This window comes from Zingiber officinale, chromosome 10B (genome assembly GCF_018446385.1).
Source record: "Zingiber officinale cultivar Zhangliang chromosome 10B, Zo_v1.1, whole genome shotgun sequence".
NCBI lineage: Eukaryota > Viridiplantae > Streptophyta > Magnoliopsida > Zingiberales > Zingiberaceae > Zingiber > Zingiber officinale.
In genome coordinates, this window is record NC_056005.1 from 7,554,823 (window position 1) to 7,695,473 (window position 140,651).

Sequence of the window (140,651 nt, forward strand, 5' to 3'; positions counted from 1 at the left end):
TGCCCAACATGTATGGAGAGATTAAAATCAATCCGATTGAAATATGGAAAAAAGATGAGCTATTTTGATTGTCATAGATAATTTTTACCACCGAACCATATTTTCAGAAGAAATAAAGATGAATTCACTAAGAATACAATTGAAAGAACCTCTCCACCATTGAGATTGATTGGTGAACAGATTTGGTGGTGAGTGGATAACTTTCCATCTGTTATTGAAGAGCCACATGGTACACAACATATGAATATAGAAGTACACATAAATAGACTAAACGAAGTATATTTTGGGATTTACCATATTGGTTTAGTCATTTGATTCATCATAATCTCGATGTAATGCATATTGAGAAGAATGTTTTTTATAATCTCACAAATACAGTGATGGATATTAACAGAAAACCAACTATCTCCAGTCCTATCGTACTTAAGTTAGCCCTTTGTATGACTTGAGATCGGGAAGATATGACCAGTCGAGCATGAATTGCCCGGTCAGGGTAACTTGGTTTAGAACACTTACGAATCTTCTTTAAGACCCGATCAGGCCCCCGTGCTCGAAATAAATAGCTCAGGCTCCACTGAGTTAGGACTGAGAAGAAGACACAAAATCCGAAAAAAAAGTAGCAGTAATAATAGTAAAAATTAATAGAGTGCAATAAGAGAATGTTCATTACAATAAGAAGGGTTATTTGAATTCTGCAAATACATCGTTAGGCATCTCTCTGAGGATCCGACGATGATCCAGGAAGTCATCAGGAGAATTAGGTGACATATACCCTTTCTCCTTAAGTTGTTGAAGTTCCCCTACCGCACCATAAGCCACCGACCTGACGAAGTGATCCCCCACCTGTGAGCCAAACTCCAAAGAGTGTAAATATTCTTTCCAGCTCGCTTGCAGGTGGTCACTCTCCCCAACCTTACAGGTCTCTAAGGCACTAATAGAGCTCGATAAGGCAGACTGAGCCTGAGGTAACTCTGTCTGCAAAGAGCCCAGCTCTATTGCCTGAGACTCCAGATCTCGTCTCTAGTCCATAATAAGCAGGTCCCTAGAATTCATCTCCTGGGTCATACGATCCATCTCTTGCTTATGTATAAACTTGAAGTCCTCCAGAGCTGTAGATCATTGAGTCAACTCTAACTGAGCCTCTTGGCACTTAGCCTCAGATGTTTATAGGAGAACTTCAAGTCTGCTCTTGTCATCGCGGAGACGGCTGATCTCTAGCTAGGCCTCTTCCAAGGTTTGTTCCTGGGAGGCATTCACCTTCTTCAAGGTCTCCACCTCCGCCTTAAGTTGGGAATTACTGAAGTCGGGTCAGAGATTTGAGGCTCCAGGTTCACAACTCGGTCCTTTAAGATCTTATTAAACTGATGTACGTGTAGGAATGTCTGATTTAAGTTGAGCGACTAAGCAAACATCTATTCATAATCACAGAGGAGTGTGAACAGAAAGCCAAAATAGGAGAGGGAGAGCCATAAGAGAAAGCAGAAGCTTACCATAGTAGTAGTTTTAGAGGATAGGTTCACCAGGCCAGGCAGCAAGCTGGTGTTCATCACCTTTATAGTATGCTCTCATTGAGTTGCTAGTCAACCCCGTAATAGGAAAGAGCGAGCAAGGGCGGCAAGATAGTGACGTAATTGCCACTCTGTTAGCAGAGTGGCATAGCAGCGGGAATAGTGGGGCCAGGAAGAGTCGGGAGCAGTCCCACTAGCGCTAGGGCCCGGCTGGGTGGAAGCAGATCCTAGTTAAGTAGAGGGACCAGGTGGGGTAGAAGCAGATCTTGATTGAGTAGAAGGACCAGAGGAAGAAGGGGCAGACCCAAGATGAATGGAAGGGTCGGGTTGAGAGGAAGCGGTCGGTTGAGGGGAAGAAGGTCTAACCGGGACACTAGATCTATATTGCCGCCTTGGGTCAATTTTTTCTTTAATAACAGGAGTCTTCCCTCGCTCAGCTCCAGCCCCGGTTCGGGGCATCCTAACAGGATCGCTCGGGAGTTAGGGATTTGGAACGGAAGTAGAGGCTGGTTAGGATGCTGGAGTAGCAGTCTTGGCCTCGGATTCCAAGTCGGGTCCCATAGGTTGACGTCTGGTCCATCGTGAAAGCGGCTGCTTATTTGAATCTGACTCCTCTAATGGAGTTCGGGTCCGACAAGCAGGAGGCACGGGTGGAGCGTGCCTTGAAGGTTCAGAAGCGAAGCGAACGTGCGGGGTTGCTCGGGCCACCGGACGGGAAGTAGTTGAGGCAGTCGCCCCAATGGGAAGGGGAGCAAAATGCGAGAGACCCCTCCTATCCAGTATTATGCATTCCTGGCGATTTATTTCCAAATCGCTCAGAGGAATAGGTCTGATCGGGGATGCTCGAGCTAAAGTATTTGCTGCAAGAAAACCACCAAAATCAGAGTAGGATAACGAAGGCAAGTCTGGACAGGGTAAGCCTTACCTAACAAATGTGGTAGCTCTGAGGAAATGCGACTCGGCCTGAACAAAAACAGTACGTCCTCTGTCAGCAACCTGAGCAGGTCTAAGCGTTAACATACCAGTTGTGTGGAGGCCACCATAAAGTCAGGGTCTGTCTAAAAATCCCCTAGATGTGGTGTCGGAGGAAGAGTCTGTTGGTCCCTTTGGAGGCCGGCAAGAGGGGAGGGGTGAATTGCTCTACAAATTGAAACAAGAACCTTTCTCGGATTTCAACTATATAATGAACACTTGTAAAAAATAAAAGAGACTAAGTAAAGAAAAACAGACACCAGAGTTTTACTTGGTTTGCAATCAGGGGATTGCTAATCCAAGGAATGTAAGCGCACTATCTGATTCTCCTCTGGGCGGAGTAGCCTCTTACAGCGTTGAACGTACAAGAAGAAAAGTAAAGCACACAGAAGTTGATTACAAGTTCGTTGTTCTTGATTGATTGATTTGCTTCTGGACCAAGGCTATATTTATAGCCTTGGTCGGGGCGCCTGGAAGGGTTCCGGGCGCCCTGGGGGGATAAAACTTTATCCCCCAACGTTCAGATCGAGTTTGACTCGATCTGGTCAAAAATCATATTCCGGGCGCCCCGGATGGTTCCGGGCGCCCCGGACCCCAAAAGTCAACTCTGGTTGACTTTTTCCGTCCGGTCGCTCTGCTTCGGTTCAGCTCGTCTCGGTCCGGGTCTTCTGTTCCGGCTCCACTAGCTTGGGTGATCTTGGCCATCCGGAATAGGGCTCACCCGAACCCATGTTCCCCCCTTCTTCTCGAGCAGCCTTCCTTCCCGGTTTCTCGTCCCTCGAACGTCGCGCACGTTCTTCTCGTCCACCGGTGTACTCTTCTGCGGTCACCTCGTCCCTCGGACGCACCGAGCCCGTCGGCTCTCTCCCGTGCCGTTCTTCTCGCTAGCCGCGTCTTCCGCTCGACTTCCTGTGTTCCTAAGTTCCTGCACACTTAGACACAAGGGTTAAACAACGCAGGACCTAGCTTAACTTGTTTGATCACATCAAAACACCTCGGGGTTCCAACAATCTCCCCCTTTTTGATGTGAGCAACCCAAGCTAAGCTAGGGAAAAACAAATGCAATAAAAATAATTTATTTGCAATTAAGTCCAAAGATATTTCAAAAAAAATTTATATACCTCCCCCTAGACTTAACATTCTTCTCCCCCTTTGATCACATTAAAAATAGGGGTTCTTTAAACAAGGTAAAAAAATTTTTAAGTGAATTTTAAAAATTTCTAGGGCAATTAATTTCTAAGGCAATATTCAGGAAATTTTTATTTTTCATAGAAGATTTCGAAGGCTATTTTCAAAGGAAAATGTCTAAGACAATATTCATAGAAAAATTCCTTTAATTAATAAATATCTAAGTCAATTTTACAAGAAAATTTTAAGTCAATTTCCAAAAAAAAATCTAAATTAATTGTTAGAGAATTTCTAAGTTAATAATTTTCAGAAAAAAAAAATAAATTTTCAAAAATAAATTTTTTTTTTAATCTAAATCAATTTTAAATATTTTCTTACACAAATTGAATAACTCTTTTAAAGCATTAGTTAAATTAAATTAATTCTTTTTCAGTTAGTCAATTAAACTTTTCATTTCGATACTTGGCTTCCAGGTCGTGGCGAGGCACTAGGCCTTCTTGGTTATTGGAACAACAACCACTTCCTTAGACAAAGCCTCATAATGAAATTAGTCGTTTAATTTCTTTGCTGAAAATGCTAAGTCTAATTTTAAATTAAACAGGTTTTTGGAACCCAGTAGAGGTTCCTACCTACAGGGTTAACCAAATATTTCCTAGGTACATAGATTTTTGATATATTTCTAATTTGACTTTGATGAAATCTATAATACCAATTTAAACCTCTATAATTTTTAAAAGTAGAAATATTTGAACTTTTATATTTTTTCAATCTTTCTATTTCTTCTTTTAGTTTTTCATTTTCAATTTTCAATTTATCAAAATCCTCTGTAAGACATGATTTTGCCAAGATTCTCTTTGTTTCTAAAATTTCATTTTCTAATTTGGCATTTTTATTTTCTAATTTATACATTGATTTAGTCATAGCTTTGATACCAAAGTAAAGTTCATCAGGGGGTAAGAGGCATACCTCACTTACCATATCAGACTTGAAGCCTGAATCCCCGCTTCGCTACTTCCATCTGAGGTCGCTCCCCCTTCATCGATGCTGGGTTCTGATGTACTTTGTCCTTCGTGGCTTGCCATCAGTGCAATCCCCGCATATTCTTGAGTTTCTGATTCAGATGAAGAAGTGTCGTCCTAAGTTGCTTTTAGGTTGTGTTTCTTGGGTGTCTTCATTTTGACCTTCTTGAGTTCTGGGCAGTCTTCCCTTAGATGTCCCTCCTTCTGACACTGGTAGCACCGTACCTTTCTTCTACCTTTTTGATTCTTGTTGTTCTGCATTTTAAATTTATTAGATCTAAAAAACTTTTTAAAGTTTCTTACCATGTACGCTTCTTGATCGTCTTCGGAGTCTGACTCGGGTTCATCCTTATTTGTTGCGTTCAGCGCCATAGTCTAGGTTGTGTCCTTTGATATCTCTACACATCTAGTTTCGTGTAATTCAAGGGTAGAAAACAACTCTTCTAAAGTACTTACCTCCAGGTCTTTTGAGATGTAGTAAGCATCGACGATTGATGTCCATTCCGGAGTTCTTGGAAACGCATTGAGCGCGTAGCGTATAATGTCCCGGTTTGTTATCTTTTCACCAAGATTTTCGAGACCAGTAACTAGTTCTTTTACCTTTGCATGTAGACCAGCTACTTTCTCACCTTTCTCCAGACGGATATTCATCAGTTTGTTGCGGAGGATGTCCCTTCTAGCGAGCTTTGCTTCGGACGTGCCTTCGTGGAGTTCCAGGAACTTCTCCCAAAGTTCTTTAGCAGATAAATAGTTTCCGATGCGGTTGACCTCTTGAGGCGGTAATACGCTCAGCAGGTGATGTTTCGCACGGCTGTTTGCTACCGACTCATTCTGCTCTTTCTTTGTCCAATCGCTCTCTTCTTTTTCTTTTCCATCTTTATCTATTGGAGCTACAAAATCATATTTCATAATAAATCGAATTTCAAAATCTGTTTTTAGAAATACCTCCATACGACGCTTCCAGTCTGCGAAGTTCCCCTCGAATTTTGGTGGGACGATGCTTGGTCCGGCCATCTTGTTGCTTCGATCGGCGGTTAGTCCTCCTGAAGCACGCCTTGCTCTGATACCACTTGTTGGTCCCTTTGGAGGCCGGCAAGAGGGGAGGAGTGAATTGCCCTACAAATTGAAACAAGAACCTTTCTCGAATTTCAACTATATAATGAACACTTGTAAAAAATAAAAGAGACTAAGTAAAGAAAAACAGACACCAGAGTTTTACTTGGTTTGCAATCAGGGGATTGCTAATCCAAGGAATGTAAGCGCACTATCTGATTCTCCTCTGGGCGGAGTAGCCTCTTACAGCGTTGAACGTACAAGAAGAAAAGTAAAGCACACAGAAGTTGATTACAAGTTCGTTGTTCTTGATTGATTGCTTTGCTTCTGGACCAAGGCTATATTTATAGCCTTGGTCGGGGCGCCTGGAAGGGTTCCGGGCGCCCTGGGGGGATAAAACTTTATCCCCCAATGTTCAGATCGAGTTTGACTCGATCTGGTAAAAAATCATATTCCGGGCGCCCCGGATGGTTCCGGGCGCCCCGGAGGGGTTCGGGCGCCCCGGATGGTTCCGGGCGCCCCGGACCCCAAAAGTCAACTCTGGTTGACTTTTTTCGTCCGGTCGCTCTGCTTCGGTTCAGCTCGTCTTGGTTCGGGTCTTCTGTTCCGGCTCCACTAGCTTGGGTGATCTTGGCCATTCGGAATAGGGCTCACCCGAACCCATGTTCCGGCCTTCTCCTCGAGCAGCCTTCCTTCCCGGTTTCTCGTCCCTCGAACGCCGCGCACGTTCTTCTCGTCCACCGGTGTACTCTTCCGCGGTCACCTCGTCCCTCGGACGCACCGAGCCCGTCGGCTCTCTCCCGTGCCGTCCTTCTCGCTAGCCGCGTCTTCCGCTCGACTTCCTGTGTTCCTAAGTTCCTGCACACTTAGACACAATGGTTAAACAACGCAGGACCTAGCTTAACTTGTTTGATCACATCAAAACACCTCGGGGTTCCAACAGAGTCGATCGCCATTGGGTAAGCCACTCCATGGCCAGGGGGAAACATAGGAAAAAATATTTCTCTTTCCATTCCAAGTCTGAGAATTGGAGGGGAACAAAGAAGGTAGTTCAAGTGTGGGCCTGGAGACGTCAAAGGCCCTTACTGTGACGGTGAGGGGTAAAGAAACAGTGGAATAAGTGGGGAGTCCATAATATGTCACATACTTCACATAGTAGGATGAGCCCACACAAGATCCTCATGACATTGGGAGTGAGTTGACAAAAAGGAATTCGGAAGTACCGACTCACTTCAGAGAAGAAAGGGTGGATGGAAAGATGGAGGTCAGCAACAAACTTCTCTTTGAAAAAAGTCGCATACCCTACCGGAGGGGAAGAGGCCCGGTGAACCTCAAAAGGTATGATGATATGCATGGCCATGAGGATTTCATATGAGAATCGAAGGTCGTCCAGATCCATGACGGTGAAGATTGAAACTCCAGGAGCATAGGTAGGCACAGGGGAATCCATGAGAGGGTTCAAATACGAAGCACAAGGGGCAAAGCATAGCAGGTACCAAAAACAAGAGGAAGACTTTCTTTGGAGACGAAAAGTTCAATGAAGCGGAAGGGGAAGGATATTTATAGCTACCAAGGGAGGCCCAGAGGGCCTTGTCATCAGTGCCCATCAAGTGGTTTGTGCTTAAGGTAGCTAGCATCAGCCATAAACTAAGCAACGATGGTCGTAGGATCATCCTAAAAAATCATGCCAAAGGGGCATGTCAGAAAAAGCTAAGGCGAGAGACGTGAGAGGGATAAAGGTTTGCTGTAGCTTCGGAAATAGTTGTTGCTACAGTGGCTCCCTCTCGGTCCTATAAGAAGACTCTTGATTATCATGGATCGTGAAGAGGCGAGTAGCCAGATCACACAAAACTCGGTCGGGATCCCTGGAGTAGACTGGTCAGGTAAAATGACTGATTGGGTAGCTCAATCACTAAACCCGATTGAGACATTAAACGGGATGGTCAGGATAGACGCCTGGTTAGGTAAAAGGACCTGACCAGTCACATGCCTTAATGCCTACATAGATGTTAAGTACTAAGCACCTGCAAGAAGGGTGAACACTTAAAAAATTACTTGAACACATCAGGTGGGAAGTAGCGTGAACTATAAGTAAGTGTACTAAATGAACAATACGTTGCACAAGGATAGTTTGCTCAGACGCATGCCTTTCATAATTTCCAAACCAAAGTTTACATCCTTAGGAGGGAAGAGTACAAGATAAGTACAGTCTAGTCATCAAAAGAAGGAAAAGCGTCATCAGGAAGCTCTCGGAGAAGGAGACCCTTGTAAAAGAAGTCGTCAGGAAGGGATGATTGGAGGTAACCTTTCTCACAGAGCTGCAGCAAGGCCCCCACACCATCATAGTAGACCATCCAGTCGATGAGACTGCCTATCTTAGCTCTAAATTCTTTGGAAGCAAGGAAGGTGGCCTTGTAAGTTTTCAGATGAGCAGTCTCGCCAGCTTGATAATCTTTCAGCTCATCCTTGGCCTTGTCTGCATCAGCTCAGACCATGGCCAGCTCTTGATGGGTAGTGGTGACCTCATCCTTGGCCTTAGAGAGGTATGTCTGGAGAGACTTAAGGGTAGTCATGCCTACCTCCCATTGCTTTTGAAGGATGGCTTCCCAATTGACGCTAGCAGACAGATCTGCCTTCTTGGTCGCCAAATCCTTTTCCAGAACAACGTGGGCCTCTTACAGCTCTTGCAGTCGCAGAGAGAGGGTAGTCACCTCAAATTCCTTCTCTTCCAGATCAGTAAAAATCTGAGCACGCCTCAGTCCCTTAGACTTGAGTTTGAACTCGCTCGTTTTTAGGGTGGTCTGCAAGGTCTGTACCCTCTCTGACTCCACCTGAGCCATGCCCCTGGCGACTTGGGCCTTCTCATCGGCAGTCTGAAGATAGGACTACATTGGATTGTCGAGGACAATTAGATCAAAAACGTGGCTAGTGGTCGTGGGAGATTCCAGCTCCCGAAGGCAAGCCCTCAGAGATTCATTCTCTCTCTGTAAACCAGCCACGTATTATGATATGCTAAGTCCCAGGGTGCATGTCTATCAAGAGTAGATAAGGATTAGCAATAACATTATCTCAAGGGTATGAAAAAGAAAGAAAAAACTCATCGATACTAGTAGTTGCGAGAACAGGTCGGCTAACTCCAGTTGCGGGCCTTCTAAAATTTGGTCGGTAACAATTTTCCATAAGTCAGCCAGAGCCCCATGGAATTGTACCTGCCCACAGAGGGGAGAGGCGCTGGCAGAAGGAATGGGGCCCAGCACTTATAGAGACGGCAGCTAGAAGGAGGAGGTGAAGGCATACTTGCTCTTGAGGCACTCCTTGGGGCAGGAAGAAGAAGCAGGTGTCGAAGTTGGAGCAGGAGGTGGAAGAAAGGGGGTCACGGAGTCCCTGGGTTGGTCTCCCGCTCGAGGGCTGGTCTGCTCCGGGACGAAGACAAGAACGAAAGAAGAAGTCAAAGCCTCTATGGCCGAAGAAGGGGTCGCTCGGGCAGGGGGTTTTTCCTTGGAGGAGGCTTGCAAGAGGGGAGGCCTCAACGGTAAAGCTTGGACTGACAAGATAACTTGCTTCCTCTTGCGCTGGAGGCGCAAATGCTTTTCGGGGGCTGGAGAGGAAGCCCTCTCATCGGCGGTCACCTCAATAGGGAGGGATTCCGTTCTTTGGGCCTCAAGGTCCCCAGATTGTTGTGAGGTAGCTTCCACTGAGGCGCTGACCTGAGGGGCTTGAGGAACCTCCTGGCTCGCCAAAATCTCTTGGTCCTGCTTCTTCAGAATATCGCTTGGCAACTTAGAAGAGTTGAGGGCATAAGCACGAAACATGACGGCTTCTACAAAACAAAAAAGAGATACCTCAATTAGCAAAGACTGTGAAGGGGACATTGGATCTTACCAAAAGGAGTGCCTATAGGCGTCCAGATAGGGCTAAGCCTGAAAGTATATAGCACACTCTCTAACAATATCAAGGAAAGTCAAAGTTGCACTCCCTCCATTTTCTCCGAAGCTGTGAGGTAGTCTAGCTGATGCTGGTGGTCACACAGTTCAGAGGGAGTTGGAAGGGTGTAACGCCACTTAGCGGGCCAAGACAAGGACTCGGGTAACTGGACATAAAAGAATCAAGACTTCCAGCACTTGTTGGAAGAAGGCATTCTCTCGAAAAACTTGTACCCAACCCGAGATTGCACCATAAAAACACCTAGCTCCGAGTGTTTAAAGGCATAAAAATGACGAAAAAGCTGCGGAGTCAAGAGGATTTGATATAGGCGGCAAAGGATTATCATTCCACACATAGCGCAGAAGGCATTGGGGGCAAATTGCGATGGTGGAATGCCGAAGTACCAGCTCACAGAAGAGAAGAAAGGATGGACGAGAAAGCGAAGACCGTCAAGAAGTTGATCCTTAAAAAAGGTCACAAAATCGGTAAGAGGAGAAGAAGGATGATCATCGGGCCCCAGAAGGGGGAGCTTGTAGGCTTCAGAAAGTTGCAAACTATAATGAATTGACCTAAGATCACTCCTGTCCAAGTCGGAACGAAAGTACGAGCACCATGGTACTTCCATCTCGCCGGCCATTATAGGATTGAAAGAAGGAGTAGAAGATAAAGAAGGAAGAGTACTTACAGAGGAGAGGCACGAAGAAGAAGGCGAGCAAGCAAAAGCAAGAAGAAAAAGGAAGGTCGAAGGAAGACGAAGAAGTAAGGAACAACGACGGACAACCTTTAGGGTTTTTAAATCAAAACCCTTAGGAAACATTGAGAAGCGAGCCGGACAACTGAAACAGCATAGCACACATCAGTCGTCAAATTGAGAAGCGGAAGCAATTTGAGGCCGCGTGCAAAAAGCGTGTGTTATACATTACGACAAGTAAAGTTCATGGGGCACGTGTCATCTCCCTATGAAAGAGCATTTATGATGGAAGTGACAAAAAAAAAATCATGGAGGGGGATATGTGAACAGGAACACCCTACCTTGTGAAGACCATGCCTCGAGGATTAAAAATTCCATGTGGCGACCTCGGGAAACCAAGAAGAAGACGACGAGAAGTGTTGATCAAAATTCAGCGCCTTTACTCCTCCTTGAAATCAGAGTAAGGTTTAAATTTGACTAAAGCCTTATGTATTTCACTTTGTGGTCGTAGGAGCATTAGGCTAAGTCCCCGAACACAATTCCTTCAAGCCACAAATACTGCTAGTCCAAACCAGTTCCTGGTCAGACCTCCAGATCACTTCCTGGTCAGACCTCCAGATTGCTTCTTGGTCAGACCTCCAGATCACTTCCTGGGCAGGCCTCCAAATTGCTTCCTACTCAGGTCTCCAGATCAAGTCCTGGTCAGGCCTCCAGATTGCTTCCTAGTCAGGCCTCCAGATTGCTTCTCGGTCAGGCCTCTAGATTTCTTCCTGGTCAGGCCTTCAGGTCACTTCTCTGTCACACTTCCAAACTCTAGCCTCAGCGCGAGTTATAAGTGAGCATGCTCTTACGCCTAACGACCTCTCGGTCAGGATTCTAGACTCTCGCCCTAGCGTGAGTTATAAGTGAGCTTGCTCTCACGACCAACGACCTCTCGGTCGGGATTCTAGACTCTCGCCCCAGCGTGAGTTATAAGTGAGCATGCTCTCACGCCTCCAGACTATCGCCGAGCGCGAGTTATAAGTGAGCATGCTCTCACACCCAATGACTTCTCGGTCGAGATTTCAGACTCTCGCCTCAGCGCGAGTTATAAGTGAGCTTGCTCTCACGACCAACAACCTCTCGGTTGGGATTCTAGACTCTCACCTCAGCCGAGTTATAAGTGAGCATGCTCTCACGCCTCCAGACTCTCGACCCAGCTCAAGTTATAAGTGAGCATGCTCTCACGCCTCCAAACTCTCGCCCCAGCGTGAGTTATAGTGAGCATGCTCTCACACCCAACGACCTCTCGTTCGAGATTCCAAACTCTCTCCCTAGCACAAGTTATAAGTGAGCTTGCTCTCACGACCAATGACATCTCGATCGGGATTCCAGACTCTCGCCCTAGCGCGAGTTATAAGTGAGCATGCTCTCACGCCTCCAGACTTTCACCCCAGCGTGAGTAATAAGTGAGCATGCTCTTACGCCTCCAGACTCTCGCCATGGCGCGAGTTATAAGTGAGCTTGCTCTTACGACCAATGATCTCTCACCTTAGCGCGAGTTATAAGTGAGCATGCTCTCATGCCTCCAGACTCTCGCCCTAGTGCAAGTTATAAGTGATCTTGCTCTCACGACCAACGACCTCTAGGTCAGGATTTCAAACTCTTGCCTCAACGTGAGTTTTAAGTAAGTATGCTCTCACGCTTCCAGACTCTCGCCCAGCGTAAGTTATAAGTGAGCTTGCTCTCATGACCAATGACCTCTCAGACATGATTTCAGACTCTTGCTCTCGTGTCTTAACACGAGCTATAAACAAGTACACTCCCTCACTTAGTAACTCATGGGTCAGCTTTCTACACCCTTATTCCCAGGCAGGTTATCAGCAAGCAAAGCCTTCACTAACCTCCCTCGGGGTCTGCATAAAGTAAAGAAGTGTCAGGGAAGAAAGGAAAAAAGAAACAAAGACTGAAGCCCAACCAGATTTTCATTTATTTGATAAAATCAAGGGGGCATCCCTCGAAATCTCATTTCCACATTAAGGACCTTTTAGAGTTCCTTTCCAGTATCAGTAGCCGTCGACATCTTGAGCAAAGGTGTTCCACTTAACCTTCCTGCTCCAGGTAAGATCGCGCCTGAATCAGCTCCACCTTGGTAGATTGAATAATGTGACATTGTTGAGCAATGATTTCGTCTTTGAGCCAGTTTTCTTTTTGAAGAAGGGTTATGGAAGAGGCGTGTTTCTCTTTCAAATAGATCAGGAATTGGGCTTGGCTTTCCAGGTCTGTATAAACTTTTTGTTTCAACGCTACTTCAGCCCAGACCCGAGATTTAGCGGCTAACCAAAGTTCCTCAATATATCGACGGAGAGAAGATTGGAGATCTCTATCCTGCATCATCTCGACTAAGGTCGTACCCCTTTGGGTAAGCAGTTGAGTCGTCTATTCCAATTGTTGACAGAGATGTTGTAGTTCATCCGACTTAGAATTCACATCTATAGGTAAGGGGTGTTAGTAGAAAGAAAGTACGATTCTATGGAGGGTGATAGACCGACCTCCTTTTAAATAGGAGGGGAAGGGAAAGCAACTTATGAAGTTAAAATAGCCCTTCTCCCTAGGTTGATTGAGTAATTAAACAGGTTACGCGATCGAGGATTTGGGAAAGGGAGCAACATTTAGAAGACTTAATGGCGAAATAAATGAAAGTGGGGTCTGAGTCTAGTCAGTCGGACCTGAGCCTCCTTTGACTAGACTTGGGGGAGGCTTGTGATACGGTGTATAATGGTGGGGTCCGATAAAGTTGGGCAGTCAGAAGTCAAGGGGGCGTAGCAATCAGAAGTCAAGGGAACGTGACAGTCAAAGGTCAAGGCGACGTGATAGCCAGTAGTTAGGGAAAGAAGAAGTAGGACCATCTGGCGACATCAGCGGCATGATTCCCGGTCAGGTTCTCACAGACCAAGACTCCAGATCTGAGACACCCAGGTCTGAGACAGGGTGGGCAGTCAGGGTGATGCCTGACCTGCTCCAACTGGTCGGGTTTCCACAACTCGACTATATCCAGGCCTGGTCCTCCCAGTATGTCAACTATCTGTTGGGACCTTGACGTTGGCTAGAGATGATGAATAGCGTCTCATCCAAATCGTCATTTCCTATACTTGTTAGTACGCAGCGGAAAATAAAATACAAACTAACAAGAAGAAAACTAAACGCTATAAGCAATAAGGAAAGACAATAAATCAAAACAAACTGTAAGACAAGGCATTTACGTGGTTCAGAGATTAGGGCTCCTACTCCACGACTGTCCGTAAGGTGGACGATCCCGATCCATCGGTGGATGACTCCCCGAAAACCTCCGGCTAGCTCAAACCTCCTTCTCGGTGGAGAAACCTCACCACAACCTTGATCCAAACACTCTTAGATCACAAGAAGAGCTTGGAGGCTTTTGGAAGACTACTAATAGGAGTTAACCACCTCTATTTCGTCAACTATACCCAAGCACCCCGAGTTTTATTAAATAGAGCTCGAGAGGAAAACACTAAACTGTTTTCCCGCTACCAGTCGACTGGTGTATGCACCAGTCGACTGGTATATTCACCAGTCTACTGGGCTTTTAAGTGAAGTCGACCGTTACCCAACGGTCGACTACCAATCGACTGCTACATTTCTGCTATAGTGTCACAACAGTATTGTTGTAGTGTTGCTACAGTACTGCTATAGTAAATCCTAAACACATAGAATTTTACCCTGAGTGCAATCACTCAACACTCGTCCTCGCCTGATCAACCTAGACCTAGCCTTCTAGCCTCCTCCATCAGTCTCACGTCCCTCGGATGTCTCCCCATCCTTCACATCTTACCTTCTGGAGCTTCTTTCGGCCTTGTTCATATTGTCGAGTCTTCCTTTGCCAAAATGCTCCTCACTTCCGGGACTTCATCCATTGCCAAGTCACACTTGGACTTACGTTGCCAAGACTACATGCTTGGACTTACACCGCCAAGACTCATCCTTGGACTTTCCTCTTTTGTCAAGATCACACTTAGACTTTCCTTGTTATACCTGTATCCTGCACACTCATAATGCATATCAAATACAACAATAAACCTAACTTAAACCTTTGCCTAAACATCAAAACATAGGGCACCTAGATTGCTCCAACACTACGACCATCTTGAGCTTCTCCTATTTGTTGGGACCAAATATGTGGCTAGAGAGGGGGGTGAATAGCTCGGCGCGTGCTCGGTGCTTGACGTTGCTTGTTTCTTCGAAGATGTGCAGCGAAAATACAAGAAAAAAAAACATACAACGCTAACACTTGGGATTTTACTTGGTATCCACCTCACAAGAGGTGACTAGTCCAAGGATCCACACACACACACACCTCCACTAATAAACACTCCTTTTCGGTAACTACCGAAGGCGGAGAAGCCCTACAAGTTCACACTACAAGAAGAAAGGGAAAGGATACACAAATACAAGCACAAGCTTACAATGAGTATAGAAACTCTAACCCTAGATTTCTTCTTCAGCTGTAGATCCGCCTCTTGACTTGGAAAAACCTCCAAGAACCTTCAAGAACTGGCGATCTGAACTTTGTGGAGAAGCTGTGGAGTCGCTGAGATGAATCGTATCAAGTCTCAGAAAAACTGTCGAAGGAATCGAGCGCATGTAGCTAAAAACGACGCCAACGGTCGGATCTCGATCGATTAGATTGCTCCCAATCGATCGGGGAGGCTTTGGATCGATCGATCCAGAGCGCCTCTGTGCTCTCAGGAATTGCTTGGATCGATCGGCTGATCGATCCAAGGCTTATCGTGCAAAGATCGCACTCCACTGATCGATTGAGGACTCTGGATCGATCCAGGGCTATCCTGTGCGATCGTGCACTCGTCCCAATCGATCCACTGATCGATTGGGAGGAGACTTGTTGCGAAGACTCCCCAATCGATCGGCCGATCGATTGAGCATGATCCAATCGATCGGCTGATCGATCCAGATCTTGGTTTTTGCCTAAAACCAAGTCCAAAGTCTCCTTAACCAACCTCCAGTCAACCATGACTTGTTGGTACATAAAACCTAGCATCCGGTCACCCTTGACCAGCTAGGACTCTCTCACCAAGTGTCTGGTCAATCTCTTTGACCCACTTGGACTTTTCTCTTCTTGCCAAGTATCCGGTCAATCTCTTTGACCCACTTGGACTTTTCTCTTCTTGCCAAGTATCCGGTCAATCTCTTTGACCCACTTGGACTTTTCTCTTTTTGCCAAGTATCCGGTCAATCCCTTTGACCTACTTGGACTTTTCTCTTCTTGCCAAGTATCCGGTCAATCCCTTTGACCTACTTGGACTTTTCTTCTCTTGCCAAGTATCCGGTCAATCCCTTTGACCTACTTGGACTTTCACCAGATGTCTGGTCACCCTTAACCCATCTGGATTTCCCCCGTGCCTGGCTTCACTCACCAGGACTTCCATTCTACCTAGCTTCACTCACTAGGACTTCTCTTCTGCCTGGCTTCACTCACCAGGACTTTCACCTAGCTTCACTCACTAGGATTTTCACCTGGCTTCACTCACCAGGATTTTCACCTGGCTTCACTCACCAGGATTTTCTTCTGCCTAGCTTCACTCACCAGGACTTTCCTTCTGCCTAACATCCTAGTTAGGACTTCCTAGTCAAGTATCTGGTCAACCTTGACCTACTTGACTCTTCTTCAACCAACCTGATCAGACCTTGATCAGAGGGGAATTACACCAAACAATCTCCCCAAATGAACAACTGCATTGTCAAACATCGAAACCCAAACCTAGACTCAAGCTTGGTCAACCAGGTCAACCTTGACCTGAGAGATATTGCACCAACAATCTCCCCCTTTTTGATGTTTGACAATACCTCATTTAAGTTAGGCTAATCTCATAGCCTAAACCTCCTTCATGCCACTAGGTAATGAAAACATAAGTTAAACCCTACATTCTCCCCCTAAGAGGGCAAACTCCCTCTTAGATAATGAAGGCTTAACTTAAACCCTTTCATTCTCCCCCTATTGGCACACATCAAATACACACATGCCTCATCTTTGGGCACACATCAACAAATTCACTTGTTGAAAAACTCTCCCCTTTGAGAGTTGCTCATCGTTGTTCACAACTTCACTCATTGTGATTAACACGATAATGAAAGTCTCATACCCTTCATTATCCTTAACCCTACATTCTCCTATTAATGTAGTCAAATGCCCATCCTCGAGCATTTTTTACCTTAAACCAATTGAACCATGACGATATCCACTCCCCATTCAAGTTCAAACGCTCAACCTTGAGCATGTTCTGAAAAGAAGGTTAACCACCTCCCAAGGTTCATGAAAAATAGTTTTCATGTCTTTAAAGAGTCACTCCCCCTAAAGACACGGTGGTAACTTCTGTCATTGCACCAACAATGACTTAGAATCCCTAAACCTTTAGGAAACCCAAATTTAGAAGTTTTGAGGTTCAAATATTCAATATTTGAAGCAAACCTTAACCTAAACATCTACTTAGTCTCCCTTAACCAATTCATCCTTGTTTTCAACATGAAAACACCCTTTTTATGTATACAAATATACTTTTAAGGGTTTGGAATGGTTACCTAGACTAACCATGGTTCAAAAATGCTGAAATCAGGCTTTACCAGCCAAAATCAGCAACTTTGATCGATTGGAGTTGGGTCCCAATCGATAGGACCATGCTGAATCGATCCACTGATCGATCCAGACGGCTTCTGTTCGCGAGAAGCCTGTTCTCAATCGATCGTCCGATCGATTGAGACCCTTCAATCGATCGGGTGATCGATTGAGGTCTGATAATTGCTGAAAAGTTCATTTCAGTCAACTTCAGAACCCCTAGAAAATTATACAAAATTTCAAAAATCATAAAAATTTGTGTAGACATTATTTAGGGTATATATTTTCAAGGAAAAATAGTTTTCTAAGAAAATACATCATATTTTCAAAGATTGACACCAACTAGAGAACTTGCTAAAATTTTAGTGTTTTCTTCTAATTTGTACTCAACTATTCAATGATGACTACTATCAAAAGATAGTCTTCATCAAGGTTTTCCAAAAGCATTTTAAAATGATTTTCAAAACCAATATCCCACCATGTTCCTTGGGCTTAATGCACATGACTTGTACATTAGTTTTCCCAATGATGGGAAAACACATAACTATGTGTTTTGATGAACTTAAAAACTCAAAAGAATGCACTAAATCAACATCTTGAGTTTTGTTCATCATCCTAACATCTTACTTGTATCTACCGTACACAAAACACGTACAAGTCATCTTATAGGTCTTTGTGAGATGTAAAATTTGGTTTTGCCCTAATCTAAGGATCATGCATATCTATCTAGGCATTTTGTGGATATTGAACATCCACCTAGGATGTCACTTGTTGAAATCACTTATTGATAAATGTCATTTGTCCTTAATTTCAAAGAATTGAAGTTAGTCCATGATAATGTTATGGCATACATCAAAAAGAAATAATTTTCAAAAGAAAATTTCCTATAACTACATGATGTATGTGTGTCATGACATGGTATTTTTGTGTTTTTCATAATAAGACATGAGTGCAAACACAAATAGATAAATATGAGGTCATGGCATTTGATGGAAAGCAAAGCATGGCAAGTTAGCATAGATAAAATACCTAGATTACCTATCTAAGTAACCTTAACCCTTAGCTCACTTTAAATCTAACCTAGATTGCCCAAAGTGCTTCCAGACAATGCCAAAGTCTAAATTGGCATTTCTAATCCTCTTGATTAATTTATGCCAATTGAAACTAATCATATTCCTCAAGTGTTGGCATATTTCATTTTTCCACGGGAGTAGCACTTTAAACTAAGGCCCGGATTGCCTTTAATCTCTTACGAACGTACCGCACTCCCAACTTGGTAGTTCTTATGATTTTCCTAAATTGTGCCAATTAAGATTAAAATCACTATTTCCAAAATTAGGCACATTTTACTCTTCTAAGGAGTAAATGATATATCTATATCATTTTCAAAAGTTAATAATACCCTTGAAAATGCTCCTTGATTGTCAACTTCTTCATGAGTAGGTTAGCTACCCTTTCACTTAGAGTTGACACTCTCTAACCCATTTATGGGGTAGAGAAGATGCTCCTAGGAACCCAAAACCTATTGGTGCTCCTTGGATGCTCTAGGTACTCACTAGGGATAACTTCCCTAGATACCTTCCTAGTGACCTTGTTTGACTTCTTAGAAGCCTTGGTCACATTTTCTAGGTCAACCCTAGGAATTGCTTCCGTTGTAACCTTTTTTGTGACTTTCTTGGACTTCTTAGAAGTCTTAGTCACATTTGTTGCAAAAATACTCTTAGGGATGATCTTCCTAGTATTCTTGACTTGACCACTAGACCTAGGGTTTGTTCCATAACTATATGGAACTCTATGATAAGTAGGTACATCCTTTTTGGTTTTAGGTTTGTATCCCAAACCTTTATGACCATTTGATGACTTTGATACTTCTAGACCTAGGTTTTGACTCTTTGACCCTTGTGTCATATTTGTGATTTTTCTAAGAGTCCTCTCTAATTTGTCAAGTCTTGATCTCAAGACTTGATTTTCCTTCCATAATTCTTCAACCTTAGGTTTTTCACTAAAACCTTGATTTTTCTTCTTCTCAGGCAAATACCTAGAATCCTTAAGGTTCTTGCCTAAATTCGTATCTACCTTTCTAAACCTAGGTTGAGAGGTTTTAGCATGATAAGCTACATGATTTTCCTTAACTTTATCATGCCCCCTATTTTCATGGTAAATAGCATTAAAATGATATAAATTTGAACTAGCATGCTTTTTACCATTATTTAAAGGGGTAGGCTCAATAAATATTACCTTCCTTTTTACCTTAGAAGCTCCCCCTTGAGTTGAGCTTCCTCCTTGAGCCTTGACTGCCTTCTTCCCGTTAGGACATTGACTCCGATAGTGTCCCTTTTGATTGCAAGAGAAACACACAATTTGCTCCTTGCTCTTCTTGGTTCCGGGAGCGGTCTCCTTGGGCTTCTCCTTGCCCTTTTGTGTCACTTGACCCTTCTTCTTGGATAATTTAGGGCATTTACTTTTGTAATGCCCTTTTTCCCTACACTCAAAACAAATGATATGACTTTTATTATTAATTGAACTATTTATACCTTCTTGTGTAGGGGTGGCACTTGGTCCTCCATGTGATGTGAATGTAGAGGCTTCCTCTTGATCCGATAGTGATGCTCCTCCATTAGATTTGACTTGACTTGTGGAGGTGGAAGCTACTTCATCCTCTTCTCCTCTTGACCCGGATATGGAGGCTTTTTCTTGCTCTGGTGTCAATGATCTACATTCCCCCTCAATCCTAGAGGTGGAGGCTTCTTCTTCATCATCCTCTTATACATGAAACAAGGAATATGCTCCTTCCTTGCTCTTTTGGTTGCATTCCTTTGAGGATGAAGCTTCTTGGACTTCTTCTTCGGAAGTTGAGCATCTCTCAACTTCGGAATTCTCCTCCTCTTGGTCTTCTTCCAATGAGTCGCCCTCTTTGGATTTTTCTTGGGTTGGTACAGTGGAGAGGATCTCATGAATTGATGTCAACTTGCTCCAAAGCTCCTTAGCATCCTTGAATTCTCCAATTTGAGCCAAAATGTAGCTAGGCAATAAGTTGACCAAAAGCTTGGTCACTTTATCATTTGCCTCGCTCCTTTGAATCTGCTCTTTGCTCCATTTGCTTTTCTTGAGGACTTTTCCCTTGGAGTTTGTTGGAGCTTCGAAGCCTTCCATAAGAGTAAACCATTGCTCTATCTCTACCATCAAGAAACTCTCGATCCTTGATTTCCAAAGATCGAAGCTTGTAGATGTGTATGGTGGAGCCACCCTTGTGTCAAATCCAAGTCCATCTTGGAATTGCATCTTGAAGTTGAGCTTCTTGAATTCTTTGACTTTAATGAATTTGTTCCAACTTCTTCACCCTCTAGCTTTGCTTGTTTTGTTTGCCCCTTCCGGCGATGATTCCGGTGAAGAGCGACCTCGCTCTGATACCACTTGTTGGGACCAAATATGTAGCTAGAGGGGGGGTGAATAGCTCGGCGCGTGCTCGGTGCTTGACGTTGCTTGTTTCTTCGAAGATGTGCAGCAGAAATACAAGAAACAAAAACATACAACGCTAACACTTGGGATTTTACTTGGTATCCACCTCACAAGAGGTGACTAGTCCAAGGATCAACACACACACACACCTCCACTAATAAACACTCCTTTTTGGTAACTACCGAAGGCGGAGAAGCCCTACAAGTTCACACTACAAGAAGAAAGGGAAAGGATATACAAATACAAGCACAAGCTTACAATGAGTATAGAAACCCTAACCCTAGCTTTCTTCTTTAGCTGTAGATCCGCCTCTTGACTTGGAAAAACCTCCAAGAACCTTCAAGAACTGGCGATCTGAACTTTGTGGAGAAGCTGTGGAGTCGCTGAGATGAATTGTATCAAGTCTCGGAAAAACTGCCGAAGGAATCGAGCGCCTGCAGCTAAAAACGACGCCATCGGTCGGATCCCGATCGATTGGATTGCTCCCAATCGATCGGGGAGGCTTTGGATCGATCGACTGATCGATCCAGAGTGCCTCTGTGCTCTCAGGAATTGCTTGGATCGATCGGCTGATCGATCCAAGGCTTATCGTGCGAAGATCGCACTCCCCAATCGATCCACTGATCGATTGAGGACTCTGGATTGATCCACTGATCAATCCAGGGCTGTTCTGTGCGATCGTGCACTCGTCCCAATCGATCCACTGATCGATTGGGAGGAGACTTGTCGCGAAGACTCCCCAATCGATCGGTCGATCGATTGAGCATGATCCAATCGATCGGTTGATCAATCCAGATCTTGGTTTTTGCCTAAAACCAAGTCCAAAGCCCCCTTAACCAACCTTCAGTCAACCATGACTTGTTGGTACATAAAACCTAGCATCCGGTCACCCTTGACCAGCTAGGACTCTCTCACCAAGTGTCTGGTCAATCCCTTTGACTCACTTGGACTTTTCTCTTCTTGCCAAGTATCTGGTCAATCCCTTTGACCTACTTGGACTTTTCTCTTCTTGCTAAGTATCCGGTCAATCCCTTTGACCTACTTGGACTTTTCTTCTCTTGCTAAGTATCCGGTCAATCCCTTTGACCTACTTGGACTTTCACCAGATGTCTGGTCACCCTTGACTCATCTGGATTTCCCCCGTGCCTGACTTCACTCACCAGGACTTCCATTCTGTCTAGCTCCACTCACTAGGACTTCTCTTCTGCCTGGCTTCACTCACCAGGACTTTCATCTAGCTTCACTCACTAGGATTTTCACCTGGCTTCACTCACCAGGATTTTCTTCTGTCTGGCTTCACTCACCAGGACTTTCTTTCTGCCTAACATCCCAGTTAGGACTTCCCAGTCAAGTATCTGGTCAACCTTGACCTACTTGACTCTTCTTCAACCAACCTGATCAGACCCTGATCAGAGGGGAATTGCACCAAACAATCTCCCCAAATGAACAACTGCATTGTCAAACATCGAAACTCAAACCTAGACTCAAGCTTGGTCAACCAGGTCAACCTTGACCTGAGAGATATTGCACCAACACTATTCATACCCGATCGGGACAGAGGGTGCTACACGACAACAAGGTCAGGGAATTGTAACCGTCTGTCAGAGAATAACTACTGTATGTCAGGAAATATTCTAACGGTATGCGATCATCTGCGAATAGAACCTTCTTGTAGCCTACAAAAGGGTGTCACGCGTCCTCCATCATCGGACAGGTTCTAACACCTGGCATTCCCTGACATCAATCAGACTCCAGGACACGCACTGTTATATAAAAAGGGAGGTCCTCTCTCTTACACAGGTATGCTCTCTAGCACATTCGCACTTGTCTTGTACTTTTCTTTCTCATTCCTACACTGTTCTTCTGGAAAAAAAAGTACCTGACTTGAGCGTTGGAGGGTCTGCTCCGGGAATTTTTTCCCTGATTTCTATCTTCTAACGTTCCGTGTACTTATCTGAGTGTGCGCAGAACTCAAGTACCGCCAGCTCAATCATCGTCGTTCGTCAGCACCACGTGAGGGTCCATTCTTATAGGCGCATACGATAAGGATGTCCTAGTCGCCTCTCTGTCAACGCCAATAATAACTCATTCGATTTTCATCTTACTCATATTACAAACAGGATCAAGCATACTTAAGAGCAAGGATAGCAAGCCGTCCACGTCCTCCAGCAAAAGCAGCAAAAGAAGGCGCGTAATAGATCAATCAATGGATATTTTTGTATCAATTGGATTGATTGAATGACAAATGAGCCAAGCTGATTGAATGGCACTTTAGTGAATTTAATCGAAAGATTATACTAGAGATTCTTTGGTAGATTTTGAAAGAAAGAATTCCAGTATTTTTATGTAATCTAAAGTAAAACATTTTGATAAATAAATCAAGCACTTATTATTGTTCACATGAGCTCTTAGTTGGTCGTGTTCTCGGAAAGCTCAAAGGCCAAAGCCGGAGGGACAGGAGAAGCATCCCGCCATTATTAAGCGCCCCGTCAGTTCCCAAAACTTAGGATTCCAAATCTCTGTGTTCCCTCATTTGTCTGCACTCGATGGTCACGGGGTGAGCAAATAAAGTGGAACCGTGAACTTGACTCCCCCAGAGCTTTCCTAGGAACAGATGAAAGAAGAGCAATCCGCAAAGCAAGTCTTGTGAGACTTCGCAGGTTGTTTGTTCTCAGAACTCAGCTAAAGTACCCACGCCGTTTCTTGAATCATTGCCGCCAATGCAGATTCCTTCAATTTTCTACTCGAGCTGTTCTTTGTTTCTGCTCAATGCTCATCATCGTACTCGATCATTATCGTTGGTCACAGATTGTAATGGCCCACTAGAACAGTGGATCAGATTCCACATTCTGCCAAATAAAATTAACAAACCCTTAAACTACAAGCCATACGTAACTTTGGAACTTTTGTGGGAGAAGAAGAAAACTAAAAATAAGGTTGGCAAATGGCAATGGCATGATGAGCTGCAGCAGTTTTGTCTGTAGTAATGTGTACACTAAGGCAAGGTAATTAAGGTGATGCCGGGCACCTGTTTGTTCTTTTCCCTCGAGTATAATAATGGCGGTCTACTATGCTATCACTCTGGGCTGTGTATGTGACAGACGGATTATTTGGCAGATTTCGGACGACCAGCCCACAAAAATTCAACACCTCCTTTTTCTTCTGAGGGTCTTGCTGTCTTGTGACTCATTCCCTATCCTCCTTCCCCGTTCAGTGGTTCTCGCAACTTTCCCTCCACTGGTAGCATCTCCCTCCCCTTGAAGGGGCAAAGAGAGGGAATAGGAGGGGGGAGGGTAGGAGTGAGATCTGAGACAAGGGGGGAAGGTTACCACTAAGCATGGTAGTCCAGAACTCACCGCATTCCATAGGAGTCTTTTTGCTGCTGGCTTTTCTCCTTCGAGTGGCACAATGTGGTGTAACCTATGACAGGAAGGCCATCATCATCAATGGGCAGAGGAGGATCCTCATCTCTGGTTCCATTCACTACCCTAGGAGTACGCCTGAGGCAAGTTCTCCTCTCGGCCTCTACCTATCTTTAGCTTTTGTTTTATGACTAAAAGGAGAAATTTTGGGGTGAATTTGGGATGGACATTGTTGTTTTGGTGGCTCAGATGTGGGAAGAACTCGTTCAGAAAGCGAAGGATGGAGGCTTGGATGTTATACAGACCTATGTCTTCTGGAATGGACACGAGCCTTCACCGGGCGCTGTAATCCATGACCTTTCTTTTCCAGTTCTATGGTTTTCGTTTTGTTTTTCTGCTATTAGCGTTTGCTGATGTCTCCTGGACTGATTGGTTTGTATTCTTTCGCAGTACAATTTTGAGGGCAGGTATGATTTGCTGAGGTTTGTCAAGACAGTCCAGAGAGCGGGGCTGTATGTGCACCTTCGAATCGGGCCTTATGTCTGTGCAGAGTGGAACTTTGGGTATCCACTACGACTCTGGAAGAGTTGTTTCTTTGATTTCGCCTGTAACCTATTCATGATATGTTCACTTCTTCCTTATTGTTGTTTCTCCATTTGTTTAGTGGATTTCCAGTCTGGTTAAAGTATGTTCCAGGAATCAGCTTCAGAACAGATAATGAGCCCTTCAAGGTCCTTTCTTCACTATAACCTCCAGTGAATTTTGAATGTCTTTCTATGGTGACTCTGAATGCTTCCACAATTCAAAATAAAGGGTTGCTATTTTATTTGCTTTTGAAGTATGACAATATTTGCAGATGGCTATGCAAGGTTTTACACAAAAAATTGTTGAGATGATGAAGAGTGAATCACTTTTTGCCTCCCAGGGTGGTCCAATCATACTTTCACAGGCATGTACCTTGCAGTTAACGAAAGGCTGCTAGATTTTCTCTAGTGCCTTGCATGTTCTGTTTGCTTAATGTCAAATTTCTGCTCCTATCCCTTTCTTTCACGAGGAGATTAGAATGATCTTTTTGTTGCCATTTTCTGATCATAAGTTCATTGGGTGCAGATTGAGAATGAGTATGGGCCTGAAAGTAGGGCATTTGGGTCTGCTGGCCAGTCATATGTGAATTGGGCTGCTGAAATGGCTCTTGGGTTAAATACAGGTGTACCATGGGTCATGTGCAAGGAGGATGATGCCCCAGATCCAATGGTGGGTAGTTTTTAATCAAGCAAATATAAATTTGTTTTTTTGCCATGTATTTATTGTGTTTTATTCACTTTCTGAATGTACTGATTTGTTGTCAGCCCGTCTTGTGGATTTATTTCTAGCAAATATACTTCGTCTGTCATCTGTTTTATTTGCCATCTTCTTGATTACATTTCGGGAACAAATTCAGGTTGCTGTTTTGCTTTGTCATAAGGCTCACATGCAGTCAGGATTTGGTTCCCTTAACTTAGACAGAGCTTCATGGACTTCATTATTTTGACTATATTCTTTAAAATAGGAACCAGAAATATGATTCAGTTTTACAAACCAAGTAATCAATTCTAGGAACAATTCTCTGACTTGATACATAAGCTCCTGATTTTATTGGTAAGTTTGAACTTCAGACATGTTTGTAATGTTCTAGATTCAAAATCTTAAGCGAAAAAGTTGCAATGGATAATCAATTTCTTCATAAAATAATTGATGATACATCTCTCAACTACTTCCTGATTGTTTTGTCTTACCTTTTATTTAGAATTTTTAATCACACATTTCTCAAAAACAATGAATGTGGAGCATTGTAGTTGATTTAACTTAGACGATTACCTTTTATTGTTTTGACACTTTCATCCCCATAGACGTGATAGAAATTTCTTCTCCTTTTTCTTGTCCTGATTCTATTATCTATAATCTCTGAATATCTTTTACACATTGCTACAGATAAATACATGTAATGGCTTCTACTGTGATACTTTTACTCCAAATAGGCCTTATAAGCCTCTAATGTGGACTGAAGCTTGGAGTGGATGGTATGTTACTCTAGAAAATTGTAGCTGTCATGTTATCCCAATATTTTGCACAAATCTAATAAAAAGTTCTAATAGTGTTTGGTTTTTGCAGAATATATGTGTTAAGTTTTCGGATTAATATTATCACATATATTGCTGCTAAACCCTATCCACAAAGACACAATTGCAGGAGCTAATTGTAAAAGTTATCTTATCTCCGTATGATCACCACAGGTTTACAGAGTTTGGGGGAGCTATCCATCATCGACCAGTTGAAGATCTGGCATTCTCTGTGGCACGCTTTATACAAAAGGGTGGCTCATTCATCAACTATTACATGGTTAGACTATCGCACATTTAAAATTGCCTTTTTGTTTTGGCATGTCTGGGTATCTTCAAGAATACTTCATTTGACACATTTTTTGCTTCTAAATAAAGTATCATGGAGGAACTAACTTTGGGCGCACAGCTGGAGGGCCCTTTGTCACAACCAGCTATGATTATGATGCTCCAATTGATGAATATGGTATTTCTCATTCTATTTCCAACTTTGGTCTTCCATTTCCAGTCTGCTGCGTCTTCTACATTCCATGAGAGATATACTTGGATAATATTTACATAATGATTTTGGCACACTTCACTTTATTTGCATTATTTAGCTTGAAGATCAAGAAAACAATTCATCATCTCTGATTATGGCCCAGTGGACAAAACAGACTAAAGCTTTTCTTTTTGGGTTTTGATAAGTTATGGTTTTCTGAGGCTATAAAAAATTGAACTAGAACTCCTTATTGGTAAATATCGACTAAGACCTTATCGCTGTTAACTGAAATGGAATATTCTTATTTATCTGATAATTGTACATATTTGATAGATAGCCATTCATGACAAATGAGATCTGACTTTTGAATAATGTCAGTTAATTAAATCTATAAACTGATAACAGAATAAAATTTCAAACTTGGCCAAATGACCTGGTTGTACATGGATCCCAGGTATTAGAATCTTAGTTGAGTTCACTCTCTGATGCATGAACTATCATTTATGATACTGCAAGATGGCATTCAAGAATTTGCTCAATCTTGAAAGCTGCACAGACTAATTTTTATTCCTAAGCAACTAGTTAACATTTTCTTTTTGTTCTATTAGTTCACTTTAAATTCATGGGATGAGACCATGATAAGTTGGCACGTCACAAGGCACAAATGAAAAAAGAACTAAACTTGCATCATTGTGGTTAACCCAAAATATGAATTGTCAGATTTCTTGTTGAAAACCTGAAGTATTTTTGTTTATTTTGCATGACAAATTCTCAGGACTGATCAGAGAACCTAAATATGGACATCTTAAGGAGCTCCACAGAGTCATTAAAATGTGTGAACAAGCTCTTGTTTCAGTTGACCCAGCTGTTACTTTTTTGGGAAGTCTTCAGCAGGTATGTTGAATTTCTCTTTAGCACAAGGCCAACCTCTTATTTATTTGTTGGTGCTACTGAATTTGGATATGTTATTTTCATTGTGCCGCAGGCTCATGTGTTTAGCTCCCAACCCGGAGTTTGTGTAGCTTTCCTTGCAAACTACAATCCAAAGTCTTTTGCCAGGGTAATGTTCAATAACAAGCACTATAACCTACCACCTTGGTCAATCAGCATTTTGCCTGACTGCAGAAATGTGGTGTTCAACACTGCTATGGTAAGTGGATTAGCTATAAGTTCCTAGACTCTTTTACCAGATGATGTTGGAAGGTTTTGGTGAGCTAGGTCTTTATAATTTTACGCATAGAAGTAGACAGTAGTTTTAAGCCAATGACTTTACTCACATTTATGAATCGAAGCCATTATTTCTATTAAACTGTGGTTGTAAATCAGTGAATTTTATGGCACTGTTTCTGCAAATCATTTTTTTCTTTCTTTCCATAGGTTGGTGTTCAAACATCTCAAATGGAAATGTATCCAACTAAGTCTCAATCATTCATGTGGGAGCGGTACAATGAGGAAGTTGCTTCTTTGGAAGAAACTTCATTGATCACCGCAACTGGGTTGTTAGAGCAGATAAATATTACCAGAGATACATCTGATTATTTATGGTACATTACTAGGTATGATCTTTACCAACTGTCATCCCTATCCTAATTACACATTTGGGCATGCATTATGTAATTTTTGAATCTTTTTCAGTGTACAATCACATGTATGGTATATTTCCTATTGATATTAGAATCCATTTCAAGAATAAATTTTACCATGCTAAATAGATGAATCTATATATTATTATTATTATTTTCAGTGTTAATATCAATCCAACTGAAGGATTTTTAAGAAGTGGTGAGCTTCCTGTACTTACCGTCCAATCAGCTGGTCATGCGTTACATATTTTTATTAATGGACAACTCTCAGGTATATTAACATTTTGTGTGGTTTTAGAAGTATTAATCAATTGGTGAAGTTAAGAATTAAATAACATTTTCATGGCAGGTTCTGCTTATGGGGCCAGGGAAGATAGGAGGATCAAATTTTCTGGCAGTGTCAATCTTCGTGGTGGAAATAACAAAGTTGCATTGCTAAGTGTAGCTGTTGGATTACCAGTGAGTTATTTTTTATCATTAGTTTCCTCAACTTCAGAGTTTCACTACCTAAAAATGCACTACCAATGCTGAGCTTTTAGAAATCTTCTGCTGTTGTATTTTGAAGAATTCGGGCATCCATTATGAGTTGTGGAGCACAGGAGTCCTTGGTCCAGTGGTGTTACACGGGCTTAATGAAGGAAGTAGAGATTTGACATGGAATGAATGGTCATACCAGGTTTATTTACTCCACAATTTTCAAATGATTACATTCACATTCTAGTGTCAGGGCAGCAAAAGTAAACTTTTCTTTTCTTGCATTTGTAGGTTGGACTAAAAGGAGAAGCTATGAACCTAAACTCTTTGCAGGGTGATGCGTCGGTTGAATGGATGCCAGGTTCATTAGTAGTTCAAAACCAGCTGCCCTTGTCATGGTATAGGGTATGATCAAAATCTGACTGGCTCACAAGCTTGCAATTGCAATGTTTTTTTTGCATCTGTTTGATCTAGTAACATTTTTTTCAGGCATATTTTGATGCACCTGATGGGAATGAACCATTGGCTTTGGATATGGGTAGTATGGGGAAGGGACAAGCCTGGATAAATGGGCAAAGTATTGGAAGATACTGGACTGCTTTAGCACCAAATGGATATTGCAATTCATGCAGTTATGCAGGTTCATATCGAGCACCAAAATGTCAGAGTGGTTGTGGCCAACCAACTCAACGATGGTAACTTTGGCAAGAGTTGTACTATTTGGTTTCAACAATAAATATATTGAAATTCTTCAAGTAATAATCTAGCTTTAATTCAATATTGAAATTCTTCAAGTGATAATGCAACTGTAGTTCATTATTGTTCGACAGATCAAAATACAAGGAACTCATACTGTTAAACCCTTTCTTTGAGTTTACTTGAGCAATAAAGGCAAAGAGTCAACAAGATTCATAATTCTTTCGTTTGTTTTGATGCGATTGACTTGTGTTTGTGCCTCTGCCAATAAATGATTTTACTCGAAGTCCCTACTTTATTGGCACAGAGCAAAATCTGTCTGGTCTTTTAGTAGAAGTGTCTAATAAATGAAAAACCAATGGTAGGCCTTTGTCAAACAAAGGATACATTCACAATTTCTTTTAGTTTTTATAGAATTATAGAACTAAACTAGGTTTTAGTGATCATTTCAAAAATGGTAGTCAGTATTATTTGTTTCCCAAAAGGATGAGTTATATTGTTGATTTGCAGGTATCATGTGCCACGTTCCTGGTTACAGGCAACAAGAAATCTACTTGTAGTGTTCGAAGAACTTGGAGGCGATACAACAAAGATCTCATTAGTGAAGAGATCTGTTTCTACTGTTTGTGCTGATGTTTCTGAATTGCATCCCACACTGAAGAATTGGAAAATTGAGAGCTATGGTCAACCTGAAGAGCACCATGAACCAAAGGTCCATCTACAATGTGCCCCAGGACAATCTATATCAGAAATCATATTTGCCAGCTTTGGGACACCCCTCGGAACATGTCAAAATTTTCAACAGGGACCATGTCATTCACCAAATTCCTATGCCATCCTTGCAAAGGTTCCTATGCTTCTCATTTATCTCTCTCTTCTTTGGTATGCATGCCTACTCTTCTATACACGTATATTTGAGTTCATACTGCTGCAGCCCCTTATATAATTGACAGTAATAAGCTACATCACAATGTGCATAATGTTGGACATGTCTTTCTTCTTTGACGTGCAACTTCAACTTCAAGAGATCTCTTTGCTTCAACAACGATCTCTGCTTCACACTTTGAGATTTAACTGGATGTGGCTTCGATAGACAAATTTCTATAAACTAACTTATATAGAATATCTTGCGGCCTTAGAGAACACATACTTGAGATGTGTATTGCATCATCTTTTCCTAAAACAACACCACAATCCTTTGTCCAATAACATGTGTACATTGACCTAATAAACTCTAGTATACTACAGAAGAATAGGAAAACTACATCTATCTAGACTTATAGTTATTTACTGATGTATGAGTTGAATTATGTTTGCATCAAGTTTTTTTTAACATTTGCATCTCTTTTGAACAAATTAACTATTGAGCAGAGTTTTCTTTGGTCTCCTTTACTCCTTGCATTACTTGTTATATTTTAAAGTTTAATTCATTCAACTTCTAGTCTATCATATGGTTATTGTTTAGTCCTTCCTGTATATATGTTTCTTGAGAGGATACAACTATCTTCCTTCATATCACCTATTATACCTGACTGATGTTCCATTTGAACAGAGCTGCATTGGACAGGAGAAATGCGTGGTCGACATCTCCATCACCAACTTCGGTGGGGATCCCTGCCCAAATATCACCAAAAGAGTTGCAGTGGAAGCTAGATGCTCTACTGTTGCTCCCTCAATACCTTGAGCATCATAAATTACCAATGCAGGAATTCTTGTTTTGCTTCCCCAGAATTCCAAGAAAAAAAAAATCAACCCAAGTGTAAAGTGTTTGGTTTTATTGTGTGCTAGTTTGATGTAGAAGATTAGGATTGAGCAATTCCTCTAATTCTTCTCCCAGGACTCTTACGGTCACTGGTCCTCCCGCATGCAATCCCAAATTAGAGCATGCCAGAATGGAGAGCGAGAGGAAAGCAAATCTATTAGTTGTTTGCTTTCAATGATCACTTATTCATGTTCTTATTGTATCGAAGTTGCCATTTATACATTTATTTTCTTTTGTGATTGTATTTGTATGATTTCAGTTTTCGTTTCTGATCTATATATTCTTTTCTCTAATTCTATTCCTTTAATAACATATGCGAAAAAAAGTGAGACATAAGTAATTCAAGTACTTCATAATTGAAACTTGAGTAAAAACAAATTTCGAATGATTAGACAAAACTATTATTATTGCATATTGTTTACAAACACTATATTTGTTTTGTGTAGATGTTATTCTCATAAAACTTTAATCTCAAGATAATTATTATTTAATAAACTATTAACAAGATCTATGCATCACATTAAATTTATTGAGTTTCCGAGCAAAAATCATGTTTAAATCTTTTCAATGTGTTAGCGTGTTCCACAAGCGAAATGATGAATCGGAAGAACAATCTCCTTCACGGGATCTTTGCGTCCTTCATCTATCAATCAAAGTTTAATTGTTGACATGTGACATTGATTACTGCCAAATAACCATTTTAAGAAATCCAGCTGTGCTTTGCGCAAACCCGTTTCACTCGTGCTTCCTCTTCTCGTAGTCTTGAATCTAAGCATGCCGGTAGACGTACCGAGTCAAGGTGGCAAAACTAGGAGGCCACGCTTCTACAAAGTTCTGTGCCCTGATTCTTTGCTGAAGCTGGTAAGTGTGTTCTTATCGATTCTCAGTTTGACCTCTTCTACAAAGTTAAAAACACCTAGCAGAAATCTATCTGAGACCAAGTTTTCAATTTTTGCAGGCAATCCCCCGTGATTTCATGAAGTACATTGAAACGAAAATGGAATTTAGAAAGGCCATCTTGATAAGTCCCCTCGTCAAGCTCTGGCACGTCGTCATTGAACGACCTGATAAATCTAACACCATGTTCTTTGGTAATGGCTGGGAAAAATTCGTGCAGGCACACAGTCTGGGAAATGGCAAAATGGTCGGTTTTCGTTACGAAGGCAATATGGTCTTCACAGTCAAGGTATCCCTCTGTGGCAACTGTCGTGCACGGTCCAGTAACACTGCCAGTGTGCCTCAGAGTGCTCTGCCTGAGCAAACTGCGGCACCTTCGTCTGCACGGCACAGTAGCACTGCTCGTGTGCTTAACAGTGCTCGGCATGAGCAAATGGTACCGGCACCTTCATCTTCGCGTGTTCCGAGTGATTCTGAGGAATCAATGACTGGAACAAAGAGGAAGAGAACACTCAATGCAGCAGCACAGGACGAATTGCCAAATACAAGGGGATGCAGCCAGGCGAGCGAGCCAAATCTCAAGTGGGAAGTGGTAGTTACAACTCGTTCGTTAGGAAGCCTTGTGAGTTTCCAACTGGCATTTATCTATCTCGTTGGATTCTTGAATTGATCGATGGTGTTTATATGTTGCAGAATATCCCGAAAAGATTTACGTGCTTGGATCAGTTCTCGAGGGAGAAAGGTGAGGTTAGCGTGACAGATAGTAGGGGAAGAAAATGGCCGATCCGGCTCACCCACAGGACTGAGAGTGCATTAGGGAGAGGATTGCGTTTGATGGCGCAGGAGAACAACGTGGAAGAAGGTGATGTGTGCATCTTTGAGGTCATCTCTGATAAACTAATCCGACTCCAGGTCGATAAAAAACGCCAGCGTAAGAAATTCTGATCCAATGCGTGACGAACTAGCCGATGAACTTTGAACTAATGGATGAATTTTTGTTGTGTATATGCCGCCTTGTTCTTTGCTTGTCCCATAGTCAGTTTTTTGCTTTGAAGCTAAACTGGTTGATGAACTTTTGTTGTATGCAAGTCTTTTTTGAACCCTTTTATACGCTAGTTACCTCGGTAGATGTACAGTTGATCATAAGGAAAATATCACTTTATGCTTTTGTGCCTGTAATTTATCTTGAAAAAAATTGTGAAATTTTGTCCTCTTTTTGTTGCCATCGTGTTGCTCATCTAAAATGGTACGAAAATGTAAATCTTGAAAGATAAAAGCAGTATAATTTATTAAAAGAAAATGGATTTTTATTTCCATTTTTTATTAGAAATGGACAGGACGGTAAATGAGAGTCAAGTTTTACCGTGTTTTGATACGTTAGTTAAATTGAGTCTTAAATTTTAGAGGATCTAAGTTTGTTTGATAAGATAGATAGATTGAGTCTAAAAGTTTAGAGGATCTAACTTTGTTCGATAAGATAATTAAATTGGGTTTAAATGAATTAAATTATTGAAATGAATATTTAAGTTTGATGGATCGGAAGTTAATTAGAGAGCATCATGTGAATAAAGAGGTCCCTAATGCCAATGAGGTGGCAGTCAGGAGGGTTGAGCTGATTCCTGAATCCATATGAACTCGTCTACTAGTAGTTGCCCTGATACAGACACTCTCGAGCCATCCGTCTCCAAGCCTCCTCCTGACTCAATGGCATCTCCGACTCTATGATGCTTGCACCCTTGGGCACTCCTCTAAATCACCTCTCGATTTGATAGCGTCCTTCGACTCCATGGTGCTCCTAACCTTAGACATCTGTCTCCCAGCGGCCTCCTGACTTAGTGGCATCCGTGACTCCATGATGCTCCCGAAGTCGTCAGTCTACAAGCCACCTTTAGATTCAGCAACGTCCCCAACTGCTTGACATTCTCAACCTTGGGTCGTCCTTGACTTTGAATTGTTAGGACACTTGAGAGTTAGAGAGAGGGGTGAGGGTTAATATTTTGTTTCATTTCTTTAAACTTGATTTATAAAGAAAACTAGAAGCGAAAAATTTTCACAATGCTAACGTTTGAATTTTACTTAGTATCCACCTCCTTGAGGTGATTAATCCAAGAGTTCACTTCTCATTTACAACTATACTATGAAAATCTCATTCCTAGAGCTAGAGAAGTCTCGAACAAACTCAAACACGATAATACAACAAGAAATATAATAAGAAACACAAATAAGATTACAGATGAAATCAAAAATGATTTTACAATAATAAATCTTACTTTACTTGCTATTTTCTTGCTTTAGTTAGTCTCTTGATGCTTAGAAAGTGCAGCAGCACTTATCGCCAAAATCTCAAATTGGCATTGAAGAAACTCCATGAAAACTCCCTTTCTAAAGTTTCTTCGACGCCTCCTAATCGATTGACTTACCTCTAATCGATTGTCACATTAGCTCGACCATTCACAATTTACAAAATGACTCTTTTTACCCCGTCTAATTGATTAGTGAGTTACACCAATTGATTCGACAGCTTCTAATTTATTGATTCAATCGATTCATAAACTTTTTGTTCTTGCGAAAACACTCCAATCAATTAGAGCAGTTGAATTGATTAAACCAATTGATTCAGCGACATCTGTTCTCAGGAAAACACTCCAATCGATTGTCTCAATCGATTTGGCTTGACCAATCGATTTCAACTTTCACTGTACTTTAAAAAGCTCTCAATTGATTAGCCTAATTGATTGGCCTAAGGTTAATTGATTGTTAAATCCTAAACTTTGAACCTGAGTTTAAGGTTCCTTTGCCCAATCTTAAATCAATCGTGACTTATTGGCACTTCTGGTTGCCTAGCATTTAGTTAACTTTGATCTGTTAGGGTTTCTTCACCAAGTGTCCGGTCTTCCTTGACCCACTTGGACTTTTCCTTGTCAACTTCCTGTTGGACTTCCAATCATTAAGTGTCTCGTCAACCTTTGATCCACTTGGACTTTCTCACAAAGTATCTGATCATCCTTGATCTACTTGGATTTTCTTCTTGCCAAACTTCTCGTTGAACTTCCCTTGCCTAACCTCCAGTTAGGACTAGTTACTCGGAATACTTCTCACCTTTGGCTAACATCTAGTTAGGATTAGTCACTCGGTATACTTCTCACTCTTGCCTAACCTCATTTAGGATTTTTCGTTACCTAACTTCTAGTTAGGATTTTCTCAATCAAATGTTTGGTCCTCCATTGACTTATTTGACTTCTCTCTCGCATATTGTCAAACATCGAAACTCAAGCTCGGACCACCTGAAGCTTAGTCAAATTAATCTACCTTGACCTAAGGACGATTGCACCAACAATCTCTCTTTTTTTGATGTTTAACACTATGATTAAGTAAAGCTAACCCATATTTGCCCAACTTCCTTCTTTATCTCATGCCAAAGTATAAATGAAGGTTTCCTAACTTAAACTTTATATTCTTCCCCTATGAAACACATCAAAAATCTTCTCTCAAAATTCATCTAACCATGACAATGAAAGTTCCTTACCTTCCATTGTTTTCAAATGCTCAACGTTAAGCATTTCTTAAAATTCCTCTTATCACCATGAAGGTTTGTATACTTTTATGGATGTCTATGCTCAACCTTGCATACATCCATCTATAAATCTATAGATCTATTTTCTTATCCAAATCATGCCTTTAAAACTTATCTCCCTTTAAAACATGTTCTAACTTCTATCATTGATGTAATTTCTATCATTGCACCATCAATGATTTGAAATTTCTAAATCTTTAGAAAATCTCAAAATTTGAGTCAAGATCAGGTTAAGAAATTCAATCTTAAATATAAACCCCCTTCTTAACTCTATAGTCCCTTTAACAATTCCTTTGTCATTTTTATCAAAAAAAAACTTTCAAATATATACGATCAGCGCACGTGTGAGAGAGAGAGAGAGAGGGGGGGGGGGGGGGTTGGAGGAATCACACATTTTTAAAATAAAACAAAAAATCTTTAAAATATGAGTGTGCAGTGGAATAAAAATAATTAAGCAAAATATGAAAAGAAAATAGGACACGGTTGACTTACTTGATTCGGAACCTTCAATGATTTTTATTCTAAAACTTCCGATCCCTTGAACTATATCGATGGATAATCCATTATAAATCTCTTCTGAATCTGCTGATTAGAAAATCTAATGTAAGTATAAAAAAAAAAAAGAAAATATAACATCTACATTTTGCTTTTAGCAGTATCAAAGATGTATAAAAATATTAAATCATTATCAGCACTTTATAAATATAGAATTTGATCAGACTCGTGTCATGGTGTCTGTCTGTCCGCAGGAGTCGGATATCTCGGAACAATAGCCCAGCAAAAAAGCGTAGTCGAAGTAATAAAAGAGTCGTTAAAGATTACTGATTTAAATTTAAATAGCCGAATCAAATATATAGGTTAAAAAGGATATTTTCAAAAACATTATATTTCCTCTTTCTACCCTCCACGTACGCGCAGCAGCCCACCGCCTCGCGTCGGCCGACTTCCACGCGCCAGCAACTCCACCCGACACGTCTCTCTAATTTTTTTTGCCTTCTTATCTTCTTCTACTTGACTGTTTTTTCACCGGCAGAAATGGGTGGCTCCGCCTCTGAGTAAAGTGCAGGACTGAATTCTTAGAATCGACGCATCTACCTTCTCTTGTGTTTCTTCTCTTAGTCCGGAATCTTCTTCTCCGAAATTCAATCATGTCGGTAGAAATGAGCCAAGCTGGCAAAATTACGAGGCCACAGTTCTTCATACTTTTGTGCCCTGTTTCTTTGCAAAAGCTGGTAACTGTCTTAGTTCTTATCGATTCGCAGTTTGAACTCAATTCTTCTACAAAGTTGAAACAAGCTAGCAAGAAATCTATATGATACCAAGTTTTCAATTTGTGCAGACAATTCCTCATGATTTCATGAAGTACATTGAAAAGAATAGGACACTTAGAAAGGCCATCTTGTTAAGTCCCCTCGTCAAGTTTTGGCATGTCGTCGTCGAGCGACACGATAAATCCAGCACCATGTCATTTGGTCGAGGATGGTCCAAGTTCGTTGAGGCACACAATCTGCAAGAGGGTAACATGGTCACATTTAGGTATGAAGGAAATATGTTGTTCGCCGTCAAGATATTCTTCGAAAACGGCTGTCGTCGGTACACTAACACTGCCAGTGTCCCTAAGCGTGCTCTGTACGAGCAAACATCGGCATCTTCGTCTTCGTGTGTTCCGAGTGATGATTCCGCGAGTAATTGAATAATTATATGACGTATCCTTCTTTTCTGCCTTTGTTTCTTTTCTCTTTGAAAGTTCCTAATTTACGTCGTTTAGATTCTGAGGAATCAATGACCGGAACAAATACGAGGAAGAGAACGCTCGAGACAGAAGCACAAGATGAACTGCCAAATACAAGAGAATACAGCCAGGCGAGCGAGTCAATTCTCAAGTGGGAAGTGGTAGTTACATCTCGTCTCCTTTCGTCAGGAAGGATTGTGAGTTTCCAACTAGTATCTATCTATTTATCTACATGTCATTGGATTCAATTGATGGTGTTTATATGTTGCAGAATATCCCGAAAAGATTAATGTGCTTGGATCAGTTCTCGAGGGAGAAAGGTGAGGTTATCGTGACTGACCGTAGAGGAAGAAAATGGCCGATCCGGCTCACCCACAGGACTGAGAGTGGGTTAGGGAGAGGATGGCGTTTGCTGGCTCAGGAGAACAACGTAGAAGAAGGTGATGTCTGCATCTTTGAGTTTGTCTCTGATAAATTAATCCGAGTCCAGGTGGAGAAAAAACGCTAGCATGTGAAATTCTGCTCCGATGCGTGACGAATTAGTTGATGAACTTTTGTTGTGTATATGCCGCCTTGTACTTTGGCTTGTCCCATGCCACACTTTTGCTTTGAAGCTGGTAGATGAACTTTTGTTGTTTGCAAGTCTCCTTGAACCTTTTAAGAGCTAGTTTGGTAGATGTAGAGTACATCCTAAAGAAAATATCATATCATTTGCTTATGTGAGTGGTAATTTATTTGGAGAAAAATTATGAAATTTTGTCCACTAATCATGTAAATCTTAAAAGATAAAAGGAGTATAATTTATTAAAAAATGGATTTCTATTCTTTAATTAGAAATGTTTGGTGGAAATAATCAAACTAATTCAATTAATTAATAATTAATAATATTGTTTGTCTTTAGCTATATAATGTTTACTAGTCCGCAAATTAACAATAATCTAACGGCCTATTTTAACTCAAAAAAAATATTTTTAACTAACAATAACATCAAAGAAATATAAAAAATTATATTATTATATATTTTAGAGCAGGAGCATTAAATATTATCAAAATAGTGAATATTTGATTAACACTTAAATGTCTCTAGTGAATATTAATTGAACTTTTTTTAAATAAATCAGAATCAAATTAATTGAATTGAACTGATTTTTTATTTTTTTTAATAAATCGAATCAAACTGATTTTTAATAAAAATTAAATAAATTGAATTAAATTTTTGATTTTGATAAAAAATAAATAAATTGAATTGAATTTTTGATAAAATCAAATTGAATAAATTGATTTTTTTAAAAAAATTTTATTTGAGTTAATAAAAAATCGGTTCGATCTAATATTTAGATCTAAAAATTTAAGTTAATTTAAAATTTGGATCTATTTGATTTAACTAAATAAAAAATTTTAAAACAGAATCAATTAATCGATTTTTTAAAAAAATAAAATTTTAGATAAATCAAACTGAATTTTTAAATTCGATTGGTTTGATCAATTTGTTCGGTTTAATCAAATTTTTACTCACCCTTAATTTTTATATGTTTATTATCACATTTAAAAAGTAAAGTTACATTCTTAATAATTGGGTCTTTTAGTTAAAATTTGTCAATCAGAATATAATGTTATTACCTTAAATAATTTCTATATGTTATCTTCACAGTCTTTGATATAGGTTATAGTGTTTTGAGTAACATGCAATGAAATTTCAAAATTACATGAATACAAAGATTGAAGTGACAACTAACATTCTCTTTAACTTCAATCAAAAAGTAAATTAATTATTTTGTTTTTCTTGTGACGCACCAAAACATAAATAAAAAATACAATAATTTCATCAACTGATGCATTTTTTATATTTTTTAATCGCCCAATATCTCTTCTCATATCACATAATATCTCAAAGGTTTTCCTATCTATACAATGTTTACTAATACAAAACACACAACTCTCTTTTGTAAGGCTAAATATCCATTCCATTCGCTTAATTTATTTTTCTTTCTTATTTTTTATTTGGTAAATTTTAGTGTGTTAATATATTCGATACAAATGTTCATAGAATATAAGGACCAACCTAATCATAAGCATAACATATGTAACCCAATGTTCACATTAAATTTCGACTTCTGTTATTAAAAGAAGGTTATGCCATAGTTTTCTACAATATACCTAAAAAAAACATCAATGAAACATAAGAGAAACAAACGAAAACATGCATAACTAATGAGGATATCTAACAAGAATACAAAGTTTAATAGAAAAAAACCATGTCATTTGAGTATAGAAATAAACAAAACCACCCCAAGACATTTATAAACTATCAGACAGCTTTTTGATATCTCCAGAAATTGGCGCCCCATGTCTTGATCTTCTTAGTCTCACAGTTGGTGGATGGTAGTTTTGATTGTTTTGGTGTTAATAGTAACCAAATGAAGGTAAAGGATTATAAATACTACGGTTGTTATGTACTTACTGATATACGTTGGCTCTAGACTCTACTTTATTAACAGGTTCAGCAAGTAATATATAAAACATTCAGCTGATTTCAGACTCTCTGGATTGACTTTCATGTTTTGGGTTTTTGTTTCATGCGACTTTCTAAACAATTATAGAAGACATTTGCCTCACGATTATGTTAGTAGATTCTTAGTTAGATAAGCATAATTATCTGATCGAAGGTACTTTTATTTCTTATGCCAATGGTTAATCAATGGGAAATCTCTTGGTACCTGTTACTTATGTTTTCTTTTGCTCCATAAGAGACTTATAACAAGTTGTCCATCAATTATTTATTGTATAGTCAAAGGATTCTTTTAGTAATCTAAGTTCTTTACATGGATATTGATTTATTATCTTAATGATGTACTTTGTTTGTTCCGTGTTTTCTTAGAATTGTTGAGAAACCCGTATTAGTCATTATTAAATTTATCATATTTCTCATGCTATGGTAAGCTTGATAAGATTATTTGTAGATAAGTGATGAAAAGGACACCGATATCAGTAATATCTTCGAGGAAGCTTCGGATTATTAATCGATTGGAAGGAAAAGTTTTACTTGATGCTAAAAAATTGAGAAGGTGGAGGAGGAGTTCAGGTTTGGGCAAGAAGGGATGCTTTGAATCCCGACGAGATGGCGACGCTCAAGAATGATCTTAGGGCGGTCTTCAGTGTCATTCAAAAGCGGGCTGCAAATAGAGGAGAGGAGGGATGTGATGGGAAATATTATATTAAGGGTATTTTTAGTATTAAGAAAAATTTTGGTTACTGAGAATAAAATAATAAATAATTGAAGAGGTAGAGAATGAGTAATTGCACAATTATAAAAATTTATTTCCTCATTTATATTTTGATTCTTATAATTTAAACATTAACAATAATAATTACTTATTTTTATTACCATTCCTCACCCTTAATCCTATGAAATAAACGTCTCTGACCTCTCCTAAGTGGTTAGGATTATCCCAAATATAAAAACTAAAAACTTAAAACCCGTTACCCTACTTCAAGTCCCATCGGCGTCCTTCGTTCACTGTGGGATAATTCTTTACTTCACCTTTTCAATCATTGGTTTTTTTTGGTCTTGGTTCTTCCTTCCTTCGTAATCGAAGCCATGATGTGTAACTTGACAAGTGGTATGATAAAAGTAATACACAAACTATTAAAACATTATATATATATATAGAGGATGATAATAATTAAAATTAATTTAATTAAATTAAATTTATTTAAAATAATAATAATCATATAATTAATAGTTAATAAGAAAAAAATTTATATGGTTATATAGACTTTTTTAGATTTTTTTAAAATTTAAAATGAATTTTTATTATATTTTAATGTGAATTTTTATTATATTTTAGAAAATGAATTTTATTTATCAAAATCTAAGTGCTAAGTTTCTACTAGAATCGTCCGTCTTCTCTCACGCCTAAACCCTAAACCGCCGCCGCTGCCGCCGCCGCCGCCGCCTTTTTCTTCTTCTCCTCGCGCTGTCGTTGTCCGATTCATCCGGAGGTAATCATTTCCGATCCGTTCCGTTCCGTTCCAACTGTTTTTGCCGTTATAACGCCCAAGAATGCCGTCCCACAGCAACCGACGTTATGTACCGGAAAATTGGAACGGCACCGGAACGTCCGTTCCGACAAACCATGGTTGGTTTGGTATTCAAATCTGGAGAAACACTCGTGGAACATTGAATGGTTTCATGGAGTTTAACTGTTGCATCCAAATTTGTTCGAGTTTTAATCGTTCAATCTGGTTTTGTGTCATCCAAAATAAAGCATAATTTTCTCTTTACTTGGAAAAAAAACCTATCAAGTTTCTTTCATTGTAATTGAATTTTAAGAGATAATGATTTCTTTCTTTTGCCAGGTTACAATCTTTTGCTACTGATTTTATTAAGAGATGGAGGTGATGGATGTTGAGAGAGAAGTAAGCAACAATAATAGTGTAATGTGCCTTCTGACTGACCCTGAAGGAGAGCCTCTTGGTGCTCCACTTTATCTTCCTCAAAATGTTGGTCCACCACAACTCCAGGAAATAGTCAACAAACTTCTAAATAATGTATGTTGAAAATGCAGCAACCTTCGATTTAGATGCAACCGTAGTTATTTTCATTTTGGATTTGTTGGTTGATTTTCTCCATTGGTCACATAATCGTGTTTTGAAACCTATTCAACTATTCTCTGACATGGAAACTCACTCACTGTGTTTTTTATTCATTAGGTGGAAAAGATGCCTTACGCATTTTACATATCAGACCAAGAGCTTGTTGTTCAACTCAGTTCTTACCTGCAGAAGAACAAAGGTATCCCAACATCTTCGTCTTTGTAAATATGTTCACCATTCTCTTTTGAACAATTTACAGTCAATATTTCCATTAAAAAATTACTTTCTTGCTAAAATCTAACATGGAATCACTAATCACCATGCAGTTTCTGTGGAGAAGGTACTACGAATAGTTTACCAACCTCAAGCTTTATTTAGAATCCGGCCAGTCAATCGGTGCTCTGCAACTATAGCTGGTTTGTTAGCAATCTTTAACAAATTTCGGAAAGCTGTGGTGCAAATGGGATTAGTGTTCAAGTAATACTAAAAATCATGTTTTTTCTCTCTATCAGATTTCTAATGATTGCTTGCAGATTATGTATAGTTTTCTGGAATTAAGGTTATACTAATATGATCTTTTTGATGAATAAGGTCCATATAACCAATCCCAAATTTTTGTGACTGACTTGTCATTTTATGGTTAAAAATTAAACAACAATCCTTTTTGGATACATTAGATGTCCTCGTTAGAAACACTTTTTTAAGGAGATTCTCATTGGGAACTTGGAGGAGTGATCACTCGGGACTAGTGAAACCTTATTGGTGTCCTGATCTGTTGGTTTAACAACTAAGGGAAGTTATTCTCCTTTTTTGAATTATCTGAAGGTTTCTCCAGGTAAGGCTCTGATTGTTGTTTGACCAATCCTGAAAAATTGAACAGTGTTCAATGAAGACCTCCATAAAAAAGGATGATCATATCTCATTTACTACTGTGCAATCATGCGATATAGGCAGGAATCAATTGCTTGTTTACCATCTGAATTTCCATCCTCATTTTCTTTCTACCTGATTCATTGATTTTTCATAGTATGCTGAATATTTAGATACAGCTGATTAATATTTTATACTCAAATTTCTCTTGGCTAAGTCTATCATGCTCGTATTTTGAATGCTTTCATTAACAAAGGTCAACCATAGTGCCTATGACATGTCAAAATGCTGTTATTTGACATAATTATTTGTTACAAGAAATTGCTTAAGAACTTACCTTTATTTTAATCTTATCTTGCATACACCTTGAACTTTATTCGTGTTATTTGATCCAGGTCATACAGAAGCTGTGCTATCTGTTTCATTCAGCCCTGATGGACGGCACTTGGCGAGTGGTTCGGGTGATACAACTGTAAGATTGTGGGATCTTGGTACTCAGACCCCTATGTTCACCTGCTCAGGTTAATATTTGATGGGAGACATCTTAGTTTATGTTTTTCCTCATCTGATGTACATAATGCAACTATGAAAATTTTTTACCAAAGGAAGTTAATATAGCTATGCTGCTTGCATCCTTCTATTTGTGTCTGAAACAGAAAGTCCTTAACCATGGACAGAACCTAGAACATCTTGTAACATTGATTGTATCATGGTTTAATTTTGTACAATGTCCTTTTGGATTTCAAGCCATAAGCATTTGTTATGAAAGAATATATTCAAAACAGGGAATAGTGTCCAATTATCTTAGGTGCCCTTCTGCATAAATGAAGATGACAATTGTGGTTGTCTATCTTTATTTTGTTTGACTATTATCTTCTTTTAAATCTTGATTTGTAAGTTGGTTGCATAAATAATTGAATGGAGGTGTTCATTGACTACATTTATTTGGAACCTGAGAACCTTTAATTTTTATTTGAAAATTAGTAACACAATCTTGTTACACTATTGTAGGTCATAAGAATTGGGTCCTTTGTATTTCATGGTCACCAGATGGTCAACATCTTGTGAGTGGTAGCAAGGCTGGCGAAATTCTTAGCTGGGACCCACAAACTGGGAAGCAATCGGGCAGTCCATTTCTCGTAAGTCCGTATAATCCTTAACCCCCACATTTTTGCTAAGTTCAGAAAATTCCTTTTTTTTTTCTTTCCTAAATTCATGTTTTTTGACTGGAGCTAAATACATTAACCAGAAGGTATGCCTTCTGTATTCTATCTTCACGCACAGAGATACAAACATTGAAAATATGTTGGACTATTCTCCATTCCTATGCTCTTGTCCATCCTTTCCTTAGCATTTCCAAATACATAAGTTTATGGTTATATACATATGCATGATATTGTCTACATACTGAAAGGTTAATCTGTTGACAGAAGTTTTATATCATTAAGAATCCATCTTTGTAAAATATTGTCAATTATATTTGCTATAAAATGGACTATGTTATGTACTTTGTATGCTGGATTATAGGTCCTGGTGGTTACTTTACCCGATGCAAGTATTTTGTCAGAAGTTCATGCAATTAATTTATGGAAAATAACCAAAAAAAAAAAAAGGTTATGCAATTTATGAAGCAATGAATTGGTTTTGTATATTCTGCACTGAATTGATTTTGTATAGTACATAGATAAGTGGGCAGTACCTATTTAAATTTATAATATTAAGCTAACCAAGTAAATTAATATGTTTAGATAAAAATAGCCATTAAATGAAAACTGCTATTCATGTTACCAACTATTTTTTAGTAGGATTATCAATTTCACACTGATGGATTAGAAGTCTCTTCTTTCTCAACCGGTGACTTCTTTTCTTGGTCAATTTACATCTATTCTTACATCAGCACCTTTTTTCTGCATGTGGGTGTAGCTCCACTTGATTTAAAATTTTCCATTTTTTCATAAATATTTGGTCAATCTTATGTTTTGATAATTGAAGGATTGTTGGTTATGAATGCTTAAATAAGATAAACTTTTTGGCATGATACTGGTTAAATAAGATGAACTTTATGGCATGATAGTGTGCTAATTTAATGCAAGTGGTCTGGTCATACTGTTGGTGTTTTTTCATGTTCACTTGTTATTTTAACTACCTTAAATATTACCATAACATTGAGATTGCCGATTACTCACCAACTGATATAGCGCTTTAATTTTCTTGGATTTATCCTTGTTTTGGCATTGCTTTATCATGCCTGTTTATCTATTCTTGCCAAGTACTGATTGATATACACCAAGGCCAATTGGTTCATGTTCATCTTGGCCCATACAACATGATCATAAAGTTGATTAGGTTATCCTTTGCTCCACAAGTTATACTTTTCTTCATTTTTTCACCTTGTATCATTCTGGGAAAATTTTTCTTTTCTTTTATCATCAATCATCTCATGAAGCAAATAAAGGGGGTTGTAAGTTTATTTTAAGAAGATATCATTAATTAATCAACCCTGGTTGATGCAAGATTGTCTTGACAAAAACTTTGGTTAGCCTTTTATAGTTTTATCTATCTTGATTGAACTCAAAGAGATTATTGATTAAGCTGGAAAATTTCATCCCACTGCAATTTTTTATGTTTAAGCTTTATTGCATTAACAGTTTATTTTTGTTCATACAAAATTTCACTTGTGATATTTAATTTGTTCCTAGCACATTGTTGTACTCCTCTTAAACTACACTAAAATCTCTATCATGTCACCCATTTTCAAATTGTGATATTGCCTTTTTCTTTGTGCAATTCTTTCACACCGGGACTGTAAGTTCTTTCTATGTTTCTTTGTCTATATGCATTCAGTACTATTAATCATATTTTGGATATTTGTAGGTTGATATGCCATCATGTATTGAGTATTATAGCATTGTATATTTGGTTTCTTATGGCAGGGTCATAAGAAATGGATTACTGGAATTTCTTGGGAACCTGTGCACTTGCAAGCTCCTTGTCGCAGATTTGTTAGTTCTAGTAAGGATGGTGATGCACGTGTTTGGGATATCTCTTTAAGAAAATGTGTGATTTGTCTTTCCGGTCACACTTTGGCAGTTACTTGTGTCAAGTGGGGCGGCGATGGGATGATATATACTGGGTATGTTATTTTTGCCTTTTTATTTTGTAATTTCGTATTTATTCTTTTTCTTATAAATTTTAGAAACTAGATCTATTAACTCTACTGCACAAACTGCACAGTTGGTTTGCATTGCAGTCGACTTGGTCTAAGCCAGTCTTTATGCTCCTTTATTTTCTTATGACTAGTTTTTTATTTTTCACCTACACTTTTCAAACAAATGTTCAGTGCCAACACATGGTATCAATGATGAATTGGAGATGGAGGCAAGTAGAAAATAGAAGAAAAAAAATTTATATACCTCAGGGCAAGGTTATGGTATCATTTCATGAATGCCATGCCAACTTTTGTCCCTGGCTGTAGTGGTAGATTGGTATTATGTTGTGCTGATACAAACTTAAAAAATAACAAGTATGATTTTTATTTTTTTTGATGTATGTCTTATCATAACAAGGCGTCCAGACTATCAACACAATACAATTCTCATTAGCACAATTGTCAAAAGTGGCATAGGAGAAATCACCTATGCAATCAATATCAAGTTTTGAAATTTACTAAGAATGATACATTTCTAGTGTCTCACTCATCATGTTAAGATTTATTATCTATGATACAAACTATCCATGGCATAATGCAACTAATTGTTTTCTGTCTATATAATAATGTAGTGTCACATCACACATTTTATATATTGTGTATGATTTCTACTTACATGAAGGTAAAACAAAGAACAAGTACTTATGCGCTTTTTTTTGGACATGTAATAAAAGAGTATACGCATTAATCTTCTTGATGGTGTTGGGACATATGCCATATGGAACCCAACTACCACTCCACAATCATATCTAGCCAACCCTTGTGAGAAATCTGTGTTCTTAAATACAAATAGAAATTCTCAAGTCAATGTAGGAAAAACACACATTCTTTATTTATTGATCCTTAATGCCTATGGAAATACTTTTCTCTCTCCAATCCCTAGAATTAAGTAGGTTCTCACGACCCCTAAATTGGAAATGATTGCCCTATATGCCTCGACATCCTGCTCGCTGCAGGATTTGGTGGTATTATTAAGATACTTAGACACAAATCATCAGTTAGCATGCTAAGAAGGAAATTGTTCACCTTAAGATCAACCATCTATGTTTCTTGAATTTGGTATGAGTACAAGGGTTGATTCCTTGCGAAGTTAGCGAAAATAACCTCTTATGTGGTGGCTTGTTCGGTTCCTGATTTACCTCTCTACAGATGGCTGTAGGGCTGGCCATGTGGGCCTCCTCAGCGTATGACCTGAAATTGAATTTGGTATGAGTAGATTACATTGGAGTGAATCTAATTGTACCACATTGCTATTTCTAAAAAAAATTATACATGACCAATCGAGGCATTGAATGTCAATTTGGAGTGTCAATGTTGCTATTTCTAAAAAAAATTATACATGACCAATAGAGGCATCGAGTGTCAATTCGGAGTGTCAATGTTTGGTGTCAGGAATGGATGGATAGATGAATAGTCCAAGTATTAGAATCGACCATCTTTTTGTTCTTATCCATGCAGCAGAGGTCCTTGAAGATATCAAAATGATCTTTGTTGCATTCAAGGGCATTTTAGAAAGAGCATTATTTAGGTCTTCCACTGTCTTCCAGTTTCTACTTAAGAGGAAGAGAGCCCAAATAGAGGGAAGTGAGGAGTGAAAGAAATCATTTCCATTGTCTATTTGGGTGCTAGAACAAAAAGTAAGGGAAAAGAAAGAAATAATTTTGTTCTTTTTTCTCCACTTTTGGTTTTTTCTAAAAGTGGGTTGAACCGTTAAAGAGCTATGAAAGTGGAAAAAATGTTGAAAAGACTAGTTTAACCTTGCATGTCTTGGGAATGCCAAATTTAAAGGCCTAAACTTGTCATTTTCTCCATTTCTTCTTTCCTCTCCTTTTAATTAAAAAACATAGGAAATCGCTCCCCCTATCTTTCTTCCCTTCATCAAATGACATCTTAGATTTTTTTGATATTTATAAAATTGAAACACTACTCACACAGTCATTTAACTTATACAAAATTGTATATTTTGATTTGTCAATTTTTATCATTTTCCATAGCCAGGAAAACATGTGCCAGTGCTAATCCAACAGGGAGTGCAATGACATTTTGCATTTTCTATGGGATAGTTTAATGGAAGTATGGTTTTTTATTTTTGTGAAAGATCAATTAGTCAAACGAGAGAAGAGTTAGTTGGGGTTATGAATTTGACATCTCATGTAAAATTTGGGTTTGGATTGAACTGCATGATTTTAGGTTGTCTCAATGTAAAATGGTATGCAGCTGAAATTATTCTTGAATGGTAATTGCTGGTTATATTCCTTCTTGCTATACATGTGAACAGTTTACCTAGTCTTGCCATCTTCTTGCTTAGGCCATCTGTCAATTTTAGGCTATCATTGCATAATGTAAAAGGACTTGCATTTTAGCAAAATTCATGCGACCCAACCTTTCCAGTCTGGGAACTATTAGAAGCAGATAGAATAACATGACACAATCTTGACTATAATGTACATGTGTTGTAAGGAATAAAAAAATTTGTAAAGAACTCAGTTGCAACTTTTATATGCAGTTCTCAGGATTGTACAATTAAAGTTTGGGAAACAACCCAGGGAAAATTGATCCGTGAACTAAAGGTACCATATGATCTTGTTTGTTTCTTCCGTTCAAAGTTTTATTAGCTCATTTCTTCTTGATCATGATGTTTTTGATTGAAACATGTTAACCATATAAAAATGATACATTTACAATGCATGATCACATGTTTGGTATTTCTTCTTCAAAAGGAATGCCATATTACTATGCTTTAACCAATTTCATGGCTTTTGGTTTCCATGTGTTTAATCTAAATTGACACTTGAATTTGTTGTGCATGCGTATTCAAATGATACTCCTATTATGCATAATACATGCTTGATATTTCTTCATCGAAAGGGATGTCATATTGCTATGCTCTAACCAATTTTGTGGATTTTAGTTTCCATGTGCTAAATTTTAATCAACACTTGAATATATACAGGCAATTATCTTTTTAAGGGCTTAAGAAGCCATTCACTTGCCTCTTTAACTTGAGATTGTCTATATGACATCACAAAAGTTCATGCATATAGTTTGTGCTATTCCTTTTTTGTTTTCTTATTCTAATCACCTGCTAATAATGGTTTGTTGTATGGCTTTTAATCCTTGTATCATTTTTTTATTTTTTTTTGCCTTTAACTTGGCATAGACCATCGAAGGGACTGATTTTGTGTAATGGCATTAAAAAGAAAACAGATTACTTCACAAATCCTTTAGCTGAGTTTCTGATCTGTATTGTCATTATTTCCATTTTCTTGTTTGTCTGAATACTTAAGTTTAAATTCAACTATCCTTAACTGAAGCTGTCTGATGTGTTGGTTCAACTGATTGAATCTGGTAATTTGTATTAAGTGAAATGGATTGCATAATGTGTTGACAAAACCAATTCAAATGAGCACTGGCAATATAGCTGTATCATCAAAATAATAATCCTTGTTATTTCACTTTCAAATCACATTAATACAACTCTCTTTCATGCATTGATTTGTTTCTTTTTCTCAATTGATGGACAGTGTCTGTCTCTTGAATATTTAACATTCAAACTGATTGATTTCTTCAACTTATGAAGTGCTGTCATGTGTTATGCAAAATTTAATCTGCCAAAGAATGGTTGGCAAATCCAACTCACGCTAGTCCTGGCAATTTGTTTTTCACTCGGGATTCACAAACAATTTTTCTCATGTCTATAGAAGTCTGTTTTCCTCAATTCGTGCATTATGCCATGATTTTTTATGATTGAATTTCTTACATGTGCTTCAGTACAGTCATTTTATTAGCAATCCTGCTATTCATACTTATATTATGGTTTAGGTTGGAATTTCATGTTCATTGTACCTTTTGTCTTCTTGATGATCCTTTAGGATAAGTCGTGCTTCAGTTCTAGATGGACTTTTAGTTTTCTAGTTGATATTATCTGCATGAATTGTTAACAAGTGGAATATATTTGATTCAACGATGCAAAATAAAAAGTGTATAGCCATTTAGTATATTCTCATGGAAGAGAACATAGCCTAGCCTGCTATAGAGTAGAGGGGAATTTGATGAAATACAATTGGATGGGTCAGCTCTGCAGAGTAAGAAAGGTTATTGAATGTTAGCAAATGTTGATAGGTCAGCTGATTACTTAGGTGAGTTCCAACCAGGATGACGTAGAACTATCGAGCTGGTAATAAGAAAAAGCAACAATTTACCTGGCTAGTTTAGATTCTTAGAGCATTAGAGAACAATCCTCTCTGCTACTAGTAAGATTTACTAATAAATAAGCAGGTTATGTCTTGCTAGATTAAGAATTGGGTAAAGTGGCATCTCACACACACATGATTCTATATATGAAGCAATCAACAGTGAGTTGTACACTTGAACTGTGCTATTAGTTTATCACATAGTGTTTGGATAAATATTACAAATGAACTGGATTGAACCCCTTGCCGGGCAAAGACAATGAACATGTTTTGTTGCTTTTTCTGAAACAGATGTACTATTAGTAATACACAATAAAGAAAATGCTGCAGAAAAAGTTGATTGGTTGATGCTATCTAACATGCATGGAATTCACCTGCTATTACAAATTGGGACAAAGCTTCTTATGTCTGAAACGGTCTATAGATTTTGAATGTTTGAATTATTATTCTAGTAAACAGCTAGCAGAACTTGTGAATGATTAATTACATAAAGGTATTGGAAAACTCATGACAGTTAAAGTTATAAGAGATTTTCTGATGAATATTATTAATTCGCTTTTTATGCATTGGTGGATTACAGGGACATGGCCATTGGGTTAATTCGCTTGCTCTGAGTACTGAATATGTTCTCCGCACAGGAGCATTTGATCACACCAGAAAAGCATATTCATCCCCTGCAGAAATGAAAGAGGTACTATATTATTTCTCTTCTAAATATGGCTTCCTTTTTTATATTCGTTCTAAGATGACATTTTGTATTTATTTCCAAGATCTTTAGAAGTGTTTATAGGTGATCTTTGAATGGGTCACTGCTCAATGCATATATGACATATAGACATGAATGCAGGAAATGCTTATATTTAATTATATTAACAATTATACGAAACATTATGAATAACAAAATATATGTTTACATCAGTTGAAACTAAAAATTAATCAACCTAAAAACCCATGTAGAAAAACTTTACATTTAGCTTATCAAATTAATTAACAAAAGCAATCTATGATTTCATATAAAAAATCTTAAACAATTAATGTAATATAAAATATAGTAATACATATTAATCAACTTTATCAATTCATACAATATGCTTCTTGTTAATCAGCCTTATCAGACTACTTTATGTCACAGAATGCATGTCTGTGCGGGAAGTGGTTTGTGTTCCCCTGGCTTATAGACTTAGGCATCTTCAGTACTGCTACTTTCTATATCTGTGTTTACTTCCTACTAAACCTTTGATAGTTTGACTGTACAACGCAAAAAGCTGATTTAGGATAATGAGTAGCATTATTGAGTGTTGTTCTGCAGGCTACTGATTAAGAGCATTGAGATAAAACAATCCATGTCACATCCAATTAGATTAGTCCTTTGACATCGAGAATCTGTATTAAAAGGGAACCTGAATATGGAATATATACCTGTTAAAGGGAATTTGCTACCTGGGAACAAAGAAAGTAGCACAAAAAGATGTCACGTGTTAAATATTTATGATATGCTAATTAGTTGTACTTAATATCAAAAGATATGTCAGAATATTTATGATATGGAATTAGTTGTACTTAATATCAAATTGTGCATTAGGATATTTATGATGTGCTAATTAATTGTACTTGATATTAAATATGCGATTAATGAAGATTCATATATGTATGGATATATGTGAATTGCTTTGGTGTTTTACTAAAATATTTAATTGATGTAGTTACTAGCTACAACTTACAAATATAAATATTATTTTGTAGCTAGTAGGCTACAACTACAAGAGGCCTGTAGACAAATGTGCCAAATGATTTTGACAACCAAATATCAGTAACCATGGCAGCAAGCATGGGCAAGATGGTGATGACATTTGCCAATGCCAAACACACATTTCCACATTCTTGACTTGATAACTTGGGCTTTCTTGCACTGGCTGAGTTGGCCAACTCAGAAGTAAAACTCCATTACCAAAATATGATTCAAATGATGAACTTACTCAGTATAAGTAGATTTGGATTGTATATTTGTATGTCTTGAGCTCAGTTGATGAGTTTTGAATATGATACTGTGAAATATAGCTCTAGTTGTTGCATTGTTATTCTTCTAATAAAGTAATAATTAATTTAAAAATCGTCTTCTTTGTGTACTTAGGCAGCTCTTGCAAGATACAACAAGATGAAAGGCAATGCTTCCGAGAGGCTGGTTTCAGGTTCTGATGATTTCACCATGTTTCTATGGGAGCCTGCATCGAGTAAGCATCCAAAAGCCCGCCTAACTGGTCATCAACAGGTGATGTGCAAAACATGTTTTTATTTTATGTATATCGTTAATTCCGTTAGAGATTTCTAGTATTCTTTTAAATTTTGTAGCATATTATCTAAGTTATTAAACAAGTATTATTCATTCCCTAGTTCATTATAAAGTCTTAATAACATTTTATACTGCTCTTAAATTTTGAATCTCTAATTGTGAATTGGCTGAATATTTTTAATTTTTTCTCAACTTCCTACTAAAAAAACTTCCACTTGGGTTCCTTGAACTGTGACTAACTAATGCTTTTGATGCAGCTTGTAAATCATGTGTACTTTTCTCCAGATGGACAGTGGTTGGCTAGTGCTTCCTTTGACAAATCTGTCAAGCTATGGAATGGTATTACTGGGAAATTTATTGCTTCCTTCCGTGGACACGTCGGCCCCGTGTACCAAATCAGGTTTTCTTTCTTTAAATCTGTAATTCTTGTCGTCTTCTTTAATGCAACACAAATTTGTTTTTTTGTAGCTGGTCTGCCGACAGCAGACTTCTACTCAGCGGAAGCAAGGACTCGACATTAAAGGTAAGTGATCAATCTGAACAATTTTGTAATTTCAGTTTAGATCTTCATCTTTTTGTTTCTGTTTTTTCTTGTAGCTACTAGCATGTGAATTATTTTCTTACCTTGTGGTTATTTGGTTGAAATCATTCTCACTTGGTATCACCCCTACTATCTCATCCATGGTTTATGAATCAGGTATGGGATATTAGGACACACAAACTGAAACAAGACCTTCCAGGTCATGCTGATGAGGTATTGTATGCAAAAATCATATTGAATTCTATGAACATAAGCTCCACTTCCATCCATTGAAGTTTGCCATCTACTTCGCTAGGTGTTCTCGGTGGATTGGAGCCCAGATGGTGAAAAGGTTGCATCTGGTGGGAAGGACAGGGTGCTGAAGTTGTGGATGAATTAGCCAGTGACAAGACCCTTTTTGATTGTATTATTAGTTTTTGCACTATATATATATTTTGTTTTTTTTCTTTGGTCGTGAATGAGTCAGGATTTTTGTTATTTAATATATTCTTGTCATTTTGTTTATGCACTAGAGTGATATACAAACCCTTATAATCCTCTCTACTTATTTAACATCAAGTTTTCAATGAGTAATTAAGCAATAAGTTTGTAAACCATGAAAGTCTGTTGCATGGAGCAGGCAACATGCAAAACAACTGCAATAACAACTTACAGAATGGGGAGAACATGCAAAATTAACCATTAAAAACAAGAGAGTAATATTTGTTGAACTCGACTCCATTGAGAAAAGTTCTTCCGGCGATCTGATGAACTGAAGCAGGCAACAACAGCACGGGCAGTAGAAACCAGCATAAACTATAAATGATTTCCACAGGAGGGTATGAACATATAGTTTTGTCGGGATTTGAACCTCGCATGATTTGACAATTTTATATCGTGGTTATCATTTTAGCTATGCCCTGAGGGTCCTTTGATTTTAACAGAGTTGGTAAAAAAGTCTATGCTGATCCTGACGTCCCACGACCATCGGTAAATAAAAAAAATGATCAAATCATAGAGGATATTTTTTTTCAACTTTATCAGGGATGAACCCTTACTTGATTTGATCCACTTAGTTAAACCCTAATATTGAGTCATTGATAACTGAACAAAATTATGAAATATATGCTTGAAATTAAGAAGGGTCTCATCCTCTGGATAATGGTGCAGTGCAAAGGTGATCCTGGATCGAGTTGGTTCAATTATTGAGATAAAAAATTATTCGACTCTACTAATCAGATAATGCAATATTAAGATCCTACATCTGGTCTTATATCCGCGGTTTGTCGATTATTTGAATATCCAACTTCATATTCAATAAAATATAAAATATAAATATAAATACAACAAGAAAATAAAATATTTTAAAATGATAATAGACATTATTCATTACATGTTGTAGCAACTAATTGGTAATAGTTGCTACAATGTGTAACAGCTTATCGACAGTAAATGCTACAAATAGGGGTGATTGCAAATCGGGTTAGTTCGATTATTGGGGTAAAAAACTATCCGACCCTACTAGATCAGATAATACAATATCAGAACCCTACATCCGACCCTATATCCGACGGTTTTTTTTTTCGGTTCAGTTTGTGTTGGTATGAGCGGGTTGGTCAGTTTGACAGATTGACTGCTCAACCCTAGTGCAATGATTAGACCCTTTAAGTGGTTAATCAGACATCTAAGGATCGAATCTCAGCTACGATGTACTGTAAGAATTTTTTGCTAGTGGAATGATAACTCTAAGAACGTTGACCACTTAGATAAGGCTTCACGAGCGCTTCCCGATTTATCTTTTAGGATTATTGGTTCGTAGAGTTAGAAACTTGAATTAAAAAAAAAAAATTCTATTTTTAAGATCAAATATTTATTTTGTTAAAATCCCTCCTACTAATTGGAATAAAGGAACTAATAGATTGGCTCCACCTAAAATTGAAACGGAGTGAGATTAAGGTTTTTTAATTGACATTAGGTCCTTGGATTAATCCTAGGGTGCATAGTCCGATCCCACAGAAATTTCTATTGGCAACTAAGATAAATCAGAAAATATTCATGACGAATGATCCATTAGATCAGTGTTCTCAAGTCAACTGTCCATTAAAAAATATTCATCCATTAATTTACTGAAGCTGAGACTCGAGAAGTTGCCCTACCCGACACCATTGCCCGGGACTTAAATGGATTGGGATTCTGAACTATATAGTCATAGAATTGACTCAATCATCAGTTTATAAGATCAAACCAAAATCAAGTTATACGCATTCTCGTGTGGATGATCATTTGAGCAGCAACTAAATAGATAATTAATAATATATACCATATTCACTTCTTCGCAAGCTTCTGTGTCGAACCTAAAAAAAGCAAAGGATTAATTGTAATTTTCGTGTGTCAGTATTGTGAATCCATGTATTAAGTGTCTAAATTAATGCTGTTGATTGTAATTTTCTTTTCAGGGAAATTGTTTTTTTTTTTTAACGGAGTACTTGAATTCATTAAGTCGCACATAGTTTATGACTCAAACAAGGCAACAAGATTCGATCAGCTCAAACAATGCATGTGCCTCTGGGACATGAGCCTGCCTGGCGTACGTGCGTTCCAAAAGATCATGTAAAATTTGGATGAAAGAGCTTGTTCAGTAAAAGATAAAATTCGTCATACTGATGGTCCCTCAACTGTCCTATATCATTAGGAGGAAGTAAATCAAAATTAACCATCACATGGAAGCATATTGGATGAAAGAGCTAGTGAACTTAACTAACCTCCTTCAGGTTCAGCTCCTGGACGCACTTCAGTTTAAGAATCGAGCTCATTTTGGCCAATATATCACTTTGGCGACTGTACTGCATTCTTTACCCATGTCACAGTCTAATTGGAGCTACCGATATTTGATTCCAAGTGGTTCAAATTCTGATATCATCTCGGATCCTTTCGTACATTGGGTAATTATTTGGCATTTGAAGGGCAAGGTCTTTTTGATCTTGATAAACAAATTGACTCCACAGCTTTTGAACAGTAAGCAGACTGACACAGCCAAAAAAGCCGGATAGTGGGGAGGATGCAGGTGAAAGGCAGGGGGCTTCACACATATCATTAAAAAAAAATCATGGAAGTAGAAGAGGGAGTTACAAAACAAATACATTGCGTGAAAGGGAATCAACATGTTTCGATCTTTACTCTAGGTTGGTGGAGAAGTTTGAGTAGTTGCAAAAAAGGGAATTATTGAAAGAAAACAACAAGAAAAATAGCAGCTAATGTTGCAATGATGTGATGTCTCTACGTCTCTTCCAGAATGAACATAAGCACCATCAAATCTCATCGACCATTGCTTTACGAGGAAGAATGTATATCTCATGATTATAACTACATATGTTTACCTGATCAAGAACATGTACTGAACAAATCCTATATACAAACAATTAATTTTGTTCTCTGATTATACTCCCATGGCCGGTCACCTGACCAATTAATTTTGTTCAAATCATTGTACTATTACTCTGTATTGCTATAACTTTTTCTAGGAAAAGAAGCTACGAGTTCCAGTTTGTGTTCGTTTTTTTATTTATTGCCATTAATTAGGTTCGGATTTATGCTACTATGCACGTAGAAAGGGAAATTTGAGGAAGATATAATGCTGAATAGATCTTGTTCTAATTCGGGCGGCGGAGGACGCGGTGGTGATCAGCAGGCGAGAGGGAATGGCGGAAATGGCAGCGATGGCCATAGGGGCAGGCATCGCCGAAGAGGACCATGCGGCAGAGTTCCGTTTTGTATCGGGGGTGGCGGAGGACGGGGCGGAGCTCGGCGATGCCATGGGCGAACTGGCAGTGTCCGCCATATGGGCACAACCCACTCTCCTCCCACTTGTTGCAGAGCTCGGTCTTGAACATACCCTGGTGGTAGACCTCTAACTCCAGTGATCCACTGCTACCGCTTCCCTCTCCACCTTCTTGGTTCTCTCCTCCCTTCTCAGCTTTCTTCTTGTTGTTCCCTTCATCGACGTACATGCTCTGCTGCTGCTTTGTCATTGAGCCAAAAATAGTGAATTAGGGAATGGGCCAGGTAGAAAACAAGTAGAGTAATGAGTACGTAGAGACAAGTTAAGGAAAATATGCAGGATTGTGACAGCAATAAGGAGATACCGTATTGGATTATAATCATCTAATTTATATGAAATAATAATAGCAATGATAGATAGTATTAGTTCGGGGTTTGGAAGTCTCATTCTATCATTCAATTAAGATACGTAAAAAATATATGATTAGACTATTTGGGAGTCTCATTCTTATAAAATACGTAAAAAATTAAGACTATTAATTAATATCTAAACTTTAATCAAAGTTGTTTTTAATAAAATTATAACTCTAGTACTCTATTGCATAACCCAGATACCATTCTACAAGCTTCGAGGTTTAAATTGTTTTAAACAATTATTAGATAAGTTCGGACAAAAACACAAAAAAAAATGCTAAAGAAAGTAAATAAAACTTATATACATCAAGTTATGGACCTACGAGATACCATATAGAGAAATAAAAACACAAAAAATAAATACAGTGCAATATTCTCAAAATATTCCTTAAGCAATACTATATACATATATGGTTATTTAAGATAAAAAAAAAAACACAAATGGTATGATGGATGATCCTATATTAACCGTCTGATGATTATGATCACATAACATGAATAGGTTCAAATGCAGTAAACATTCAAGTTACTCCTAGAACTAAGGTTTGTCAAATCATTACCAAGCCACCGAAAATAGAATTGTAATATTTTTAACGACAATACCATGACATAGTAAATAAAGCTAGCTATATATAGTGGGCAAAAAATAAAAATGCTAAATTCCAGAAGTAAAGGGCGTAGGGAATAATTAATCATACTCACCGAAGGAACCATCGAGGTATTAGAGGTTCTAAACCGGCAGTTGCGGTTCGAAGACGAACTAGAACCTCCGGCCTGATTCAGCCTCAGGTAACCGCTCGACCGGATCGAGATGCTTTTGGGCAGCGAGACCTGCTTCTCCGCCACCGGTGGCCGCGCAAACCAGTTTTGGCCGCCGCCCCCTACGCTAGCTTGGAAGGCGAGCACACTCGTGGGGCTCTCTCCGGGGATTGGCTGTTCGGCCAATCCGAAGCGACGAAACTCTTCAGCGAGTGCTGCATCGGCAGACGCTGAAGCGCGACCGCCAGAGTGCTTTCCTACGAAGAGGCCAAGCCGCCTGGCGAGCTCTTCGTTAGCAGCCCGGAGGGAGGCGTTCTCTTGTAGAAGAGATTTCACCTCATTGGTGGCGTCGCGGAGGTGGGAAAAACAGATGTCATAGCGCTCGATCATCTGCTGGTACTGGAGAGCGAGGCGGGAGAGGTAGAAGCGGTCCTCGTTTCCAGAAGCGGATTCCTCTGGATTGTCAAAAGAGATCTGGGAAGGGAAGATGGACACGGAGCCAGAGGCAGGGAGCAGAGGGTCCAAATGGGAATTGGTATCCTCAAGGCTTGAGAGCATAGAATACGGGCAAGAGAGATTTCCATCACCCTTGAGGTATGAAGGTGGAAGGGATTGACGATCTGAAAAAGAGAATGGCGCAGATGCGCTTGAAGAGCCGAGACAGTCGCCATTGGTTGAGGAAGCAAGCTCGTGCTGCATCAATCTGTGTCGAACACTGTCTCCACAAAGGAGACGAACCCCAAAAAAAATCAAGAAAATTAACACACAAGAAAACAAAAACACAAGAGCCTAATCCAATAAGGTCGGACCAGCGCCAGAGATCAAAAGTTCCGATAAACAGCGATCATAAGGTCTGTAAGGTCCATCCAATACGCAGGAAACGGAAAAACAGAGGAAAAATATCTAGAATAACAAATGCATCTTAAAAACTAACCAGAAAGCTGTGACGATCTGATCGATCAATCTTTCAAAGAAAACTCGGCAGATTCAACAAAAACACACTAAACCATCGATCGTCAAAACAAATTACTAAGCTGGGAAGAAAAAGAAGTAGATCTGAAAAAGAAGATGGAAAAAAAAAACAAAATAGAGAGAAAGATTACATCACCAAAGCTCGATTGCAGACGGAGCATAAGCTGTAAGCAGAAGGTCACTCACCTTCGCCGAGAGTAGGGTGTACCGATGAGGCGGTTCAAGAAATGTATATAGGAGGGTAGCGGACTGGCTATTTATAGATCGAGAGGGATGGCGACTTGGCGAGCGAGTGTGGATGATGTGGCCAGTGCGGACACGGAGGAGACCAAGGCCACCCGAACCGGAATCCAAACGGAACTTGACCTCCGTCTCTCCCCGCACCGAAATGGCAAAACCGTCATCCAACGCTTCGTAACGGAGTCAAATTATATTCTTCCATTCTACCTCCATTTATTGCAATATCTCGAATACGCCCTTTCGCAAGAAATCACCAATCAATTAATTTATGTAACAATTTCCTTCACGTTTTAATGACTCAATTTTTATCGCAGGACTAATAATTTGTACGCCCAATAATTGGCACATCCGACCAGCTTTCTAAATAACAGTGTCACCAACTCATCCCTCTGCCAGCCTAGTTCGGAATAACAAGGCCACTGCTACAGGAATCGGTCTCACACAAATCACAACGATCGAAATGCATGCTCATGAGCATTAGCCATGGAAGGGTTTGTTAAAAGTGGGGGGTAGTATGATTATGTGTCCTAGCTAGTTCCCTTAGCGTGGAAGAGTACGTTACAAACTAACAAAAAAAAGAAGCTTGCTGAGAGTGTTACATATGCATTGGCATTTCGCGAAGGAATAGGAGCCCCATTATGTTTGCTTCTTCTTTAAATCTTTAACTAACTTTGGGCCCACACCACACAGTTCCTTCAGACCGAGACTAGCCGTCGATTAAGTATAGTCACTAACCGAGCTCGATCGGAATTAATTAAAAGCTGTGACGCATAAGCGACCGTTTGGTGTGGGTGTGGGTGTGTGTGTTGATTTCGATTTACAATTCGTTTGGCAATCCACTTCATTTCTGTTAATATATCTTTCGCATTCGACTTGATGGGAAATGGAAATATACGTGATTTTCTACAGAAAGTGTTCGAAAATGGCACCGGTCGATGGAGTAGGTCTGGTACCAAATCATTTGCTCGATTCATTTCGTAATTGACAAGGAGAATAATATTTCATTTGAGTGGTGTCTTATTGCATCCTCTTATTTATTTCTTGGTACTTTATCTAACTTTAATAATAAAAGACGTAATTTTAAGAGTAATAATACACTGATTCAAGCAGATTGATTTCATCTTTGGCCAAGTCTGATCTCGTAACTAACAGACGGTCCATGATTTCCACGAGAGCCGTAACAAACTAGCGACTTCGTTTCTCTCGCTCGCCACTTTCTTTGCGCAGGCGCATAAGCCAAACCATGTCGAATTCTTCCTCTTCTTTCCCCAACATTCCGCGGCCATGTTTCCTTTCCCTCCTCCTCTTCGCCCTCCTCACCTGCGGTGCTCTCGGGAGAGGCCGCCACGTCATCACGTGCCTTTCGCCTTCCGATACCCTCGTGCCCTCGCGTGGGACCCCACTGCGAGACACTTCCTCGTCGGGTCCCGCCTTTCTCCGGTTGTCGTCTCCTCCGTCTCCGACGCTGGCGTCATCGAAACCCTCGTTTCGGACCCCTTCTCCCTGTTCAGTCGTCGGTTGCCGCACTCGCCGTAGACCATCGCCGCTGCATCCTCCTCGTCGCCCTAACCAATCCCGCCGCTCTCTCTGCCTACGACCTTCTCTCCCGCGAGGCTATTCAGGATAGACGACGAGGGCAGAGTGGCGAAGGAAGTGCGCGCTTGCTTCTGCGGCAGAGGGAATCGCATTGCGGGCGGACGGAGGGGCGGTGGTGGCTCGCGGAGGTGCTGGAGCACTGTGGTTGCGGAGCAGGGACGCGTGGTCCGAAGCGGGGTTGGAGGACGAGGCCGCGGTGGAGGAAGGGTGGCGAGCGACGGCAGTGGCGGTGCGGGAGGGGCGGCGTGCGTACGTGCTGGTGACACCGGCGGACGAGGGTCTAGAAGAACAGGGGAGTAGGATAGAGGAGGTGGAGTGGAGTAAGGAAAGAGAAGATGAGACGGTGTGGTTGTTTGTGCTGATTGGGCTGGGGTTTGCCATTTTCCTCTACTGGAGGTATCAGATGAGGCAGCTGGTCACCAACATGAACAAGAAGATAGCATGACAAAAAGCAAATCAGACAATTGCGTCAAATTGATCATCTATCAGGTATTTTACTCTTTACTTTCTCAATTCTATTGATACCTTTAATTAGGCTATGCATCAAGATCAACAATTCGTTATTCTTCTGTTGGGATGCAAATTATAGATTGCCGTTTCCCAAAATTGATAGATGCCGTGTTATAATTTTAGGATAACATGAATGTTCTGTTGGCTCCATGCTTGTTTCTAATGTTGAATTGGATATTGTAGGCCTTGGATCTCTGCTAAATATGATACTTTGAAACCTTAATCTTAATATATTCTTTCTCTACAGTTTTACACAAGCATCAAATTAATTGGCATTCTTTGATAACTTTCGTATAATTGTATGGTTCTGACAATTATAGTTAAAATAGCAATATATATTTTTTTGTATCCTTGCAATTCATTCTTGGAGCACTGTAACAATCATAGCCAGTCCCAATTGTCTCTGTCATGCTCATCTGCTTCACAATTACCACCTCTATTTAACTTTAGTTTTAGTGGCACTAGTGCTGATGGTGCTTACATCTCTTCAATTTCCTGGGAGCAATTCTATCAAAATTGTTAACCCATCATTATTTTGTGACCAAACACAGAAATAATATTTCCACCAAATTTCATCACGAATGGAATTCCCTTCAACCAAACATGTACAAATTTCTCACTGACTTTGAACTGTTTTGACATCTGAAATACTTAAGAGCGCCAAACCAATAGGCCAAATGAATTATTACTTGTACACCCTTCCGGTAAAATGGCAATCATGGAAAATTCATAAGATTTGATGTGAATCTGCAACTCAAACTTCATTATTTGTTTGCTTTGATCCACTTGGACATGAACACTTGAAGACCATGTTAAAAATCAAATTGAGAAGTTTCTTCAACAAATGGTCAGCTTCCTCTCGAGCCACTCACCGTTGGAACAACACTCAGTGTCTTGTGTACCTTCCAGTTCCATACAATGATCACCACTTTTGCCTTGTTACACATCTACGAGATTTTTTTTTAATCAACTATTAAAGCTAAAACATGACACTTGTTTAACCTAGTGTGTCATTAGATCATTTTAGCTGTTAGTGGGGATTTCAGGATTAGATAAAGATAATTAACGATGAAAAATTATCTATATCTATGACTATGAAATTTAACTTATATGATAAATGTTTAGGATTATACTTTAGAATCTAAGCAATAGGGAGATGCACTGATTCTACTATCATGTACAATGCTTAACGCCATTCTGTTTTGCTAAAACACATGATGAATCAGAGGTTTGCTTAACATCTAATATTCACTTAATTTTAAACTATAAATATTGAAAAGACAAGCAATAGAATAGATCAAAATAAAAAACATAAATAAACCAAAATCGGATCAAAATATATATTAAGATACATAATAAAAATAACCTTAGGATGCCTTTAAATATCAAAATTTCCCTTTTAGAGTGATTTCAGAATTACTTCATGAGCTAAAAAAACTTCTTGAAAGTTGTTGAGACATATTCCATGTGAAAATAAAAAATAATATTAAAGACTAAATGAAGGATATCAGTAACTTAAAGATGGCTTTGAACCTCAAAATTTGTCCATCAGAATAAAAATCAGCTTGATGAGTTCAAAAATCAGCTTCAATTCAAAGTCGGTACATATCCTTTCTTAGCTGTAAATGATCTTGGCAACGAGTGAGTGTTCCATTGAGTGATAGTTTTTCAGTAGTAGTTTTGCTTGATCCAACCTCACTTTCATCCTTGAGATAATTGTGTTATTGAAGTAGTACTCAGTATTTTGCAAAATAGTAGCATTTAGGTTGAGGTCGACAAGCAAGAGTTCATCAAATCATCCAACCAGCTGCCTCACAAGAGTAGGGTGTTGTTAGTATTGTTAACTTTGAAGATCCTAACTTTCCTAAGGTGGATGAACCTCAGGGAGGCTCGGTCTGATCAATTTTGTTAATATTTGCTTGCTTGGTGGTCCAACCCAACTTTGATCTCCAGGATCAGTCTGCCATTGAAGTAGTCAAAACTCTGCTAAATAACTTGCATTTTTATTTTTATTGAGGTTGATAAGCATGCGATGGACCATCAGTGCTACTGAGGCTCACCAGTATTGTTGTCACCCGAAGAGCCGATCCACTAGAACTTATTAATTAATACTTTTTTAAGGCTAGACTCATGTTTTTAATTAAGGAAAAAATGAGTGTGTGTATTGGTATTTTGCCTTAAAAAATGGTGTGAGACAGAATCGCGGCGAACTTCCTCCCCAAGCATCTTGGAGAAATAAAAACCTTCGTTGGCCTAAAAATTGAACCAAACAAAAGGGAGCGGAGCCGAAGGTGAAGCGAAACCAGGGAAGCAATGTTGTTGAAATCTGTGGTTGAGTGTGAGGTGGCGGCGAACCACGACGTCCTCTGCTTCTAGTTGCACACCATCAAGGGTGACATCGTTGGAACCTACCCACTTCAATCCCTTCAGGAGTCCGTAAGCCACCTTTCCGTAGCCCTTCTTTTGAATTTGATTTATTCCTTAATTTTCATGTCCTGCACTGATCATGCATCAACCCTAATCCTCATCTTGATTTTGTTGCTGTTCCTGCCGTCCGGCTTTTGATTCTGATTTTTACCAGGCAAGTAGATTTTGGGAGGATACAAAGCGGTACGGTTTGGACCTCACCTATGAATCGTCTCTCAATTTGAGGAGAGATCTCGACACTCAAATTCTCTCTAGGGCAGTCGTTGCTTTTTATTGCCTAAAAATCAGTTATTGCCATACATTCTGTCTTTAGCAAAATCAGATACTTTTTCTGCTGTAATTTGTTCCATTCCTAAATATTATGTGCACAATTTACTTACTATATTACCTCTTTAAATATTGTGTGCGCTAAATCTTGAAGAATAATAAAGTTTGCCATCATTTTCTTATCACCAGTAACTCATTTGCACGCTCAAGGATGCTGGTAAAATCTTAGAGTTAATGATCAATATTGGCTTTAAATTCTTGCATTGAAACATGCAAACTTGTCTAACAGAGTGGAGAATGGGGTAAACCTTATGTTCTAGGTTTTGCGTAGACTTGAACTACTTTTATCATCTTTTCAACAGAAGAAAAATAAAATAGAAAATAATTTTGATGAGATGGAAGGATGAAGACCATACACCATCCTGAATAAATGCAGAGGGTATTTGGATTATGAAATGTTTATGGCTTATAAATATGTTTTCTTTGTGTGAGTGAAAAGGGCTTGTATTTCTGCCTGAACTAAAAGCCTCGCACTGTAAAGTGTGTGAATTGGCCCTTTAAGATTCCCTAAGTTCATGGATTCAGTTTCTCCTAGTTTGCTGAGAGTCATTAGTTTGTTTGACATGAAAATTTGTCTTGTCGTTGCAACTTAGTTAAGCTTGTTTTTAATGATCTCAATATTTCTTATTTCTTTTGAGCAGTGCCAATGATTTTAAATATCAAAAACTTTAATAAAATAAAAAAAATTAGCAATTTAGCAGGAAAAAAGCCATATTCATTTCATGTAGTTCTAATACAAGAAAGGGTTTTGTTGCTAATGCTTGACCTCAGATTTACTAGACCATTCACTTGATGCACTTTCTAGATTTGGCGCTAAATACATCTTGGTTCTGCATGATAATTTTTTCAGATATAATGGGCATCCCTAAACATGTTAATTGTATTAGTTAGCTTTTTTGGTTATACCCGAAGTTCCTAACAGAAAAGTAGAAGCAGAAGACAAAATGTTATGAATGTTTAGTTTTCTCCAAGCATAGTATTGTAATATGGATATCTGCAATTATGAATCAAGTTGAGCTAAATTAGCAAATAGTGGAAGCAGAAAGACAAGTTAGACTTGGTTGTTGTTGTTGTTGTAGAGTTCTGGTTCCATATTCACTGAGAATATTCAGCTGGATTATGGGGTCAATACTAACCAAACAACACATTCAATATGAATAGAGTCAATAACTGACGGCTTAGTTGTATACACTGGAACAGAAGTCAACATCTGGTGGGTATCCAGTTGTATATACTTTTGGAATAGAGTCAATGCCCGATGGGAGACACTTGTAGATACGTTGGAGTCTCACCATGCACTGATACTAATAATGTACACACAATTTTGCTTTTTAATATATAACAACCAAATTTCTGTGTGTTCCAAGTTCCAACTGGTTTGCATCATCATTATTGCAGATTCCAAAGGCCTCCTGGAGCTTTGCCATCATCTATGCTAGGATATGAGGCTCTCACTGGTGGTTTAGATGATTTTGCTTTTGAAGATTTTCTCAATTGTATGCATTTTTCTCTCTCCACAAGTTCTATACTGTTAAATCATTTTCAATGTCTAATTTTAACAGTTTTCTAGTGTTTCTACTATGTTCTTATGACATTAACAATGGTTGTTCAATGTAGTCTCCAATAGGATGTTTCTGTTCTGTTGTACTGATTCTAGTAGGGATTGAAATTGAGCAGGTTATGGGTAAAGTTAGGGCTGTAAACGAGTCGAGCTCGAGCCAACCTTGGCTCGAGCTCAGCTCGACTTGATTTAAGTTAGCTCGGCTCGAGCTCGAGCTCGAGCTCGATCAATCTTATAAATTTAAGCTCGAGCTTGGCTCGATCATTTAATCCTAGGCTCGAGCTCGACTTGAAAAGCTCGAATTAAATTCAAGCTTTCGAGCTCGAGCTCGAGCCAGAGTCATAACCTAAGCCAATTTTACTGTAATTTTTTTATATTGTAAATCAAACAATAACAACTTTAAATAAATAATGCTCATCACAAATTCATCAATTATTCATCTCTGAGATAAAAGAAAACTACTTGAACATCACAAATTCACAACACAAAAATCTCAGATTCTTAGTCTCAGATAATAAAAAAACATAAATCAAAAACACAATTATCTCATAAAACACTATTCTTGTTGCCAAAATATCAAACTTCATCTCAAATTCCCAACAAAATTAACCAAATCCAAAAACATGATATTCCAAATTCAAATCACCCAAACTGCTCAAAACACTAAATTTCTGCAACAATCAATATCTTCATCTCCATCTCAAATTCTCAATCATACCACCTATACTGCAATCTGCATTCAATAATATGAAGTGATATTAAGCTTAACTGTAATAGCACAATCTGCATTCAATAATATGAAGTGATATTAAGCTTAACTGTAGTAGCACAATAATTACACTGGAAACACATGTTAAACAAAGAACTGAAATCTTACTTACTTTAAAAGGTAGATAATGGAAGAAAAATTTCTTGATAAGTTTTAGCTTTCTGAAAAAGTAAAAATTAGATAAATAAGCGATTAAATACATTAGTATGTAACTTAGAAAGCTAATAATGAAATTTAACTTACTTTAGTCTTCTTTTTCAGTCCATGTATATGTCGAAGCCAATCACCCCCACACAGTAGAGTTTGCACTGTGTCTAGAGAGAGAGATAAATGATAAGAATCAATAATTCTTGTCCCTGCACTAAATGTTGCTGCTGAAGCCACTGAACTCACTGGAATAGCTAAAATATCAGCTGCTATCTTTGACAATATTAGATACTACATTCTATTCATCCTCCACCATTCTAAACACGAAAAATTTTTAAGAATCTCATTCTTCTTTAGATGACTCTGTTCAAGATAATCGACTAATTCAGATCTCTTAGTCTCCGAAATTTCAACTTTTGCACAATAATCATCAAAATCATCCCAATTATACACATAACTTTGTTGACTTCTTCTAGCACTTGAAGAACCAAAACTCTCAAACTCAAATAAATGAGGTGCTCCTTTATTAGTTTCTTCAACAACATACTCATAAAGAGAATTAATTATCTCCTTAACTTTTGAGATATGCTTAGAGGCATCCAATTCAGTATAAAGCTTAGGAAAGCAAAATTCAACCGCAAGCATTTTTTTGGTTGGATCTAACACAGCAACTGTAGCCATCAATAAATTATAGTCGCCCCAATACTTGTCAAATTTTTCTTTCATTTTGCTAGCTAGTTGCTTAAGAAACAAATCTTCATGTTGTGCATAAATATCCAATGCTGACTTTATTTTTTGAACTTCTTGAAGAAATAAATTTGAAGTAGGATACTTACTTCCTGAAATAATGTGTGTGGCTATCCAAAAAGCCTCCAACAGTGAGCAAATCTTTTGAGCTTTATTCCATTCTCCTTCTTGAGGGCAGCAACCATAAAAGGGATCACGTTCTTTGAACATCTTAAAAGCTTCTTTAAACTTGAGTACACAACTTAACATCTCAAAAGTCGAGTTCCACCTAGTTTTGCAATCACGAATGAATTTTTTATCCTTCAACTGTAATTGTTGCACACACATTTGCAAATTGCACACGTCTTGCCTCTGAACGATTTACATATTCTACACTTCCCTTATATTACCGATAATATCTTCAATCTCCCTCAATCCATCTTGAACGCAGAAGTTCAAGATATGTGCACAACAACAAACATGAAATAAATTTCCTTCACATGCCAATGTTCTTGACCTTTGAATGTTATCTTTCATATATCAAATAGCCAAATCATTATTTGAAGCATTATCAACTGTAATAGTCAAAATCTTGTTTTCAATGCCCCACTCTTTCATACACTTGAAAATGACATTGGAAATTTGAAGACTTCCCCTTGGTGATGGAATGTTAATGAAACTTAAAACTCTTTTGTAAATTCCAACAAGAATCAATCCATTGCCCAATGACAACCATGTATTCAATCTTTTGAGTCTTTGACTTCCAACAATCTGTTGTCAAACTTATTTTATCAACGCACTCAAGACTTTTCTTCAACTTCTTTTTCTCAATCTTATAAATTTTCATACAATCTGATCGACATGTCGTCCTGCTAATTTTTTGCCATTCCAGCATTCCACGCCTCATCATTAAATTGAGTCCCTCTTCATCAAGAATGGCAAATGGGTATTTATGTATCATGATCCAATGAGCAGCTGCCTCCCTCATTTGTTCCATGTCAAATTTCCAGAATGCAAAGTAAGAATGGATGGTGAAACTGAATTAGTGGGCAAAAAACTCAACTTTGTTTGTTGTTCAGCTGCTCGCAAATTAATTTTTCTCTTCACACAATTTAATCTATGTCTCAAAAGACTTGATGTGGCCCCTGATTTACCCAATGTAAAAAGAGATTGACAATGTTTACATTTTGCTTTCTTTGATCCATCCACTGTGTCAAAATCATTCCAAACTTCTGAAATTTTTTTCCTTTTCTTTGTTTGGAACCCCTCTTCCTCTTTTTCTTCAGCATTTTCTTGTGTTTCTTGACCAGCTGTGTCAATTTCCTTGTTGATCTCAAGATTAACCTCATTACTTTCAGCTATGACACTATTTATGGTAAGTGGAATAGATGACTCTTCTACCGACATAACTGATCAAGAGATAAAAAATTGCCAAATAAATTATAAAAAACTCAAACAATAATAAGAAGAGAAAAGATAATCTACAAACAAAGGTGTGATTCACGTCAATATGTTTTTGTAATTTATAATGCATAGAGTTTGTCTGAATTTAAAAAAAAAATAAAAATAACAACCAATTAAGCTTTAAGGAGAACAAATTGCATTTCTGGAATATCGTTATCATATGGAAATAATTGAAGTTTAGAAAATAATACAATAACATCTTTTCAGTTTCTTTTATTCTTTAGATTTATAATCTTTAGAGTGTAAAAATAGCTTGAAAAGATAAATAATTTTCTAACCATTTTGTATCGTCATCATGGGTGAAATTCGTTATGTTAATGTGTTAATAAATACTAGTAATAGTTCTTAGCTTCCAATAGGAGAATTAAACTGTGCTTAATTTGAAAACCTTGCATCTGTTCTTCAACCCTATTTTTTAAATTTGGGGGTTCGGTGGTGGAGTTTAGACTGTGGATCTTTTGAATGACCAAGTTTGTGCATTTATGGCATCAAGAAACAGGAAGAAACAAGAAACGCATAGAACATAGTGTTTTCCGAAAACTCACCAAAAAATAAACGCATGCAAGAGGTTTGTTCCCGACTGAGGGTGCGGCTGAGACGCTGAGTAGGCACGGCGGCGACTCCTAAGTATGCGCGGCGGCGACTGCTGAGTAGGAACAATGGTGACTGCTGAGTAGGTGGCGATGGTCGAGAAGGCGGCGACGAAGGGTGAGGGTTGAGAGGCTCGAGCGTTGAGAGTTGAAATTAGGGTTGAGTCGCTAAAATCTGATATTTAGGAACTTAGGAATTAGAATTTAAGAATTGGATTTAGATTTTAAAAATAAACTATTAAAATTTACAGTTTTACCCGTACTTATCATTAATTACGTAATGACACTAAACTTATTAATAGTTACATGAATAAATAAAAATCATATATTATACATATAGCTTGGCTCGAAAAAGCTCGACAAGCCATCGAGCCAGTATTATAGCAGCTCGAACTCAGCTTGAATACTAAACGAGCCAGCTCAAGCTTGGTCAAAATCAAGCTTGAGCCAAACTTTGACCGAGCGGCTCATGAGCGGCTTGACTCGTTTGCAGCCCTAGGTAAAGTTTTCTTCCCTTCCCACCCCCTATTACTAGTTATACTTTTGCAGCACATTGTTGCCCTATCTAAGTTGTCGATTAATATTGAAGGGCCGATGTGGTTCCCTATTGAAAAAGGTTGTCCAATTTGCACCAGTCTGGCACACCTCCCATGGACTAAACCCTAATTAGGCCATCGATGCATCTGACAAGAAATCTTCCTAGGATGGATACTAAAGCTCCAATGAGCGTCTAAGCCAATCTGGTCTACTTCAAAATTCACTCTGGCCATCTTTAGCATAGTTTCATTCTTGTCCTTCATTGTCTAAACAGTCCATAACCAAGTTTGATTAAAACAGGTTTGTAACAAGTAGCTACATATAGCTTATGGCTTCTAGACTCCATTAGTATACACTTTGGCCTACCACATCCTGACCTCACTTTGACGCAAGGCGCAAGGCATCTAGTCCACCTTTGCTGACAAAGGACAACATAAGGAATGAATGACCCACCCCTTAGCCAAAGCATCCGGTACAGGTCAAATATATGGTGGTGTTAGTTCATATCAAGTTTGATTGCTTGACTTAATTTGAATCTAAGTTTGAAGGATCATATATTCTTTTGGCTTTTGTTCAGCACTTGTATTATTTCTATTAAATGTTAGGGATAATCACATGAAGGTGTGGAAATGCTGCTTTACCATGAAATCATTCTCATTCTCTTCACTACCACGTTTTCCCCATGTTTCATGGTCTAAAGTTTGATCTATTGATCTTTTTTGCAGTGCCACAAGATTCAGAAACTTTAGACCACTCGACATGCACCACGGAATGGAAGTTCACAGATGGAAGTTCGCATTGGCATATCGAAAGGACCTGTCGTCCGAGTGTCATCTAATTTAATGTCTCAGCATGCTCTGTTATGCGCATTCGCAATGTTTGTTTTGTGGATCATTTCAAATTTCAACTTCATACTGTGAACTATTTTTTCCTCCTCTATTAATGAATGATAAAAACGTCCAATATACTCAGCGATCAATTTGAACATGAAACACTGGTGCAGAAAGAGCTAAGACGCTGGAATACCATTTGTATTTTCTCCATATTTCTTAATTTTTGCTTGTCCTAAAATGGCATACTTAGTCTTGAATTTCCTTGAGTTGCCTTGAGAAACTAGGTACACTTCTAAAGTTGCTTTAGGTGTTTGATCTATTGGTATCAATTTATTATAGAACTTAATGTTGTGCTTGGTTCGGTAAGGTGGAATGAAATAGGTATGGTTCATTTTCTCCATTTGGTTCCAACTTTTGGATTCCATCTTATTTCATGCATTCTATAATTTAAAAGGTGGAATATTTTCTATCACTTCCACTTACCACATATCATTTTAAATTTAGAATGCAAATAAATAAAATAAGTGAACTGGATGTGCGGTCGAATTAACAAACAACAGATAATAAATATAAATACACAAGAAATGATAATTTTTTGATGGATTAATATACCTTAATCGTAGATTGTTGCTTCTTTCCTGTCTTTTCTGATGGATCAATCGTAACAAATGTCTCCAAATCCGTCCAAGTAACTAGGAGTTAAACACTATGATTCTTATCCAAATTCAGCTTATATTATGGACACGTACCCATCGATACTTGTAATCAGAATCGTCGTTCTACGCCAACTGGAACAAAAACACTTGACCTTCAAATATAATATATGCAACTAATTGCATTGCTAAAAGATGTGTCGTGTCAAACAAGGTTAGTCAAATCCAATGCGCATTGATCCAACTTATCTATTTGATTAATTCTTAATTTTCTATTTTTATTTCCAAAGCTATTGAATAAGTGAAAGGATAATAATAAAATCCAAAGCACGAGACAAATGGTATCTCTCAAGTGCTCCGTCAATGGCTAACGGCTAACGCATTTTTGTCCTCGTCGAAGGTTATCGTTTAGGCAATTAATTAGATGTTAATCCCGTATATAAATAGTGCTGCCCAGATTCACCAACTAATTATTAACCGCTGCCAGGTAATTTAGTTAGTTAATCAAGCTTCAGAGATGGCGGCGCCCGCGAGCGAGGTGAGCGCATTCGAGGTGGGGGCGTGCAAGGGGCAGAAGGTGGTGGACGGGGAGGCAATACCGCTTGTGCTGCGGCCTTCGTCGGGGCCGGGCAAGAGCAGCGCGGAGGCGCTGGTGGCGGCGCTGGCGGCGAACAGGGCATGGTTCGAGGAGCAGCTGGTGCGCCACAGCGCGGTGCTCCTCCGGGGCTTCGACGTCGCCGACGCCGTCGAGTTCAACGACATCGTCGAGGCCTTCGGGTGGGAGGACATCCGCTACGTGGGCCCGGCGCCCCGGACCCACATCCACAAGCGCGTCTGGACCGCCAACGAAGGCCCTCTCTCCGAGTTCATCTACTACCACCACGAGATGGTCCTGGTAACTAACCGATCGATTACCTTGAAATTAAACGAAGCAGCATTAATTGGTCGAGTTATTTTTTGATTCTATAATCAGATAAAGGAGTTTCCGGGGAAGGTGATCCTGTTCTGCGAGGTGCCGCCGCCGGAGGGCGGCGAGACGCCGTTCGTGCCGAGCTTTAAAGTGACAGAGAAAATGATAGAAGAGTTCCCGGAGCACGTCAAGGAGATGGAGGAGAAGGGACTCAGGTTAAATATCCAATCTATGCAACAAAAAAAAATTTTAATTTTGTTAATTTTGTTCTAATGACAAAATTAAAAATTAATAGGTACACCTTCACCGCTCCGAGCAACAACGACACCAAGTCCATGCGCGGCCGAGGCTGGGAAGACGCCTTCGGAACATCTGATCCCGTCGAAGCACAGAGAAGGTGTTTGTTTGTTTTTTTTTTTTTTTTGAATAAATTCGTATTGAATCATCATGCATCATGACGGTCGTCGAATTTGTAGGGCGAAGGCGTTGGGGATGGATATGGAGTGGCTGGCGGACGGCGGGGTCAAGACGATCCTGGGGCCGCGGCCCCTGACGCGGGTGTTCCCGGGGCGGAAGGAGCGGCGGATGTGGTTCAATACGGTGGTGGGGATGCACGGGAAGGACATCAGCTCGGCGGAGCTGGCGGACGGGTCGGAGATCCCGGCGCACGTGGTGCGGCGATGCGGCGAGATCATCGAGGAGGAGAGCATCCAGTTCAAGTGGGAGAAGGGCGACGTCCTGTTCTTGGACAATCTGGCGACACTGCATGGCCGCCGGCCGTCCTTGCCGCCGAGGAAGGTCCTCGTCGCCACCTGCAAATGAAGGAATTACCAGTAATGATAAATATATCCAATAAAAGTTAGATGCGGCATCGATGTACATCCTCTGTTACCAGATGGTGATGATGACGTAAGATTTGTATCTTTAATTAAATTAAATGAATGGACATCATTAGCATAATTAAGGAAGCAGAGAATTAGACAGCTGCGTTAAGTAGGATTCATATGAAAATAAAAGATCGTTCGAGGTGCTATATGAAAATTCAATATAGTAGGAATGACAATAGAGCGAGGTGGAGATAAATTTGCCATCTCCAGTTCTTTCTCTGTCTTCATCTTTACTTTTTCAGATTAAGAGAATCTCTGAATTTGAACTATCAAATCAAATCTTTATCTTCGTTTTCATTTCTAAATTAATTTTATATTATTATTATTATTTTCAAAACGGATTCAGAGATAGAGATAATATTTTTATACCGGTCCCAAACCTATCTCATTTCTAAAAAAAATCTCTAAACTCATCTATATTTCTGAATAAATTAAGGATTTCTATCCTCATTTAAGATTTTCTCAATAAATTAGGGATCTTTATCCTCATTTAAGATTTTCTCTAGGGACCTTGAACGTTGGAAAACAATTATCATCTACTCAGGAGTCAGGACGGGAAGGGCGGCTTCACGTAAAAGTTCCATCAAATAAATAAATTAAACATACAGGGTTGTCTTTGCAAAATCTTACAGTTAAGTCCGTTGCCGTTTGCTTTTGTCGTGTTAGGGTCGACCAGGCATCCCTGCCCTTTCTTCTTCAGTCTGAGAGAGAGAGAGAGAGAGAGAGAGAGATTTCGGGCTCCCCAAACGCATTTAGGGTTCTTCAGCGGCCGAAACTGTTTCGATTCCTCCCTCTTCGTGTGGAAGTCTCTGTCTCCTTCGCGATTCATGTAGGTCTTCGGATTGTGAGTTGATTCCGTTTCGCGGAGTTATGGAGGAGGGGAACCGAGATGCTTGCGAGGGGAAAAAGGGTTGTTTTCTATCTGAGAGTCTGGTCAGGAAGAATGGGTTTGCGCCAGTGAGATCTGGTAATTTTAGTGGCGTGGTCCCTGGCGAGGGGAAGGGAATCGAGATGGTGGTCGGGAATTTGGTCCGGAAGTCAACTGTGCTCTCTTTATGGAGGGAGGATGAGGACCTTCGTGAAAGGCAGAGCGAGGCGGAGGTGAGAAGGCAGTTCAGTGAGGTGGGATTTCATGATGAGACCGTGCTGCAGAAGAGGGACAGGGAGGCACTCGCTCAAAGGATATCAGAGCTTGAGAAAGAGGTTCGTAGGCTCCATATTTTGTTCTTTTTATTCTCAAGATGGGTTTCATCGCATTTCTTCTTAACTATTGCGTTAATATATGGTTTCCATGATTTCATGGAAGGATCTACGGCAACGCAAATTTCCTTTATCATATTGGGTGTGATGTACCATAGGTTCGAAAAGGGTACATGAAGATCTGGTGCAAAATGCTATTAGAAGAAACACTTTACAATGAGATAAAAAGTGAATGATATCCTAAATAGGATAGAAGCCAATTTTCCTCGAACTCGAAATTATACAATGAATTTTAAAAAGATGTTTATCTGGAACTACAGAATCATATCCATGTAGAAGGTTGAGTTTTTACTTGTATGTATCGATCTCCTGATCCAAAGAGTGATCCATTTCAAATTATGTTTAATATATTCGTGAACTTCCCCCCACAGTTAGCACCAAGTAGATTTCAAATATAAAGGTTCTAAAAACATATGCAAGTGACAATGATCAGGGAAATACATAGTGCATATGCATTATGCAGGCACTATGCATTATTGTCGAAATATTATTTAATACTTAGCTTTATATTATTGATACAATTAAATATTCGTTAAACACTTAAATGCTTTAAGGAAAAAAAATCAAGAGTAATTTATAATTATCACCTAACCTTTCTGATCTAACTTGAACTTCCAACTTTCATGAACAAATTAGTTATGAAAAAGTGAAATTCACAATTAGTTAGTTGGTCTTATGCTTTATAAATATGATAAAGTTGACTAAGAATCGAGTCTGCTGCCATGCAGAATCCAGTGGAAATAATAAATTCAATTTATCAAAATTGTTATTGGCGATCATTCTTGCTTGTTGGATTTTGTCCTTGGGCTGTTTCAGCATTTATGTTTCTTATCGGAGCCACTCTGCTACACTTGCTGAAGTCAACTCCTGAGCAAAGTACATCAACTTGTTTTGTTTCATCTTTGTTTAATGCCATCTATCCTTTGACTTATGTGCCACTTAAGATATGTTGTAGTTAGTTAGCTTGATATTTTATTTGTTTTGAACTGTTTTACTAGGTAATGATGTAGTTTATTTTAATTTGACTGGGTTATTTTGTTCAGCTTTATCAGTACCAGCATCATATGGGTCTTCTTTTAATTGAGAAAAATGAATTAGCAGCTAAAGCTGAAAATCTTACCAAACAACTGTTTGAGGCACAGCAATTCCAAAAGAATATGCAAGCAGAGCATATGGCTGTTATTTCTGAGTTTGAAAAGAAAGAAGGTAATATGCAGAGAGCCATGGACTTTCAGCGGCTGTCTATTGCTAATGTAAGAAATTACTGGATTTATCAATTATATTTTATCTGCTTATTGTTTACAATTGCAAAAGAAGTTATGAGAAGTAATTATCTGTAACTTTATATTTTTTTTCTTAGTTCTCTGAAACAGTGGCATGAATCTAAGTTTTACTTTTTAAAAAAAATTCACTTATTATTGGCTTTTGTGTGCTGGTTTATTTGTGCTAGATTTTCCTGTTTTCTGGCACTTCCTGGTGCACATGTTATTGAAAACAACAATTATTAGAATGTACATCGATATCCTTTAGAAGAGACACAATGTAATCTTAACATTCTGAGAGAGACAGTCGTTGATAATATTTTGAACAATTTTAGGAGAAAGATTGCATATAATGTAACTATTTTGGATTTAAATGTAAGGACATGAAGAGGAAAAACAAAGGATTGAGTTTGCAAATAATTGGAATGAAAAAATGGAAACTTTGAATAATTAATTTGATGGAATTGATGAAATATGTAATCTGAAGTTGACTGTTTTCCTCACTAATTACGAAAATATGTAAGGGTTGGCAAATGTGTAGAAGTTTGAAATTTCATTGAAAAATATGTATATGCACAATGTAGGTTATATACAAGTATGTGCAGTCATAGAATGATACAAATAGGAAGGCAGATATCTCAGTTCATTTGAGTGATTGGATTCATTGTGTGATCTTGAATGATGTAGCAAAGACCAGTGATGGATAAATCCAGATGATATGATCATTTCTCAATCATTGTTGGATTTACAATGATAACTGTCGAGTCTATGTGCTCATAGGAGTGAGCTCACTATTCGTATGTAAGATGATCTGTATGTTAGTAGGTTCTTTTGACAGATAAGCAAAGGAAAAGCTTAATATCTAAACTAGAGTCCTATTTCAATTTTTTGTTTATTTTTATTATTTCAGGCTGTGTTTATCCATCATTATGTGTTTGCATGTATCTATCCATCATTATATGTTTGCATGTATGTATGTGCACTGGTTATAGAGAAAAAAAATGATTGGTACTACTTCAATTGGCTTAATGATATATTGATAATGTGTATTTTCTACATGATGTTCATAATAAAGATAGGGTATCAATGTACAATTGTGGCCTTTTGTGTAAAGAAGGCATTCTCATTGCCTCTTGTTTTTCTACCTTATCATATTTCTTTCTGATTGAATGTTCTAATATTCCTTTTATTCATCTTTCCATTCTTCTATTTGTATATTTTTCTGAAAATTTCAGCTCGAGAAGGCTTTGAATGAGATGCATGTAGAAACTGCCGAGATTAAATTGGAATATCAGAAGAAGATGTCTGAAGCACATGCTCTTGAGGCCATTGTTGAGGACAAATACTTTCAACTTAAAGGAAAGATGGACTTTCTTGATGCCAAACTTGCAGAAGTTAGTCAGAGAAGCTCAGAGTTGGATAGAAGATCAGAGGATGTGGACACTCGTCAGCTCAAACTTTCTATCGAATCTTCATCCTTCATGATAGAGTATGCATTTCCTGTCCAGAGGTTTAAGACCTAATTATTGCATGGAAAAACATTAGTATTTATTTTCATAATTCAATGGCCGTGCATGTAACTGTGAATTTACCATCTAGAAAAGAAGGGATTGAGAAGGAACTTGCTCACCAGAGACAGGTTTTGCGAGCTTTGGAACAGGAGGTGCAGGGCAACCAGGAGAGTCTTGCCAAGCGGAGTAACTTGTTGGATGAGAGACAGATGGAAGCAAATGAACGAGATAATACTTGTAGAAAGAAAGAAAAAGAACTTGATGAGGCATGGAAAGCCTTGGAGAATTCAAATGTTTCACTAAAATCCAAAGAGGAGGATATGTGCATGAGGCTTAGAGATTTTGATGCTAAAGCACAGGTCTTCCCTTCTGATATGTTGAATACATTATCTTCTTTTTTCCATCTTTATTGGTTGATCTGATTAAAAATTGCAGGAAGCACTTGTCAAGCAGCAGTTTCTACAGAATAAAGAGAAGGAATTACTTGAGATTGAAGAACACTTAACTAACCGAGAAAGAGTAAGTGCCTATTCCAGAATTTCAGATTTTCTTGGCTTGTCCTTCAAATCTGTTACATTGATATTTCTTGGAAATTTGTGCAACATTGAGATTCAACTTTGGATATTTTGATGAAGGTTTGAAGTACTGAGCCTTTGACTGTTTGTTGGATCGGTCCAAATTTATGGAACAGTTTATTGACACATCCAAGTATCAGCGAAAAAATAGGACAAACTGTACGTGATGTTCTGATGTACCTGCTGAAACCTTAAATGTTGTCATTGTTTCTTTTTTATGTTGAAATGTGCCCTGAGGGAAATATTATTGACTTAACCATTGCCTATTGCATCTCTACTCTTTCCAGATAATACATTGAAACTGGCAAACTCCCTTGGCCCCCTTGGGGGGATTGGAACAACACATAGTTGCATTGTAGTCTTCTTCCCTCCTTGGCCAGCCAGTCAGCTTCTGTATTTGTCTCCCTTCTTATGTACATAAATTTTACTTCCCAGTACTTCACCATTCAAGACTGAATTTCTTTATGACCTTCTAATTGTAATGACAAACAGTCACCTTGATTGTGAATCTCAAGATCAAGAAAGCAACCACCATGATGTAAAATATTCCATTACGTTGATAGTCATACGATATTGTGATCTTTTACATGCTTCAGGTTTGCCATCAAATTGACATATAATAATCACCACTACATCAACATCATCAACCAGCCTTGTTAAACCCAGCTGTTTGGAATTATCTATGTTGATCTTTTCTCTCCACTCAAATATACATGACAGAATAAGGGTTTTGTTAACCATTGAAGTCAGATGTAAAATATTTTGATGTCTGATTTATGATATCTATTATACTGGTTCTGAGTTCTGACTGATTGGTAGCATGTCTTCAAATGAACTTCAGTTGAGTTTGAGCAAATCAATGTTCATGAATATTAGATCTATGACTAAACAGAGTGGAGCCAAAGCCCTTTTGCAATAAACTTAGGAAAGTTAATCCTGTACAATTATTTTCATGAGTTATTCCTGGGGTAGTTGGGCTTCTGTTTGTTGAATTATAATCCAAACTCCATTGGATTCACCTGCTTTTGTAGAGTCCATCATATCCAGCTTCTGTGCCCTTTCCAAATTACCTTTGAAGGTGAAGATTCAAAAAATCATTGATTGCCATAGTTGTGTTTTACAAGACAAACTAGAGGAGTTTGAGTTGGAGGCAGACAAAAAGAGAAAAAGGAAAATAGATGAGGTGGCACATAAAGATATTGCACTTGAGCATAAAGAGAGGGAGATTTTAAAGAAAGAGCAATTTCTGGAAAGCAAAATGCAAAATATGATGCATAGAGAGGAGGAAAATCAAACAAAGATTAATGCACTGAAAGAAGCTATTGAAAATAAAAAGGAAGAGTTGATACAGGATCAGATCAAAGCTGAGAAAGAGTGGGAATTGTTAGGTAACAGTAGATTGACACTCGAAGAAGATCTGAAGCAGCTATGCAATGAAAAGGAAAAGTTTGCTCGCCAGAGATGCACTGAAGAAGAAACATTGAAGAATAGAGAGAGGGAGATTTTTAAAAAACAACAATTTCAGGAAAGAGAAATGCAAAATATTGTGGCATAGAGAGGAGGAAAATCGAACAAAGATGAATGCATGGAGAGAAGCAATTGAAAATCGAAAAGGAAAAGTTGATAAGGAAAGGATCAAACTTGAGAAAGACTGGGAATTTTTTAGTAAGAGAAAATTGTCACTCGAAGAAGAAATGAAGCAGCTACACGACAAAAAGAAAGGTTTGCTAAACAGATATTCACTGATGAAGAACCATTGAAGAAGGAAAACTTGGAACTGAGTGGTCGCATTCAGATGGCTTTAGAAGATTCTAAGTTGAACAAAGAGATTTGCATCAATGAAATAACTCATCAGAAGATTAATAGTTTGGAAGTATTTTTTGGGGAAAATGCTAATGTTGCTGAACCAGATCCCTGCTTGCAGACAAACCAAGAATTATTTAAAGACACTCTAATAGAAGAGGAAATTAGTTTCAATGACAGAAGCAAAAACAATGGAGTTCTTGGAGGTGTTAATGAAGTTGATCAAACTACAGAAAATATACTTAGATACAATGAAAATCAGTTGGAAGAACCTTTGAAGGAGGGAGACTATAATTTTACACCAGTTGAGAAACTTGCACGAATTTTGAATTTAAGGATGGAGATGATTCAGTCATGTCACTGGACAGTCCAGGTGTAACTGACCAGGGCACTTTCTTCGGTGCTGTTCAACCTGTAGCACGCATGTCATGCATGCAAAGATGTTCAAGACTATTACAATTATCTCCTGATGAAAGAGCTACAGATCATAGTGACATGTCTGTTTGTATTGATGGAGAACCTTCAGGACATGTAGAAAATCTCAAACCTGGGGAATTGCTCAGAGATTTTAATGTCTTCCAGCAGGCACAGTTTACCAGTGGAATCCAATGCGATACAGAACCACCAAGGTTAAACAAGAATGTGGATCCTGCAAAAGATTCTTTTAACGAAATTCTTGGTAGCCCTGACCTCATTATGAAGTTACATGATTGTCTAAGGGATGAGGATGAGCTTTGGTTTCCTTGTGCTGAACTAAAGGACAACCATAGATGTTTACTTCCTGAACATGATTCTGGGCCTACACAATTGATACAGAAAGAGTCTGGCGATCATGTCAGGAGGAAGTTTGTGTTTGTTAAAAAGTCATGTTCTGTTAATGCACTTATTCAGGACAACAGCCTTGAAGATATTTCTAAAAATAAGTTGAACAAGTATCACAGATACAGAGCAAAAGAGATAATGCCAAGGCGTCTCAAAGTGGGATATCAGAATGGTGATCCAAAAGATGACAACACAGGGAAGAGATTCCATTCTCTCAGACATGAAATGATGACCACTGAAACTGATGGAGAATCTACTGAAGCTCATTCTGACTATGTATCTTCATTTCTCTGCTGCAAAGAAATGGAAAATTCACCTGGAGAGGAAATCCCTGGATTAAAGCGCTACAGTTTCAGGCGTTCCACAATGTACGCAATATATTTTAGAAATATATTTTGTATTCTTTAAGTTACATATTCCTGAAATTTCAATTTTCCTAGTGAGAGGCATGCATTGACTAGGCAGACTAAACAAAAAAAGGCAGGAGGAATTGATTCACTTGAAACTAAGGTATTGAACATAGATGGGCATGATAATGAAGGAACTCAATCACATACTTATGCTAGTGAGAAGCTATGATAAAGGTACATAAAAGGTTTTATGGGACCTTAGTGCCAAGCTTGTCAAAGGTAAACTTACCTAGTTTCTAGCTTTGAATATGCTTTCAGTTATATATATATATATCACCCTGTTAATAGCCTGGAAATGATATCTGATGACATTCATCATGTGGAATAGAAGGTTATGAGTACTGATACTTTTAGGTGCATAATTATGCTTCTCTATATAGGTTATTAGGTTCAGGAGGACTTGGTAGGACTGTATTACATGTTCTGAGTTATTTCTTCAACAAATTAGGAGCATTTCTTGGATATATATATATATATATATATAATAGCCTGGAAATGATTTCTGATGACATTCATCATGTGGAATAGAAGGTTATTAGTACCGATACTTTTAGGTGCATAATTATGCTTCTCTATATAGGTTATTAGGTTCAGGAGGACATGGTAGGACTGTATTACATGTTTTGAGTTATTTCTTCAACAAATTAGGAGCATTTCTTGGAAGAGTTGAAAAACATTTTAAGAATAGATTGAAATCTTGGTTCTACTGACTAGTATTGGTGCTACATGTTGGTCTGATCTAGTACTCTGACCACACTTTCCTGGTTGTATCAATTTAAAATTTTTGCATCAATATTTACAGAGACTGTATCATGACCACCGTCTAAACCTACCTATTGGTATTGAGATATCTTGTTCCAGTCCACCCTCATGGCCCTGTTTGGACCATTTTGGCTATTTAAGTGGTTAAACACTATTTTCAACTGAACATGCTTATCAGGTAGTCTCTTTCTTTCCATTTTTTTGACACAAATTTTTTTGAGTTATTTTTTTGACACTGTTTTTGTAGGTGCTTCACTAATTAATAAGCAACAATAGTACGACTGATGTTGATTTTACTGTATGTTATTACGCTCTATATGGTTATGGTTGAGATTTGACCAACCAGGTTGAGACTAGAATCTTGATTAAAGTCAGTCCAACGACATAGAACTCTTTGTATTTCATTAAATAGATTTCTTAAAAGACACTGGATAATTTATAGTTTAGGGGCTCCAACATGGAGAGGTACCGACAATCAAGCACTTGCATCAGCAGTTTTTTGTGCTTGACCCCCAATATCATATTTTGACTTGCACGAAAATATTTCCTGTTTCATCCTCTTCATTTGGGACAATAAGTTCTGTGCTAATGGTTCATCATGTTCTCACTAATCAAATTTACAAGCATTATGCTACTGTCATCATATCAAGAATTTGTTTGTGTATGAAACCAAACGCATTTACATTCCAGCTGCCTTTTAAACTTCTCTGATTCCGAAATTTCTTCCACTTGTTATATTATCAGGCAGCATTCTCTGAAGAAAGAAACTCATTTTGGAAAAGAAGATTACACCATGAATTTGGCAAACTTCTACTCTACTCTTGAGCTGTGCAGAATGCTTTCCATAAAAAATGGGCATTATAGAAGAGGACGTTGCGAGTCATGTTCCCTTGTGATTGTGCAAATGCTGCCGTTCAGTTTGCGTTAACATAAAACTAACAAAACTGCAGGTTGATTATTGTTGTCGATGATTCTCTCTTATACTTATTGTATAGCTTTGTACGGTTGTGCAATTCTTCTTGTCTGCTTTTCAGTTCTTAAAGTGCGTGTAAAATATGAAGCGAGATATACATTTGGCACACTTGTACATTCCCTTGTATGATATCTTCAATCGAAATATATAAGTTTTCTGAAAGCATTATGACAGTAGATGTTCTTGTGTTGTAATCCAAGCTGATGTGTTTAAAACTAATGTTGAGAAAGAAATAAATAAATTACTGTATTCTGAGTAGTCTGATAAATTAATGACTCAATGTTCCATAGCACACTTATTGTAGATGAGGCAAAATGAGAAGAATACTGAAGCAGTTATTTTATTTAAAATTTGATTCAAAAATACTATATAATACTTTTTATTAAAATAGAATTAAAATGATATTTTAAAAAACTAACATTTTTAATTAAAATGCTATTTTAAGTATAATATTTTTCGTCCCCTTTTTTTTATTCGTAAATGCCAAATTATATAATTTTAGTGGATCCCAACTTCCTCCGGTCCCTGACCTCTTCGGCTGCGACTGCTACCTGATTGGAAAGACGATCCAGCCCATCAGACAAAGAGAAGCAAGGGATCGACGACTCGGCGGAGCAGGTCGCAGCATAGCGGAAGAATCAGATCTTCTGATGGGGTTCATGGCGACGTCGATCATCTTCTTTGCGGCGGGGCTCATTGCCTCGCTTCTCGTCCGCCTCTGCTTCAACCGCGGCGCTTCCACCAATTTGTGCGTTCCTTTCCTATATCTTCCATTTTGTCCTTTTCATGTTGTTTCATATGCGCTTGGAACCGGTATAGTCTTTGTGCTATGGATTTGTTTGCTTCGTCATGTTCTTGACGATTAGGGCTTTAGATCCACGATTAGGGCAATTGGGGATTCGTTTGGTCCTTGGATGCTGACGTCGATTGTTTTTTTTTTTTTACTTCTTTGAAAAAGCGTGATCAGTTAGGTCTTTAGCTTAGATCCTTGGGCAAAATTAAAATTTTCTCTTGGGATAGTGCAAACGAGCACTTTGCCCTTCTCCATTTTTATTTTACTGTCGAATTTGACTTCATCGATCTCATTGCTATCAGTTCTTCCGACAGGATATGCTTGGTTTTCCTTTCTGTTTGCAAATTACTTGTTTATTATTTAGAACCTGATATTGTAAATGAATCGCAAATGTTATAATCACGCTCAAAAGTTTGTCCACTTTCTATCCTCGATGAGCATATCTCGTCTCAGAATTCCATGCAACGTTCCTTTCTTAACTCATTTGAGTCATTTCTCAAATTCACTCGCTTCTCCTGTATAGTTCAACTCGCATACTAATAATTGTAGTAGAGTAAATTGTTTTAGTCATTGATTTCTATATTGGCGTGCATTTTCCAATAATATGTTCTTCTTAATAAGTTGTTTATTAATACGCTAGTAATACATGGAATGAATTGGATAAGAATTAAATTATATTCAAATCAACACGAATAGATGGAACTTCAAGGATCAGTCAACCTGAACGTGGCTATGAATCATAGATATTTTATTTTCTTTTGAATTATACGTAAAATTATTCCCATCCAGAGTAGCAAGCCTCATACTTATTTTCTCAGATTCAATACTTTAACAAAATTTATATTGGTATGTTCTTGTCTGCATCATGTTTATATCATTTCATATGTAAAAATCTTACTCCAGCTGAAAATATTCTGGTTCAGAGCAGTCTGTTCAAACCCAGATAGGAACAATCATGGTTTATTTTACCCAGTCAATTACTGGACTGCTCCTGTTGTTTCAACTGGAGTCAATTGACTTCTGGTTCCCAGGTTAACAGATTAACAACCTGTACGGTTTTAATTTGGAATTTAGAAACTATCAAAATTTTCATTTCTGATTTAATATTTGGCGTCTTGTGTTTTTTAGTGCTTTCATTCTTTCGGACTACTAATGATAGTGATGGTGGACGCTTTTACACCATGCTAACCAAATAAGCTTTGTTTAATTAGAAATAAAAGGTTGATTAAGGTGCTTCATTATCTTCTTAATACTTCCATTACTAGAGATGTTCTTCAAGTAGTTTTTTCATCTCTTGCATACTGTTTAAGTAACGTTATAGGTTGATTGATTTGATTAAAGCTTCCTCAAAATATTTAAAGTCAAAAAAATACTATATAGGCTTCCTAGTATGTACCTGATGGCTGAAGCAACAGCTTTTCTCAATTTCATTTCAAGATCAGGACATTATTTTTCACAGTACAGAAAAATAGGTTGATTAGCAGCATTTTCTGGCGTGTGTCATTATATTATAAGAATGGAAGAGTAGACTGGAATTGATAAGCCTACGAGGGAGTGGTGTGAGTATGGAAGGAAGAGGATTTACCCTGCGCAAGATATATTTTCCATTAAAAGATGATCAAATTCTGTTCATTTGCAGCATGTTTTCACTTTTCAGGAAAACATGGGATCCACCTTTTTCACCTAATATCATAGAGGCTGTGCATTAACCTGATAGTAATATGGCTCCGTGGCCACCTAAGTGAAATTAGGAAGTCTGCTTTGATACACTTTGGTAGCGGGAATTATTCTAACACGGGGAAAAGAAAAGTTGATACCAAGTGAAAGCACTGGTGTTTGGGAGTTTTAATTAGGTTTAATTTAGTTAAAACGTGAAATAATTCTGACATTTTGGTTATGCAGGTTTCACTTAACACTGATCATCACTGCGACAGTATGCTGCTGGATGATGTAAGTCGTTGCCTACCCAGTTCCTTTCTTTCAATTATTCTTGCTACGTAGGGTCAGTCGTAGGATTGCTTCCATATGACCTATTATATGCTAACATTAATAATAATTAACACAGTGTATATGCGAATTATGCAAGTTAACAACAAGAATATTGCCCAAGTCTTATATGTTCAATAACTTATTTTGTTTATTATTTCTTTATTAGGTGGGCAATTGTTTATCTCGCTCAGCTGAAACCTCTGATTGTCCCAATCCTTAGCGAAGCAGAATGATGCTCGAGTAGATGATAATACCTCGAGTCTTTTGGTTTGAAGTCAATAACCACCATGTTTGATGTAGTGCAACTCAGCAACCTTATTGTAAATTTGTGTACTTCCATGACGAACCAAATTGAATAATCAAAACTTGAGATGTGAGATGCTCTTTCAGACCTCTTTCCTGGTGTTCCAGGCACTGTAATTTGTTTAAAACTTGAATAATACGTGGTATTGTTTTAGATATGCCATCAGAAAACCAGAGTCGTGTATTAAGTATATTTGCATCGAGTAGTCAACTGCAAGTGTTTGATTGTCTAAATGTTTTACAAATTGGAAAGCACATTTATAATGAGGCTAGAAATTTGTTCAGGTTATTTGTGATTTTCTATTATCGCATTTTTAGTTTAGTTTTACAATGATTAATTTCTATCAATTTGTGACTCCTATCGCCGCCCGTTTCGATCGTTTTCATGGGCCACTTCGAGCGAGGGTGCCGGCGACAAAATTTAGACGACGAGAATGTGACCAATCAGACGACTGAGTTAGTGGATTGTGTCTCCACTCGATGAGAAATGGAGAATCGACCACGTCTCTCCACTGCCGTCAATTTACAGATCTTTGGCTGCATCAGCGTCACGATGGCACCAGGTCACCGGTGGTGACTGGAACTGCGGATCCCGTCACCGCGCCGTAGGATAAATCCCACCCTCCATGAAGCCCCCGACCCTGCGACCTGCCGGCGGCCGGAGATGGAAGCGGCCGCGGAGAAATGGACACGGGAAGACGACAAGCGCTTCGAGGACGCCCTGGCGACGGTGGCCTCTCAGCCGGAGGAGAACGGAGACGGCGGCGCGTGGTGGGAGATGATCGCTGCGAGAGTGCCGGGGAAGACGGCGGCGGAGGTGAGGCGGCACTACGAAGCGCTATCGGAGGACGTGAAGGCCATCGAGGCAGGACGCGTCCCGGTCCCGCGATATGCCGGCGAGGAGGCCGCGCCTTCGGGTTCGCCTCCGGCCAAGGAGAGGCACCGGCGTGATAGCAACGGCGGCGGCCATGGATCGGCAGACAGGAACAGAGGAGTTCTCGAGAATGGAGCAGGGCAAGGAAAGAGCTGCTCCAAAGCCGAACAAGAACGGCGAAAAGGAATCCCTTGGACTGAAGAAGAGCACAGGTTTTCTTTCTCCATGTCTTCTCTGTTTCAATTAACTCTTAAAAACAGCAGACTATTCTAAATCTTCTACTGAATATCATCCTCCAGTAAATCTGAAAAAAAAAAAAATTGGAACTGATAGCAAGTGTTTGTGTTCATTCTTGGTATTAATCTCGTAGGCTTTTCCTCCTTGGTCTCGAAAAGTTTGGCAAGGGCGACTGGAGGAGCATATCGAGGAACTTCGTCACCTCAAGGACTCCCACTCAAGTAGCAAGCCACGCTCAGAAATACTTCATCCGGCTCAACTCCATGAACCGAGACCGCCGGAGATCGAGCATCCACGACATCACGAGCGCGAACGGGGTCGACGCGTCTTCTCCACCCGCTCCCATCTCCGGCCAGAGCAACGCGGATTCGACAGTCGTCGCATCGCCAGTGAAGCATCCTCTGCAGGCCAACGTTCCGGGAATGGCCGTGTTTGGCCATCCGATCAGTGCGCATACGGTTACGGCAGTGGGAACTCCGGTTATGCTCGCTCCATCTTACGTCATGCCAGTCGCCTATCCAGTTCCTCCACCGTCGATGCATCGATAGCTCTTAGAACTGCTGTAGAGTTGAAGAATTGAGCTGCGCTATAAGCTTAATGTATATATGATATATCTGCAAAACTCTAGGTTGGTGTTGTTCAGCCAATAAAAAGATTCAAGTTCAAGAACAAGGAGAAATACATGGATTCAAGTTCAAGAACAAGGAGAAATACATCAGATTACCAGAGAAAGGAGGAGCCAAGCGTGTGAAACACTATGGGCTTACACATTTATGCTGATAGTATTAATCTTGGAGAAGGAAAATAAATCCTATTAATTTTGTGTCCAAGATTTGATATGGCCCTTTGGATAACTTTGAAAGTTGATTATGGCCTTGCTGAAATGGCCGTACTGGTTTAGCAAATTTTTTGTCCCTGAATTCAAAAAGAGGTCAAGGAAGATTTCGAGGAGCCATCATGTGGAGTGGAGTAAACTAATAAATAGTAAGTTTGATTAAGCGTTAAGGGTTCTCCAGTTGGGGTTGCTTGACTCTGAGTTTCCTTTAGTTTCTTGGAGCTGCTGATATATTTTTTTTTTTTTTAAAAAAGGTACAGTTCGCAACAACTGTTTTGTAATGAAGAATTTACAAATATCTTCTATTTAAATCGATTGTTTCTAATCAGAATCAAACTGATAAAGCTTTTAAACTTAAAAACATTTGAACATTAAAATGAACGAAGGATTAAACTTTCCTATTACTCCTTTACATATATACAGTTTTATGCTAGAACCATCATTTTAGGATTTTAAAGTCAGATGATATAAATTAAGCAATCAAGCCAAAAATTCATTTCTGAACTTAAAAACATAAACATCAGAAGTTCTTACTATATAAAGTAGGAAAATTATTTAATGTGTTTTAGGCTGTTAAATTTTCTTACTATGTTTGTAAACTCATCATATCATGCTATTTGATGTTGTTAACGATTTTTATAAAAATCCGTGATTTATCATTTTTATAATCGTTCCAATTGTCTGCCGACAATTGTGGAACAGCGTGCAGGTCTCAGCGCCAAAAATGCAGCTCCCAAGGCCAGAGAGGAGAACGAGCTTGCGCCAGTGCAGTCGCACGCTCCTTCCCACCATCTCCTCCTCCTCCTCCTCCGCCACCACCACCTCCCTATAAAATCGTCCATCTCCAGTCTTGAAATCCACCTGGTGAGTTTTCCGCACGCGCCTCTGTTTCGATTCAGTTCAGTTCAGTTAAGCCGATGAAGATGAGGAGCGGCGGAAAAGTGTCGTCGACGCAGCGCGGGGGGATCAGCAAAGTCCTGCGCGAGCAGAAGGCGAGGCTTTACATCATCCGCCGCTGCGTCGTCATGCTCCTCTGTTGGCACGACTGATTCTCTCCTCGCTGTCTCTTTTTCCCTTTTGTTTTTTGTTTTTTTTTTTTTTTTTTTTTGTGTTTTTTGGAGTTCAGTGCCCCTTTTTTTGGCTTGTAAAGAAATTTTGGGATCTTTTTTCTTGCCCGCTAGCTGCAATATAGGCAAGCATCTAACGTATATAACGCTGTGCTTGTTCATGTAGAAGTTACTAATTGAGAAAAGTTTTTTTGGGTTCCTAAAATGTTTTAAGCCTTAGATTTTTTGTTTTTTCCCAAAATTAAAATTTGGAAATAAAAGTATAATATACATATAGCAGGAATTAAAATAGAGTGCCTTGTTTAAAATTGAAGGGCTGAATTTTCTACCGTATTTTATAATACATAGTTTATCCCAGAGCTGGGTACTTGATTCATCCCATTGTAATTAATATTTACTACTTTGTGCTCATTAATATTAACTTTTTTTATCAAACACTTTGTTTAAAATATTTGATAATCTTAAAAAACCACACACAAATTCTTGTCAAATCAATACCATTACACTTATTGGTCCTTTGAATTTATTAATATCTTTTTCTTTATTTTTGAATCCAATAGTATTTGACAATTTAATTACGACTCTGCCGATAACTATTTTTTTTCATTATTGAAGCATTTTAGGATCATTGAAAATATTTAAAATACCCAAGGAACCTTTTAGATCTATGGAATACTTTTAACTAAACGTTTAATAACTCTAAAGTGATTGAAATTAGTGATGGTGTCAATTTAATACTAATTAATTTGAGCCTTTTAATTGGTCGAACTACTTTTAACTAAAAATTCTTATAATAACTTTAGAATGATAATAAATAAAAAAGACAAACAGATACTGACCAATAAAGATATAATTCACCCCTATATTTGACAGAGTGGTAAGACGGTATGGATGCATATTAGATGAATACGATTCAATTCTTTGCTAGAGCATGCGTTGAATTTATTTGGTCAAAATCGACTATAATCAAAATATTGTTGTGATATTTTTGAGATTTATTCTGAGGATAGATAAAAAAAACAATTTATGTGAGATGGAATCGATGGTCTTCGGAATTAATCTGATATTAAGAATTGAAAACCTAGGTTATATATAAAAGAAGATTATGTCTTTTGATAAACCAGTACAAGATGCCCTTGTTTTTACTATTGAGTTAAAATGCAGTGTAAACAACGTTCTTTTAGCAGTACTGATGGCCGTACAGTTTCAGAAGTTGGATGTTGAAAACAGTTGTTGCAATTGCTTTGATATTTGCGCGTCCACGTGCGAGGCCTTGAGATCGATGTACATTTTCGTACTTTTTATTCTCATATGCCTTGCTTTGTGAGCTCCACTTTGGATTCCAGTTGCAGACTTGCAGTTTTTTTTTTAAAAAAATACTGATTATTTCCCGAGGACGACCAATTGTCATCTCGTGTTCGGTGTGGATTTGTCCTTTCGGGATGGATGGGTAATTGGCTTGCGCATCATAATATTGTTGCAGTAAAATTTGAGAGCTAAATTTTGATGAGCGGTTGTGTGTCTACGCTTTTTATATATTATGTTAAAATTAATAATCATTTATCTTTCTCGTATTGATTTTGGAATGAGATGATGAAGATACTGAGATGAATAAATCATTTTTTTATCATTATATTTAAGTAGATTTATCTTTCACTAGGATATAAATTGAATTGGTTGCTACCGAATGGATATTCTTATAATAAATAAGGGATCGAATTTCAATATAATAAAAAAATATATCCTATTCATAGTAACCAACTATAACTTAATTTACCTCTTCATATATAACCGTGACAATATGAGATTACTAAGATGATGAATTCTACCGTGTAAATTTTCACAGACTTATCTATACATTTACTCTGAGAATTATATATTATGCACAATTAACACAATTCATCACTATATAATTATTAAAAGAGATTGACCTTAGTTAATCGATTCGATTCAATATTTGTGAATAAATTTAATATTCAATCTACTAAACTAATTTTTTTTCATATTTATTCAAGATATACAATGATCTTGTCCGAAAGTCGAGGAGGCGGATGTTGGGGATATGGCGCTCCTGCTGACCTCCGATGGACTTCTTTCCTGCTTGCAACACAAGCAGCGTCAGTGCCGAACCAGGGAAAGGGTCCTCGGTAATGGCCCTCCGACGCTTAAGTCAGTCTCCGACTAGACAAGAAGCAAAGAACTGTAGCGCAACTGTAGAGATCGCGAGAAAAGCATACCTCCGCTGATGTCTGGACCCCCTTTATATAAGGCTCCTGTAGCGCATGTGCACGCTTCTTAAAACGGGCATGTAATCCCAAGCTTTTCTTGAAGAGACATGTCAGTAAAGTGTCCCTGACAGCCAAGCATATCTTTGAAGTGGCAGTGGAAGTTTTTACCGTACGATCCTCTGTCTGACCATGCCGCCTATCAGCGACACTAGCTCCCAAAAGAATGTCGAAGGACATCCTGCTGTATCTGTTGTTTGGCAGAGCGGAATGGTCGCTCGGCCAGGACTCTAACATCCCTGCGTTTGCTATCGCACTGGGCGGAATAGCCGCTCGGCTGAAAGTCCCTTGTCCGAGTGTCGTCTATTGCTGGGTCAAGCGAGATGGTCGCTCAGCCAGAAGCTCATTGTCCACCTGCTCCTTTGCTTAGCCGAGCAGAATAGTCGCTCGGCAGGCAGTTCACTATCTGGGTACTCGGCTGGTCTTGAGTCTCTTGCCAGGCTGAGCGGGGGAGCCGCTCGGCTCAATTTTTGCGTGTCCATTGCACGTCGGTTTGACTACTACGTGCCAGGGACGACGGGTCGGTGTTTAACCCCCGGTCGAGTTATGTCCCACCTGACCAGCCAAGACCCTCCGCCCGTCCGACGAACGTCTTGCCTCTAAGCTTCGTTGACCTCCACCGTGGCAGTGGGCGGGATCCCTCCTTATCACAGCATCACAAGCCTCCCCTTCAAGTATAGTCGAAGGAGGATGTAGTCCGACTGACTAGACTATTGTGTGAACAGATTCCCTCCTGATCAACCCTCATCACTATATGGACTCTGATAAGGATGGACCCAATCCTCGCCGATCGACCTTTTGAAGCATGTCGCTCGGTCACTAGCATGCCCCCTTGATCCGATCGGGCGGGCCCAGGCTTGTACTTGTAGAACTTTTTCTTCGGGTTGCCTTCGGGCGAGCGCGGGCTAGGCTGACGTCACCTCGATCTCTTGGGAAGCATGCAAATCCCCTCTTATAAAGGCAGAACAAGTTCCCATGCCTGCCTTAATTGTTGCCCCATGGTAGCACGCCACGTGTCACGCCTACAGTCGCCGCACGCCTGACGCGACAGACATTGATTGCAACGTTTAGCGGTTTGAATTCAACGACGAGATCTTGACCTAAGTTTCTGCGACCTAGATCAAACGGCTCCGGCCAACTGAGCCCGGGGTATATGAGCCTGTTGTGTCGCCGCCTTCTTCACACTTTCGTTGCCATGTTTCCGACGACCCCTGTGCTCCTGAGCGCTATGCTTCTTCGACGATTCCTTGCGTCTCATCCTCCGGCGATCCTCCGTCTCCCTTTTTCCCAGTAAGCTCTCTTCCCGTCACCTTTTCTCTTGGGCATTCTGCTTTCCGCTATTCCGGTGATCTTTCGATGATCGTTTTGTATCTTTTTTTATCACCTTTCCCCCATTTTACGTCTGTTTTAGCGATGGTCGGCTCCTCACAACCGTCGACCTCCATCCCTGGGCCCTAGTACACCACCATGGAGTCTAGATTCAGCGAGGGCGATGTTGAGGGCCTTAGAAATAGCTTCGAAATTCGATCCAACCATGAGATCATTCTACCTTCTTCGTCTGATCGATCAAATACCCCGCCGACTAGATGCATTTGTCTGTTCAGGGATCATTTTACCGTCGGTCTATGATTCTCTATCCATCCTTTCATCGTCGCAGTTTGTAAATACTTCTGCATCTCTCTTTCCCAACTTGGGTCGAACTTCTTCCGTCTTCTGTGCGGCGTTGTCGTCTTGTTTTGGCTGCACGACATCCCTCTCACGCCTCGGGTCTTCCATTATTTTTACTACCCTAAGCTGTCCGAGCCGGAAACCTTCCTCTTCCAGTCTAGGGTCGGTTTAGTGTTTTTTGCTAAGATGTCAACCTCCAATAAACACTGGAGGGAATACTTCTTCTTCATGTGTCTTCCCAAGTGGTCAGAGTTCTCGACCCGCTGGCAGCTCGAAGTGGCACCTCAGCCCTCATTGAAAAGTTACAAGAGCCGATCGGACTATTTGGATGCTGTGGCGATGTTGGCCGATCAGAAGTACGACATCCACAAGTTGCTGCTTGAGGGTGTCCTCTACATCCTCGGCCTGAGTTCGATCCGTACCTAGCTGCCAACCAGTCTAGGTAAGACACTGCTTTACCTAATCCTTTGATGCTAACTGATTTTTCCTTTTATCCTGCAGCTGAAATCATGATGCCGCGCGGATGACCGGCAAGGTGGAACTTTCAGACAGCACGATCGAGGCGACTACTACCGAGGAACTGGCGAGCCGAGGTCTGCAGTCGGTCGACACCCAAGAAGATCCACTTGGGCTGACCGAGGAGACGCCCGTGGAAGTGGGCAAAGGCGTGGCCAGCCATGCGCTGAACGAAGGGGCCACTCCGAGCTCACAGCCTCAGATGGAGCAATGCCCCATCATTCCTGCCGAGGAACCCTCGGGCTCGGCTTCCTCCGACGTGCCATTGACTAGGCGCAAGAGGCGCCAGGTGGAGCCATCTTCGCGTTCCGCTACCTCGGGTGCGCAACCGATCAAGAGGGTCGACACTTTGACTCCGGCTCTGTTCCTCGAGACTGTGGAGGCTTCATCGTCCGATCGGACGCCCTCTCTGGCCGAGCTACCACAAGGGACAGTCACCGTATCGCCCGTGGCCTTCATGCCATCACCACCGAAACCTCTGGCGGTTAAACGATCCAACATCCTACCGGCTTCCGGTCAGGCGACGTCATCCCACTCAGCCCCGAACGACCGACGATCAGTTACGGTGATCCTCTATCTGCCAACGGAGGACTACAGCGAGCTGAGTGCCCAGTCTCAGACCCCCGAGCACCAGATCCTCATCCAAGGGCCGCTCATCGAAGTCTGGGAGGATGCCCGGGCCCGTGCGGCGATGCTCCCTCCAGGCGCCCTCCGTTCGACTATAACCTTTTCTTGTTTACTCGCAGTACTGGGTGGAGAGTCTGCCCATGTGCCATAAGCTGGTCTATTAGGAGGATGAGTTCAAGAAACTCAAGGTCTCGAGCGGCGCCTCTTCCTCCCAGGGGCCATCGATCTGTGAGGTCGAGAAGCTGAAGGCCGACCTGGAGAAGAGTAATAAGCTTCTGGAGGCCTAGAGGAAAAAGTCTGCAGACCAGGAGGTGATGCTGACTCAGTTAAAAAACACAAGTCATCACCTTCGACAAGAAGATAGAGTTAGTCATTGTCCGGAAGCAATGGGCCATTAACAACCTCGAGTTAAAGAACCAGGAGGCCCAAAAGCTTAACCAGAAGCTTAAGGAGGTCAAGGATTTTTTTGGTGGTCAAGCGGAACAGCCGCTCGACCGAGGAGAAGTCCCTTCGTGATCATGTGGCCTCCAGGGATGCCGCACTAGCCGCCGCCAAGGACGAGCTGGAGGGATCTCGTGTGGTGCTGGAGGGATCTCGTGCGATGTTGAGGATTTACCAAGACGCCGAAGGGAGTAGGTTTGTAACCATGAAGCAGGCATACCTCCGTTCGGATGTGTTCTGCAATAGATTCACCAATCGGGCCCTTCGCCTGTTGACTTGGCGATAGAAGGGACGATCGATCAGCTTCATGAAGGGAGTCATCTGCCGGCCGCTGTGACCAATAAGTTCATAAGCTGGGACAAGCTGACAGCCGCTCTGCCCGACGACGTATTAGATTATCTAGAGTGAAGCTGAAAGCTTTATCCTTGTAATCTCCTTTTTGTACACTTTGAAGTATTAATGCATACCTGACCGTTCGACCGGGCTTTTTCTTATTGTGTCAGCTTTTTGGACTTCCTTTGGTGGTATTGTAGTCTCATAATTCCTCCACTTGGCTTTTGTTTGTATGTGTGCCTGCTCGCTTCGCCTTTTATTTTAAGTAGTGAAGCTTGAAGTATTTTGGTACATCCTCCCGTACGGGGCGTTCATTTACAACTTTGGGGGCTCTTGGGCAACCCTTATTCGTAGTTAGCCATTCAACAGTTGGTGTAGACTTGGGTCTTATCGCTGCGGCTCGGCAATTTGATGAAACCCCGAGTTTAATGTCGTCGTTTGACGACTCGAAGGAGGCCCGCGTTTAACGTCGCCGCTCGATAGTTTGGTGAAGAGTCGAGTTTAAGGTCACCATTCGATTGTCGATGGAGACGAAGGTTTATGGTCACCGCTCGACCGTCGATGGAGACGAGGGTTTAAGGTCGTCGCTCGACCGTTGGTGGGGGCACGCGTTTAACGTCGTCGCTCGACGGTTTGTTGTAGACCCGCGTTTAACATCGCTGCTCGACGGTTTGTTATATACCCACGTTTAACGTCGTCGCTCGATGGTTTGTTGTAAACCCACGTTTAATGTCGCCGCTCGACGATTTATTATAGACTCGCGTTTAATGTCATCGTTTGATGGTTTGGTGAAGACTCGGGTTTAAGGTCGTCGCTCGAAAATCGATGGAGACGAGAGTTTAAGGTCGCCGCTCAACCGTTGGTAGGGACACACGTTTAAGATCGCCGCTCGATGGGTTTTTGTAGACCCACATTTAACGTCGCCGCTCGACAGTTTGTATGCGCTCGCACCCGGGTTTAAGGTCACCGCTCGACCGTTGGTGGAGACGCACTTAAAAAAGGCCTCTACTCTTTTATTCAAACTTTGCCCTACATTCGGCAAACATACAACAGCTACGAAAATATAGAATTCACTTCTGCATCTCTCATCCAGCTCTATAGGGTTGAAGATGGTTTGCGCTCCAGGAGTCTCTCAAGTTGCCTCCCTTCCTCGTCCTCCAAATAGTAGGCGCCCGACCGGAGCTTCCGCATGACCTTGAATGGTCCCGCCCATGGTGCCTCAAGCTTGGCGACATCACCGACCGGCTTCACTTTTTTCCAAATGAGGTCGCCGACCTGAAGGACCACGGGATCACCCGCCGATTGTAATTCTGCCTCATGCGTTGTCGGTAGGCTGTCAGTCGAACGACAGCTTTTGCCCTTGCTTCATCCACCAAGTCGAGCTCCATCAACTTCCGTTCGGCGTTCTTTTCGTCATAGAGCTATACCTGATCGAATTCTACCCCAACCTCCACTGGGACGACTGCTTCGCCGCCGTACACCAACTGAAATGGGGTTATACCAGTCGCCTCTTTCGAAGTCGTGCGGAGAGCCCATAACACACTCGGGAGCTCGTCGACCCAACTGCCTCCTCTGTGGTCGAGCCGAGCATGTAAAACTCTGAGGATCTCCCGATTGATGACTTCTGCTTGCCCGTTGCCTTGGGGGTAGGCCACCGAGGTGAAGGGTTGTTGGATGTCATAGCCCTCACACCATTCTTTGAGCTCCCGACCGACGAACTGCCTCCTATTGTAATAGACGAGTCAGCACGGGACTCCGAATCGACAAATAATGTTCTACCAAATAAATTTGGTGACCATCCGCTTGGTGATTCTGGCAAGCGGCTCGGCATCGACCCACTTTGAGAAGTAGTCAACCGCCACCAGAAGGAACTTGTGCTGACCAGTTGCCATAGAGAAAAGTTCCACAATGTCCATGCCCCATTGATCGAATGAGCATGATACCGTAGACATTTTCATCTCCTCGATCGATCGGTACGGCATGTTGTGGTACTTCTGATAGGACAAGCAAGTGGCAACCTTCCGAGCGGTATCTTCTTGGTGGGTTGGTTAGAAGTATCCAGCCAGGAGTATATTTCAGGCTAATACGCGGCCGCCCGGATGACCTCCACAAGAGCCTTGGTGTACCTCATTCAGGATGTAATCGACGTCTTCTGGTTCGACGCACTTGAGTAGGGGTCGGGAGAAGGCTTTCTTATAGAGCTGGCCGCCGATTAACGTGAACTGACCAACCCTCTTCTTTATCAGGCGAGTATCCTCCGGATTTGTAGGTACAGTCCCCGAACGCAAGAACTCTGTCAGGATCGTTCTCCAATCGTTTAGGAAGATGATTCCCTCCATGCGGTCGATGTGGGCCACTAGTGATACCTGATCGATTGGCTGACCTATGACGATCGACGTTAGCGAGCTGGCCAGCTTTACTAGCTCATCCGCCGCTTGGTTTTCCGATCAGGGGATCTTCTGTATAACCACTTCTTGGAAGTTGACCTTCAACTTTTCAAAAGCCTCTGCATAGAGTCTTAGCCATGTGCTGCTTATTTCAAATACCCCATATAGTTGCTGGGTGGCGAGTTGGGAATCCAAGTGGATGAGGACTCTATCTGCTCCTACGTGTAGAGCTGCTTACAGGCTAACTATCAATGCCTTATACTCTGCTTCATTATTAGTAACTCGATAGTCCAACCGGACGGACAGTTACATCCGGTCTTCCCGAGGTGAGATGAGGATTAAGCCGATCTCGCTGCTCTGCCGAGTGGATGAGCCGTCCACATATATCTTCCACGTCAACGCCGGCTCATCACTTTAGACTTCTATCACAAAGTCCACCAGAGCTTGAGCCTTGATCGTCGCACGGGGTTGATATTGGATGTCGAACTCGCTAAATTCGATCGTCCACTTGATTAGTGGTCCAGACGTCTTTGGATTAAGGAGGACTCTTCCTAGAGCATTGTTAGTCATCACTATTATTGAGTGCGCTAGGAAGTATAGGTGAAGCCTTCGCGCGGCGAGTACCAGTGCATAGGCCAATATTTCAAGACCAGTGTAGCGAGATTCAACATCCTTCAATATATGACTCAGAAAATATACAGGTTGCTGATCTTGGCTGTTCTGCCTGACTAAAGCCGACCCAACGACATGTTCGTTGGATGACAAATATATCCAAAGCGGCTCACCCGCGACTGGCTTGGCTAACACAAGAAGTGAGCTCAGATACTCCTTCAGCTCCTCCAGCACCCAATCCCACTCAGCGTCCCATTGGAATTTGGTGGCTCGACACAGTATCTTGAAAAATAGCAGGCTCCGATCGGATGACTTGGAAATAAACCGAGACAATATCGTGATCCGATTGGTCATCCTCTGCGCTTCCTTCAAATTTTAGGGTGGAGGCATGTTCTACAAAGCTTGGACTTTGCTCGGATTGACTTCGATGCCCTCCAAGAAGCGGCCACTTTTTGCGCCGAGAAGGCACTTGCTCGAGTTCAGCTTTATTCCGTATACCCTTAGCGTTTGGCAGGTTTCGTTGATCTCTTCGCATAGGTCAGTAGCTCGGAGGGATTTGATAAGTATGTTGTCGACGTACACCTCCATATTACGGTCGATTTGCCGTCGTAACACTTTATTCATTAGCCTCTGGTAGGTGGCTCCGGCATTCTTCAGTCCGAACGGCATGACGTTGTAGCCGTATGTGTCGTCGGCCGTGATAAAGCTGACCTTTTCTTGACCCTCGCGGGTGAGCGACACTTGATGATATTCTTGATATGCATCGAGCATACAAATCAACTCGCTGCCCACCGTCGAGTCCACCAGTTGATCTATTCGAGGCAACAGATAGAAGTCCTTTGGGCATACTTTGTTTAAGTCACGAAAGTCGATGCAGACCCGCAATTTGTTGCTCGTCTTAGAGACTAGCACCACATTGGCTAGCCAACTTGGGAATTGAACCTCCCTGATGTGGCTGATCTCCAATAGTTTTTCTATCTCCGCTCGGATAATCTTGCCTGGCCGATCGGCAAGACTTTATTGTTAGTGAACCCATAGAGCGAGATTGTCATGGGCAGCAGTTTGCTGCGATCGATTTGCAATTGACCAAATGTCTTCTTAAAAATAATGTTCACCGAACTCCCCGTATCGACGAAGGTTTAGAGAATGGTGTAGTTGGCGATCACCGCTCGGATGATCAAAGCATCATCATGAGGAATTTCGACCCCTTCCAGATCATCGGGGCCGAAGATGATCTAAGACCCTTCGGCCTTCTCCTTGCTGCACTCTACGACATAGATTTCTAACCGCCGAGCATACAACTTTCGGTCCTGGTTGGAGTCGTCGTCGGTCGGGCCTCCGACGATCATGCCTATCTCTCCCCGGGAAGCATTGTTCTTGTTCTCCTCTTCCCGAGTAGACGACCTATTTCGCTCGGCCGGGATCCTGGAGGTATCGGTTTCCTCCCTCTGCTGATGGTGACAGCGCTAGGGCTCCCTTCTTTCGTCTCGTTGCTCGGTTGAGCGGCGATGATCCCGTCGATCAGGAGATGGGGAGCGACAACGGTATCCCTTGGGGGCCGGTCGGTTGGCGATTGGCGTCAATCCCCGACAATCCCTCATGTTGTGCGTTGCCGACTGATGAAATGAACAAAACATGGATGCTCATACCTTGCCCTTGGGTGCTTTGAGTCGACCGGACATCACATGCTGTACGGCGTGCGCCCGGGTCTCTTGGTGTGTTCGTGCTCCTTCAGCCCTCGACCCTTTGGCCGATAGATGGCTGCTAGCCAGTCGACGTTTGGTCGGCGCCAAGTGCTCGATCGGCGCCTCCTTTCTTCTGGTCGTCTGGGCTTCCTCCACATTGATGTATTTGTTGGCCTTCTTTAGCATGTGGTCGAAGTCTCGGGGCAACTTTCTGATGAGCAACCGAAAGAAACCCCCTTCGGCAAGCCCCTGGGTGAAGGCGTTCATCATGGTCTAGGACGAGACCGAGGGGATATCCATGGCCACTTAGTTGAAGCGCTGAATGTACGCTCGGAGCGCTTCCTCGAACCCTTGTTTCAAGATGAAGAGGATGTCACTCGTCTTCTGATAGCGTCGGCTGCTAGCGAAGTGGTGCTGGAAGACGGCTCGAAAGTCTCTGAAACTTCGTATTGAGCCGTTCGACAGTCTTCTGAACCAATGTTGCGCCGATCTGGAGAGAGTCATAAGAAAGACTCTGCACTTCACTCCGTCAGTGTACTGGTGCAGCATTGTCTCATTGTCGAACTGATCTAGATAATCATCTGGGTCGGTCGTCCCGTTGTATGTCCCGATCGCCAACGGGGTGTGTAATGTCGAGGCAGAGGATCTTGTAAGATCTCCTCTAAAAATTGTCTGTTGATCCGTTCGGGAGATGCGGCACCTCGAAGCGCTTTTCCTTTTCACGCTTCCCGAACGGGAGCTTCATCGGAAGAAAATCCTCGCTCCTAATGCACTTGGGTTATCTCCGAGGGGGTTTGGAACAGAGCCCAATGGAAAGGAATTGGCGCGGATGGCGCTTCCCCTTGGGTGCCGATCAACCTTTGATTCTTCCCCTATACAGAGAGTTGCTCCGCTTGGTCTTCTTGGCCCGCTCGCCTATCGGTCGTCGAGGTTGCAGGTTGCGGTGTTGGCCGATCGACAAGCGCTTGTTGTTGTTGTTGCTCCATCGTCTTTGCTCCCCGTGCTTGCAAGAGCATCTCCTGTTCTTCTTGAGTGAATGTCACGGTAGTTAGTCATCCAGCGTCTTCCATTTTCTCGGCTCAGATTCAGGTGACGTTCTCACAAATTGCGCCAAATATGATCCTGTCTGAAAGTCGATGAGGTGAATGCTGGGGACGTGACACTCCTGCTGACCTCCGATGGACTTTTCTCCCGCCTGTAACACAAACAACGTCAGTGCCGAGTCAGGGAAGGGATCCCGGCGATAACCCTCCGACGCTCAAGTCAGTCTCCGGCGAGGCAAGAATTGTAGCGCAATTGTAGAGATCACGAGAAAAACATACCTTTGTCGATGCTTGGACCCCCCTTTATATAGGGCTCATGTAGCGTGTGTGCACGCTTCTTAAAGCTGACACGCAATCTCAAGCTTTCCATGAAGAGACATGTCAGTAAAGTATCTCTGACACAGTACCTTAACGGGCCGAGCATATCTTTGAAGTGACAGTGGAAGCTTCCGCCGTACGATCCTCTGTCTGACCATGCCGCCTGTCAGTGGCATTAGCTTCCAAAAGGATGTCGAAGGACATCCTGCTGTATCTGTTGTTTGGTCGAGCGAAATGGCCACTCAGCCAGGACTCTAACATCCCTGCGTCTGCTGCCGCACCGGGCGGAATAGTCGCTCGGCTGAAAATCCTCTATCCGAGTGTCGTTTATTGCTGGGCCGAGCGAGATGGTCGCTCGGCCATAAGCCCACTGTCCACCTGCTCCTTTGTTTGGTGGAGCGGGATAGCCACTCGGCAGACAGTTCACTATTCGCGTGCTCGGCTGATCTCAAGCCTCTTGCTAAGTCGAACGAGGGAGCCGTTCGGCTCAGCTCCTGTGTGTCCATTGAACGCCGATTTGACTACTCCGTGCTAGGCACAGGGGGTTGATATTTAACCCCCGATCGGACTATGTCCCACCCGACCGGGCAAGACCCTCCGTCCGTCCGACGACCATCTTGCCTCTGACCTTCATTGACCTCCATCATGATAGCGAGATAAAACCCCTCCTTATCACCACATCATACAATATTAATTAAATGAACAATTTCTTAAAATAAACAATAAATTTAAACACATCTTCAATTCACTAATATTCATAAACAATATTAAAAAACTCATATTCATTAATAAAAGTATTATAACGCTAAATAAATAAATAAAACTTTTAAAATAATAAATAAATTTATATTATCAAAATTAATAATTAACTAAACAAATTTAAAATATAAAAATTTCAAACAAACTAAAATTAAAAACTCACTAACATCTAGCGAATCAACTTAATTCATTTTTAGACTAAACTTAACTCAATTATCTAATCAAATAAATTTAAACATCACAAAAATTAACTCAACTTAGCTCGTTATAGCCCTAATTGACCTAGTCCGAAGTGTTAATAATTAAAAAAAAAATCTTTGCTATTTTTGAGTTAGATCCAACTCAATTGCTTTTCTAGACATAAAAGCACAACAAGTGGAGATTTGCATCAAAGAACGTACAAGCTCTTTGCTGTTTAAGCACCAGCAACATTGCATGGCCAAAAGCATAACTGCGGTTACAAACTTACAATACCTTAGACAACAGCAGTGGTGATTGAACACGATCAATATGGTATATCATGCTCAATCGATTGTCTGACTACAGAGGACTCAATTAGCCCCAATCAATAACACACACAAAAAAAAAATCTCAGCACGGCGAGAGTTGCTATTCTCGAATACATTACATCCATGTTGACAAAAGCATCCAGCAAAGTGGGCAACACTAGTAGAGAAACAAAGCCAAACAAGTTTGGTGCAACGATTGTTGATGCCTGAATTCTTTAGCTACTCTGATGGCAGGTACCTGGTAGTTGAATAAACTCGCTACAAACAAGAAAAGTCTCCCTCGTCTGTGACCTGCCCAGGAATCACAAATGTAAAATGATTCAATCACTACCCGTATATACTTGCAGCATTAAACAACACTAACTTTTGTGTCAACTGCATGCAAAATTATATCAAAACTAAATTCCATCATGTTTAAGAAAATAGAGACAACAAAAGATATTCAGTGTTTGGACAGACCATCTTAGCAAACAAGATTCAGCGTTTGGACTTTCTGGTGAACCGTGTTTTGTTCCTCTCAGTAGCGGGCTTCCAGATAATTTCATCCAGTTTGCTATGGAAGTTTTTAGTGAACTGCAAATCAAGTTGACAAGTAATCAGGAATTTTCAGATCAATAAAATTTCAGATAGCTTTCCTCAATTGACATGGAATTGTGATTGATAAGTAGCGGAGTGTTGTGCTAAAATCTTCTTTTGGTTACCATTTCTAGCGTCAGCGTCATTTTACATTATCTTCACTTTTACAAGGATTGCATGATTCAGTAGAAATCTAAAAACTTAACTTTCCTGAAAGGGCAACCAATTTCGTCTATTGCAATAGGTACTGCAATGACTAATTATAGCATGACTTACAAAAGGTACAAACAAGTTTCTATTTTGTTTAAACACAATCTATTAATTTACTTTGCAACTAGCTCAAGTATCCACATTGCAATAGATTTTAAAATAACTAATCAGCGACTTGGAAGAGGTAAAAGGGTTTCTATTTTATTAAACATAAAACCTATTCTAAATGGTAATTTTTTTAACAGTTTCAGCTTCTTGTTGATGAATTTTTATAATCTTGTTTTACTCTTAAATAACCAAAAGATTGCAATATCCATACTGTATTCAGGTTATCTCCTTGCTTATAAAAAATCAAAAAAAATTGTGTACTTTCAAGATATTATAACATTTTTTTTTGATCAATTTCATTTACAGTTCAACCTTCTAGTTAGCACCTAAGCAATTTTGTGATCCATTCTGATGCTCAATCTGTTCTACTATAATTTACTATGATTCAACCGACAGTGATTCTCGATCCATAGTGGATTTAACAAGAAGTGTTGAAAATCCAGTTATGGTGAAATGAGCAGAACAAGCAGTGAAGGGAAAATGCCTATACCACAAGACAGTTTAGTTACCTGTCAAAGGTACATGCCTCTTCCAATTCTTAAAATATAGCTTAGGTTTAGTTCTCTGCATAGAAGAACTACTCTGACAAAGGTGTGACTCAAGTCAAAAGATTAAAAATTCTGTCAGCCACTATACTAAGACTGATTAGAGGAAGGTAGAGGGGCCTCTAGAATAGACTTAACTCATGAAGTTGGTTACAATAAAAAAGAACTTACACAATATAAACTACTGCACGGATATTGCAAAAGCATGAGATAAGAATAAGACCTTCAATCCTACTTATCTTCCACAGCTTCTCTATCAGCTACCTGTCTATTTCTATAAATGGCATCCCGCTTATTTCCATTCAAGGGATGCCTTCTCTCATATAATATAAGAAAAAAGTCAATTGCTTAGAATCTAGTTTCTTTGTGACCTGTAAATGTCATTATTCAATTCAAGCACAATTCTGAAACAGGTATCACACCAAACATAGTAGATACTATCATCAGCCAACATTTCTAGTTTGTATTCCTTATCAATGAGAATTGATGTTTCGGCAATAATCATGTGCTGTTTGAAATTAAAATCAAATTCCAAACACATCACATTAGTATATTTATTTACAAGTTAAACTGAGTAACTGAGACAGACCTTTAGATAATCTGTCACGTCTCCAGATGCTCTTTGAATGTTCACCATCAAAAAAGATGGAGCAATTTCAAATATCTGCTTCACAATTCAGGACAAGGCCATGAGAACATCTTAGGACAAATAACCCTCATATGCTAAAAAAATAGCCAGCTTACTTCTATCACAACTGAGAGATGAGCAGTTCTATTTTCTGTAAGGCCCTCCACCCTCATCTGCATATTTTCATGTGATTAGGGAACCACAAACCAATTGATAAACAATTCATTTTCATGACAACCATAAAAGGGATAAAAGGATCAGACACAAATTATCTAATAACAAAAATATAGTATATGTAATATATGGAAATTTATTTTTGGCTCTCATATTATTTGCACCGTTTAAAAATATGATTTTCACTTCCTATCACGGAAGGGAAACAAAATCATTAACTGTAATGGTACAAATTTCTGTTGACTAGTTCTTGCTCAAAGACAACCAAAAGCACAGAAAATGTTTAACAGTAGTAGAAATGGCTCATAGTTATGAGATCCTTTCAGTATCCAATTCCACGTTAACAGAAATGTAAGTATTTGACAATAGCCGTAATTGGGATTCCAAATGTCTAACCTAGGTAAGTTTAAATCAAATGCCATGCGCAAGAGAAGTGCCCATTTCTTCCCTGAGAAACAAAAATGCCCACCACACATGCTATGAAAATTGTTATGAAGAAAACTCAGTAGGGTATCTTCCTGGATGTGCTTTTACCAGTTTAATTCAAACCACCACAGATACCTGCAGGTAGTCATCCCTATGTTCAGTTACAATCATTATCGTGTTTAATAATTTATGCTGACTGATTATGCTTCAACATAGAAATAACCATGTCATACAGCCTCTAAGTTCCTAAAGTACCTACTTTACATAGGAAAAGCTACAGATCAACATAATAATTCCTTTTTGCATTTAATTATGGATATATTCAGGAAAAATTGCTGATATTAAACCTTGTAATTACGGATGTGAGTTTTGAAGCCCATTGATTGTGCAACAACCTCCATACTTGACAATACAACTTTAGCTGATTTGCGAGATAGGAATCGTGTTATATGCCTTGCATAATCCTAGCAAAAGATCCATAACAAACCTTAAATAGAGAAAATGAGGTGAGAAAGCATATCAGATAGTAGCAATAAGGATACAAAAGTAGTAGTGTCACTAACTATTTGAAGCGGAAAATCAACAATCAAAAGCAGATAGTAATATACAAAAAACTGAAAGTGGAATAAGATAATGACTATCTAGTTCAAAGGCCATACTTATTGGACACTGAAATTATTCATTGTTTCAGTATCTGGCCCTAAGTTGAGCATAAATAAGTCACAATCTAGTAACCCAACACACTGAATGTTAGTGTTATACCTAATTGCTCATGATTTTTTTGTTATTTTTTCTTTTTGAGCAGCCCCATACATCAATCTTCACATTCTCATCCTGTTAAACTTTCTGTTCCCTATCCAATACTCTGATTCATAAACTATCGTATGCATCTACCAATCTTATCAACCATTACTCGAACTCAGATTTAACTAAGACAAAATGATACTGTATGAAGCGCCTTGAAGTTCAGAAATGTACTGCAAATGTTTTGCTAATTTCTGTTTCTGCATCACCAACTCAAGCAAGATGAAAAAGATAAGCTAAATAATGCCAAATATTTAATCCTTGTAAAAAAAAACATGGACAAACCAATTGCAGAATGATGCCTACCTGCCTTCGATCAAATAATGCTGCTAGATTCAACCCCTCTGAGAGAATTATCAGATCAAATGCATTGAGATTTAGAGGGCCCAACTCCTCGTTCCTAGATTGCTCATTCACCTGCTTGCAAGAGAGGGCCCCAAGGAAGAGCTTAACAATATTTTCATGGACTACTTTAACCAATTTATTTCTACCATAAAAAAATGATACTAAATCAAGGCCACTGAATTGAACTCTGGTCAGAAAGTCATAGTTCACTTATCAACTGCTAGGCACTTGTTCATCCAAAATAACCAAGCAAAGAAATAAATCATCCAAAGTGAAATACCTCTTATAGTACCTGGAAGGTAAATTCAGAGTGATCTTCACAATCAAATCACTCTGTTGAGTAATTCTGGCTAGGAAAAGTGATTTCCTCAAGATGAGAACAATGATATTTTGTTTTCAAAACTGAAATGAGGTTATTTATACACAATGCTTGTATTGTACATGACAGCTCAATTTTTTACTCTCTATGTACATGGTCCCAATATAAAAATAAAAGATTGGATGGAAAAGACAGAATTGACACAAGAAGCAAAGGAGATATTTTTCACTCTTCCCGAACTGTTCGCATAGATTAAATATAAAGCAAGCAATCCATACCGAAAGCATCTGTTATCTTATTTCTATTGAACTTCCGCATAAAACTACAATTAGGCAAAATAAACGGATAAAAAACCATTCATTTCAATTTGAATCTATTGAAATGAAAGAGATAAGAGAGGGAGATGAAGACCAAAGAAAATATTAGCCAATATAGTAAAAATTTATCTAATTAATTTAAATATTACATGTGATGTAGTCTTGCATCGTGTGGACAATTGAGAGATAAGACTCATCCCCAAATACTTTAGACATCACTGATGTTGAAAAATAGACATTTCCTTGCAATTAACGAGAAGAAAATAATTAATAAATATAAATAATGAAAGATAGCCTAAATTATTACCTCAGATTCATCGAAAACAGCATATATATCATCAAGGTTAACCTCTTCCACTTCCAATGGACTAACAGGCACATAATTCTTCTTGAACCATTCGTCATTTCTGATATCTTCCATTCGCATACGCTGCTCAGGTTTGAGTTATAAGGTGGTATAATCAAGTTTGAGCAACAATAATATAGTTAACTCAACAGAAAATGCTGCATAAAAAGTTATGATGAAAATAAAATTAAAAAAAAAATCATCTTCAAGCATCAATCAGTATTCTAACAAGGACCTTGTGCCTAAGCCACATAACTGTAGGGATATGTCCAAAACACTAACTACTTGTAGTGTCCCAGGAAGATACTGAACTGTATATTATGATGTCACTACTTGATTTGTAATACACCATCTACTTGGCAAACATCAAGGTTGTTGAAGCTAGAGGCCCCAAACCCATTAGTCCTACATGAATAAGTGCAATGGTCTATTATATAAGTCTAATTTGGTCTATTTCCTAAAAACTAGAGCTTTGGGGATAAGTGCTTCACCAATCAACTTTAACATTGTATCAACAAGTCTGAGGTTCAAATTCCACTAGTGTCAAAATCAAGCCCATACTACTGAGTCATGATTAGCATGAGTGTGTTGAAGTTGGGAGGCTCTAAGCTCATTGACCTAGACCAACAAGAGTGGTGGTTCATGATATAAATATAAATTAATCTTTTTCCTAAGCCACAGATTAGCATGAGAAAACTAAAAGACATACACACACAACATTTCACCAGTTTGCTGATAAGTAAATAATTATTGATAAAGATATCAGTGAAGAACATTACTTACAGTCTCAGGGTTAGGATCAAGAATTCTACGGATAAGGGATCTTGAACCGTCTGAAAACCATGACGGGAAGGAAAATTCTGCCTTATCAATCTGCATGAATTATAAGAAAAAAGAATTTTAAATTATATTCAAAACACAATTCCTGTAATCTATACCTAGACCAAACTGACCCGGAATCAGAGAAGATTTCCTAATTGATTGTTAAAATCTCAGAAAATAATTGTAAGTAATTACTTGTAAATGTTGGCAATTACAATCAGATAAGAAAAATGCAAAGAAATACATTAGAGACGATTTGTTGTAGGCAATTCTTATAGATTTATAAAGCATTCTGAGTCATTCAACACCAATTCACCAATGCACAACCAGTTGGCCAACATCAATATCAAGGACATGGAATGGTAGGCTGTTAGCTTGATTAAGTTATGTTAAAGGATTAAGTCTTTTCACTTTTCAAATTCCACTACATAGGGTGCTCTTTCAATTAATGAACTCTAACAAACTTAGAAGCATTGAATCAGCTCTCTTCCCACTGCAATCAGTTAGTGTTATCAATTAAATGATTCCATTGTTTGAGAATAATTGATCTCCATCAAGTAAACAACAGATACACCCAGCAATATACAAGCATGGAAAAGTTGCATAAACATATCATGCACCAGCCGAACCACACTGTCAGGCACTAGACAACATGCTCAATGCATCAGTTTTGCTCTAAAAGAGATTTGTATAGAAGAGGCGCAGCATTATTGCCATCATGCCATTGATAGATTGCATAGTCATTGTGTAAGACAAATGCCACATTGATCCACTTGAGAGAACTAACTAATTAGTTTTTTGGGCCCAATATTATCCCCAAAATATTAAGTCCAATTCGCAATAGCCGCTCATCCAAACTTATATACTCCATTATCCCACAACTCTCCACATGGGACTACATTTGTAAATAAACAAAAAACAATGAAGAAATGATACACATAAACGGATGAAAATCAAAATAGAAATTAGAAAATGAACCAAATTAGATAAAACTTCTACTGAAATTTTCTTATATAAAGTTTGTTAATGCTGCAAACTAGGGAAATTCCTAGTAGTTTACTTTCACAACATTTTGATCTACAATGAAACACCATCTAAAACATAATTGCCTTCTAGAACCTTGAAGATTTTGCTACTTTATGACTTCTACAAACTTTAGCACCACAACATCTCCCATAACTAACTTTCTTAAGACGGGAGAATTCAGGTAGACAAGTGCAAGAAAAAAATAGATCAACCCAAAAAAGATGAACTTCTTATAGATAGTTTCAAATCTTAAAACAGGGATATAAACAACAACACCAGATGCCATTTAACTAGATATTTTTAAGCCTTGAGAATATATTCTGGGATCAATTTACAGGTCAGGCACCAAGATCAGGTGTTCTTTTGTCCAAAAGTGTAGTTGATTGCAGTTTCATCCCATTACATATATGAGTCTAAAATTGTACCTAGATTCTATCACTGTCGCTTCTAAAATATGTTTGGTGATCTTTTTGGAATTTCCTTTTCTTATCCATGAATGGGGATCATCTTGCAATCAAACTATTCAAAATCTACAGGGATTTCACTCTGAGCAGCCTTCCAAGGCGCATGTAATTTGATTTAATGGAAGCAATGAAAAATTACCAATTCCACTTGTATGTTGCAAAGCTTTCTACCAGATAAATATTCTCAACCAGTCACACTGGATCTTTTTTTGTTGTCTAATTAGCCTTAACAGATATTAGAACTTTACTGAGAATGCTACATTACTTGACAAATGGAACAAAACAAAAAAAATGATGATGTACCTTGCTATATAGAGTACCCAAATCAACTTCGTCAAAAGGAAGATATCCTGTCAATAAAACATAAAGAATGACTCCACATGACCATGTATCAGCAACAGCACCATTATAGCCCTTGTGACCAAGTACCTGGTGGAGGATGTACATTCATGCACGCGTATTAGGGGGGAGAGAGATACCATCAAGAAAACTAGCATTGTCCATTTTTTAATAGGTAAATGGCAAAAGAAAAAAAAAAGAAAAGTAGCTTATGTTGATGATATTATTGAAAACCAATATATGATATCATGAAACAATGTGCTAAAATAAAGTCTATGATTTAGTTATCATTGTGGTAAAACCAATTCTAGAAATCAAATGCCATAAGAAACTAAACAAAGAAGATCATCTGCTAGAGGTCATTACTCATTACTAGCTTCTATTACCAAGAATAAAGGCTTTATAAGGCCTACTTCTGACTATTTTAAAACGTACATTTTGTTAATGCCCAAGAATTGCAAAACTGCACTGCAGTCTAGACCTTTGAAGTTTGAACTGTGGTGTAAGATGTTTTCCTGTGGCTTTGCAGTGCCTCCAAAATCAATGCAAAAAAGCCTATAGGACCAGGAAATTATCAATAATGTGCAAGTGTAAACAAAACTACTTTATCTTTGTAGCTTGGGTGTGAAAGCAGTGGTGTGGCTCTTCTACTTGATGTCACATGGCTAATTGCATTGACCCACTCCTTAATCTCACATGGTGAAGTATAGGATGCTTCCATGTGTTTATGTTTAACTGTTAAGTGGATGTATCTCCACCTATTTGACTAATTAGTCGTTTAGGCGGTTCCACCTTCAGCTTTGAAACATCATGACAAAGAGCAATCCCATCCATACGGTCATAATTGTTCCCTTTGTTTGCCTGAGATTTATTGCCTAGAATTAACAAAAATTATTTTTTTTCTCAGACTTACCAATAGGAAGGACCATTAGCAGTATATCAATCACCTAGGCACTCGAGGCCACCTAATAGTTGCATAGTGGATAAACAAGGTATTTCTAGTGTGAATAATGACCAGTGAAAAAAACATCAACATGAATGTCTGGACAACTAGACAAATATTTTAGGCTTTAACAGTGGTCCATTATTTTCTTCACTATATTTCAATGTAGCCAAAGGGCCTAATAATGAGTTGCCCAGATAACAGCTGAACCATTTTAATAATTTTTGTGTACTGGACCTTTCAACTAAAAGATTTCTCATCTATTTGTTGGAGTTGATATCTACTGTTAGCTCAATATAAAAAGCATACACTGATAGTTTGATAAGAATTTTTTAAAAAATAGCTGAGAATTTCTTTTCTTTATGTGTATGTGTGTTAGTTTGTAATACAACATGATTCTTGATGTTTGTCTCATTTTATTCTCGAAGTCTTCTGATATCAGCATTCAATTGAAGAATGGAAAATGATTTCTATGCAAGTTTCATGTTTGAATTTCAAAGATAATGAGATTATATAGTACACTCCAGATCTGATCCAAGTGGCAGTTGGATATCCGTATTCAAAGAAGACTTTCCAACTATCATGACCTTTAAAAATTAAAATAAAATTCAATCATGCATCACAAATCTAGAGAGAGCACTTTAAAAAGTTGATCAACTGGGAAACTTTTTAATATACAATTTCCATACGCTCCATAATGGATTGTTCATGAGTACAAGTAGAAAGTCCATGAAATTAACTTATTGCAGTCTCCATGAAAGTTCTCTTTGCTAAATTACCGAAAAAGACAAATGTCAATAGACAACGAGCCTTCCTTTTAAGAAACCCATCATTTTACGTCTTCAAATAACACAAGACTTACAGTATCCTACCCAACATGAAGTATGACTGATTGCTGTTAGCTACACCATTATGATATAAATAATAAAAATGTAAAAGAACAAATATACAGTCATGTCTTGCAGATTCATATTATTAAATTTTAAGTACATAGGAACCAAATTACTAAAAATATTACATTCTTAGATGTAAATTAATTACGTGTATGGTGGCTTATCCAAACTTGAAAATGCTTGAGATATTCTTTCTCAAAGTGCATACCTCTGGTGCCACATAGTTAGGAGTTCCACAAGTGGTACGGAGAAGACTATCTCCCTGAATAATAAAGAAAGGACAAAAAAGTTTTCAATAGCAGAACAAGTTAATCTGATATTTATCTAAAAAGGGCTACGAGAACATACCTGTGCAGGCAAGGCACTGAGACCAAAATCTGAAATTTTGAGATTTCCTTGTGAATCTAGGAGTAGGTTTTCAGGCTGTATATAAAGTTATACAATGAAAAATGATATGATGCTAAGTGTTGCATGCCAAAGCACTTCTTAGAAATATTAATTCTAAGTCAACTATTTAACACCTTTAGATCTCGATGGTAAACCCCTTTATTATGGCAGTAGCCCACCCCATCAATGAGCTGCTGGAAATACCTCCGTGACTCAGCTTCGCTAAGTTTCCCGTGACGAATCTACACAATGTGGAATTATTCATCGAGTAACTTGCACTGAATCAATCATGAAAAGAAAGAAAATCATAAAATAATGTGCATTTGATTTTAATCTATCTTTTGTGCCTGCATTTTGTCAAAGAAGTATCTTTCCTAGGCACCATAACATCAAAAACCATGATTAATCAACTTGAGTCTCCGCTTTTGTTGGCACAAATAAGCAGAACAGGAAGTTTACATCTCACAGATAACTGAATTCCATGATTTATTGTATTTTATTTTTTTTCATGAACAAAATTGCTGCTATTCCACAAGCTAACGGATGGAAAATAAAAGTAGCAAGTATAACAGGATAAAGCAAAAGCCTTATATCAAAACAGCAGTCAATATGTTATACATACAGTTTTTTCAGAGTAAGAAATCATAGTGAGTAGTGTTTCCAACAAAATCAACCGGGCAATGAACAGGCTCAAGCAAAAGCCTTACAATCAATATATTATGCATTCAGTTTTTTCAGACATGAAGTGTAGTGAGTGACGATCAGTTGTATTTCCAACTGAACAATGAACATATTCATATTGTGAAGTGTAATATATTCGAGGCAAAGTAGAGCATGAAAGCCTCACAAACAAAACATCAAAAAAAATAAAAAGTTCCAGCACTGAAGCCTTACAATCTTGTCAAACAATTCGCCACCCGTAATATATTCGAGGATTATATATATCTTGGTCCGGCTTGCCAGCACCTACATGCCACAGAATCATAATCATGCGACAAGAGGTAAACCTGAATGAAACAAAAGAAAGAGTGCAAGGCATCCATCTTAAATCGAGGCATCAATAAACGACATGACAAAAGTAGGAGCTCCATCAAGAAGATGAGGGCATGCCTCGTGAAGGCGAACAACATGGGGATGTCTAACCAGCTTCATAATGGAAATTTCCCTCTTAATCTGCATAGAAAAAAAAAATCCAAATAAATGGCTCGGAATCTTTTACCACGAATTTCCTATGTTAAACTCACGCACTACATTGCACACAAATTCGAGCACCCGGTTAAAAGCCTTTATTTTTCTCTAGCAGAGCAACGCAGAGCCAACTCCGGTCTCCTAGTATTTCTTAGATTACATCTTTTACAATCCAACCACCAGTCTGACAAAAAATCCAAATAACGAGAAAACAAAAAGAGAGACAAAAGGGGCAAAACCAGTAGTACCTGATCCACCATGTTGTGCTTGATGATGGTGGCGCGATCGAGCACCTTCATGGCGACGCTCTCACCGGTCTCGGTGTTCTGCGCGAACTTGACCTTCGCGAAGTTGCCCTCGCCAATCGTCCGGCCCACCTCGTACTTCCCAACCCGCCGCACCACCATCGCCCGCAATCCGCGCAGAAGGCCTAGCCGTTGGGTCCTTCGGGCACGACGCGCTTAATTCTCGAACAAATGAAAGAGGAAGATGAACGCGCAAGGGAAAGGAGGAGTCCAATCGAAGTAGGTCGAGTGAACAGGGAGAAGAGCGTTAGTGGAGAACCGAACAAAAGCGGTGGTATCTTTTTGCCCTTTCTTTGCCTTTTGACTTATACTGCAATGAAGCAGAGAGACAGGATGAAACTGCACTGTTCAGCCGCGAGTTAATTAATAATCGATATGAAATGGTTTTCATTATTGGTTCGAACCACTTTTATAATGCAATAGTTGACGTGATGGAGCGGCGGAATTAATGGATGAATTTATTTCGACGTAATTCAAACACTTGATCAATTAAATAATAATAATAATAATAATTATTGTTATTATTATTGAAACTATGTTAGACGGACAACTGGTCCTGATGTCTTAGTTGACATTCACAATTATGATTGCAGTAAAACACGTAGCACATTAGTTATGAATAAGTCATTTCGTTGCGCCACTAAAATAGAAATTAATATGAACTTTTCATATTCGTGGTATTTTTCTAAAGGCAATCAAGGCAAGCCGAACAGGTGTATGTCATGCTTATTATTAAATTATATCAAGTCGAGCCGAACATGGGAGTCTGGTCGAGCCCATAATGAGCAGGAAGTTCGGTTAGATTTTGTGCTTTTCTTAGCTGAGGCGACGATCCATAAGCGGCACAAGGCGCTTTGCAGGGCCATGGCCATCTCAGAGTTACCCTGTTCTTTGTGGTTTTCTTCCTTTAGTTTGATCTACTCCATCAGAATTGCAACTACTTTTCGATTCATCAGTTTCGTACCATGAGAATTTCAGGTTATTTGGTAGACGAATATTTACAAAACGAAGCTTGATGATTCCAAACAAAAATTCAGAAAATGCATGCATTCAGAAATTTGTGTTTCTCACATTTTTTACTTCTATACCACCTTGAACGGAAGTGAAAGCCAAGTTGCAGCCTGCAAAAATTTCTTCATTTGGCTTGTGCTGCTTCTTTACGAATCCCTCATTTCTTTGTAGTGCATCCAAGTTACAACCGCTGAAGGGTTTATATAAAGCTTGTACGTAGCTGAATACTAGATTATATTGCTTCAGTCGAGTAAATTGATGCTCCATTCTATAATGCCATGTGATACGATATATAGAGGTGAGGGTTGATAAGATCAGGCAATTAGACGTCAAAGAGATATGATAGTCAGAAATTAAGAGAACGTGACAGTTGACAGTCAAGAGAAGAAAGAAGTTAGACCACCTCACGTCAGAAATTGAGGGTTAGCCTTTCGGACGTGTATACACCGGGTGCAACAAAGTCGTCTCGCCGTCAACACTAATGTCATTTCCGCCGGCTTCCGTCTGACTCAGATTCCGGACAGGATCAATTTGACGTCGTCTATGGGAATCCCCTTCACCTATTCTGGAACGTGACAATGGAGGACACTAGCAAGATCAACGTCACTATGACAACCGAAGAGTACGAACTATTCAAGGAAGCCAAGAGACGAGCGGCTTCCAAACGGCACACCACCGCTTCACAACCACACAAGATGCCTGCAGTTTCAAAAGACCAGACCCACGCTTCAGATAGGGGGTCTAAGAGGAAACAACCCGAAAATTTCCCTCAAACTTTCTATCGCGACCCCTGCCCGAAGTATTACAATAAGAAATAACAACACCAGGCCTCCACAGCTGAAAGTTCCCCACCCAGATATTCGAAGAAGGGGAAGACCATAGTCGTCAGGAAAGAGCTGAGAGAGTTGCCCGAGGAATTACAAGTACCCTTCTCTTTGAGGGTGCTTGAGGAGAAATTGCCGAAGGGGCATAAGCCTCCAGCCATCAGAGAATATGACAGTAGCAAGGATCCAGAAGATCACTTTCACAAATTTCAAAACGTTGCGTTGTTACATCAATACAGCGATGTTATCAAGTGTCAGATGTTCTTAAACACTCTATCTGGGTCATCACTAAAGTGGTTCGACGGATTGTCTGTCGGATCCATCCCTTACTTTCAGGACTTCAAGAACACTTTCTTGCGTCATTTCGCCAGTAGCAGGAAATATTAGAAGACTAACCATTGCATATTCGCCCTCGGGCAGAGGCCTGCAGAGCCACTGAGAGCTTATATAAAACACTTCAATCAGGTAGCTCAGGACGTTCCATCAACTACCTCAGAGATCTTGATGAGCGTCTTCTCCCACGGTCTAGTGGAAAGGGAGTTCTTCCGAGCCCTCATTCGAGAGTCTGTGAAGAATTTTAATAAGATGCTGGGAAAGGCATCAAGCTACATTAATGTAGAAAAAGCTCAAGCGATCCGGAGGAAAGCAGATAAGGCGTCTGCTCCTGCCAACAAGTCAGAGAGAAGACCGCCCCAACCTCCAGCTCGACCCTTTCCTCGCTCCAAGGATGCCCGATCAGGATTTCCGCCCGATCAGGAATCCAGGGTGGCCCAACGAGTCAAAACTATTCAAGCCCCCAGACCAGGTCAGTGGGGGCCCCGTTATTGCACCTACCATAGGTCCCACACTCATTCCACAGGAGATTGCGTCCAGTTCGCCCGAGATTCTCGACGGACAGCCGAACTAGGCCTGTCTCCGCCCGAGATCGCGCCCAAGCTTCAAAAGCTGCTGTCCAACTCACCTACTGTTGTAGGGCAATCAAGTAAATCCCTGCCAGAAAGTGGAGGTCAGAGAGCTCAACAGCCAAGCTGGGACAAGTAGCAGGTGGAATCCCCTTAGGAAGAGAATAGGGGAAATATCGTCATATGGGAGATCGACATGATTTCCGAGGGACCCCCGTAGCCACCTCCTTATAGTTCATCCGAGCCCTCATTCGAGAGTCTGTGAAGAATTTTATTGAGATGCTGGGAAAGGCATCAAGCTACATTAATGTAGAAGAAGCCCAGGCGGCCCGGAGGAAAGCACACAAGGCACCAGATCCTGCCAACAAGTCAGAGAGAATACCGCCCCAACCTCCAGCTCGACCCTTTCCTCGCTCCAAGGATGCCCGACCAGGATTTTCGCCCCGTCAGGAATCCAGGGTGGCCCAACGAGTCAAAGCTATTCAAGCCCCGAGACCAGGTCAGTGGGGCCCCGTTATTGCATCTACCATAGGTCTCACACACATTCCACAGGAGATTGCATCCAGTTCACCCGAGATTCTCGACGAGCAGCCGAACTAGGCCTGCCTCCGCCTGAGATCGCGCCCAAGCTTCAAAAGTTGCTGGTCAACTCACCTACTGTTGTAGGGCAATCAAGTAAATCCCTGCCAGAAAGCGGAGGTCAGGGAGCTCAGCAGCCAAGCTGGGACAAGGAGCAGGTGGAATCCCCCTAGGAAGATAATAGGGGAAATATCGTCATACGGGAGATCGGCATGATTTCCGAGGGACCCACAGATAGAAACTCTGTTAGAACCCAGAACTCTCATGAACGCCCCTTAGAGAAACACACGGTAGGGTGCATCCGGGAACAAGCTGCAGGACCTGTAATCAGCTTCAAACCGTAGGACCTGAAGGGAATGGAGCTCTCTCATGATGATGTCCTCATAATCAAAATTGTCATCGCCAGCAGCCATGTGGCGAGGGTTTTCATTTACACCGAAAGCTCTGTCAACGTGCGCTATTCAAAAAGGCGTTCAAGGGCATGCAGATCGACGCTAGTGAGCTCCAACCCGTCGCCACCTCCTTATACAGGTTCACAGGCAATGAAGTACGATCAATGGGTCAAATTAAGCTAGTCATATCTTTGGATAGCGAACCATTGGTGAGGGCACGGAGGAACAATTTCATCATAGTGGATTCTCCATCCTCCCACAACGTCATCCTAGGGAGACCCGCTCTATATGAATTCCGAACGACAATCTCCATCTTTCATCAGAAGATAAAATTCCCTATGGGAGACCAGTTCGAGGATGTCAAAGGCAAGCAGCTGGTCTCCCGCAAGTGTTATGTCGACATGGTGAAGGTCGAGACTCGCAAAGCTCAAAGAACCCAAAATAGAGGAATCCACGTCATCCAAGAATAGTTTCTGCCTATAGCCGAAGAACTCATTCCCTGGAAGGAGGTTCAGCTCCTGATCGTCTAGAGAGCATCACTTGCATATCAAGCGACCTGTCAATCAAAATTAAGACAGATCTGGTCAAATGTCTGGTGCGCAATACGGACGTCTTCGCATAGTCCCCCAAGGAGTTGTCGGGAGTCAAACCCAAAGTAGCTGAGCACAAGCTGGATCTCCTGCCTGATTCCTGGTCGATCAAGCAAAAAAGGAGAAACTTCTCAACCGAACAAAATAAGATCATCCGAGCTGAAGTTGATTAACTCTTGAAAGCATGACACGTTAGGAAAGTATAATTCTCACCCTGGCTCTCTAACGTGGTTCTAGTCTCCAAACCCAACAATAATTGAAGGATCTGCATCGACTTTCGGGACCTCAACCGAGCTAACCCTAAAAACTGCTACCCACTACCGAGGATCGATCAGATGGTGGATTCAACCTCGAGCTACGAAAGGATCTGCATGCTCGATGCTTACCAAGGATACCACCAGATTTCGCTAGCCCAAGAAGACCAGGAGAAAGTTAGCTTCATCACGGCTGACGATACTTTCTGTTATACAGTCATGTGGTTCGATCTACGGAATGCAGAAGTTACTTATCAGATGATGATGGACAAGATCTTTCAGGAGAAAATCGAGCAGAACGTGGAAATCTATGTAGACGACATACTCATCAAGGCTACTGTCGCAATAAATATTATTTCTGATGTGGAGGAGACATGTCGCACGCTACAGCAGAATGGGCTAAGGTTAAATCCCTTGAAGTGCTTGTTTGGAGCTCGAGAAGGAAAATTCCTAGGATATCTCGTTATCGAGCGGGAGATTGAAACCAACCCGAAGAAGGTTCAGGCACTCCGAGACATACAGCCACCTCAGAATCTGAAAGAAGCTCAGAAATTGATGGGCAGAATCATGCCACTCTTCAGGTTCATATCTCGATCTGCAGATCGAGCGCTCCCCTTCTTTAAGGTGCTCCGAAGAGCCGCTAAGTTTCAGTGGGATGAAGAATGTAGCAAAGCTTTCGAGAAACTGAAGCAATACTTGGAGACCCTGCCTTCATTGTTTAAACCTATTGCTGAGAGCCACTCTGGGTGTATTTGTCAGCTGCCCCTAAGGTCGTGGGGGCAGTTCTGGTAAAAGAGGAAGACGATGTACAACGACCAGTGTATTTCTTCAAACATCTATTGAAAGGGGTCGAGTCTCGATACACAACTTTCGAAAAGTTGGTTTACGAGTTGGTTCGCATGGCTTGTCGCCTAAGGCCTTATTTTCTAGCACATCAAATTACTGTACTAACCAATAGTACCTTGGGGAAGGCCCTTACCAATATGGAGATAGCCGACCGTCTCATCAAATGGACAACCGAGCTAGGAGAATATGATATACAGTATCAATCCCGAACAACGATCAAAGCACTAGCCCTCGCATACTTTCTAACGGAGATCCATCAGCATGATTTTGAGGAAACATGGAAGGTATACGTAAATGGGTCGCCTACTCAACAAGAAAGTGGAGTGGGGATACTTCTTATATCTCCTCAAGAAGATATTATGCAACTAGCCATCAGGTTAAACTTTAGAGCTACTAACAACGAGACAGAATATGAAGAACTTTTGGCTGGACTACAGGCAGCTCGGCATGTAGGAGCCACATGAGTAATCATTCACTCAGATCCTCAATTGATGGCTCAACAGATGGTCGACAACTTTGAAATCAACAATGAGAAGCTAGAGCTCTATAGAGAAACATATGAGAAAATGAAAGAAAGCTTCAAGGAGGTCACAGTAACTAAAATTCCTAGGGCAGACAATCAGAGAGCAAATGAATTAGCCAAGATGACCAACTCTTTGACCACTTGGGTCTTAGATAAGTCGATAGCCCAGAGTTTTCTGATAGCTCAGATCAACCTACAGAATAACTTGGAAGAACCCATCGATTGGAGAGTCCTAATGATCATTTATCTTCAACAAGGTGTCTTACCTGTCGATGCTGAAGCAGCCAGATCGATTAAAAAAAGAGTTCATGTGTATACACTAATCGAGGATCAATTATACAAGCGAACATTCTCTCGACCATTGCTCAAATGCTTAGGCCCGAAGGCAAAATATGTCTTGCAAGAAATTCACTAGGTATGTTACGGTAGTCACGTAGGAGGAAGGACGCTAGCTCGCAAAGTATTGCTGACCGGGTATTTTTGACCCACCATGCAGAGAGATGCCCAACGATTGGTGGTCACTTGCCTCTCTTGCCAAAAGCATCAGAACCTGCCCCATCGACCAACCGAGATTTTGAAAACCTCAATAGCCTCTTGTCTCTTTTACCAATGGAGTGTGGACATCGTGGGACCTTTTCTCATGGCTCCTAAGCAAAGGCGATTTTTACTCGTCGCGATGGATTTCTTCTCCAAGTGGATAGAGACAAAGACCCTAACCAGGATAACGAAAGGAGTCATTATCCAGTTCTTATGGAAGAATATCTTATGTTGATTCGGAGTCCCGCATAAATTAGTCTTAGACAATGGAAGGCAGTTCCAAGAATTCAAGCTCCAGGAATGGTGTCAGGGGTTGGGTATCACTCAGGGTTCACTTCTGTAGCGTATCCTCAGAGTAATGGATAGACTGAGATCACCAATATAGAGATAGTACGTGGGTTGAAGGTTAAGTTGGACCACATGGACGACAATTGAGTGGAAGAGCTTCCCAGCATCCTTTGGACATACCGAACAACTCCACGAGAAAGTACAGTGCTTACTCCTTTTCATCTCGTCTACGACAACGAAACAATCGTGTCAGTCGAGGTTGGGGTTCCATCCGTCCGACAGTTACTGTATGACCCTGAGAATATCGAGCGACGATTTTTAGAACTGGATCTTATCAGTGAAACCCGCGACAGGACGATCGCTCGGTTAACTGCCAAACGACAACGGATGCGGCAAAACTATGATAAGAAGGTGATCTCTTGCTTCTTCGGAGAAGGGGATTTGGTATGGAAAATGATCAGACCGGTAGGAGAGCTAACTAAGTTAGCACCTCAGTGGGACGACCCTTATAAAGTCATTAAAAAACTAGCGTCCATTGCCTATTACCTACAGGACGCTCAGGTTAGAAAGTTGGACCGCCCATAGAGTGCTAATTACTTTCAGCCTTATCGTGTCTGAAAATGTTACTCTTTGTACTAATAGTTGTTTGCGAGAAAGATCCACGATCGGGGAATGAGTACTACAGGGATATGTGTAAAGTACCTGGTCAGGTAAACCAGGCTGGGATTATGTTTAAATCTTTTAGGAAGTCACGAAAACAAAGGTGCTCTTGATGAAGTCCTTGGAAGCCGTCAGCCGGATTCCTCTAGACCTAGACTGACAGCTCGGGCCTAGTTAAGCATAGATATGAAAATCTCACTCACGAGTAGTCCGCGCAGCTCTTAGTATAATAAGTGTCGCCCTTAACTTACGCTCACTTGAGGACCCGAGCTAGAAAGCATCCTCATGATGGGACCTGATCTAAGGAAAAGTCATGAGACATGCACAGAAAGTAGGAACACGAGAGGCAAAAACAAGCTTTCATAAATAAGTAATGGATGCACTATAGAGAGAATCATTTGAATTATGAAAAAAACATCATCAGATATTTCTTTAATGATTCGATGATGGTTCAGGAAGTTTTCTAGAGGGTCAGACGACAAATATCCTCCTTAAGTTGTTGGACTACTCCTATTGCCCCATAAACAAGTGATCAGACAAAGTGATCTCCTACTTGAGAATCAAATTTTGGAGAGCGCAAGTACTCCTCTCGATTGGTCCGAAGGCAATCGACCTCCTTCGCTTTATAAGATTCTAGGGCAATAGCAGAGTTAGACAAGGCAGAGCGGGCTCGAGATAGCTCTATCTATAAGGAACCAAGTTCTATGGTCTGGGATTCCAAATCTTTCCGATAGTCCATCAGGAGCAAGTCTTTGGCATTGAGTTCATTGGTCCAGTGGTTCATCTCTTGTTTGTACGTGAGCTTGAGGTTGTCCAGAGCCTCTGTCTGTTGGGTCAGTTCCAACAATGTCTTCTCCTTGAGGGTCAGCTCCTTATGGTACCTGGCGTTGGATCTCTGGTGGAGAGCTTTAAGCTTTTTCTTACCATCTCGTAGAAGACTGGACTCCAGTACGGCTTCGCTGAGAGTTTGTTGTTAGGTTGCATTTAACTTCTTCAAAGACTCCACTTCCGCCTTGAGTTGGCACACTTTTGGAGTGGAGTCAGAAGGATGAGATCTCAGGTCTTCAATGCGATCTTTCATGATTTTGTTTTGCCGATACATGTTCATAGACACATTGCTCAAGCGCAACCCCTCAACAAAAAGCTAGTCATAAAGAAGGTTAGTCGAAATCGAAAGAGAAGAGCAGTAAAGGAAGGTGAAGGCTTACCACAACAAAGTTTTCAAAGAATAGGTCTACTTAGTCGAGAAGTGAAATGACATCTAATTGCTCCACAGATTCCTTCCAAGCGTTTGCTAGTTTTCCCCACAACAAAACAATGCCGACAGGAGGAAGGGGGTCTTCATGCAGAGCCCGATGGGAAGGCGTAGTGGCGTAAAAGCGAAACAGTTGTGATCTCAAAGATCTAGGAGCAATCTCGTCGATAGCAAGATAGGTGGAAGTGGAAGGTTGAGAAGAGGAAGGCTTGACAGGGGTAGTTGGTGAAGGTTGCCTCACTGGAGCGCTCTTCTCGCGATTGAATAGGGCTCTCTCGGTCAGGCACTGTCTTGTCTCCCGGAAGAATAGTAGAGCCGCCCGAAGGCCTGGACTCTGAAGCGAGAGTGGATGTAGGCGGGGGTAGCTGGGCAGCCGAGGAGGCTTCCACAAGCCTACACCTCGATCAACGCGCAAGCGACTGCTCATCTACATCTGACTCCTCTTCCAGGGTCCGGGAGCAACGAGCACGAGAAACAAATGGAGCTTGCCGAGTAAGAACAGGAGTACGACGGATGGACTGGCGCTTGGGGGTCGAAAGGACGAAAGGTAGAAATATCCAAGGCCATCCGGGTAGCCTTCAAAACGGAGTGTTGGACGCTTCGATCAACCAAAATTATTCGCCCTCGATGATTTATTTTCAAAGCACTCAATGGAAGAGGCTTAATCGCAGATGCTCGGACAATAATATATGCTGCAGAGAAATAAAGATCAGAATAGGAAGACATAAGAGGACTAAAGTCGGGATAGTACTTACCCAAAGAGTGCAGTAGCTCTAATGGCACGAAGTTTAACCCAAATAGATATAGGACGTCCTCCGTTAATAGCACGCACAAATCAAAGCACCAGCTCGCTAGTTGCGTTGATGCCTCCATGAATGCGGAGTCTGAGTGATAGTCTCCCAAAAAGGACGTAGAAGGGAGAGCTATCTGGAACTTGGTCGGTCACTTTACGATAGAGGGAAAGCGGAGGAAGAAAGACCTCTCTTTCCACTCTGGCTCTTAGGAAGGTAAAGGAGTAAAAAAGGGTAGTCATAGGACGAGCCTAGAAACAAAAAAGGTCTTCACTGTGGGACAATGGGTGAAAAAATAATAAAATAAGCGAGGAGCCCAGTGGATGTCACACAAGTTACAAATGAGGACGAACCCGCATAGAATCCAGATGGAATTATGAGCGAGATAAGAAAGGGAAATGCAGAAATAGCGGCTCACGTCGGAGAAAAAATGATGGATGGGAAAACGAAAACCTGCTATGATCGGCTCCTTAAAGAAAGGCGCATAACCTTCAAGAACCTCATGTTCTTCTGTTTGTTGAGAGGAGGCTCCTACTGAAGCACTGGCCTGGGGAACCTCCTGGCTAGCCATAATCTCGCGGAACCGTGCTTTCACAAAATGTCACTAAGCAACGTGGAGGAATCGAGGGCAAAGGCTCTAAACATGATGACGTCTGCAGATGAAAGAAGATATCTCAGTTAATAAAGATAGGAGGGAAGAGTTGCTTGATCTTATCGAAAGGTGCAATCAAAGGCGTCCGGATAAGGCTCAGTCCAAAGACGTACAACACGATTTCCCGTAGCAAGGAAGGGAATTGGAGTTGCACCCCGCCCAATTTCCCAAAAGTCGTGAAACAATCTGGCACATGCTGGTGGTCACTTAACTCGAAAGTAGGGAGAAGACCTGAACGCCACTCATTGGGCCAAGCTACAAACTCAGGTAATTATATATAGAACAAACGGAATTTCCAACCTTTATTAGAAGGAGACATACCTTGAAAGAATTTATATCCAATCCTTGCATCGACTCTGATCACTTGAGAGAATAGAAATGATGAAAATTTAAGAAGTTAAAAGAATGTCGTACAGACGACACAAAATTATCATCTCGCACATGGCACGGAAGGCATTGGAGGCAAACTGAGACAGGGGGATACAAAACTATTAACTCTGAAAAGAAAGAAGAGATAGGGAAACACAAATCACCAAGAAGCTAATTCCTGAAGAAGGTCACACAACCAAGAGGAGAATGACAAGGATGATCATCAGGACTATGAATGTGAAAGGTGTAGTTGTCAGAAAGTTTCACGCTAACCAGCACCGACTTAAGATCGCTCCTATCAAAATCGGAGTGGAAGAAAGCATATCAGGGGACTAAAGTTTCTCCGGTCATAATCTAAAAAACACAGAAGCAAGAGAAAAGGAAAAGGAACACTTACGAAAGAAATGCACGAACGCTAAGGCAGACAAGCAGGAAAGAAGAAATATCAATAAACAACCACTCGATGCCTGTAGGGTTTTTAAACTTAAACTACCAAGAGACATAGGGATACGAACCAGACAATCGAAACGGCGCTGCGAAGAATAACCGTCGGATCACTAGAAGGGGAGCACTATCGAGTCCCATGAGAAAAGTGTGCATCATCCGTCGTATCAAAGGAAACCAGTCAGACACATGTCATCTTCTTATGAAATGACATTTATGATGGAAAAGACAGAGAAATCATGAGGCTAATTTGGTGAAAATGACGCCATGCATCGAAGACCAAGAATTCCACGCGATTACCTTAGAAATAAGAGTAGAAAGCGGTGGGAAACGTTGATCAGAATTTGGCGTTTCGTCTCAACCTCAAAATCAAAGTAAGATTCAAATATGGCCAAAGCCTGATGACCGAGTGCAAACTATGACTACATGTTGCCCCAAAGGCCACAGAAGATAAGTCCACGGGCAACCAATGACCTCCCGATCGACTTTCCAGACTCTCGTCCCAGCGCGAGTTATAAGTGAGCATGCTATCATGACCAACGGCCTCTCGGTCGGTGTTCCAGACTCTCGCCTCAGCGCGAGTTATAAGTGAGCATGTTCTCACGACCAGCGACCTCTCGACCGACGTTCCAAACTCTCGTCCCAGCGCGAGTTATAAATGAGCATGCTCTAACGACCAGTGACCTCTCAACCGGCGTTCTAGACTCTCATCCCAGCACGAGTTATAAGTGAGCATGCTTTCACGACCAACGACCTCTCGACCGGCGTTCTAGACTCTCGCCCCAGCGCGAGTTATAAGTGGGCATGCTCTCACGACCAACGACCTCTCGGCCGATGTTCCAGACTCTCACAGCAGCGCGAGTTATAAGTAAACATGCTCTCACGACCAACGACCTCTTGGTCGACATTCCAGACTCTCGCCCCAACATGAGTTACAAGCGAACATGCTCTCACGACCAAAGGTCTCTCAACCGGCGTTACAAACTCTCGCTACAGCATGAGTTATAAGTAAGCATGCTCTCACGACCAGCGGCCTCTCGGCCGACGTTCTAGACTCTCGCCCCAGCGAGAGTTATAAGTGAACATACTTTCACGACCAACAGCCTCTCGACCGACGATCCAGACTCTCACCCTAGCCTCTTGGTCGATGTTCCAGACTCTCGCCCCAACGCGAATTATAAATGAGCATGCTCTCACAACCAACGACCTCTCGACCGACGTTCCAGACTCTCGTCCCATCGCGAGTTATAAGTGAGCATGCCCTCATGACCAACGACCTCTCGATCGACGTTCTAGACTCTTGCCCCAGCGCGAATTATAGTGAGCATGCTCACGACCAACGGCCTCACAGCCGACATTATAAACTCTCGCCCCAGTATGAGTTACTCTCGCCCCAGTATGAGTTATAAGTGAGTATGATCTTACGACCAACGACCTCTCGGTCGGCATTCCAGACTCTCGCCCAGCGAGAGTTATAAGTGAGCACGCTCACACAACCAACAACCTCTCGGTCGGCGTTCCAAACTCTCGCCCCAGCACGAGTTATAAGTGAGCATTCTCTCACAATCAACGACCTCTCGGTCAAACTACTTACTCCCACCCAAGGTATGAGCCAGCACTGCTCTTGCAAACACTTGTCAACAACTTGAGCGTTTGGATCGCCTTCATCTGTTCCAACATCCTCGAGTCAAGGGCAATACTATGACTCACCACCTTCACTGGGTTGATAGCAACATTGTGACAAGGATAAGGTTTTAGTCTTCGCAAAAATAATCAGCTACACGTCAATCCCTTGTACGCAGATGGAGTCACAAGCATGCTAGGGTCTAGTCAGTCGGACTTGAGTCTCCTTCGACTAGACTTGGAGGGGAAGGTTATGATACAGTGCATAAAGGTGGCGTTCGATAAGACTAAGCAGTCAGAAGTTAAGGGGACGTGACAATCAAAAGTCAAGAGGACGTGACAATCAAAAGTCAAGGAAACATGACAGTTGGCAGTCAAGAGAAGGAGGAAGTTAGATCGCCTCATGTCATCAGCCGCATAATTCCAGATCGGTCATAAGCAGGACAGGTCCCCAAATCTAATGCGTGAGACAAAGCTTGGACTAATTTTTAACCTATCCCCGACTGATCGAACTTCCCAGCTCGGGTCGTATAGACAGACCTGGTACTTTCACTAAGACAACTCCCGGTCGGCCTTTCAACGATCAAGGCGTAAAAAATGAGTCCTCGCCACAGTCTCAGATAAAACCCAGACGAGTCGCCACAGCTCATCCTCCCATCAAGAGTAAAGTCGGATGGTACATCTAAACGGTCATCCCAAGCTATTTGTAGCTAAAACCCGGGCAGAACGGAAAACTCTAAGTGACAACAATGTCAGGGAATCGTAACCTTCCGTCAGAGAATAATTGTCATACGTTAGGAAATATTCTCATGGTCGGCTATCACCAATGAATGGAACATTCCTTCCACCAATAAAAGGCCACCGTACATCTTCTCTCACCTGACAAACCCTGACACCAGAGACACCAGACATTCTCTGACAATAGACAGGCTATAAAGGTATGCAACGTCATATAAAAAAGGAAATCCCCTTCTTTAGCTAAGTACATGCACATACACACTCGTCTTCAACAGTTCTTTTTTCATTATACATTATTTTTTTAGAAAAAAAAAAAGACTTGACTTGAGCGTCAGAGGATCTGCACCGACGACTTTTTCCTTAGTTTCTGGTTTCTAACGTTCTGAGTGCTTGTCTCAATGTATGCAGAGTTCACTTACCACCAATTCTCGTACTATAGATCTGGGAGTTCCACTTGAGGGTTGGCCTTTCGAGCATGTATACACCAAGTATACCAAAGTCGCCTCTCCATCAACACCAACACGATCTCTACCAACTTCCCTTTGATTCAGATTCCGAACAAGATTATCGTACAAAACCACTTTCACTACTAATCATCATTACTTACTATATAGTCTTTTATTTTGGACCGACCGCATCAATTGATTAACTAAAGAATCACAAGTTAGTCGATTGCCTCGTTCAATTGGATTACCTCAAGAATCACAAGTCAACTAGGTCCATTGGAATTGATAAATCCAAACATGGGAAAAGTCAAGCGGCTCCAACTGCTGCTCCAAATATTATTGCCGTCGGGACAACCGAACCTGAACCCGAATGGCTGATGGAATATCTGCAACTAAAGCAACTATCTGAACAAATTTATTCTCAAGAAGCGGTTTCCCAGTATCGTCCTCCAACGAATGCTACTATGAACCCGATTGGTTATCCCCCAACAGAAAGAAGGCCCAAACCTGAACTGATAAGCATAGCAGAGCCTGGGATTCATATGAAGGGGTGAGGAAATTTCAGAAAGGATAATAATGGTGGAATTTACCATCTACTCAGCAGCAAACCAGAGCAATTTTAACATTACCAACACAACTGGGGAAGATAGAAGATGTTTTCCTACGATAGGAAGTAATTACAAAGAATATGGTCACCCTACAAAATTTTGCAGATACTCAAGGTAAAGCTGATTTCATTAAAAACCTATTGGGAGAAGCTGAAAGATTAACTTGGATTCAATGGCGAATGACCTTCCCAAATGAATATCAGGAATTAGTCAAATCAGCAAAAGGCCGTAACGGCACGCAAAATATAATCTCTCAAATTAAAAGGATATTTATTCTTGAAGACCCCTTTCAAGGGTCTACTGATATGCAGGACAAAACTTATAGAGATTTAGAACGTCTAACATGCCCACAGATAAAAGATATTATACCCTTCATAAATGAATATATGAATCTTGCTGCCAAGACAGGGCAATTATTCACAAGACCTGAGCTATCTGAAAAATTTTGGCTAAAGCTTCCTGGAGATCTCGGCAGAAGAATAAAGATGGCCTTTGAGGAAATATATCCAGAAAATACAATGGGTGTACATCCTCAGGTAGTATTTACTTATAAATACCTTGAGGAAGAGTGCAAAAAAGCTACTTTCAGTAGGTCTCTCAAAGACTTATCATTCTGTAGCCAAATACCAATCCCAGATTATTATCAGAATACAAAAAGAAAGTATGGAGTTCGAAAATTCACCACTTACAAAGGAAAGCTACATCAGTCACATGCAAGAATAGAAAAGAAAAAACATCTTAACAGAAACAAAAAATGCAAATGTTTTCTATGCGGTGAGGAAGGACATTTTGCCCAAGACTATCCCCGAGAATATAAAAATGTAAAAAGAGTTACAATATTTGAAGGACTAGAACTCCCAGAAGAATATGAAATAATGTCTGTCCAAGAAGGAGAAAATCAATCAGATGCAATCTATAATATCTCAGAGGAGGAGGACCAGCAGGTACTTACTGTTGCAACGGAATTCTTATTTGTTTTTATAGAACAACGAAATTATTATATGATAGGAAAAACCGATGGATGGCAACCAATGGTACGAGTCTCAAAAGAACAATATGATTCCAATCATGTATGGATGATAAATGATGAGATACCCCCACCTTATGAACGATGTCACTGCTGCAAACGGGACACAATGAAGAAGCACCGCATTCATTGCAACATATGCAAAATTACATCATGCGGTATGTGCACAAGTAATTATTTTGATATAACGATACTTGTGCAGCGTACAGTACCTACACCATACAATCCGGTTGGTCTCATGCAAGAACAGCAAACCTATATAGCTTGGGCAGAAGTAGAAATTACCAAGCTCCAACAAGAAGTAGAACTGCCAAAGCCATGGTCAAACTCCAAATTGAGCAACTAAAGAAGGAAGGAGGCATCTCACCATCTCTTTCTAATTTAACGAAGTCATAGAAGAGTAGAGAAGACTTGAATACTACCAAGTACCAAGACCTTCCTAGTCGTTATTCCAATGTAACCTTTGTGAGAAGAGTGCTACCTAAATTTGGTTCGTGCTTTTAATTAAAAAAAAAAAAAGAGATAACAAAAACAACACACAAAGTTACCTAAAACCATCAACAAAGCCAGAAAGACTAAATGGCATTCTCATGAATGGACTGACAAGAGAATTTATGTTCAACAATGATATGATCTAAACAAGAAAATATTGAAAGCATGACCAAATGACAAAACAAAACAAAACAAAAAAAAAGGAAAGAATCCAGAGTTGATTTTACAAGATAGGTGTGATTAATTTGCTAGGTAATCAATCCAATATTTTCATCAAACATTATGAAACATGTGGGCAAGTATGCCTTGCGAGGGCAATACCTCTTGGGACATGATTAAAAAAATAGAACTGATTAAAGTCGAAATAACACAGTTAATATGAAGATCTCATCAGCTAAAGATGCTATAATACTAAACATTGTTTGACAACACTTGTCATCGTTATAATCATCAAGTTGTTGAAGTCAACTAACCGAAGGCAATAATCCAAAAATTGATGTCATACATAGATAAAAGAGATACAATTCTGCATGCCTCTTTGTTTTATATGATTTAAGATATTTTGATACTGATAAAGATATAGCCTTCAGGAGGTTCAGTGAAAAGGGAAGATACATGAAACCAAACTAATAGAACTAACTCAGCTTGATGATCACAAGAAAGATTTAAGCATCTACTGATATAGCTAAGAAAAGAAACGATACAACTTAAGCAGTTACACAAGCAACAATACAATACAGTTAAGAAAAGAATACCAAACATTTATTAAAAGAAAAGATTCAAAATTCAAAGATTCACATATGTAGCCAGCTACCAGCAAAGGTTGTTTCGCTAAGATACATGAATCAGAATATAGTTTTAATATGAAAACCAACAACCTGCATAGAACATATAATAAGAAGAATCCTTCAGTGACCTACGTAGTTCAAGCAAGAAAGATTTGAAGATCAAACATAAGATTTCTTAAAAACTCTGCCAGAGTAAGAAAACGTAGAAAACTAATAAAGCAGAACCTTCTATCCAGTTCTACTTCCGCTTGGCGAGGTAAAGACAGACCAAAGTCCCAAGCGCCACAGCCACAACACCAACTGCTGATGCCGTGCCAAGTGCTCGTGATTGCGTTAGAGACGCACTGACACCACCTTGCATGTCTCTATTCTGGAGGCTTTTTTCCTTTTCATCCACTATTTGGGACCGCAGTTCCTCCAACTCAAATTCTTTCGCTCGTAAGGCGTTGTCTTTATCTTGCGCTTTTTTCACGGACACTCTCAATTCCTCGGTTAGATCTTTCACTTTAGTCTCGTGTTCATTGGCCTTGATCTTGAACTTGGCTTCGAGGTCCTTGATGACATCCTGAAGGCGCCGGATTTCTTCTTCGTGGTCCGATGCGGACATGTTGGCAGTGGATAAGTCATCCTGCACGATGCGGAGTTCTCCCTCGAGGCGGCTGGCCTGGCCAGCGACCGCCTTGAGCTCTGACTCCGTACCGGCTAGCTTCGCTCTGGCATCAGACAGCTCGAAATGGAGACTTGAACGCTCGCGCTGGAGATCAACCCGCGCCTTCTTGAGATCACGGATCTCCTCGATGAGGAGTTCAACGGCGGCATCGCGGTCTCCAGACGCCGCCGCGGCGTCCTTATCGGAGGTCTCTTCCTTCTCAACGGCGACAGCGTCAGCGAACTCTTTATCGTTGCCTTCGTTCTCGCCGTTGGCGAGGGCAGTGGGAGAGGCGACGATTTCTTCGGCCATGTATCCGGCGGCTCTTTGATTTGGAGGCGGAGTGGGAGAAGAGCACACGAGCAAAACCTAAAAAGAAGAGGAGTCGAAAGAAAGTTGAAAGGTCGAGATATTTTTAAAGAAACGGAGAACTTAAGCAACGGTGATCTTCGTGTCCAAAAAAGGTTTGATGAACGGTGACTGATAAGGAGTCTTTAGTTTTTAAAACATATGTTTCCATTAAATATCATTAAAAAATAATTTTGCTATAATAAATCCTTTTTTAATTAGATTTTTATAATATGTGCAATAGAAAATAACTCGAATAAATTAATTTTAAATGTAAATCGCAACTGTAATTATGCAACTTTAATCAATTTAGATGCTCTGCTAAATATGTGAAATAAAAAAATATTTTAATTAGAAAACAACTTTAATAAATTATTTTTAAATGAAAATACTAGACTGGTATTCATATTTATGCATCGTAATTAGATTTTAAAATAATGGTCTCAAAAAGCTCTTAATTTTGAATGAAATTCATAGTACATATTGATTATGAAAACTCTAGATAAAATTTATATTTTAAAAAAATAAAAATAACGAGTAAAAATTGAAAAATGAATAACAGTAAAATATGAAAAAGATTATTTTTTTAGTCTTCCTTCTTCAAATCATATGAAAATTTTTATTTTAAAATAAATGAAAAAGTCAAGTTTTTTAAACTCTTGATGGTTAACAAAAATAAGAATAGAATTAGTCTTTCAAAAATGCAATAAGCAAAAGCGCTTACCTACAATAATGAAAAGAAAAAAAAAATCTAACTTCAACTTGCCTCTTCACGTCGCTAATTAGCCATTGATCATTTTAAAAAATAGAATCAACTCCTTGCTAAACCAGTGCATTATTTAAAAAATGGAATATAATTTTTGGCCGATGAAAAATTTTAGTGAGATCAAATTGATAATCCTAGACTCGACGTTACCAATCATTATTAATTTCATCACTGTTTTTTTTCCAATGAATTGCTTGCGAAAGAAATCTAACTTTTTTAACTGACATAAAAAAAAATATTTATTTGATATTCAAAATTATAGAATTCATGTTGAATTTGAACATAATTTTTTTTAGCCAAACTCAAATCTATAATTTTTTTTTGTTTGATTGTCCACGTATGGCTTGTTTGCTGAATTCGAATCGAATATTTTTATATAATTTTAATTTAAATATAGTTCTGAATAATTTGAACGAATTCGAATTTAAGTTATTTCGAGCTGTAACTTGATAAAATGTGGTGCTGTTTACTCTGCGCTTGGATTGAAAGTTCCGCCGCATCAATGGAGAGCTCCAACTGCCGGGTCGCGGAGATCTCCCTCAGTTCCTTCATCTCGCCGTCGAGCAGCTTCAGTAAAAAGACGATGTCCTCCTGCTGCGGGTGCGCGTGCTGCTCCGCAAAGAACGCCATGATGTTCCCGTGCAGCTCGACGTAACTCCACGCTGGGGCTTTCCTCAACCCTCGCGCCCTCATCTGCGCCCAAGCATCTCCCACCCCGTCCCACCTCCGCATCGCCGCGAAGCTGTGCGCCAGCTGCACGTAACTGTTAGCCGAGTCCGGCCTCAGCGCCGTGATCCGCCTCGCTACCTCATCGGCCAACGACGCGAATCCACCGACCCTGCAGGCGTCGAGCAGGATCCCCAGGACGTCGGCAGTCGGCCTTGGCGACATGGTGTTCGCGAACCCCAGCGCTTCTTCCAACCTCCCGGCCTTGCAGAGGAGATCAACGATGCATCCCCAGTGCTCGACGCTAGGCTCCAATCGGAACTCCTCTGTCATGGACTTGAACGTCCTGAGGCCCTCAGAGACCAGGCCGGCGTGACTACAAGCCGAGAGCACGGCCAGGAAAATGACCCCGTTCGGTTTCATTCCCTTGCTGCGGAAGTCTCTGTACGCTCCAAGAGCCATGTCTCCCATCCCGTGGCTCCCGCACCCTGCAATGATCGCCCCCCATGAAACCAGATCCTGCTCTGGCATTGACGCGAAGCATCTTAGAGCGGCTCCCAAATCGCCGCACTTGGCGTACATGTCGACCAAAGAAGTGTCGAGCGAGATGGACGGAGCTACTTCGTGCCTGATCATGAAGGCGTGGACGAACCTCCCGTGGTGAAGCGCGCCCATCGAGGCACACACCTGGAGAAGGGAAACCATGGTTATGGTATCAGGCCGCTGTGAAGCCGCCCGCATTTCGTCGAACAGGTAGAAAGCCTCCTCCAGGTGTCCGTTCTGAGCGTAGCCTGAGATCAACGAGTTCCAGGAGACGACGTCTCGTTCAGTCAATATCTCAAACAGGTGGTGGCTCTGTTTTAATCGGCCGCACTTCACGTACAAGCTGACGAGCGCGTTCTGAGCGGCGACATCCAGGGCCAAACCATGCCTGACTACGTGACCATGGATGGAAGCTCCGACCTTGAGTGACCCTAACTGCGCGCAAGCCGAAAAGGCACTGGCTAAGGCTGAAGAGGGAGGCGGCGACCCTGAATTCAACATCTGTTGGAAAACGAGCAACGCCTTGTCTGCTCTGCCGATCTGTACGAGGGCCGAGATCATGGCGGACCACGAGATGGCGTCCCGCCGGGCCGACGAGCTGTCAAAGAGAAGAAACGCTTCGTCCTCGTCCCCACACTTTAAATACATCCCAACGAGCGCAGTCTCGATGTGGGCGTCCAGTCCATGCCCAGATGTGAGTAATGCCGCATGAACTAGCTTGCCCAAACGAGCCAATGCCACTGCTCCTCTTCCTCCATCTTCGCTGGTGTTGATGGATGACACCAAGGAGCCGTACGTCCAACGATCCGGGTGGATTCCTTCGTTCCTCATTGCGCCGAATAAATAGAACGCCTCGCGGACGCGACCGGTCTTAGAGTATCCCGAAAGAACGGAATTCCAGGAAATGGCATCTCTTTCGGGCATTGAATCGAACAGCTTGCGAGCCAGCGCGACGCAGCCGCACCGTCCGTAGGCGTTCACCAAGGCGTTGGCAAGGGCGAGGTTGGACTCCAGGCCGTGGCGGAAGGCAGAGGCGTGGAGGCACTGCAGAGGGACGAGGTCGAGCGGGAGCATGGAGAGGAAGGTGACGGAATTGGGGCGGACATCGCTCCGGCGCATGTCTCGGAGGAAGGAGAAGGCGGTCTCGTGGCAGCCGGCGCGGGAGTACGCGGCGATGAGGGTGGTCCAGGGGACGACGGAGAATTTGAGGGGGATCTCGTCGAAGAGGCGTCGGGCGGAGAGGAGGGAGCCCGAGGAGGAGTAGAGGTGGAGGATGGAGGAGGAGACGAAGGTGTCGGCGGGGGCATGGCCGAGGAGGAAAGCGTGAAGGTGGAGCGCCAGGCCGAGGGGGTAGAGAGCCGATGAGGCGGAGCAGGCGCGGAGTAGAGGAGGGAAGGCCCGGGCAGGAGGGGGCAGGCCGCGGCCGAGCAGCGACCGGTAGTCAGTGAGGAGGGCAAAAACGGCGGCGCCGCCGTCGCCACCACATGGTTGCATCAAATGATTCGAATCCGACGCGGGAACCGAAACCTGATTCAGCTTTAAACAAACCAAATCGACCTCATGTAAATGATCTGTCAAAAAATTAAGAAGATGATTAGATAAAAACGAAACTCTACTGTTAATTATTTGAATACGTCATTATCCTATAACACAAGAAACGTTATTATTGAGATAACGAAGAGGTCTCCGACATTGTCATCTATTGGTATAATTTATACTAACGATTTAATTCAGATTTTAATTAATGATAAGTGAGTTAAGTTGAGTGTTTTATGATCTAATTATATTATCAAGTGTACAGGAATTGACGAATCCGAAAGACTGGATACCAGGTTAAATCTAGTTACGTCCGCGGGACCGCATAGCTTGTGCGAAATTTAGATAGGTCAATGAGCCGACCAGATATCTGGTAGGAAGTCTGGTTGGGTCCGCGGGACTGAACAACCAGCAGAAGTCCAGTTGGATCTACAGATCAGATTGTTGGTGCAATCGACCTCCAAGATTTTAATGTCCGACAAATATATTTAAGTAAGTTTAATGGAGATTGATCATGGGAAGTCCTAGTTGTGGCTAGGCAAGGGTGGGAAGTCAACCGAGTGACTAGTCCTAATTACGGTTAGGCAAAGAAAGTTCTAGTTGCAAGCTAGGCAAGGAAATCTTGGTAGATTGTGGAAGTCAGGTGGATTCGATAGGTTTGGAGGACCTGATCCCTAGGTAGTCGAATACTGAGTCTTAGTGAGTGAAGTCAGGTAGAGAAAACCCTAGGGGGAGATAACCTTAGGTAGCAAGAAGTCTTGAAGGAGTGAACTCCAAGCAAGGTTGATCGGACCAACGGATCTCAGTAAATCTAAGTTTAGATTTACCTTAGTATTCTGTATTACTATTATTGTTGTTGTCTAATATAGTATTATAGGAAAAGTCTTAGTGGATTAGGCGATCAGACACTAAGCAGACAAAGTCTAAACAGATCTGGAGGATCAACGTTCGGCAGATTGGTTGCGATAAGCAACTGGAGGAGCGATAATGAGGTCGTGTTCTTGAAAGGAATAACCTAAGGTCATTGATCCAACTGAAGAAATTGGGAAGGTTTTCAAGTTGAGATAAAGATAGTTGAACTGTCTATTATTATTACTCATGCATTAGATATATTATTACTGTGCTAATATCTATTTTGCAGGATTATTGTCTAACACTATTTTGTAGGTTCGGCTTGATCGGTCGACCGAATCTGATGATCGGTCGACCGAACAAGGCCAACTTAGAGCATATATCAGTTCAGACCAAAATATAGCAGAGTCCGATCAAAACTTGATCTGTCGACCAAACTAGAGGATCGGTCGACCAAACCCTAATAACTCAACACAGTTAAAATCGAGCAAAAGCAAAGAAGGAAGAGCAACTGATCGGTCGACCAAATAAGGTGATCGGTCGACCGAACAATCATCACTTAATGGCGCATTAATTCTAGATCTCGGCGAATAGGGAAGGATCTCTGTTTGGTCGACCCAACAAGAGGATCGGTCGACCGAACACTTAATTGTCATTAAATGCCGAAGATCAAATCAACATCATATCTCAGCGAAGATGGAAGAGAGTTGGTTGGGTCGATCAAACCCAAGGATCGGTCGACCGAACGTCGACGACTCTTATAAAAGTGAGCTCGAGGTCGAGGCTAAGTAATGAAATTTGATTGGTTCGAAGTTCATCTCTGCGCAAGCTACTGTCCGTGCTACAACTACTCTTCACACGCAAGCTACTGCTCCAAGAAGTGTCGACAAGCTGTATACTCATTCTTAAATCGGTATAGTTTTACTAGCTTGTAATCGTACTTATTTATTAGTAAGATAGTAGGTTGTTACTATCTTACTCATTTGTACGCACTGCTTCTTTCCAACGGTGCGATCAAAGATCACGGGTCTTGGAGCAAGAGTTGACTTAGGCTCCGAACCAAGTAACCAAACGAGTCTTTTACTTTTCGCTGCATATTCTGATTGTCTTTAAAACACGAAAGAAAAGTTTTTAAAAGTCACCACCCCCCTCCCCCTCCCCTTTATCGCACTCTTTCGATCCTACACAGACAACTGGTATAAAGACCTGGTGGGTCAAAAGGCTAGTCAACTGACTGCAAGATGGTAAGTGAAGGTAAGTCACTAGAGGAGAGTGACTTTGTGAGGGCGCGTCTCGATTGAGGGACAGTAGACGTCGGTCCAGGTTAGGTCCATTTTGAATCCCTAATATGAGATCTTGACTAGTTCTTGGTCTTGGGAGGACAAGAACTAATTACTATTTCTTATTTTCACTATGCTAACTTTATTTTGCAAGTTATATGTTTTAATTTTGGACTAACACAACTTACAGGGTAAAAGGAGCAAAAAACCTTCGAATGAACAGTATCCGAAGATGCCTTCAAGCATTGGAAGGTGTCTTCGCACTATTCATGGAAGACACCTTCAATGGCTTGAAGGCGCCTTCCAGAGGATAAAAGTTGACAGATTCAGCGATAAGCTTCAGCAGACTTCGGGATCAAATTTGATCCATTGGAGGTGCCTTCAACATCTATGGAAGGCGCCTTTCATTGCCTTTATAAGCCAATCTTGACTAAGCTTCTCACAACAACTACTATACAAGCTACTACGCGTCAATTCGAGGTTCCGATTGCTCCAACTTCCTGCTATGATTCTACTACAAAGTTGTTGCGCCCGACGACTGCTCAGAGGACTTTCGATTGCGACCGGCAGACTAACACCGACACAAGAGCGCTCTCACATTGATCCTTACGTGTTGGTAATAAAATTTTTTGTATTTAATTATTGAAAAAGGGAAGTATAGCGTGTTACACTTCGCCTAGATTCTTTGTACTCGATTCCCTCTTCTGGAGGTACCGTAAGAAGTATTTTAGTAGATTACCCATCAATAGGTCTGCAGAACTTGGGTCTTGGAGTAGGAGTCGCCAAAAGCTTCGAACTAAGTAAAATCAATCGTATTTTTTGGTGTTTTTTTTACTTAATTTCCACTGCGTACTTATCTTTTGAAATCCGAAAAGAATGAGATTTTCAAAACCACGTGATTTACCTCCCTCCCCTCAAGTGCGACTCGATCCTATACCATCCGACGCTCAAATCATTACTCGATTCAGAAGAAGAGAATAGTAAAAATAAATAGTAGTAGAACGCGTGTAGAATAATGGAGCATCGTACCTTTTATAGTGTCACTGTATGACCTATGCACACATCCTAAAACATATGTACGTTTTCTAAAATCTTCCTAAGAAAAGACAAGTGAAAAAATATTCCTGACATCGTTCTTCAAGCGAGCACGCAAATCTATATGATGTGAGAGATTAGAAGTTTCTAAAGTACAATTTGCTTGTAAGACATTCTTTGTTATTGACAATACCAACTTCTAAAAGAGTACAACACTATGAGCTCACGTTGAGCCGATCGATAGCCACTCGACCGTTGGATTGCCGGCTCGACCTTAAGAAATGCGATCAGTTGTTCATTCTTCACTCGACTATTCATTTTATTACAAAGTCATATGTTCGATCAACCTTTAAATCTGATTGGATAGGCAGTAGACCAGGCAAAACCTTATCTGCTGATTGAGATGGATGGCTGATCAGTCATCCTTCTTGCTCGACTGAGACAATCAACCATTCTACTCTGTCCAGACAAGAGGCCCAGACGGGCACTCACGCTGGACCGGCCCTACGGCTAGCTTGGACACACCACAAATATTGTTAATATTTTGACTTCTTCTTAATTTTGACCATCACGTCAATCATTCTTCTCCAATTTATCCATTCCTAGAGGTCCACCTTTAGAGATCCACCTTTCTCACTATATCAATATCATTTCCTTAAATTACCATTACCATGCCGAGGTCCCCGGTTCCTCAAGCCTCATGAAGCAACGACATGCATGCTGCTACTAGTCATCATCTCACTACAGCAGCTTTGTATGGATTTGTACATTTAGGAATTATACCAAGTTTAAGAAGAAGAAAATTTTGATGTAAACTGAATATTTGAATGTCATTTAGCTGAACGAGAAATATGAGGATGTCAAATATAATGACCCAAAACATATGATGTCTAGCGGACCAATGGCTTCATTCCCTAACTCTCCAAGCATGACATTATCTAATGCATTTGACAAATATAATCAAAAGACTAGATAATCTGCATCCGCTTGACGAGAACATTGTTTCCAGGCAGTCGTAGCTGTCGTCATTAGATACCTGAAATTAGGGAATGAGATGTTAGAGAGATCTAAAAGTTGCCAAGTAAAATTCAAAGCTCAACAAACTACAAAGAGAGCAGCTATACAGGCATAGCCTATAAACATGCCTGACTGGTTTCTCTATGTGTTTAAATAAACCTAAAGATGTAAATCCTTGTGCAGAAAACTGTTCTTTTGTTTGATAAGAAGCTATATATATCAAATAACAAGTTTGTACTGAAAATGATGCACTTACTGTCTGGCAATGATAAAAGGCATTTAGATGTAAGAATGATTGATTGATGATCTAGGGCATTGATGATCTAGGGCAAAATGGAACACTTAGGCTTCAGATGGGATATAGTTTCAAAAGCCTCAAGACCTAGCCATTCTCTAAACCAAAGGGCATCAAACTCTTCTGCAACTTGCTGTTAGCCCATCACATTTTTCAATTTTTTTTTTTAAAAAAACAACTCACATTTTATTTTTAGTGCCAATGTGATAGAAACTCGTGAATGGAGTGCATAAGAGTCAGTTGGCTATGAGGAATCAATGATGGTTTTCATAAGGATGGATCATTGACATATATTCACTACCAAACTAAAGTTAACAACTTATCATGCCAATCTGAAATTGTTTGCAAAACAGCATAACCACTAGGAATTTTGTAATTGATGCGTTTACTAGTTGGTAGACAGAAGCAATCCATTTTCATGGATTGTTTATAACGATAAACTCCTTAAAATACTAATTGTAATTTTTATAAAGAGACTCTGTTTCAAATGCTTATTAAAGATGAGCAAAAATGTCAGCATGTCCTATGTTTTGTCCATGAGCTCTAGTGGTATTTCTTATGACTTTTTGAACGTTACTATGTTTCATTGGTTTTGTAGGATCTGATCCAATAAACCATAGAGGCTAAAAGCAAAAGTTATATTTTCTGATCAAAGATGATATATTTATGTAGAAGCCCTACCTTACATTCATGTGTTGTCACTTGAACATCTCAATTGATTCAGAATATGTACATTTGACTGGTTGCACAATCTAATCTCAATTTCCCAACACTAGCATTTCATCTCCAGTTTTATCATGAAATTACTCGTTTTATGTCTCAAGCTTGGAGTCGGCAACAATAAAATTCACATAACTGACCTGTGCATTAAGAATTAAATAACTAAGCTAACCAATGTAAAATTTGGCTGGTTAAATTATTTCCAACCCAATGGATCAATGGACAAGCAATAATCATTGACTGCAACAAAGGAAAAGAAAATTGGCCACCAAACTAGTTCATCAATCAGTCCGAAACTAACAAAATTGAAACCAAGTTGAGAATTTTGAATTTGCATAACATTCCTGACTTTCAAGCTTTTATTAACATATACTGTCAAATATTTTGAATTTAGTTCACTAGAGTACTGTCACAGAATAAACATGCTCAAAAATCATTGGATACGAGAAAGATTAAACAGAGGATTTTCTTGAGTTTGGGATAGTCATGGGAGCTATGGCGGTTGTTTTGCACTTTGTGAACCACACCAGAGTCGCGATGGTACCATGGGTTGCGTTCAAAGACTAGGAGAGGCCAGAGAGCTTAAGAGAGGAGAGGTATTTCTTCTGAAATTGAGCTTTTGATGTTTGAAAAGATTTTGCTTGTTTTCACCATCAATATGAGAGAGGTGTAAAGAAAGGAATGAGAGGACTTCTGAATTCAATGTAGACAGTGTATTGTTCAATTTTCATTGAATATCTCTGATATCATATAAATTTGGATTCTCTGCTAAATATCATAGGTTAATGATGTAATTTTGTTGTGTCCGTGGAAGGTATTTTCATTTGCACACAGTATTGAATCTATTTCCTCTACCATGAGCAACAAAGACTTGGTAGGGAGGGGATTCCACATTCTATGTATATTGATATATACATACTCTACTTTGCAAAGAAAAATCAAGCCATTAAATACCATAACTACTGCAGATAGTCAAGATACAACATGGGAAATCAATAAGAAACTGAAAGTGCTGCACGGTGAACAAGCTATTAATCATATTAATTTCTGGAAGAGGTTGTACATGTATGATAGATGATTAGGATCTAAATGGAGCATCTAAACACTTTCACGACTTGGTTAAAATATTGGTTAGTTCATTGTTTGATCTGTTCAATTCTACATGTGGTGATGATTAAATTTACTGCTCAAAATAAGGATAAGTTGTCAATTTTCATTTCATATTGGAATAAAGCAAAGGATAGTCATTACAGCAGCAATCTTAATAGTGCATATCTAAATCAAGCCTAGATTCCTGTGTTTACTAAAAGATGTCCAGAGCTTCTACAGTAAGACATATATGGTCACTATAAAAGAAATTTCTTGATGAAATAAATAAAGGAAAAGGAGCTCAGTGTAGCGAGAAGGCAATAAAGGAAGAATACATTATTTATCTCATAGTCACAAAATCACCTAACTATATAGCCTAGTAGCTAGACTGAGCTTGTGTGATGTGTATTTATGTGAGAGAAATTTAAGATATTCAATGCAAATGTGAAAAGACCTTGAGTCTAGAAGATAATTCATAGGTTGAGGTCTAAGAAGGACAACATGTCCAAGGCACCTAAAGACATAGGTCAGGCAAAAGAGCAGATTCATCAATTATTTGAAATGGAAGAATCTA

At 40.2% G+C, this 140,651-nt stretch overlaps 13 protein-coding genes, 2 long non-coding RNA genes and 1 pseudogene across 25 annotated transcripts in view; 11 read left to right on the forward strand and 5 right to left on the reverse strand.

Annotated features, from left to right (window-relative positions):
- Nucleotides 1–23,528: 23,528 nt before the first annotated feature.
- On the forward strand, nt 23,529–31,097 carry LOC122029561 (beta-galactosidase 5-like). Its single transcript, XM_042588601.1, has 19 exons — nt 23,529–23,887; nt 23,994–24,089; nt 24,195–24,307; nt 24,409–24,475; nt 24,601–24,693; nt 24,855–24,998; nt 25,716–25,804; nt 26,018–26,123; nt 26,222–26,309; nt 27,100–27,218; nt 27,310–27,474; nt 27,702–27,880; nt 28,069–28,178; nt 28,257–28,366; nt 28,473–28,583; nt 28,673–28,786; nt 28,871–29,076; nt 29,588–29,924; nt 30,630–31,097. Exons 1-19 carry the CDS (start codon nt 23,720–23,722, stop codon nt 30,759–30,761), a joined length of 2,547 nt encoding a protein of 848 aa, XP_042444535.1. The 5' UTR covers nt 23,529–23,719; the 3' UTR covers nt 30,762–31,097.
- Nucleotides 31,098–31,567: 470 nt separating this feature from the next.
- LOC122030162 (putative B3 domain-containing protein Os04g0347400) lies at nt 31,568–32,876 on the forward strand. Of its 2 annotated transcripts, none has more exons than XM_042589331.1 (3): nt 31,568–31,700; nt 31,798–32,358; nt 32,430–32,876. In XM_042589331.1, exons 1-3 carry the CDS (start codon nt 31,614–31,616, stop codon nt 32,679–32,681), a joined length of 900 nt encoding a protein of 299 aa, XP_042445265.1. In that variant the 5' UTR covers nt 31,568–31,613; the 3' UTR covers nt 32,682–32,876. The 2 variants fall into 2 exon arrangements, with proteins under 2 accessions (XP_042445265.1, XP_042445266.1); XM_042589332.1 differs by having other exon boundaries at nt 31,798–32,328.
- Nucleotides 32,877–36,345: 3,469 nt separating this feature from the next.
- Nucleotides 36,346–37,698, forward strand: LOC122030285 (putative B3 domain-containing protein Os04g0346900). The gene is made up of 4 exons (XM_042589460.1): nt 36,346–36,542; nt 36,650–36,995; nt 37,079–37,239; nt 37,314–37,698. Exons 1-4 carry the CDS (start codon nt 36,459–36,461, stop codon nt 37,548–37,550), a joined length of 828 nt encoding a protein of 275 aa, XP_042445394.1. The 5' UTR covers nt 36,346–36,458; the 3' UTR covers nt 37,551–37,698.
- Nucleotides 37,699–40,906: 3,208 nt separating this feature from the next.
- LOC122030023 (notchless protein homolog) lies at nt 40,907–53,244 on the forward strand. The gene is made up of 14 exons (XM_042589175.1): nt 40,907–41,044; nt 41,402–41,593; nt 41,756–41,837; nt 41,965–42,054; nt 42,904–43,029; nt 43,520–43,647; nt 45,442–45,641; nt 48,223–48,286; nt 50,490–50,600; nt 52,041–52,178; nt 52,457–52,599; nt 52,668–52,722; nt 52,897–52,953; nt 53,036–53,244. The coding sequence occupies exons 2-14, from the start codon at nt 41,435–41,437 to the stop codon at nt 53,117–53,119; spliced, it is 1,437 nt and encodes a 478-aa protein (XP_042445109.1). The 5' UTR covers nt 40,907–41,044; nt 41,402–41,434; the 3' UTR covers nt 53,120–53,244.
- Nucleotides 53,245–55,913: 2,669 nt separating this feature from the next.
- LOC122029880 (zinc finger CCCH domain-containing protein 9-like) lies at nt 55,914–58,850 on the reverse strand. The gene is made up of 3 exons (XM_042589021.1): nt 58,828–58,850; nt 57,613–58,384; nt 55,914–56,735 (listed from the first exon to the last, which is right to left on the reverse strand). The coding sequence occupies exons 2-3, from the start codon at nt 58,366–58,368 to the stop codon at nt 56,370–56,372; spliced, it is 1,122 nt and encodes a 373-aa protein (XP_042444955.1). The 5' UTR covers nt 58,369–58,384; nt 58,828–58,850; the 3' UTR covers nt 55,914–56,369.
- Nucleotides 58,851–60,058: 1,208 nt separating this feature from the next.
- On the forward strand, nt 60,059–60,922 carry LOC122030260 (annotated as a pseudogene).
- Nucleotides 60,923–70,587, forward strand: LOC122030261. Its single transcript, XR_006125372.1, has 3 exons — nt 60,923–60,966; nt 65,140–65,237; nt 70,261–70,587. It is a non-coding gene; the product is annotated as an uncharacterized LOC122030261 (long non-coding RNA).
- A 938-nt stretch (nt 70,588–71,525) lies between these two features.
- LOC122030208 (clavaminate synthase-like protein At3g21360) lies at nt 71,526–72,873 on the forward strand. 2 transcript variants are annotated; one of them, XM_042589383.1, is made up of 4 exons: nt 71,526–71,916; nt 71,995–72,146; nt 72,227–72,328; nt 72,408–72,873. In XM_042589383.1, the coding sequence occupies exons 1-4, from the start codon at nt 71,539–71,541 to the stop codon at nt 72,751–72,753; spliced, it is 978 nt and encodes a 325-aa protein (XP_042445317.1). In that variant the 5' UTR covers nt 71,526–71,538; the 3' UTR covers nt 72,754–72,873. The 2 variants fall into 2 exon arrangements, with proteins under 2 accessions (XP_042445317.1, XP_042445318.1); XM_042589384.1 differs by having other exon boundaries at nt 72,248–72,328.
- Nucleotides 72,874–73,488: 615 nt separating this feature from the next.
- Nucleotides 73,489–78,635, forward strand: LOC122029368 (nuclear matrix constituent protein 1-like). Of its 7 annotated transcripts, none has more exons than XM_042588330.1 (7): nt 73,489–74,021; nt 75,122–75,331; nt 76,576–76,850; nt 76,940–77,210; nt 77,287–77,370; nt 77,487–77,602; nt 77,714–78,635. In XM_042588330.1, the coding sequence occupies exons 1-6, from the start codon at nt 73,689–73,691 to the stop codon at nt 77,490–77,492; spliced, it is 1,179 nt and encodes a 392-aa protein (XP_042444264.1). In that variant the 5' UTR covers nt 73,489–73,688; the 3' UTR covers nt 77,493–77,602; nt 77,714–78,635. The 7 variants fall into 7 exon arrangements, with proteins under 7 accessions (XP_042444264.1, XP_042444266.1, XP_042444262.1 ...); XM_042588332.1 differs by having other exon boundaries at nt 78,458–78,635; XM_042588328.1 differs by having other exon boundaries at nt 77,487–77,585.
- A 489-nt stretch (nt 78,636–79,124) lies between these two features.
- Nucleotides 79,125–82,340, forward strand: LOC122029370. 2 transcript variants are annotated; one of them, XR_006125027.1, is made up of 3 exons: nt 79,125–80,419; nt 80,492–80,680; nt 81,968–82,340. XR_006125027.1 is itself a non-coding variant. In XM_042588334.1 (2 exons), the coding sequence occupies exons 1-2, from the start codon at nt 79,584–79,586 to the stop codon at nt 82,149–82,151; spliced, it is 1,020 nt and encodes a 339-aa protein (XP_042444268.1). In that variant the 5' UTR covers nt 79,125–79,583; the 3' UTR covers nt 82,152–82,340. The 2 variants fall into 2 exon arrangements, 1 of the variants encoding a protein (XP_042444268.1); XM_042588334.1 differs by lacking the exon at nt 80,492–80,680.
- A 368-nt stretch (nt 82,341–82,708) lies between these two features.
- LOC122029372 (V-type proton ATPase subunit e1-like) lies at nt 82,709–85,439 on the forward strand. The gene is made up of 3 exons (XM_042588336.1): nt 82,709–82,944; nt 84,892–84,939; nt 85,145–85,439. Exons 1-3 carry the CDS (start codon nt 82,847–82,849, stop codon nt 85,209–85,211), a joined length of 213 nt encoding a protein of 70 aa, XP_042444270.1. The 5' UTR covers nt 82,709–82,846; the 3' UTR covers nt 85,212–85,439.
- A 152-nt stretch (nt 85,440–85,591) lies between these two features.
- On the forward strand, nt 85,592–87,538 carry LOC122029371 (transcription factor MYBS1-like). Its single transcript, XM_042588335.1, has 2 exons — nt 85,592–86,367; nt 86,526–87,538. The coding sequence occupies exons 1-2, from the start codon at nt 85,946–85,948 to the stop codon at nt 86,938–86,940; spliced, it is 837 nt and encodes a 278-aa protein (XP_042444269.1). The 5' UTR covers nt 85,592–85,945; the 3' UTR covers nt 86,941–87,538.
- Nucleotides 87,539–101,323: 13,785 nt separating this feature from the next.
- LOC122028753 (CBL-interacting protein kinase 8-like) lies at nt 101,324–112,924 on the reverse strand. 2 transcript variants are annotated; one of them, XM_042587622.1, is made up of 15 exons: nt 112,586–112,923; nt 112,260–112,322; nt 112,044–112,115; nt 111,284–111,391; nt 111,111–111,185; nt 110,971–111,024; nt 108,891–109,016; nt 107,059–107,148; nt 106,237–106,359; nt 105,255–105,365; nt 104,492–104,608; nt 103,661–103,717; nt 103,506–103,580; nt 101,937–102,050; nt 101,324–101,768 (listed from the first exon to the last, which is right to left on the reverse strand). In XM_042587622.1, the coding sequence occupies exons 1-14, from the start codon at nt 112,742–112,744 to the stop codon at nt 101,955–101,957; spliced, it is 1,326 nt and encodes a 441-aa protein (XP_042443556.1). In that variant the 5' UTR covers nt 112,745–112,923; the 3' UTR covers nt 101,324–101,768; nt 101,937–101,954. The 2 variants fall into 2 exon arrangements, with proteins under 2 accessions (XP_042443556.1, XP_042443557.1); XM_042587623.1 differs by lacking the exons at nt 101,324–101,768; nt 101,937–102,050; nt 103,506–103,580; nt 103,661–103,717 and adding an exon at nt 103,758–104,279 and having other exon boundaries at nt 112,586–112,924.
- Nucleotides 112,925–129,519: 16,595 nt separating this feature from the next.
- Nucleotides 129,520–130,242, reverse strand: LOC122028915 (paramyosin-like). Its single transcript, XM_042587891.1, has one exon. The coding sequence runs from the start codon at nt 130,240–130,242 to the stop codon at nt 129,520–129,522; it is 723 nt and encodes a 240-aa protein (XP_042443825.1).
- Nucleotides 130,243–131,394: 1,152 nt separating this feature from the next.
- On the reverse strand, nt 131,395–133,845 carry LOC122030614 (pentatricopeptide repeat-containing protein At4g04370-like). The gene has a single exon (XM_042589828.1). It carries the CDS (start codon nt 133,745–133,747, stop codon nt 131,474–131,476), a length of 2,274 nt encoding a protein of 757 aa, XP_042445762.1. The 5' UTR covers nt 133,748–133,845; the 3' UTR covers nt 131,395–131,473.
- A 3,898-nt stretch (nt 133,846–137,743) lies between these two features.
- The window catches only part of LOC122030495, a 6,080-nt gene continuing 3,172 nt past the window's right edge, over nt 137,744–140,651 (reverse strand). The window contains exon 2 of the long non-coding RNA XR_006125443.1: nt 137,744–137,992. This is a non-coding gene — a long non-coding RNA (uncharacterized LOC122030495). The remainder of the gene's footprint in view (nt 137,993–140,651) is intronic.

Excerpts from the sequence above, each read along its gene's own strand:
- LOC122029371 (XM_042588335.1), top strand. The coding sequence starts at position 85,946 with ATGGAAGCGGCCGCGGAGAAATGGACACGGGAAGACGACAAGCGCTTC. Across the intron at positions 86,368-86,525 it reads TGGACTGAAGAAGAGCACAG|GCTTTTCCTCCTTGGTCTCG; the intron begins GTTTTCTTTCTC and ends TTAATCTCGTAG.
- LOC122030162 (XM_042589331.1), top strand. The coding sequence starts at position 31,614 with ATGCCGGTAGACGTACCGAGTCAAGGTGGCAAAACTAGGAGGCCACGC. Across the intron at positions 31,701-31,797 it reads CTGATTCTTTGCTGAAGCTG|GCAATCCCCCGTGATTTCAT; the intron begins GTAAGTGTGTTC and ends CAATTTTTGCAG. Across the intron at positions 32,359-32,429 it reads CTCGTTCGTTAGGAAGCCTT|AATATCCCGAAAAGATTTAC; the intron begins GTGAGTTTCCAA and ends TATATGTTGCAG.
- LOC122030614 (XM_042589828.1), bottom strand. The coding sequence starts at position 133,747 with ATGCAACCATGTGGTGGCGACGGCGGCGCCGCCGTTTTTGCCCTCCTC.
- LOC122030208 (XM_042589383.1), top strand. The coding sequence starts at position 71,539 with ATGGCGGCGCCCGCGAGCGAGGTGAGCGCATTCGAGGTGGGGGCGTGC. Across the intron at positions 72,147-72,226 it reads ATGGAGGAGAAGGGACTCAG|GTACACCTTCACCGCTCCGA; the intron begins GTTAAATATCCA and ends AAAAATTAATAG. Across the intron at positions 72,329-72,407 it reads CCCGTCGAAGCACAGAGAAG|GGCGAAGGCGTTGGGGATGG; the intron begins GTGTTTGTTTGT and ends TCGAATTTGTAG.
- LOC122028915 (XM_042587891.1), bottom strand. The coding sequence starts at position 130,242 with ATGGCCGAAGAAATCGTCGCCTCTCCCACTGCCCTCGCCAACGGCGAG.
- LOC122029372 (XM_042588336.1), top strand. The coding sequence starts at position 82,847 with ATGGGGTTCATGGCGACGTCGATCATCTTCTTTGCGGCGGGGCTCATT. Across the intron at positions 82,945-84,891 it reads CGCGGCGCTTCCACCAATTT|GTTTCACTTAACACTGATCA; the intron begins GTGCGTTCCTTT and ends TTGGTTATGCAG. Across the intron at positions 84,940-85,144 it reads ACAGTATGCTGCTGGATGAT|GTGGGCAATTGTTTATCTCG; the intron begins GTAAGTCGTTGC and ends TTTCTTTATTAG.
- LOC122029561 (XM_042588601.1), top strand. The coding sequence starts at position 23,720 with ATGGTAGTCCAGAACTCACCGCATTCCATAGGAGTCTTTTTGCTGCTG. Across the intron at positions 26,124-26,221 it reads CATTCATCAACTATTACATG|TATCATGGAGGAACTAACTT; the intron begins GTTAGACTATCG and ends TTCTAAATAAAG. Across the intron at positions 29,077-29,587 it reads GGCCAACCAACTCAACGATG|GTATCATGTGCCACGTTCCT; the intron begins GTAACTTTGGCA and ends GTTGATTTGCAG.
- LOC122030023 (XM_042589175.1), top strand. The coding sequence starts at position 41,435 with ATGGAGGTGATGGATGTTGAGAGAGAAGTAAGCAACAATAATAGTGTA. Across the intron at positions 50,601-52,040 it reads CCCCTGCAGAAATGAAAGAG|GCAGCTCTTGCAAGATACAA; the intron begins GTACTATATTAT and ends TTGTGTACTTAG. Across the intron at positions 52,600-52,667 it reads GGCCCCGTGTACCAAATCAG|CTGGTCTGCCGACAGCAGAC; the intron begins GTTTTCTTTCTT and ends GTTTTTTTGTAG.
- LOC122030285 (XM_042589460.1), top strand. The coding sequence starts at position 36,459 with ATGTCGGTAGAAATGAGCCAAGCTGGCAAAATTACGAGGCCACAGTTC. Across the intron at positions 36,543-36,649 it reads CTGTTTCTTTGCAAAAGCTG|ACAATTCCTCATGATTTCAT; the intron begins GTAACTGTCTTA and ends CAATTTGTGCAG. Across the intron at positions 37,240-37,313 it reads TCCTTTCGTCAGGAAGGATT|AATATCCCGAAAAGATTAAT; the intron begins GTGAGTTTCCAA and ends TATATGTTGCAG.
- LOC122028753 (XM_042587622.1), bottom strand. The coding sequence starts at position 112,744 with ATGGTGGTGCGGCGGGTTGGGAAGTACGAGGTGGGCCGGACGATTGGC. Across the intron at positions 111,186-111,283 it reads TTTACCATCGAGATCTAAAG|CCTGAAAACCTACTCCTAGA; the intron begins GTGTTAAATAGT and ends CTTTATATACAG. Across the intron at positions 111,025-111,110 it reads TCAGTGCCTTGCCTGCACAG|GGAGATAGTCTTCTCCGTAC; the intron begins GTATGTTCTCGT and ends TTTATTATTCAG.
- LOC122029368 (XM_042588326.1), top strand. The coding sequence starts at position 73,689 with ATGGAGGAGGGGAACCGAGATGCTTGCGAGGGGAAAAAGGGTTGTTTT. Across the intron at positions 74,022-75,121 it reads TATCAGAGCTTGAGAAAGAG|CTTTATCAGTACCAGCATCA; the intron begins GTTCGTAGGCTC and ends TATTTTGTTCAG. Across the intron at positions 77,211-77,286 it reads ATTTTGATGCTAAAGCACAG|GAAGCACTTGTCAAGCAGCA; the intron begins GTCTTCCCTTCT and ends TAAAAATTGCAG.
- LOC122029880 (XM_042589021.1), bottom strand. The coding sequence starts at position 58,368 with ATGCAGCACGAGCTTGCTTCCTCAACCAATGGCGACTGTCTCGGCTCT. Across the intron at positions 56,736-57,612 it reads ATACCTCGATGGTTCCTTCG|CAGCAGAGCATGTACGTCGA; the intron begins GTGAGTATGATT and ends ATGACAAAGCAG.
- LOC122029370 (XM_042588334.1), top strand. The coding sequence starts at position 79,584 with ATGTCACTGGACAGTCCAGGTGTAACTGACCAGGGCACTTTCTTCGGT. Across the intron at positions 80,420-81,967 it reads AGTTTCAGGCGTTCCACAAT|GCAGCATTCTCTGAAGAAAG; the intron begins GTACGCAATATA and ends TTATATTATCAG.